This window comes from Ptychodera flava, chromosome 3, assembly GCF_041260155.1.
Source record: "Ptychodera flava strain L36383 chromosome 3, AS_Pfla_20210202, whole genome shotgun sequence".
Taxonomy (NCBI): domain Eukaryota; kingdom Metazoa; phylum Hemichordata; class Enteropneusta; family Ptychoderidae; genus Ptychodera; species Ptychodera flava.
The window spans coordinates 37601753-37743069 of NC_091930.1; the positions used below are offsets into that span (position 1 = coordinate 37601753).

General features: G+C 37.8%; 3 protein-coding genes and 2 long non-coding RNA genes across 5 annotated transcripts; 4 read left to right on the forward strand and 1 right to left on the reverse strand.

The window, feature by feature from the left end:
• Nucleotides 1-32481: 32481 nt before the first annotated feature.
• On the reverse strand, nucleotides 32482-37282 carry LOC139129271 (uncharacterized). The gene is made up of 6 exons (XM_070694914.1): nucleotides 37162-37282; nucleotides 36281-36693; nucleotides 35862-35936; nucleotides 33581-33688; nucleotides 33223-33348; nucleotides 32482-32933 (listed from the first exon to the last, which is right to left on the reverse strand). The coding sequence occupies exons 1-6, from the start codon at nucleotides 37280-37282 to the stop codon at nucleotides 32826-32828; spliced, it is 951 nt and encodes a 316-aa protein (XP_070551015.1). The 3' UTR covers nucleotides 32482-32825.
• Nucleotides 37283-44954: 7672 nt separating this feature from the next.
• LOC139126452 (uncharacterized) lies at nucleotides 44955-46884 on the forward strand. Its single transcript, XR_011550581.1, has 3 exons — nucleotides 44955-45073; nucleotides 45740-45893; nucleotides 46707-46884. It is a non-coding gene; the product is annotated as an uncharacterized lncRNA (long non-coding RNA).
• Nucleotides 46885-48165: 1281 nt separating this feature from the next.
• On the forward strand, nucleotides 48166-55127 carry LOC139129272 (uncharacterized). Its single transcript, XM_070694915.1, has 7 exons — nucleotides 48166-48477; nucleotides 48813-48907; nucleotides 49553-49636; nucleotides 52513-52630; nucleotides 53039-53203; nucleotides 54014-54206; nucleotides 55060-55127. The coding sequence occupies exons 1-7, from the start codon at nucleotides 48166-48168 to the stop codon at nucleotides 55125-55127; spliced, it is 1035 nt and encodes a 344-aa protein (XP_070551016.1).
• Nucleotides 55128-56276: 1149 nt separating this feature from the next.
• LOC139126458 (uncharacterized) lies at nucleotides 56277-61404 on the forward strand. The gene is made up of 4 exons (XR_011550583.1): nucleotides 56277-56411; nucleotides 57527-57632; nucleotides 60553-60614; nucleotides 61159-61404. It is a non-coding gene; the product is annotated as an uncharacterized lncRNA (long non-coding RNA).
• Nucleotides 61405-100295: 38891 nt separating this feature from the next.
• LOC139129274 (paraneoplastic antigen-like protein 5) lies at nucleotides 100296-101244 on the forward strand. The gene is made up of 2 exons (XM_070694916.1): nucleotides 100296-100698; nucleotides 100835-101244. Exons 1-2 carry the CDS (start codon nucleotides 100296-100298, stop codon nucleotides 101242-101244), a joined length of 813 nt encoding a protein of 270 aa, XP_070551017.1.
• Nucleotides 101245-141317: the final 40073 nt, after the last annotated feature.

A 141317-nucleotide genomic window follows, 5' to 3' on the forward strand; every position in this document is an offset into this window, starting at 1 on the left:
ACTGACAATACATGACCAAATGTTAAGTACAAGTGTTTATTTTACCACGAAAAAAAAACATTTCTCTACATGATGATCAAGTTAAGTGAGTACTTACGATTAACATGTCCTCGGAAGTCAAGATCGTCTTCGTGGTTCCAAGTAAATTGTGTCTCTGGGCCATCGTTCGCACGACTGTTTCTTATATTATTTATCTCAGTGTCATCTTTATTAATTGACCAAATGTTGAATTCTGTTAAACTCCCGCAGAATGCTTCCCCTTTCATAAAGTTACCACCAAAGTAGTGTAATCGCTGACCCAACACTAGCCTGCCTCCACCTGTCAGGCTCTGACCTTTCGCTACATCAGTACTTTCCGCGAAACGGACACCGTCATGATAGAACTTCCAGTCACCGTTTTGGGAGGTCCATGTCAAGCAAATATGGTGCCATGTACAATCAGCAACTTTCAGTGTTATTGGCTTGCTGTGTCCCTTGATCGCCGTACGAATTGATGTTGCATTGTAATTTATGACCAATTCTTCACTTTGATTACTTACTGCGTAAGATATTAACGTTCCCCTCTTGGTGACGTTACATGTTTTCATCCATATGCATACCGTCATGGATCTTATATTAGGCATAGTCAGTGAAGGACTAACTTCACCATCCGTACCTTCGAATTCTGCGAAAACGCACTGAGCTGTAAAACGAAAATATTTTTGTTTTATTTTATTCTAATTCAGTTACTTTTGTTTTGTTTTACTCCTTTTGTTATACTTAATTTATCTCATTATATGACATTATAAACTGTGTGTAGTCTAACCCATTAGGGAAATACTGCATTAACTTGCATGGTACCTGAAACCCCGGTCCTTGCCTGGCGAACTCGGGTGACAAACAGAAGACTTTTAATCACCCAAGCTGTTAACGTCCCATTGTTACGTTTATCTTATCCAGCTTGTTCTATGATAGAAACGTCAGGTCTTTGAACAACGGGCACATACAGATGCTTGTAAATGGAACTATGTTGAGAGGAAAAAAATGAACTACCCATTTTTCAACATAAAGTTATCTATTTTTTGAATTTAGACTCTAAGCTATTTTTTAGAAATATCGCAAAACGAAATATTGTTCTTCATTCATTTTCATTCAGCTACCTATTTTCGGACGCTTCACTTCAGTAACGCCTTCCAGATGTACAGCTTATTCTTGCAAAAGCTACCAACAACAAAAGTTTGCTAGATTTTTACTTCAAAGAGCTGTGGTGTCCTATCTTGTGCTACCTCTGATAAATCACATGAATTGCTAACCAGAATCCTTAATTGTATCAGTATGGCCACTCTTACATATAAGCGGGGGGAATGGTCGAGGCAGTTGACAAAGCTTGCTGTTGGACCGTTGCGAGAGTTATTGACACAGTCGACAATGGAAAAATTGCAGTGATTTATTGACGCACATCACACAGTTCAGTGGTGACCCCGTTCGAGTTCCGAGATCTGAAATCACTTTGATTACTTTTGATTGCCCTTCAATTCAAGACAGGGGCTTGTGAGATTTAAGAACCATCATGCATCGGCAATTGATAAGTAAAACGGCCGAATCCACGATATTTAGCTCTGGTATAGAGAAATCGAGAACTTCCCGTGTACTCTGTACACGATCGTACGGAGAGAGTTGCGACCACAGGCATTCGACTCAAATGCAAGCAAATCTTCACTGCCATTCAACAAGTGCATCAGTGACAGTTTGCTTAAATTTAGGCGAATGCATGCTGTGTGGTGGCAACCGCCATGAGTTTTCGATTTCTATCGACGCTGAGGTCAGAATTCTGGTAGGCATGATCGTTTGTCATCTTTTCGCGACCAAAAAAGTACATGGAAAATTACGAGACTGCTTATTTCCAAAATAAAATAAATTGGTTATACTTCAAAAGTTTAGGAATGTACCAGTACTTGGTAGTAATGAGTGAATGAGTTGCGTCGAGCTTACTTGACCCGGACTTGAATGTCGGTTGTTACTAAGTATTAGTGATAGATAGGGCTATTCGGGTGTTAAATTTTGCATTTTGTACAGAACAGTGCAACTCCCTTCATTTTTTCAGGAGGATATCAATTAAGTTCTGACAAGAAATCAAATTCTTATTAATTATTTATTGATGAACATGAGGATTTTTCAGACCAACTTGGTTGTAAATCTTCACATGTATTGTTTAAGGGAGGTATTCTTATTCATATCTTTTTTAAAGATAATTTTAGTGAAACTGCGCAAACTGTGGCTTGCCAAAATTGACTTCTACTTAGTAACTTTTCCAAAGGAGATATACATGTATAAATCACGCTAGCAAGGAAATACGAACAAAACAGATGTTTCAGGGATTAAATCTGCTGTTAAATGATGATCCTGAAAGTAGTTCCGGCAGTGCTAATGTGTTTGTTACACAATAATTTGTTTGCAAATGTTGACATAGAAATTAATCCTTAGAAAACGAATTAGGGAAGTGTGGTATTCCTAAATTAATGGAGCTTTACCACAATGGAAACCAAAGATAGTTTTGTCTCCCCAAACCCTTAAGACAAAGAAAAACAAAGAACATCAAAGACATAAAACATTTGAAAAATAAAAAATAATATTTTACTGTTAATAAGTACACAAAAGCATAAATAATAAATTCTTCGTAATTGTCTTTTATGCAACGGCTCCTGAAAGAGCTATGACGCTGATTGGCAGAGTGAAATACTATATATTAGAGTCCAATTTAGGGACTACGTGCCCGAGGGTAGGTGACGATTTACCCAACGTTACGAGGATAAACGGTCTTCTGCCTCGAGGTACATAGTCCCATATTTGGGCAATAATATTTTTGCTGCATGCCTCTCTTACATAATGTTCACTCTAAACTTTGTTACATGCAAACGATAATCATATGCTTTCTTTTCATTTTAGCCATATCTATTGAAATAAATTGAATGATTATCATTATCGATATCACTGTTGAGAGGTTTATCATTTTCTGTATAATTTTGTAAATCAGTATTTTCTATATAAAACATGTAATTTTATCATTTTTAAATTCCGAAGTGGTCAGGGTGAAAATAGAGGTTCACTTTCAGTCAAATAATAACTATGCGGCCCGTGACATTATCAACAAGTTAACGTTGAATCTTACGGAACGTGCGAAGTTCGATATAGGAGGCTTGTAATGAAGTAATTTTCGTTGAATCGATGGCAGTACGGGACTTGACATATTGTCTAAATTACAGAGCGCCAAAGACTAGGAAAATAATGCACTTAAATTTTGGTGGAAAAAATTGCAGCACTAAAAGGGTTAATTTGATGGTCTGATTCAATGTTATTATGAGGACGTATATGCAGCGTAACCGTATCGGATACATGCCAAAGCAATACAAATTTAAAAGCTCTGGAATGTTGTATTCAATCTACGTTAGCACCGTGTCTTCTTTAGCCATCGGAGGTTTACGGGACCGGTCTAAACCTTTTTTATTTTACAAATACAAATTACACAATTGATATAATTCAATGACATGCCAAGATTCCCCGGCACAAACACTGTAGGTTCGAAATCATTTCCATACGAAAAGATACCTTACTTGATGTGTGAACTGATTGTCAATCGGTGATTGCTCTACAAATATCACGGGTGATGTCATATTCATAAACATAGTGATCTTTAGTTCTACTTGATCGGTAGTTTATTTACTCTCTGGGGAGTCATAAGCCGTTAATTCGGTAATGCGGAATTTTTCCGCTCTCAAGGGATTAGTCTACCTACATGGTTTGTGCCGGCCAATCCCCTCATGACGTGCAAGAAAAATGAAAACACAGAATCGAATCACTTTTACATGTCATTCCTGACAAAATCATGACAACGTTTCTCAACAATTTTCCCTGGGAGAATATATGTTGTTCGACTTTGTTTCTATCATTATGGGGCTGTCAAAGAGAGGAAGATTCTTCCAATCTTAGATTTTTCGAAACTCAAACATTTTATTTTTGCCCATAAGAGTTAACACAGGGATGATGGCAATTTCAAATTTCTTAGATCAGTAAATGTTAATTAATTTGTTTCTCTAGTACCAAAGTTTGCTTTGTCAATTCCGATTTTTATTATTGATTTTAAAAAAGGAAAGTGGAAGATTCCTTAAGAAATATTTGAACAATGGTTAAGTCTGCAGCCTAAGGAAATCAAATGTTTTCCGGTTTTCAGGCAAATGCGAATGTGCTCTCCGTTTACGAAAGCATGCCTCTAGTTCTTTTCATACTACTGAACCCTTTTTTGTTGTTTTACAAAACACTAGGTGCCCCTTCAAAAGTTTCACGGTACCACGGAGGGTTAAACTTCCGTAAACGCAATTTGGCTTCTGAACGTCCGTTCGGTACAAGACAGTACCCTTCTTTAATGTGCCTGTCTCCGAAAATCTGGCAATGTTTCTAAACGTTCTGCTCTGACTAGTTTGTGCTAATCGATACTTCCGTCTCAATTTAATGTCGTTGTGTACCTGGCGGTGGAGAGGTTGCGTAACGTTGACAGTTTTAAATGAACATTTCGTCAAATACTGGCACTGCCGCTACGAGAAATCGAGACGAGTTCTTTGTAAAGCTGTTTGATGAATCATGGGGCATTTTCGATCGCATTTTTCACTTTTGAAGATCAAAACGGGCATGGGGCTGCAGACATAACTTCGTTAACTCGAGATGCCTTCTAGTCCAGGCTGGAAAGGGCAGCGGAACGCTTGGCATATCAACCCATGTTTACACAAACTCGAACATAGCACTGGCATTCCAAATCAGTTCATGGACACGCTCATTGTTAACGAAGTCTTTCAAGCTATGTGACCAGTTTCGATTTAAGTGTGAATTTTGCACTGACGGAACACTTGATTACTGTTGATAATGGTTTCGTAGACCTTAATTCCTAACTCTGGTCTGCGTAGCTTACATTTTTTCTTTAGATATTAATACCTATTATTGAATGAAATATTTTATTTGCATTACAGTCATATTCGCACTTTTTAAAAGTATGAATATTTAGAACGAGTTCGGCGATATCGGTTTGTGGAAAGGCAGAGATTTTTTGGGTTTAAATTAATTACCCTGAACGTAGCAAAGTTTGCTTAATATAAGGTTCCAATCAACGAAAGCATTATCGTGACAGTTGCACATTTGATAAGGTTTGCCTACCAACACAGAGGGAAGGATGCTACAGAACGATAACTTAGAGGTTTGTTGGAATGAAATCCCCTTCTTGGTCACTGCTCACAGCGAATATTTTATTAAATTAAAGCTTATTTCTACGGCAACTGTCAAGCGGATTATACAACTATTGTAGAATCTGAAGGGTAATTATTAAGGCACTTATTTCTACAGACAACCGTATAGCCGATCAATTAGAGTTGCAAACATTACAGCTTGTTGAAATGTATTCCTCTTATTCCTCTTCTACACTGCTTACAATATATTAGTCCTTTGGGCCTTTGGCCCAAAGTACTAATGTGGTGACGCGGCCTCTGTTGTTGCATACAGTGGGCCGTATGCTGTGGACGCAGGTATCTCAGAAACGCTTCAGTAACTTTTTCTGAAATTGGTCTGGTGGTCACTTGGGCATGTATCTCAAATGATTTATTTTCTTTTTTTGATTGAATCATTTTAAAGTCACTTTTTTAGCTTTTTTGTGAAACCACTATTTTCAATTTTTCCTCAAAACCACTGATTTGATTATTGTGATATTTGGCATGGGTGTTCGTATAGTTGAAATGCCGTCAGAAATGTTCAAAATTTGGTGATACATGCCTTGTATTATTTTTAAACAATGTTTCATCCATTTTTTGCTCACGTGTTTACACACGTGAGCATATGTCGCAGCGATGTCTGTCTGTCTGTCTGTCTGTCTGTCTGTGTGCTCAATATCTCAAAAACGGCTCATCAGATCAGAATCAAATCTGGTACATAGATTCAGTTTGCAAATGGCAAGAACTGATTAGTTTTTGGTGGGTGTGGCTTGCTTACTTTTTGCTTATTTGCATAATTAATGATTTTAGAAAAAACGGCTATACATTGAGAACGACTGCACACAATTTGATGAGATTTGCTACAAATGTTGATCACATCAAGATATATCAGCTGTGCAAGTTATTAAGGGTGACGTGAAAGATAATGACTAATTTGCATATTTAATGAAATCTACTAATTAGGCATATATATCTGAATTTACTCGATCAAAATTGACGAAACTTGGTATGCATATTGAGGATACTATGATTTAACATTACTGAAAGTCAATAAGCATTTTTACTTCATCCAAATTCTTATTTGCACATTTAATGACCTTTGAAATAAAGGATATATATCTGAATTTACTCGATCAAAATTGATGAAACTTGCTATGTACATTAATGATACTATGATATAACATTATTGAAAGTCATTAAGCATTTGAACATTAGCCAATTCCTTATTTGCATATTTAATGAACTTTCATAATCAGGGATATTTATCTGTATTGACTAGACCAAAGTTGACGAAACTTGCTATGTACATAAAGATACTATGATACGACGTTACTGAAAGTCATTAAGCATTTTTACTTCATCCAGCTCCTAATTTGCATATTTAATGAATTTTTGAAATTAGGGATATATATTTGAATTTACATGACCAAAATTGATGAAACTTGCTATGTACATTAAAGATACTATTATGTAGGCTAACATTATTGAAAGACATTAAGCATTTTTGCTTCAGCCAATTCCTAATTTGTGTATTTAATGAACTTTCCTAATTAGGGATATATACTTGGATTTATTTGATCAAAGTTGGCATAACATGCTATGTACATTCATTGATGATTATACCAGGTTATACCAATATTGATAGTCATTGCGCACTTAGTTTTCGTGTCAGCTATTTATAGTTTGCATATCTACTGAGCTTTTAAAGTTTGGAATATATAGTTTGAAGGACTTGACCAAAGGCATGCAATTAACTTGCTATATAAAGTGGTGATACAATGACAGCAGTCAAAGAAATTAACTATTTCTATTTCAGCTAATTGCGTATTTGAATACTTAATGACTTATAAAGTTAATCTGTGGTGAGGAGATATTGTTCATTATGTTGATCATAAAACTTCAATTAAGTTGCAACATGTGGCAAAGGTTCAAATTTACACATAACTTCAACACGTGAGCAATTAAAGTTCATATCTGGTTATTTTATATGTACTTGATTTTGACTCACTTTCGTTAAAGCTACCGTCTGCGCATGCGCACAACTCTAGGACAAAATCTGAGTTGAAGAATCGAATCGGATGCCATCTTGTTTCTCGGTCTCGGCACATTTTTGACGTTGTGAACGTTTCACTGTGTATTTCAATATGTTCTATAGTTATGAAGTTGACAGTGATGCACTTTTGCGGCTGTCATGTATTTTTTGGTACGAAAGGCGCCTTTGATCGACTGAAGAATGATGGCCTCCGTAGGCGATAAACACCAGTACCGGTAGGCATATCAGTTCTACTGAGGAAGTAATCCACTGCACGGGCCCGTATAGGTCAGGGACTCACTTAGGGGAGAACCACTTGATTTCTGGGGGGGGGGTATGGAGGATTTTGTGAAAAAAAATTGTCACCAGGTGAAATAAAGAAAAAAATAAGCCTGTAATGGCTTGAGAAAAAAAATTCTCATAACAGACAAAAATAAAAAAGGAAGTTGTCACAATGCAGTTGAAATGAGCAAAATTTTGGAAACTTCATTCTCATGTATTCTTTGCTAGCATGCTGCCATAGGCAGCGCAAATGTTTTTACCACAAGCAATTCCCATGTGTTTTTTTCCCAGCACTTATGATATAAGCATTAACTACTTTACACCTCCGTGCACTCGATGTTTTCCTTCCCTTTTCTGACCCAAGAAATCATTTTCAGGATTTCTGTTGCAATATCTCAATGGTACAGGCAATATCTAGATGGGACTATTTGACTTCTGTACAGTGTGAAAATTTAAAACACAAGACATGAGTCAATAAACTAGTGTTAAAACCAATATATTATTCTCTTAACATAAAACATAAATATGTTAGAAAGATTACAAGTTGTCAATGAAAAATTGAGGAACAACAAATATAATGAAATACAATGTGTGAGCCTTGTTTCTCTGACCACAAAAGATAACATCTCCCCTGAGAACTTAAAAAGGAATTGACAGTTATAAAGAAAAGCAGGTATAGTACTGATCACAGTTGATTTGCCAAAAAAGTGTTCTATAATTTAAAGTTGTATATATACTAGACTTTCCATTTTGTTTTCATTTGTTGGAATGTAAAATGAATATATAAAACCATCCTGTGATATGTGAAACACTGGCTTAAATTTGAAAATGGCACTGCTACTCCATTTGATAAAAAAATTGATGCAGGTCTGACAGTTGAAATTAAAAAATGCTGTCTCTCTGACAAAAAAAAGTTCCCATACCCACTTCCTGCATACCCCCCGAAATCAAATGGGTCTCCCCTTAATATGCGCATGCGCATATAACAAGTTAGCGTTAATTTGTTAGCGTTGTTTTGCAAGGACTTTGAAAAATCAAACCAACGTGCCATGCCATCTTGTTTCTCGGTCTTGTGCGAATTTTGACGTTTTGAAGTTTTTAGCGTTTATTTGATGATGTTTTGTAAATATGAAGTTCACAGTGATTGTACTTTTGTTGCTGTCATGTATTTTTTGGCACGAAAGCGCTCCTTCGATAGACTGAAGAATGATGGCCTCCGTACTCGGTACTCCCCAGTACCGGCGAATCCATTGCTTTAGCGAGGCAATCCCACCGGCGGCCCTTTGGGTGAGAGCGAGGGAAACGCTCTGTCCTTCTACCTCCATGTCATAACAAACTAGCGTCGTTTTATGTTGATGTACTGTCCTTTCGACACAGCGATAACTTTAAGTTTTCTGTTGCTTATTTTGGGTAATTTCGACAGTTGTGCATTGATTTTGACATCATTGTTGACTTCGATCGCTAAAGACAGTGTGTGCTTATGTTGACCGATTTACGCGCACTTCAGAATCACGGCATAATCCGACATGGTAATTTGGCATGATCATCAGATCATACATGATCCGAGATTGCACTTTAGCAAGGTCACGATAACTAATGTTGTTTGTTTCACTGTCGTTTAATACCTATATTTCCACTAAAAGACCATTAGAATTTCCTCCTGGCTACTTTGAAATCGTGCACTGGCATGCATGTAGTTGTCAACATCACTATACTTGAATGTAGTAGACTCTTACTATGAATATATCGACTGTCACTGCATATTGCATATGTGTGCAAGTCACTCCATATCATATCAAAAAATGTAGTATTGCGACGTTTTGAGCTGCCAGAAGCCAGAATTTACAGTTTATGAGAAAGTTATCTTACATGTAAAACTCAGTTCTACTGTGAACAAAATGCAAGCTATGTTGCATAACTATCGTGAATACATAATATTTTGTACCTATCACCGTGTCAGAAAATCAGAAGGAAACAACCAGTCAGACAAACTCTGGTCAGGATGATACTGTCCAATTTTAATATTTTTCTCTCGCACATTTCCATATAATTGTATATTCAGTTTTTATATTTAGTTTGCTTTTCACCATATTCTATGTCCTTCCCTGCACTACATAATTCAAAATTAAATATTGTTTTTGGCCTATACATACTTGAGGGGTAAGCTTATTAAGTCTCATACATTAAAGATGCACTGTTGACTAACTTTTTATCATTGTATTGTAGATAGGTGTACACTCCAAATACTAAGTACAAGTGTGGTGAGTGTAACAAGCAAATGTTTTTTAGTCAATGGCCCAAATTTATTTTCTATTTGATGGACAATAAATACATGTGTAATCAATGCCAACAATCCAGTTTAAGTAATTTGGTTTAGATTAGCCATTGTCCATTATATTACAATAGTTTGTGGCTAAATTTCTCCCCTTCTGTATCATATAAGTTCACCGTTTCCTGTTTTAGATATTGTTGATCATGCCATCTCCTATTCTTAATTCACTTTCATATTAACTTTCATTTATGTCCAAACAATTTGACTTTTTGCCAAATTTCACATTTATGGCAAATAATAAACAGTAAGGAGGTACAAAGGACGTCGGTGCCCCGGGCCCCATGTTATGTTTGACATTTTCTCCTGACAGCATTTCTTCTACTACAGCTAAATTGCTATTCATCTGAACAGCAGATCAGCCAATTATTAAGCAATTCAAAACTAAGATATTTATACAAGATTTTAAAACGTATTTTCGGTAAATATCTATTTAAAAACAAACAAAGGCTTCGGACAAATTGGTATGAATCACTAATTACATACCTAATCTGTAACAATGTCGTTCCACTATGAGACATTCCACACGAGATAAAACATTTAGAATAAATTTTAAAATATTTCAAAGATACGGCATTTTGCGTATTTTTCTTCATACTCGTAAAACGAGGCTAATTAAGTCATTTCTACTTGTTTTTACACTTGTTAAATATCACTGTGTTCACTCACATCTATGCAGCAAATTTAACGACAGTGCGGCATTACATACGGTATTTGGCACGGTTCGATCGTTGAAGTAGGCTGTTTGCTGGAGAATGAAACCCGTCATCTCGTTCTATGTAAAAGACGGGTGCGGCTTTCCGTCTAAATCGCATGATATCAAAGGAATAAATCTAATTCCTTGCTTTCATTGCAGCATGCAATTCAAGTTCATTAATTCCCATAATGAATTTGTTTATACTTCCGTGATAGTTATCATCTTCTGTGTACTGATTGCTGCATTATCTTACTCCAGATATATTATGAACTCGTTAGTGTAAATAAAGCATTTAAGTGTATAAACATACTGGAAAATATACGCTTTGAGTCATTAGCAAATGCAAATGCATTGAGTCTGCCGCAGTCTGCAAGATTGACCAATTAAGCAATCGCCAAGAATCATCGTTTCATCTGCCGGTGCAGTTTAACATATACTAGCAAAATTAATACATTAGCTAAGCTAGTTAATAATAAAAAGATATTGACTATCTTCAACAGTGATTTTTCCTCTCCACTTAGATGAATGAGTGAGGTTGAATTTTCTTGTAATAGTTGCTAATTTATGTACATGCCATCTATAAGCAAGAATAACCTTATTCACTGGATGTGCTTGCTTCAATATTGCCTGGCTTTCTGTGAGGATGAGTGGTAAGTTAAATGCAATTGACCTCCCACGACAAAAAGCCACTGTTATGAAGGCTAGCCGATCAACTTTGCTTGCTTTGTTTTGGAAGATAAATCAGCATCAGACGAATCAGTGAGAAATGGAATTTCAATATCGCTTATTTTCGCTAGGTCTGATGCATTGCATGAGCATCGACAAATTTTTGCATGCGCATGTGTTGACATACTGCAGCTTCTAGTTGAGGATAAATTATTTTTGTACTGCCGCCGTATAATTATATATTATCAAGCATGCGCATGTGTGGACATACTGCAGCTTCTAGTTAAGGATAAATTATTTTTGTACTGCCGCCGTATAATTATATATTATCAAGATCAAACTCACCAGATGTTGTTGGTAATGGACACTGACAGACACCATGTTGCACAACTGTGAGTAGAGAATGAGTATACGCTTATTTTCCATCTTATTTTCGAAAGCGCAGTTTTGTAATTATGGCTACAACATTAAATTCTCGGGACTCTATCAAGGTATGCATCACTTAGATGACAAAGAGGAATATGCAGAACGGTTTCTCACCATTCATTGCGAAAGCTTGAGTAGCTTTTCAACAACGGGATAAACCTTACACGATTAGAACTAATTTGGGATAATTGGATCTTCATATTTTTTCAAATATCTCAAAAGTGTTAGGTGCCCTATAGCTGAATGTTGCAATATTACAAATTGCTTATGAAAAGAAGTATATAAATTAAAGAAAAGCAGATTGAGTTTTTTGCAGATCAAACCGACATTGCTTCACCATCCAATAATCCCAAATTAAGTCTAATCATGTTAACTGTTTAAAGTATTGGCGATAGAGTAAAAAAGCTGCTCACAAACTCTAAATATGGGGCACCCGAAATGGCTCCCCTTTCAGTAACTGTATGAATGAGATGACAGCTAGCATATTAAGAACACACGATGCTTTCTCACAGTCTCATTTTCGAGTGAAACAGAACGTTTCAAACTCATTCAAATCAGTAATTTCCTTGGTATCTGACAATGTGTGACTAAATTTCAAGTACAAGTTTATTATTTTAATTTGTAACAGAAAGTCTTTCTCTATATGGCAATCATGCAAAATGTGTACTTACGGTCAACATGTCCTCGGGAGGCGATGTCTTTTTCATAGCTCCAAGTAAACTCTATCGTTAAGCCTTTTATCGTACGATTATTTCTTATTTTATTTATTCCAGCATCATTTATGTCAATTGACCAAATGTTGAATACTGCTAAACTTCCGCCGAATGCTTCCTCTGGCACAAATTCACCACCAAAGTAGAGAAATCGCTGACCCAACACAAGCCTGCCTCCACCTATCAGGCTCTGACCTTTCGCTATGTCTGTACTTTCCGCGAAACGGACACCGTCATGATAGAACTTCCAGTCACCGTTTTGGGAGGTCCATGTCAAGCAAATGTGGTGCCATGTACAATCAGCAACATTCAGTGCTATTGGCTTGCTGTGTCCTTTGATCACCGTACGGATTGATGTTGCATTGTAATTTATGACCAATTCTTCACTTTGATTACTTACTGCGTACGATACTAACGTTCCCCTCCTGGTGGCGTTACATGTTTTCATCCATATGCATACAGTCATGGAGCTCATATCAGGCATAGTCAGTGAAGGACTCACTTCACCGTCTGTACCTTCGAATTCAGCAAGAATGCAGGAGCCTGTAAAGAGAACAAGGTTTGAAATAAAGTTCAATATTTGTTTTATTGTTTTAATTTTGTTTTGTTTGTGTTACTCATCTTGCTATGTTCAATTTTTTTATTTTATTTTATATCATTTTATTATATTTTATTTTTTATTTTTTATTTTCTTAGCTCACGTGTTCACACACCGAGCTAAGTCATAGCGATGTCTTCTGTCTATGTGTGTGTGTCTGTCTGTCTGTCCGCCACACGATAATTCAAAAACGCCTGTACAGATTCAAATAACATTTGGTAGACGTTTACCAAATGCAACTTGCAAGAAGTGATTAGATTGGGGCAGTGTGGCTTGCATATTATTGAAGTTATGACGTATCATTTTTTCATATAATGGTTTCCCTATGGAGACAGTAATGACAGTGTCGACATATATCAAGAAATACTGCACAAAATTTCATGAAACTTTTCACAGATGACAATCTCAGAACATTATGATGATACTGTGAGTGTCATGTCAATTATCTGCTCATTTGCATATTTAATGAACTTTTGTAATTAGTGACATAACTCTGAAATTCCTGCACCAAATTTGATGATACATCCAACAAATATTGACCTGATATTTATATCGAATTGTACTTAGAAGCATTGGGCAATGTCAAGTTAATAAAAAGCTCATTTGCATATTTTGTGAAGTTTTGTAATAAGTCATATAACTTCAGTGTCAAGTTAATAAATAGCTCATTCGCATATTTTATGAAGTTTTGAATTAGTCATATAACACTGAAATAAATGCACCAAATTTCATGAAATCTCCTGCAGATACTGATCCGACAGATGTCGTGACAGCGTTTCCCAACACAGATTTAGACGTGGTGGCTACTCTGAATTTTCTGTCACTTTCTGCTTCAATTTTTCATTCTCCTTTGCATCTGATAAAGGAGACTTCACGTCTTTGGAAGGTTATGCCCTTATAAAATTTAGTTGATCATAGCATGCTACCAAACCTTAGAGAATTTTTTATTGTAACTCAACACGTCTCTTGCTCCTAGCAACTGGTTTATAGTAGTAGTAGTAGTAGTAGTAGTAGTAGTAGTAGTAGTAGTAGTAGTAGTAGTAGTAGTAGTAGTAGTAGTAGTAGTTTTGTTTATTATAGTGACATGAGGTTTTCCCTCCCCGCCCAACGGGCTTATAAGTCACCTAGAATCAAAAAAAATATACAGTACAAAGAAAGACGGTGCCACAATAACAAATACATTGTTTTCTGTGAAAAAAATGATAATATTTAGCTGTTTCTATATAAGACATCTTTTCTTTTCAGAAAAGCCTTTTCTATGTATTTTGCCGTATTTCGAATATTTACTGGGTTTGTTAATAAATATACCAATTTTGGTTTGACGACAGGTTGTTGAATTCGACATTATCAAAATTAATGAGCATATTCCTTATATCATCATAAAGATTACAATACAGAAGGAAATGGGTTTCGTTTTCTACAGCCCCTTGGTCACAAAATATACAAAGTCTATCATTCGTTGCTTCGCCTCTATATCGGCCTGTTTCTATACGTAGAGGTAATACACCCGATCGAAACTGCGCTAAAAAGACCGCTGGCTTCGAGAAAGATTCATGGAAACGTACAATTCGGTTCGATAAACGTTTTTGAAAAGAATGTATGTACGTAATTTTGTTTTATCTCTAGCAGTTTTAGCCCAAATTAATTCCTGTTGGAAACGCAGACGCTGCTTTAATATAGAGAGGTTTATAGGCAAAAACATATCAAAATATGTGTCAAGATTAACGTCGTCAAATATTTTACAAATCTCTGAGGACCAGTTACTATAATTAAGTGCAAAATCCATTAGAAATATTTTCTTTGTTAATCGACTCTCATCTAATTGAATAAGATGATTCCAATATCTGATCATAGATACATGTCTACGAACCCTGCAAGAATCCCAGCCAGTATCCCCTGTAATTGCGTGAATTGGCGTGAATCGGTGAATACCAAGGAAAAAGCGAAGTGCTCTATTTTGTATCATATCACACTTGTCATGTTTCCCATATCCCCATACCCCAGAACAATAATCAAGTATAGGAGACACACACGAATCATACAATTTTGTATAGGTACTAAAGCCCATATTTTTCAGTGTTTTAAACTTGCGATTTACAGCTCCAAGGGCTCTACCCGCCGATTCAGCAAGATTCGCAGACGTAATAGAAAAATCTAGAAATTCGTTTAAAATAACCCCAAGATATTTATATCTATCAACATAATGTAAAACATTTCTACCTATATGAAACTGATAATCACTTCGTGGAGATGTATCCTTACGAAAATGAACAACTTTAGACTTTAGATTATTAACAATTAGTCTCCATTTCGAACACCATTCGTTTACTCGATCAAGCATTGCTTGCATATCAAGCTCGTTATCAGAGATGAGAACAATATCATCGGCAAAAAGGAGTATGGAAATATTACAATCATCAACTGTTACCCCTCCCCGAATTCTGTAACGATTTTAACTCAGTTGCAAGATCATTTATGAACAATGCAAATAGAGATGGGGACAAATTGTCGCCCTGACGAACACCACAATTTGTATGAAACCAGTCTGTACACAAATTATTAACTTTAACACAAGCCTCGGTGTCGTGGTACATTGCTTTGATACTGTTGTACATATTACCATCAACTCCATTCAGCAATAGTTTATAAAGCATGGCATCCCTATTTACATAATCAAAAGCTTTCTGTAAGTCAATAAAAGTTGTAAAAGTTGATAAACCATAAGCAAGTCTGTTCTTTATAATAGATGACAACACAAATATATGATCTTGGCATGACCTATTACGTCGGAACCCGTTTTGCTCGTCAACCAGAATATTCTCATCCTCAAAATACTGCAAAATCCGAGAATTTAACAGAGCACTATACAATTTAGAGATTGTAGATTGCAAACTAATGCCTCTGTAATTAAGTGGAATTCTACTGTCTTTAGTAATATCTTTTGGAATTGGATAAACGATAGCTCGCTTCCACATCTCAGGAATCTTACCAGCGTCAAAACATAACTGAAACAACTGGTGTAAGACAGAAATACAAGTGTCATTTTTCAAAACTTCGTAAGGTATACTATCCACCCCCACGGCTTTACCGCTTTTACTTTTCCAAACTACTTTTCGAACTTCATCCACGTAAAATTTCTATTCAATACAGGATTATTTACATAAAGTGGGTCATTCATACGACTTTCCAAATTTTCTTTGTGGTAATTCATTCTTTCAAAAAAGTCATCATCAGAATGACCGGTACTAGGATTACAATACAAGGAAGAAAAGTCTTGATGCCATACTCTCAACACATCATCATCAGAACATAGAATATTCCCAACATCATCATATACCTCCATAGGTATTGGGTTCTTTTTTGGAGAACCAAGCCTCTTTAAGTGATCCCAAAATTGTTGTGGGTTACTAATACAGGATGATTCAATATCCAACATAAAATTATTTCTATATTCACGCTCATAAAAACGTAACTTTTTATCAAAAATCAACCTAGATTGTTTGAAATCAGAGCGTAAAGTGTGCCTAATTGTATTCCGGCCTCTAAACTTTGTGAACGCTCTTTCTTTCTTTTTCATATCATTCCACAGGGCAGAGAGTTCTGCGTTCCAGTAAGGCTTCTGATGACGAAATCGTTTACGAACCTTTTTAGAACAATCATAGTTTGGTATCACAGTATTCATTTCACAAATAATGGAGTCACACAGATTTCGGTAAATGTTGTCAATTTCAAGCTGTGTTTCTCTACACTGCTCAATTGCCTCAATCTTCGTGACAATTTCTGAAATAGCATTCTCGCTATCTCTGTTGACAAAAAATTCGACGGGATTTGATCTAATCGATACTTTAACCTCCTGTGGGCATCACTAGAACCATGATCAGTAAAATTTGCATTGGTATGTGTATTGAGTAAGCATGGATGATCACAGAAATCAAATGAGAGCAAGGAATGATCTGGAAGTTTACACCTGTCACCCAACAAGTTATATAAGCCCAAGTCGTCCACTAACACTTGCATTTTGGAAACAGCAAAATTAGCACAGTATTTAAATTGGTCATGTGGTATGCAAATATAATCTACAACTGCTGCTCCCCTACTTGACACAGAAGTGAAATTATCACTTTCGACATTACATCTGCCATTCAGGGTACACAGCTTTGCTTCTAATAAAAACTCGTGGAAATCACGCCCATGTTGGTTAATGATTGGGTCAATACAGTGCCTGTTCGGAATTTCATCAACTTCGTATATATTGTCATTCAAATGTCCAAGACGGGAGTTTAAGTCTCCACAAATAAAAATGCAATCCACCTCATTATCATAGACATACATCTGGCTCAACAGGTGCCCGAAAAAATTACTGGCGTTTCTACCCCATGGTGAATTTTCTGGTGGAAGATAACACGCAAAAACAATAAATAAATACCCAGAAATCGTATTTGTGAAGCTAACACCTAAAATACCATCATAATCTTTATCAATAATTGTCACGAAATAATCATTATATAGTGTTTTTTTTATAAATATACCAACTCCGCCAAACTGTCTACGAGCATTGGAGTGTACGATTTGTCTGTTGAAACCGATCCAATGGTAATCATCAATATTGATAGTTTCGTCACCTGATAGATGAGTTTCATTTACGGTAATTATATCGGCTTTAGCGCTCCGTAATATTTCTGTTCTAAGTTCCTTGTTACAGATAGTGCATCCTCCTACGTTGAGATGTGCTATACGAAGCCCATTGGGCTGTGTATCCTAGTCACGTCTCGAGGCGGTGGCGTTTCCTTCTTGTCCATCGGAAATCTTTTGTACGATTATCCCTCTGGCTGTAACACGATATTCCTTACCATCGGGAAGTTCGCCCAGGAAAAAACGTGCTTTTAGTTCAATCAACCTGTCCGTATGTGATTTCCTTGAACGCAAATACTACACGATGAAATCTCTGATTATTTTTCAAGCGCTGTTTTGCTTGGAGTACTTTCTTTTTCTGGTCACTGTTTTCTAAAGCAAACTTCACCAAACCAGGTACATCTTGACGGCGACTTTGAAGTCGTATAGCTTGTACGAGATTCACTTCTGTGGCTATATTTTCACCCAGCTCTCGTAGGATGGCATTTACTTTATCAGCCAAGTTTTCATGATCACTATACTGTACACCCGAGGCAATAACTGTGATGTCGGGGTTATCCGTTGGGTTGACGGTTTGCATGGAATTTTGACCACCTGGCAAACGTTGTAGGTTTTGTTCGACGAGTTCAATTTTACGTTCCAATCGAGCAATTTCCATTGTAAATTCATCCTTCAATTCGTTCATCTTGACTTGGAATAATGAAACCATATCATTTCTCAGCCTATCAACTTTACTGTCAAGGGAGCGTTGCAAGGAAGATTGACCCGCTCGAAGCTCTTTCAGCAAGCTCATTACGTCATTCCCATTGCCACGTTGCATTATGTCGTCTTCACTACCGGTGTCGGAAGCAGTCGAGTTTGGTCTTGGTCGTTTTTCTTGACTTGAAGACATATTTTTGAAACCAAACTATCATATATGTAGTGGCATATACTTCACCAGAACCAGAGTAGCTTTTCGGTTGATGTAAAATAGAAAGTGTTCAGAAAATTCTGTACCTTTTTGAGACAGCTTCTTTTTCACGTGTGTTCACCTTGGCTGCAGCGCCCTCTCCCCTCTTATAGCTTTGCTGTTAGCTAAATAGGTGGATGTGTAGCATTGTCCTCAAATTTTTACATCCCAAGGTTTTTCTCCAAAACAGCCTGTACGAATCCTTTAATATTTGGATTACAGGTCCCCAGGAATTACCCTAATCACATATGTTCAAATTATGATGAACTATGCAAATTTATATTTTTGAGGCTAGTTTTTGCTATTTTTGGCAAAAATCTTCTTCTCTATTACTGACGTCTTCAATATTTGGTAAACATGTCCCTAAGAATGACCCTGGTCAATTTGTGCTAGTTGTGATGAAATATTCAAATTTTATATTTCATGGCAATTGTCGTCATTTTGGTCAAAAATTCTTTAAAAATCTTCTTCAAAACTGCTAATTGAACAGCTTTGATATTTAGGACATAGATCTTTACTAATAGCCTTTTTCAGATTGTTCAGATTATGCAGAAATTTGGAACTTTGTATTTTTAAGACATTAAAGACATTTCAGACATTTTAAGATATGAGGGATTACCGAAATGTGATATATTCACATTATGATGAAATCTACATTTTTTTATTTTATGGGTGATTTTTACCACTTTTGGTAAAAACATTTGTATAAAATTATTAGCAGGGTACACGAGAATTTGCAAGGTCTTTACGAATATGTTTTTAATTTCTGAGAAGAAGATTTTTGAAATGTCACAGATTTATTTCATTTTTTTTTTAAAGATATTACAAACAAACAAAGTTTTTTGTTCATGAAGGACGTTGTTTGACAAGGAAGAAGTTTTACCCTTCCAAGACCAATTGCAGCTTTCCCCACTTTCTGAGGTTGTGCCTTATTGTGACACTTTGACAACTTGACATGTTGTGTTTACTTTAGTGTGGACAACTATATACCATGTGCACTAGAGAAGCCTTGACTAAATTTATTTCTTCAAAATTTACAATTGTCTATACAAGAGGAAACGTCTTTAAGAAACCATCTTACAACAATGAATTCCATACATATACGTGTTTTCAACACAATAAGTAAGCCAAATTTTGAGCTTTTTCAGATCATTTTTTTGTACATTATAAACAAGTATGAACCTTAAAACGTAATCCACAATATTTAAGTAAAACTGTTTTGTCATTACTTTGTTCATATTTTTTATGTTTTTGATAGAAGGGTGTTAACACCGTTGGTATTTTCCTCTGACAAACTTTACATACAAATTGGCAATGTTTATTTGCCCATTTTACAGTAAATTATTGTATTTTACTCTAGAAATGCTTTGTGTATTTTTAGAATAAAATAATTTTACTGAATATCATGGTCTGTAATGTAAATTCAAGGCTTGAACACGCCCTGAACGCCCCAAATAAACGGTGTTCAACAAGCGCGCATCATGTGTTCTAGCCTTTAACACACTTATCGTTGAACGGCGTCCATGCGTTCAAAAAGTGTTACAGCCCTTTGAACGCGTAAATGCGTTCAATTTTTTGAACACATTTCATGTGCAACGTGTGTTCAGATATGGAACACCATGGCGTTCAATATAATGTCTGATGAACACGTAGCGTTCAAAATCTGCACACGTGTGTTCAAAAATTGAACGTTGGTTGAACACGTAGTGTTAAATTTCTGAACGTCTAGACGCGTTCAAAAAGTGTTACAAAAAGGCGTTTAATTGGTGTTCTATACTTTAACACTTAACTTTACAGTGTATGTAGTGTATCCATCACAATGGTAAGAGTTCTTAACAATTTGATAAATGTACTGACTGATAGTTACAATTACGTCTCGCGGTTGAGAATTAGATATCTGGATTTGATTCTCACAAAGGTCTGTGGTTCTCATTCTGATGTAATAATAATAGACGGTGGTTTTCTGCTAAATCAAATAACAAGTTAGATTACATCTGTTTTTAGCGCCTTTGAAGCTCTTATTAACTTTAAAATGGCAATTGTCTATAGAATGTTGCTCCTGTATGGTCTATACGTGAATGTGTGTATACATGTACTTACTTGCATGGACTTCACAGCTGGACAGAAGCACGAAGAGTATACTCAAGGCGGGATACATCAGGATTCGTACCTTGTAGTTGCACATCATTGCAGAAGAGAACACTCGTTGAGATTCATCCAGGCAGTTATGAGAGACGGTCCTACTGACTCAATATTTAATAAGTTTTTTCTTTTGTAGTCCTGTTACGGTAATATGGCTTCTCATAAAAAACAACTGTGGAACTTAAAAAGAAAAACAGATGTGTTTGCATTTGCGAATTAAACTGACATTACTTTACCATCCAATTGTCCCTAATTAGTTCCAATCGTGTTCTTTTACAAATGTATTCATTTGTTTGTATTTTACGATGCGAAACAAGTGCACAGCTATCACAAAAAAGCAATTACCATAAACACAAGTGAATTGCTAAAAAGACAACCAGGCGAGCGTAAATATGCTTATCAAATCAACATTAATATAATAACCTATTATCCAAAAGTAATTCCAATCGTGATTAATCAAAATTAGTGATAGTGTTTTATACTGTGAAAAAACATTGAAGGCAAATGTCAGAAAACTAATTTTAGTAATTTCTGTAAGTTTAAGACAGAGCAGGCTCTACAGATTTTCTGCGGCCAGATATATTACTTTTTTTCACAGAAAAGATCTTGAGTGTGTTGTGCAAATATTCACATCTCGCTTATTAACAACCAGCTTCTTCTATCTAACTCAATCCATAGAAAATCTTTACGCCACAAATTCCCGCCATTTATGATTGCTTGTTTTTCCCTTGCAAAAGAATGGACAAAATCTTTCAGCGCTTTTTATCTTTCTGTGGAAATATCAAAACACAAATCAGAATATTTTGAAATTGTAGATCATCGTTATAATACCTGTTTAAATAATGGGATGAATTTATTACTACCCAGAACGTCAACATATCCTGGACACTCAGCGAAATATTATTTAGCTGTTGACGTCTATTGCCGAATACAATCACAGCACATACTTTCAGGTATGGTTCGCATACTCATTCAAAGACTCCCTTTACAAGAATATTTTATTCTGATTTTATCATAAAAGCACTGATCTTTCATTCAAAACGGTAAAAATGATTGATTCTTTATTCCTCCAAGTATTTAACTATGCACTTATTCATATTGGTTTCATATTTAACGAGTAAAAAGCCTTTCAGTTCCGAAAAAACCTTAAATTTGAGGCTTTACTTTATTACGCTTGCGCATAACAATCGAAATATTTGTGTGAATAGGCTTCATTAAGTAACTATACGAAGAAGTCAACATCACCCGCGACATCACTGAAATTCCTTATCTCAATGAACCCTAAGAAGAAAACACCGGGATTCAGAAATTGTCGTAAAGGGGAAGTGTTAAGGTACAATATATCCTATTACAATTGTAACCGATCAAAAACTATCCTTTGCTTTTAATCTCTCCTGATTTCGATCGCGTTTGATCTTCGTACGGTATGGAGAGGGCTGCCATTTTGTTTGTTTACACTGAGAGTTACCATGTCAACAGGAGTCGCTCGACATCACTGTCACGCCACGCGCTTGCTACCTGTTTGAAGATAGACCGTGCCGTGCGAACGGCAAAATGTTCGCCAGAGCTTGTCTAGAAAATACAATAACTTTAACAGAAACACCACGGGAAAACATGTTATCTTCGTATTTAGCAACCCAAAATATCCGTGTTCCTCAAAGCCCTTCAAATTGTTACGTCAGCGACATTGCTTCGCGAGCGGAGAGCGGCAACCATTTTGTTTGTTTGCGTTGTTTACCATCAAATTGCAAATGAGTACGGGAACACCCAAAACCGATTATAGTTAGCATGCATATCTCGACGTTTACCGTAAAATATCACGGCTGATATTTTACGGTAAACATCACTAGGATGAAGCGCTATTGGCATGGGTATATGATAATGGACCAATACCCGCGCAATAGCATAATGGTTGATGTATCTCGTTACTCTTAATCTCTTGTTCTATGCTGGCGTCTCTGCTGGCGTAGACCTATGAACTGATGAACTGATATTTCAATGCTCCATTTGAAACAGGAGGACTATATTCTTCTTTTGTGGAATTCAGATGCCTGTACAATTCCTCCTTTGAACCGTCGAAATTGCATATATTTGAAGGCCAATATATACTTTTTGAATGCGACTGTCGTTTTGGAATATTTCGGCCATTCTCTACTCATGAAATATTCCATGGACATAGCTGTCTAAGAAATGAGATATGTCACTGTTACCAGGGTTTTGGTTAGGTTACGACAATCTTGTTTCAAGGGTAGATTTTACTTGCTCCAAGCTCAAAGCTTCAGAGACACGAGAATACGTGTGTGTGAATGCCATAGCGCTGACAATAAAAGCCAGCAAGAGAAAATTACAGCGCCACAGAGACTTGTCTAGCTTTCAAGTTGCACCACGTTTGTGTCGAAGTTTGCACAAGCGTATAAAGCTTCTGATCCAAAGTTAACAACCACATGAAGAGAGAAACGAGTTTTGAAATATTCCTAGTGTGACGACTTTTGTGTTGCACTGGATACAATGTTGTGATTGGTTGACCGTAAGAGCGGCAAGATTTACAGACTGCGCTAACTTGAGCGACAAATATATATGAAACAAGAATCAAAAAGCTTCCGAGCTATGTCACTAAATCTTCCCTGGGGTGTCAACAAGTCCTTTATTACGCATGTGCGCAGCGGATGACATCTTCAACGTACAGAGATCAATGATTGATTAATTGATTGATTCGTGAGTAAGATTGTTGACAGGGTTCTCTGCTCTCTTTTGTGAATACAAAACAGACAGTGCCTTTGATGAGCACGCCCAAAGACCAGTGAATGCATTCAGAGTGAATGTTTGTTACCCGATGAACATTTTAACACAATCGTAGCTGTCTTCATTTCCCATGAACATTTTAACACAATCGTAGCTGTCTTCATTTACGGGCTAGTCCAGAAGTAGAGTAACCATGGCAGTGGTGTTTGATGCAACATTCCGTTGCTTTCTCGGTCGGTGTAGTAAGGATCATGGCTATCGTAGTGAGGGGAACAGAGTCCGCAACTGAGTTATCGTTGTTTTGCCAGGCGCTCACCGCAGGCGACGGATACAGACTTGCGTTAGTCGTAATTGAATCAACCCTAACAAATCCACTGTTCTTCAAATCACTCTATGCATATCAGTGGTCGACGATGTTTTCGAACAGTCTCAATGAATGTGAACTTGAAAAAATGTTTTTAATTGCATAAAATAATATGGGTATTCTACATTCCTTATAAAAACATCATCCTGGTTAATCAAGAAATGGAGTACTCTCTTTACAATAAAAAATCATTCAGAAGTACACCCACTCGTAATGTTTACCATGTTATTTGGAAGGACACATTGCGTAACACAATTTTTTTATAAAATACACTGTAGTATGTTTTGCTCTATAATTACCAGCAAATTGCATTCTCGTTGTAGGCTTTATCATAAATTGTAGCGTCCGTGTAAGTTTTGAGCATTTATTTTGAGTGGATAGATTTGCTATTGATAGTCACATTGTAGTGCTATGGCCGAGCTGTTCGTTGTCATAGCTGTTGCTGGATAAATTCATCGTCATCAAACACGAGTGGAATTCATCTGGGATAATTGGATTGTGAAGTAATGTCGATTTAATCTGCAACGTAAGCTCATTTAAAATTTACTCATAAAACAAATGAGTAACTTTACTTTACTGTACAATTGTCCCAAATTGGTTCCAATCATGTTCTTTTTACATATGTATTCATTTTGTCTGTGTTTTACGATGCGAAAAAATCGCAATTCTCATAAAAAACTAATTACCCATAAACACAAGTGAATTGCGAAAACAGAAAACCAGATGAGCCTAAATATAATAGCCTATTGACAAAAGGTAGTTCCAATCTTGTTTTAATCAGTATAAGTGATAGTGTTTTATGGTGTGAAAAAATTCAGAGGTAATTGTCAGAAGACTAGCTTTAGTAATTACTGTATTTCTGTATACATTTACGACCAAGCAGGGTCTACAGATTCTCTGCGGCCAGATATATTACTTTTTAACAGAACAGTTGTTGAGTGTGTTGTCAAATATGCACACCGCCTATAAACAAACAGCTTCAACCACCTAACTCATTCCCGATCCCGAGAAAACTATTGCGCGAGAAATACCCGCTATTGTAAGTTTGCTTATTTTTTCCCCCTGCAAAAGAACAGACAATTTCTTTCAGCACTTTTATGTTTCTGTGCAAATATAAAAACACATAACGGAATCTTTTCAAATTTTAGACCATCGTTATAATGTGACAAGCTGATGGATCTGTGAGTTTGGCCTGCTGGTGTCATCGTGAGTAAATTTAATCCATCATATAAATAATGCCTTTTTGTATCACAACCTATATCTGTCGCCGTATTGGATGTACCATTGAATCTACCAACGATTAGATCAAATGCACCTCAGTTTCTACATAAAAGTAAAACAAAGTCAACTGGGTCACTAGGTACGCGATCGTTTGCAGAAGTGGAGCGCATTCGTGTGTGTGAATATGGGGCAAAATACGAAATTTTGTCAATTTTGTGCATGATCCTGAGCTGGTCTGGGATCGACGCTGATTGAAAAAAGCTGCAAGTGTCATGTTTTATATTTTTGAAAGAAAGTGGTACCACGTAACAATTGAAACCGTTGTGGAAACACCGCCTAGTAAACTTGGGCTTCCAAAATATTCAAAGCATACCCAGCGACATCCTTAGGTGCACTTTCATCTTTTCTGTCGTTGAGCTGTACAAGCTCCTACGCTGTTGGAATGTTGGAAAATCTGTTTTAGAGAATGTTTCGTCACCTGTCCCGGACGCACTTCACGTTATAGTCACCCGCCACTGTTGCAAAGATGCAGACGACACTACGCTCACGTGACCGTCCACTTTTCCAGATTTGGTCAGAACTATTTCCCTAGGGAAAAGCTTTCGAAAATACCCTCGGATGTCACTTTGGTCGATTCGGTTGGGACTAGACGTATATAGTTTCTAGTCACACGACGTATTCTGGCGAATCGCGACAGGGAATGAGCATGCGGCATGTTATTAATTTTCCAAGCTTTTACGTTTCACCACGTTTGTGTCGAAACTTGCAAAAGCGTGTAAAGCATCTGCTTTAATGTTAGCAACCATAAGAAGAGAGGAACGAGTTTTGAAAAAATATTCCTAGTGTGACGACTTTCATGTTGCATTGGATACAACGTTGTGATCGGTTGACCGTAAGAGCAGCAAGGTTACAAACTGCGCTAATATGAACGACCAGGATATAAAGAAAGAATCCAAAATCTTCCGAGCGATATTCCTAAACAATTCCTTCATCACGCATGTACGCGGGGGAGGGACACAGTCAATGTACAGACATCAATGATTAATTGATTGATTGATTGATTGATTGATTGATTGACTGAATGATTAATTGATTGATTGATTCATGAGTAAGATGATTGTCAGGGTTCTCTGCCTCATCTTGTGAATACAAAACAGACAATGCCTTTGATAGGCACTCTCAGAGACCCTATAAATGCATTCAGAGTAAATATTTGTAACTCGATGAACATTTTAATGGTATCGTACTTGCCTTTATCTACACGTTCGTGCAGGAGAATATTAACAATTGCAGTGGTGTTTGATACAACATCTCCAATACTTTTTTTTGGTTGACTTTGCCCGGATGATAGCTGTGGTAGTGAGGGACACATAGTCCTCAACCGAGTTCTTATCGATTTGCCAGGGGCTCACCGCAGGCGGCGGATATAGACTTGCGTTAGCAGTAAATGAATCATCCCTGCTAAGTCGACTGTACTTCAGATCACTCTAAGCATATCATGCAGTGGTCGACGATGTTTCCGAACAGTCCTAAGGAATGTCAACGTGAAATGTTTTTAATTTCATTGAAATAGTAAGGGTATTCTACACTCCTTATCTTAAAATATCACCCTAGTTAATCAAGATATGAAGTACTCTCTTTACATAAGAAATCAATAAGAAATACAACCACTCGTAATGTTCACAATTTTATTTGGAAGAACACATTGCGTTACCAAAATTTTATATAAAATACACTGTAAAATGTTTTACTTTATAATAACTAGCAACTCACTTCTCGTTGTAACCTTAATCATAATATTGTGGCGTCAGTGTAAGGCACTCTGGCGTGAAAGACTATTGACATAGCTTTCTTTGCTAACATGGCTGCCATGATAACCATTATCTTCAAGAGAGTGGAAATTTTCTGATCATTATCCATTTCCGAGATGAAATTGATATTCCATGTGTGTACAATTCTCAACTGTAATATTGGTGAAGGATGTTCATGACAGCAAGAGTTTTGAAATTTATTTTGAGTGGATGGATTTGCTATTGATAGTCAGATGTTGCATTGTAGTGCTATGTCCGCTTTTTCTTTGTCATATCTGTTGTCGGATAAATTTGAACTTCACCTTTTACGCCTTAAAAAGGAACGTTCAGTAAAAAAACATCATTCACAGCTTTCTCAGGGTTTTGTAAACAGCTTTATCTGTTGACTACAGGTATTGAAAATCACACAAAAAAAGCTGTTCTATTTAATACGGCATGAGCATTTAAAAATATCGTAATTTCGGTTGATAATGGAACAAGTTTGATAAGCACATAGAGAAACATAGATAGAGTGGCAACGGGTATTGTTTAAGGCGTGAAGCGGTTACGTAACCCATCCATGTTCGCCTCGCCTCAGGTTGCTCTCGCCTCTCTTTTCCGAAGAGTGCCGACCATGAATCCTTCGGTAATTTTCGGATTTTCGCCAATTGTTAAGCGAAAGTATGTTCGGCAAAGTTTGTGTTGTTGTTGTCGTGTGGTGCTGAGCAGAATTGACGTGCTGGCAAAAACGGGAGTGTTTTGAGCTTCAGGAAAGTGAGTTCTACCGTTTTAAAAATTCCTCTCATATTTTTATGAATATATAATGAGTGTGTTTGAACCAAATTTGAAAGTCTTTTATCGATACTGTCTGGTTTTACTCAATGGTTTACGGTCAGTCATACCCTATTTTACACGTGCGTCAAGGAAGGACATGTTTATGAAACTGCTGCCGTGTTATGTTTTGATTGGCGTGAAGCAGTGTTTCTGGCCTGAGAGCTCACAAAGTAACTATGGTTGCTACGCGACTGGCAGTACGATGCCATCTCGTCGTATTTTTCGCATAATCTCGTGTAATCATCAACCACAAACAAAGCCTCCAAAAGTTTAACACCTTTGGAGTCATTTTAATATGAAAAGCCAATAGTCTACCGAGACGACCATGGAACAAAAGGCATGCAAGCGTTGCGACTCTGTTTATGTTACTCTGTGATAAGCATGATACTGTGTATGTTCATCATGGAAGCAATAACTTTGAAACACAGAACAGTTCTCTTTTTCCACTGTGAATTAGCAAAACAGACATGTTTCGAACAAATCTCTTGTCCTTCATCAGTGTCCACACTTGATCTGATTGTTTGAAACATGTCTGTTTTGCTAATTCACAGTGGAAGAAGAGAACTGTTCTGTGTTTGATAAGCATGTTTTGTCAACTTTTGTAAATAATTATTTTTACTCTCTCGTTGCTAACATTCTTGCCTTGAGTAAGGGCTGCCATGAACAGATAGAGCCGCCAACTGAATAAGCAAAAAGAGCATTGCATTCATAGCGTTAACCATGTTTGCGAGGCAGTTATTGTATGATAGTAACACCCTAGTTAGGTCGGAATATGAATACGAAACGCAATTCCAAATGACATTAATAAACACAACCGACGTATGGGAAGGGTCATAATCGTAAATTCATCAATATGACAGGTGTATTCTTCTAGTCGTATAGTAAACGATCACTGATCACGATCCGATAATGAGGTCTTAAGAAATTAAAACATTGACGGAGGTGACACCCTTCCGAAAATTATTTCGACAAAGCACATGAGAAAGTAAAAATTTGAAAATAGAGCATACGACTCATTTGATCTATCTCGATCCTATTTTATGTAGCCAAACCATGGCCAAGAAAATATATGTGTCATACAAATTGATTAAAAGCCACCGACACACGTCAAAAATTTATACTGATGTTGCTCATTAATTTTATGAATTGATCCAAGGTTTTCAGCGCTTTGTTGGATCGTTTCGCAACGATTATGGATACGTACAGCATTAACAGAACCCAGTGGAAGACGAGTGAGATTTAGCCTACATTTTCATCAGTGACAATACGGCCTGAGCAAGTTGCGCCAAATAATATGGGATCGCTTATTTTTCATATGTTGTATTCTTAATTAAGGTGGATCAAAATTAAAATATAAAATGATTTGCACGAAAGTTCATGATTCTACTCCGCTACTATATCGAGTGAATTGATATGACAAGGCCACGTCCCTAGTCTACACTAAATCATGTAAATAAGTAGTTCTCATTGGTGGTATAACTGCTATTCGTATCGGCGTCGAGTCCGTGACAGGTATTTGCTTAATTATAAACATTACACATCATTAAACAGGGCCAATATAAGTGTTTGGGTAAACGAGATGCCTTCGTGGCTGCGTGTTTAAAGATGGAGCTTTAATGTCGTCGTCATTCATGAATATTTAATATCAACAAAATTCAAACCAATAAGACCAGTATTTCGCACAAAGACGATTACGAATTTGATCATTGTGGAAACTCTGTACGTCCTTAGCTTAAATTAGTACTCATGCAGAACAGTCACAGCCAATATTTTATTAGGGAAACAAAAGTAACATAAAAAACAAAATGTTAGGGCACTCAATTTCACAAATCAGTGGATAGCCTTTGAATGTTCCTAGAGAGAAACAAACAGAGTATTGGCTCAAAGTTTTTCAAGATATCATGACTTTAATTCTTATTCCTCTAAGCAAAAGACTATTAAGCATTCCGCGATTACATTCTTGAATATCATCAAATTAACATTCCATGGTTATTTACATGAAACCAACAAAGTCATCATATTATACCTTATTAATTAAATTATTATATTTAATCGCATCGTTTTACTCTACCTCGTAAATATCATTATATATTTACGACCTCGTTTTGATGTCTCTTGGCATGTTATAATAAGAGGATGTCAAGGTAACAGTGGAGCAAACATAAAAAATTCATGATTAAATCAACGTTGAGTAGTGATTCGATGTAATGACCTTTTTATCTCGTGACTGATTCCAATTATTTGATTGATTGACTTGACTTAACGTGACGGAAATGAACCAATTAATCAATAAAACTAGTTCGTAATCATGTTAAACTTTTACTGGATTTGGTTTAAGTCGGTGAATTTTTAAAAAATAAAATCATTTATCATAGTTTCTCTTGTGTCTCTCCTATTTCGTACAAACCTATTCGGAATTTGGTAGCCTAGGCCAGGTTTTCCAGCGTTTGGATGAGTTACCTTTGAGTCTGCGCAGTCTAGTGAGCAAGTTTCTGCCGGATTCACCGACTTGGACTTCTTGCAAGGTACCGGCGGCCAGACGGACTGTGTACACAGTGACGTCAAGAAAATACAAATGATTGACAGCTTCAGCCATTATTCTGACCAATAAGGAGAGCGCATGAACTTAGTGTTAGTGGCGTCGAATAGGACCCGTTTGCTAGGCCTTTGATTTTCGCACGGAACAAGCAGCCTGACAACTTCTTTCAATCCTTGAACAACCAGCGACGATTATCTCATTTTACAACATGGGCCCCACACACAACACACACATTTTCACGCATTTTTGGTGATACAACAAAGGTCGGCTGACTTCTGTGGGAGAAATCGCACTTGACATTTTGTCAACAACGCCATGCGAGTTTTATGCACGTCTCGCTTAGAGTCACATTAGGTAACTCCTCCTAATACGTAAAATTTAGTGATATCATCGTATAAATAACATATAAGTAAATAAAAACGCCACCTCATGAATAATTTATAGCGACGCAAACCCTGCAAGAAAGCCAAGTCTGTGATTTCGGGTGAAACTCCCCTGTATAGCGTTCACCCTACTAATCGCGTCCACTCCACTCACATGAGCGTTTCACATAAAAGCAAAATACGAACCATTGTGTTCATTCCACTCAATCATTCACAAATCACAAACTTGAACCAAGTCTAAACTTTTACTTATTTAAGAATGGCAAAAGTAGAAAAGTAAGTGAGTCAAAACAATAAAGAGATCAATACAATGACTTGTCCGATTTAGTTATATCGTTCCCCATTCCTTGACTAAATGGCTATATAATATATATATATATATAATATATAATATATATATATATATATATATATATATATATATATATATATATATATATACACATACGGTAAAAATGATAACAAGTAGAACACAGGACCTAGGCGTCACTCAGAGTTTCACGCTACATGTGCTCTATGTAACGATCATCAGACGATGATCATATATATCATATATATATACACAGCTAAAAGTCTGCAGTGATGTAGCATAACTGGCCAGTAACTGCAGTGCAGCACTTCTGTTACATTGCAGTTATGTCAGTCGTGTTGCAGGCATGATCCTGCAGTACTGCTACAGGCATGCTGGAACATTTGTGCAGCACACATGTAACACTCCTGTACATGCAGTGCACCATACCTGAAACATTGCTGTTACAGCAATGTTTCATGACAGCCCCAGCATGTGTGGTGCAGTCCAGAAAGGACATTGATGTTACACGAGTGTACCTTTTATGAAACATCGATGTTGCAGCATTGTACCATGACATTCCCAGCATGCATGTTGCAGCCCTGCTGGGACATTGATGTTACACGAGTGTACCTTTTATGAAACATTGCTGTTGCAGCATTGTACCATGAGAATCCCAGCACGGATGTTCTAGCCCTACAAGGGCATTCATGTGACGTGATGAGTGTGAAGTCCAACAAATATGTTCTTTTGTTATTGATGTGTTGGAAAAATACATGTAGCACTATTTCCCAGTGGTTCCATTCAAGGCTTTTTGGAACAAGTTCTTTTTTTAAACTTGAATATTACACTGTATTTAAATTACTTCTGAATGTATTTGTGCTGCATTTGAATAAAATGACTGGCCACAAGACCTGAATGTATTGAGAATTACATTTTATTACCTCAATTCTTAAAAAAATGTACAATTGAAATAGGAAAGCATGAATAACGACAGCTTAACAATGAACAAAGAATAACAAATATAACTGTAAAAATTTCGCAAAATCCAATACGGCTATAAAAGGTGATAATGACTATCATGACTATGACAATATGACTAAAGGTGATATGAGTAAAATCTCGGACTAATCGGTGCCTTCTTTCTGGAGATTACTATTCTAAAGATTAGACTATTCTAATGATTAAATTGGTATTATTGGTGTTGGTTCTTGAGAAGATTGTTAATGGAAATTGCGATTTTCACTAAATCCAATATGGCGGCCAAACCATGAGACTGATCTAATAGCCCTTTACAAACTTTAAAAAGCTAACACTAAGGATGACACAAGTAAAATTTCAGTTAAATCAGTGTTTTGGTTGTGGAGAAGAAGATTTTTAAAGATTAAGTTGCAATTTACGCAAAATCCAATATTGTGGCCAAACCATGTGACCGATTGAAATGCCTTTCCCAAATTGAAAGAGCTAATACTAAAAAGGATGACACAAGTGAAATTCACTTCAATTGACGGATTGGTTCCAGAGAAGACAATTTTAAAGATTGACATGGTATTTTTTAAAATCCGATGTGGCGGCCAAGGTCATGTGACAGCATGAGATTTTATTTTACATTCTCAATACCTTCGCTAGTGCATGATGTATTAAAAAATTCGAATTGAATAGACCCGCTGGTCTTCAGGAAATCCAATATGGCCACCAGGTAACCTGACTAATTTAAATTTGAAGGGTTAGGTGTATGAGATCTATTATATAGACCTATTAGACCTTCAAGTTTGAGAAGTTATGGCGAGCAGTTAACTAGAGTTCTAGGACGACAAAATAGTTATGGAAGAGGAAGAAGAAGAATATTGAATCCAGCCGGTAAGTTTGGGACTCTAAGAATTAATCAAACAAACACACTAGGGATCTAGCCCATATGCATGGGCTCTAACTATGAAACTATTCGTAGGTTGAATACACCTCGTCGTCTTCATTTTAACACATTCATATGACAGTTTCCTGCCTGATGCATTGAACCAGTCTTGGTAGGACTGCCAAAACCCTTCCTTTCTGGATCTTTATCTCTGTTGAATTTCCTCTGGAAAAATAAAAAAAAATGTACAGTTGCTCCAAAAGTACATACTGTATGTGGTAAAACACTAATTATATCCATGACCACTTTCATGTAAAGTTTGATATGTTGTAATTAACATCAACAATAATTTTTACAATTATTACATGTGTATTGGTGTATTCCATTTTACACGTCAAAATAAATTCTCGGATAAACGGTTCGTTTAGTACATAGCACAAATTGGTTTGATCACACATATTAACTCTTTTGTTTGTAATAGAACTAAATTGATAATTAAAAACTTTCTACTTACAATGAGAGCCAAACAAAAGACAATCTTTGGTGTAACATTAATTAGTTTTGTATGGCAGATTGTCTCTGCAAGGGAACAGGTGTCCATGGCACAGTAATGACGTCTGTCATCTTCTACAGCCATGACCTGTTGGGTATAAAGGAAAATGTTTTTAAGCTTGATAAGTTGCCAATCCAGTTTACTCTCTATGCTTTATAGTATTTTCAAATTCTTAGTAATCTGCTTTTAAATTAAAACAGACAGCATGCGACCATACATCTTGTAGATCTCATTTGTGGTTGCTATTTGTTGGATGACTCATGCAGGACCCATAATAAACTTTTTATTCCCTATGAGTTTTTCTATTTCAATTTTTTACCTTTCGAACTTCTTCTTGTCTCCATTCTTGAACCTTCAGCCGACAAAACTTCATCATCTTTTGTACACAGTTTGCATTGTATTCTGAAAAAGTATTTTGTATTTCGTCCTGTTGATTAAAAGACAAAGAGAGGTTATGTTACCTTTGAATGATCATATACATAATTTTATTACTTGCATCATATAGCTAATGTAGTGCTATATAGGATTCAGTTGTAATTTGTTTGGGACTGCATAGACATCATTGGAGTAAAAGTAAACAAGCTATTCTTAAAGCCCAATACCTGCAAATGTGTAATAAACCAATATCAAAATATCCTGAGTTTTATAAGAGTTTTCTTTGAATAAGACCCATTATTGACTGAAAAAATATATAACACTGTCATAAATGTCGCAGGTGACATGTAAATCAAAACGTTCTACCACTATTTAGACTTGCAACCATTTTCAAAAACCAATCATACGACTGAGAAAATAAAGATTACAACAACACACTGATGGCCACCATGTGGGTGCATTTAAGTAAATGGCATTATAGTTGTGTCATTGATAACTACAATGTCTATATGCATGAAACACTGAATTTTCTGTACTTTTCTATAGGGGCGCACCAGTGCAGCATCCATTTATTATTTAATTGTTAAAATATGTAGTCGTCGTCCAAATCAGGTATAAGTGATATGTCAGTACATGCCCTTCAGTCTCAACATTTACATGCACTAACGTTGGTTTGAAAATAAAATCGCAGCCACTGGGGCTTTAACCCTTTGAGCACCAAAGTCATTTTTGTTGCCCATATCAAAATTTACACCATTCAATTTTTTTCTAATTTTTGCAAAAATTTTGATAAAAATCTGAAGCCAACAAAATGTGATGTTCATTTGGTCCAAAAATGTCAATAATTACAGTAAATTCACAAAATTGGTGAAATGTTGCACACTATAATTTTAGTGTGAAAAATTGCAGTGCTCAAAAGGTTAACCTACAACTTCTGTGTAGAAAATGATGTTTTCATTCATTATAGATGTATTATGATCTTCAACAGATTTCTGCTATGGCTTGATATTATTGTAGCTATCAGTCTCTAAATTAACCATTCAAACACACCACCTACAATAAAATCAATACTAGACCATGTCTGTTATCTATAGACGGTCTTTTCTTTAAATACTTGCAGTGGTCATTTTTCTTGGTTCCTGTAAATGACGACCATGCATTGGTTGCAATGAGGAGAACAATATAAATATACATTTTACTAATTTTATGAATTTTTTTTTATTCTTTGATAATTTTGAACAAATGGACATCACACTTCATGGGCTACAGTTTTTTTATCACATTTTATTGGCTACGATTTGTTATAAAAATGTTTGCAAAAATCTCGAAAAATTTACTGGGTATTGGCAAAGTTGACCTGGCACTCTAAGGGTTAATGCTATCATCAATTCATACACAGACACACAGATATATATATATATATATATATATATATATATATATATATATATATATATATATATAATATATATATATATATATATATATATATATAATACAGTGTTTCATCTAGACAGATGGGATGGGGGATTCCCTCTCTGTTGTTATGTTGGTACTCCCCAGTAATTTTTCAATAGGGACAAGCCCCCTTTGAAAAGGTGCCTGTCACACCTTAGATATACAAGTAGAACACATGAACTGGTGAAATTACCTATAAATTTTCTAATAAAGGGGAAAATCCCTCCTGTAGATGCCATCCTTGATGACTCTGTGTGTGTGTATATATATATATATATATATATATATATATATATATATATATATATATATATATATATATATATATATATATATATATATATATATATATATATATATATATATATATATATATATATATATATATATATATATATATTCACACAACTACATCTGAGTGTCTCTTCACAGCAAATTTTTGGGTCTTGAAAAAATCACCCATTTTTGACTTTAACCCACGTCCCCAGAATTTAGTCCGGACGCTCTACAACTGAGCAAACGGATCAGTTCAAGTTGGTTTGATGTGCGTCGTCCTGTTGGCCTTTTTCTTCCCCGAAAGAGACCTAAGATTTACAATGGTTATATATATATATATATATATATATATATATATATATATATAATATATATATATATATATATATATATATATATATATATATATATATATATATGTTGTGTGTGTGTGTGATTTCATTGATATTTATTGATAATTTATTTAAAGTATTAACCTTCAGTGTACTCACATATATCTCCTGCCTTGGTACTTCCCGTAGCGGGTTCGTAAAATACATCTTGGCTAAAAGTTGTATTAGAGTATTCTGTATCAAAGGATTTGAGGAAAAATAAGTGCAATTAGTATAATTAACCTGAGAGAGAGAGAGAGAGAGAGAGAGAGAGAGAGAGAGAGAGGAGAGAGAGAGAGAGAGAGAGAGAGAGAGAGAGAGAGAGAGAGACGGATGTACATTGAAAGAATGTGTCCAAGTAAACATACATTTGTAATTTATCATATTTTTGAAAATTTTTGTTAAATTTTTTTTAGGATGCATTTATGAGCCCCAAATGATTGTTATAATATCCATAATTTGCTCATTATATAAATGTGTAATTGAAATAAATTAATAAATAAAATGAAATTTCTTTTGTTTGGTATAGGCCTACTTACATACTCATATGAGCCTTTCCTCACTTCAAATACTTTGCTTTGATGTTTACTTAATTTCATGATAGTTGCTTTCATCCTCTCCTGTTCCTCTAGAATTCTGTCTACTTTGGATTGTATATTCTTCACTGTCTTCAATATTATAAGGAGGAGAGTGCTGTTGTTGTTTATTGTTGTTGTTGTTGTGTTGTTGCTGCTGCTGTTGTTGTTACTGCTGATGCTGTTGCTTCTGCTGCCGATGCTACTGCCACTGGTGTTTCTGTTGCAGCTGCTGTCTCTGTTTTGTTTTCCGGCTCTTTGTTGGTTTCCTGTACTGCTGTTCTGAGCTTTTGGTGGTGCTGGTACGCCTAACATAGTACTACTACAATAACTAGTAGAGCTACTGTTGTTGTTCAGTGACAGTTTACTTTCTTGCTCTGTTTACAATAAGAAATGATTTAATTTTAGGAAATTTGTTTGAGAATAGGTCTCAATCTCTCTTGATAAAGCACAGTCCCTCCATGTATACGTGTGTCGAGGGATGTGGATCGACGGAGGGACTTTCGATAAATGCATTAGGCCTACGGTAGGCCCACAGCTATAGATGAATTCAGAAAAAAAATATGTCAAATTTGTTTGTTTTATTTTAACTTAAATAACGCTTTTTACATAACTTGAATCTGATCATTATCTATACACGCATATGAGTACGTCTACATTGATTAGCGGTTTCGATAATACCCGTGACTTTGCTAATATGTTTGACCTCTAGGTTACTGTGCGTGTGGGCATATTACTTTGAAATATGTGACATTGTATGCAGGGGCCCATCAACAGCTGTATTCGCGGCACGGCACTGAAGATTAGTTATCGCGTTAACAAACACGCTGACTTTTTATACTTACTTTTCGATTTGTCATTCTGGCTATCCAGCCTAGATTTCTTCGCTTCCCTCTTTTCCAAATCTAGCCGGTGCCGTTTCTTCTGACTTGGGCCAAATACGGGAGAGGTGCCAGTGCTAGCCATCATCGCAGCGGGCTTCCAGTTTGATCGTCTGAACGCTTGGCGCCGCGTCGCTAAAAAATTGTCTGTCGCTCAAACCAACTCGCAACGCTGCTACTTAATTGTGGAGTCATATACATTTTTTTTTGTTTAAATCAATCATACTTTTAGGTTTGATGCCTTTCTTAAATTTTTTATTTATTTGCTTTGAAAAGTTATCGTTCTAGAATATGTGATTTTGTTGTATAACCCGCCCGAGGGACAGAGCGATCGAGAGCAACAAATTATTGTTTACATAGAATCTCAACATTGCCAGAAGATATAGAAAGTTCGATTGGTTAGAAACTATAGTAGAGGGCGCACTTGTACTATTTTATCCAATGGCGTAAAAGGATACATCGGGGCTTTTGTAAGGGCCAATCTGATCAGGATATCTGATCAATTCAACCTGGTACCTGTTCGCTGTCGGCTGTACCTGCACTGCATTCAGGATCCTTATTATTATGAACGATGTTGTCGAAGTTATCGATGAGGTGAGTCTGTTGTTTTACAACATCTTCAAACTACTTACTATACTGAATATTGGATATCGCGGGGAAAGACGAAGGAAACCTTTCAAAGTGTCACGGTACAGTGTCGAGTGACAGTGTGGACTTGAGCTTACAACCGGGCGGCCAACAATCAGTCGTTTTTTATATCATAGACCATCGTTATTATTATCAACCTACAATAAATAGTCATAGACTCAAAAAATCTAGATTTTCGAACCAGTAGTATCGCAGATCGTAAGTTGCTAGCCACTGGACCGCCATGACCGTCGCCGTCTGAGTTCCAATAGATCAGACAATATTTCAGTACACCAAAGACCTCCAATATTTATAGACAGCTAAATAATGGGAGTATCAACCCAAAACCTGAATTCTGAGCCACATATTACGCTGAAGGTTAATCACACGATGGGAAGTGGACTGACAATGTTCTTTCTATGCCGACGGGCACTTTGACTGGTGATATGACGATGATTATAGCTTAGCCCTGCGTACAGGTCTGCGTGTTCCCGGTGTTAATTGGCCTCCACCACATAACGCTGGGAACACACAGACCTTGTCGCAGGGCTAATTATAGCTTTTCTTTGGTTCGAAAATCAACACCTACAACCATGTACATTCTGAGCTAAGAGATGCCATATCATACTAGATTTTCGGAAACATTGACTGATTTATTTGTTGGTTAATCCCCCCTCCCCCCTGTCTCTCTCTCTCTCTCTCTCTCTTCTCTCTCTCTCTCTCTCTCTCTCTCTCTCTCTCTCTCTCTCTCATCTCTCTCTCTCTCTCTCTCATGCATTGTATACAATCTCAATAGATTTTAATTTATTCTTTTATTAAACTTTCCTTAGATAAACATGTCAGATAAACCAAAACACATGTGTAGGGTGTGTGTTATGGAGTTTGCTTCGGAAAGGTATCTCGATAAACATGGTAGTAGTAAAAAACATAGATATCAGCACCAGCTTATCTTGTCGAGGAAAAATGATGATGAATCACCAGTCAAGTATGTATAGCAACCTTTTGAGTATCATACTTCAGTTAACGAGATTATATTTTATGTTGTTAATGTTATCTTCAAAAATTTTCTGAATTTTGAAAATTAATATTGTAGATTATTCATATTCTGAAGCCAATAAGTTTTGGTGCCCAGTAAAAGGTAACATAAGTGCTAAGAATCTGATATTCTGATTTTATTTTGTACACAATTTTCATGATTGATCTATGAGTACTAGTATGCTCTGTTAATGGATTCTTTTAGAAGCTTGAAGATCAGGAAAAACTTGTGATGTTACACTCTTGTGAGAGTCCTTTGTTAAAAAGAGTAGTGTATTGCAATTTTAACAGAAGTACACACCTATTTTCTTCATCTGAAAATCACTAATTTTCATGATTTCTTCAGACTTCTTATAACTTACCATTATCTTTTTTTTATAGATCACAAAAAGGCTATGCACAACTACCACCAACTCAGCCACTACTCAAACATCACCAACTTTGTCAACAGTTGTCACATCTTCTCATGATCCATCATTGTTTTCTTTGGTATGTACACCTTGATATCACTTTACAAATTCCTTTGTTTAATTTTGAGAAAATTTAGTATTGATTGTGACAGTTTTAGTTTATTATAATAGATTATAAATTTTTTTTCTATAAACGTATCTATAAATATCTATAAGTTACTAGAATATTCTATAATAGACTTGTTTGGGAATTAGCTATGCAACATTTAACTCTATTCATGTATTTTGCAAGTTCATTGTCCCGATATTTTGTTAATTTTCCAGTAACCCTAAAGTGATGCTAGAGAAAGCATCATTTGGAAATTTGTAACACACATTAGACAAGTGTGCCGTTGATTAATACTGGTTTGGATTATTTTAATCCACTCCTAGGAAATGGAAGACTGTATATCAGGAGTAGAACATTTTTATTCCAAAATTTGCGAGCTTTAAATCAACAACTTTTTTATATCACAAGTGTTCTATTTTGTTTCATAATGTGGTCGATGACAAGCCCTTTCTTATGACTTAAAAGGCTAATTACCGGTAGTCTTCATGCTTCAATCAAACCCTTTATTCGCAGAATTATAAACAGTCATCAAATATAGATGCTTTTCTTTCTGCGATTCTCTCTGTTTTTTAAATGTCAAATCACTAAGGACCATGTATTTGAATACATATTGCTATGTCCAAATGGTTATTTTAGATGTCCATTTACCCTATTTACGTCTATGAGAAGCAGATTAAAACTTTGTTTGCGGAAAAAATAACAAATTTGGAGTTCCATTATAAATTTCCCAATACGTTTAATGTCAGGATTTTTGTGTATCAGTTTTTTAGCATCAAAAATTACATTGTCATTTACATTACATATTCTTGTTTTTCATCACATCATTTTCAACATGTGCTTATTGGAATTAATTGGAGTATAATAAATAGTCTGTTTTTAAATGACTCTTTAGGGAACTGTACCAGTAGGTGACATTGACAGGGAGAACACGTTCATGGACCATGACTTTCTTGAGGAACATTCTGATGTAGAGAAAATAAACCAGTGGAATGACTGTAAGTGTTGGAAATTATCAATTAACAACTAGTTTCATATTTTATCAGATAAACCTTATTTTTTAGCTCACGTTTGGTTATACCAAAGTGAGTTTATTGTATAAGCTGAAGTCGATGGTGTCTGTATTGTGTGAGAGTGTGTATGTACATACAGTATGTCCGTCAACATCAAAAACACACAAACCGCTGCACATTTCAGCTTAGTATTTGGTGTGTGGATGCATCCTGGGCTATAGATGGGATTTTATTCAAATGAAGTCTCGATCCAAAATTATGCAAATGAGCTTACAAAATGTGAAATTGGTCAAGAATTAATATCTCGAGAACCGCTGTTTGATTGCTTTGAAAATTTGAGTGCAAGAACCTTAGGTGAACCTTATACAGTTTTATGAATATTGTAAAATATCCTTAATTTTGTATTTTTACTATATATTTTGGTGATTTTTCTCATTTTCAGTAAAAATTATTCTTCTCTGAAACCGCCAGCCCAATCGCTCTCAAATTTGGGTGTTACTCTTCTAATTTGTTGAAATTATGACAAAATTGGGAAAATTACTATTTTGGAAAATTTTGTCATTTTTGGTCAAAAAAATTAAACAGTATTTTCTTTTTAAAACAACTGGATAGACAGGATAATTCCGGATGTTGTAATCACCACCCACAGTGGAAGGCATTTCACTATCTGTAACTAACTTAAGTGCTGTTTCATCGGCATTAACTAAAAACTCCTAAAGGTTGTAAATACATTTCCTGTCATCTTGCCTATGTAATACCAAGGGTTGGAACATTTGATTTCAGGAAGGGGTAGGGTCTAGAAGATTGATGAGGTAGCATTACTTTTACCAGATCCCTTGTACATTGTTTGACCGACTCCCACCTTTCCTTTTTAGCTACTATAGACTATAGTCTATAGAAGCTATTGGGATTGGTATCCGTCCGGCGTCCGCGTCAGTCTGTATGTGTGTATGTATGTATGTCCGTTTGTGAGGCGTCCCTCCACTCGAATATCTTGAGAATTGCAGTACTTACTGATTTGATATTTGTTGTGTAGATGAAAAATAGGAATTTGAGAAACTTTTTTTAATTTTTGATATTTTGAAAATAGGCAGATTAATGCCAAAAAAGGCGTTTTTGGTAAAAAATCTTCTTCATAACCGCTGGTCAGACAGCTTTGTTATTTGGTATACAGGTCACTAGGGATAACCCAACTTAGATTTGTTAAAATTGTGATGAAATATGCAAATCTGTATTTTTGCGGAATTTTTTTTTCCATTTTTGGTGAGGCCACCCTGAAATGAGCTATCAAAGATATCCACCTTCTTCATCAGTACATGTGTCACAAAAGGTTATTCTCTGCATAACGAAGCAGAGCTCTGTCAACTGTTGAGTAGCTTGTTTTTTCAAAACCGCTGGTCAGACGCTATAATATTTGGTTTACAAGTCCCTAGGATGACCCTAGTGAGATAATTTCATACAGTCATGTATCCATGTCTATACCGGTAGTAGCTTCAGGGACATTGGCCCTATGTTTATCAAACCTCTGTCTATTTTTTGTGTTGACAGTTGTGCATGCTTATGTATTTATGATCTGCTTGTTCCATTGCTATAGAAGTTGATATGCATGCTCCTAAAGATGACCTCCAGTACCTAAGTTGGAGACCATATTGCTTTTGTCATTCTTGTTTTTTCTGGTTTAATATTTCTCGAATGGACCAATTCAAACCGAATGTGAGCACACTTGTCCTTGACGGTATTTTTTTTTTTGTAATCTGTTGTTGGTTTTGATTATGATTCTAAGAATATTAATGTTTTATAAAAACAGAGAAATTCAGTATCATTTCTTCATGCTGATGCTACTCTACCATCTGTTATCCTTTTCCAACCTAAATAATTACTGGTTTTGTATATGATATCAAAACATGTCAAAACTTGAGACAATTCTGGTTCCACAGAGTTGTGTTCCTTTTATATAATAGAAGTTTGTGAATGATCTGTGTCCAGCACTGTACCAATGATATTCTTAAACTTTGCCAAAACACATTATATATTTGTGTTGTTCCTGGAAACTAATACTATCAGTTAAAAGGAAAACTAAATATTGAACCCTAGATTTAAAATTTCTGGAAAATAGGAACATATTTCCAATCAAGTTTAGTTGTCATTTTCAGATTATCAAGAAACAGATGATGACTTGATTCTGAGTGAAGAAACTGAAGATGAGAATCCAGATGAATGTAAGGAATGGTATCCATTCAAAAATGAGCACTATGCAGAACTGGCATGTCTTCTTTGTGCGCCTCATCCTCTGGTAATGTTACAAATGTTACAATATGTTCCTTATATTTTTATGTGAGAAACATTTCTGTACATGTGACATATTCTATAGATGTTGGTGTCAAGGTTTTTGAAATGAGTGTGTATAGACACCATTTAGTATATTCAACTGTGTTATAATTGATGTCAAATATTTGAAAAAATGTCTGGGCCCAAGCTCAGGATGTAAAGATTTAAGAGAACCAGGAAAGTTATTCTAGAATTGCCGGTACTTTAAATTTTGTTATGTGTTAGATTGTATGACTTGTACTGTTACAAGATGTAATTATAGGCCAAATTAAATAAAAATGAATAGAGTTGATAATCTACTCTCAGGATACATGTATCTTTGTAATTTTATAGTCACTGCTTTCAATCTAAACAGGGCGAAACAAATTTAAAATTCATATGGTACCTCTTGAGGAAGAGAGATATGACCACACCATCAATGTATCAAGTGAAAAAAGAATCTATCTGAATTACCAGGAAGGATTGAACCAATTTGGTATGTATGTAATGCAGAGTTCTTATCTATTAGTATCTTTTTTTGATTGCAATGGTTCTACTCCGGAATAAAAAGGACGCGATGCGTTCTACAGGCTCAGTACGCCCAAATAATCACGTGATGCTGGTACAAACATGCCCACATGTATAATAACACATATAGAAATACACGTACGTCTATGCGCGTTTGCGCACATATTGTTTTGTTTGTACCATGGTCGAATTGAATGCCGGGTTTCGACTATTAAATACACACAAAACTGTAATGATATGCCACAACGATAACAAACTGTGTTTTACATTCTTCAATATTTTATACTCCTTTCAAACTTTGAACTAGGTGCTAGTTGAATTTGTTTGTTCTACAGTGCGTTTCACCTAGGTACCACAACTCAGCATATGAGACCTATACAACACGCACAAAACATATGATTAGCTTGGGTATCACGGACACATGTCAAAGCCACCAACTAGTCGATTATACCAGCATGGGGCAGCCGATGTCTAGACTGAGAGATAAACAGTTGACTAGACTTGATCTACTATTTCATTTTCAATTTCAACTAAGAGTTCAAGAGGTGAAGGTATTCTCATCAGAAACTAACTAAAGAGTCCCACATTGTAGATAAAGTGTATTTCTCAGTCATGTCTAGACAGAGAGGCCGCCCTATGCTGGTTTACGTTAATCAATGAGTCGGTGATTTTCAAATGTGTTGTGATACATAAGCTAATCGCTTGTTTTTTAAGTTGATGCTAGAGTAACAATTTTATCACCATTCAGTAGAGAGAATTTCAGTTTGCATAAACAACCGTAGAAAACAGCAGAGTGACCATGGTTGAACGACTCTGCAGACAACACAGATGATGCAAAAACTGCTGATTGTTTAGTATTTTCTTCTCTCATGGACTATACAACTTGATAGTCACTTTCATAAATAATGCAACTTTATGGACACCTACAGAATTAATGCTAATAATTAAGAATCCTAAGCTTGACAAATGCAACCATTAAGCAACCTCCTATCTGTTTTTAGCCTAATGGACAACAGTGATACTCAAAGTTTGGTGACTGACTGTGTACTGTGTACTGTTGACAACTTATTTCATTCTCAAAGTTGTATGTAAATTTGACATTCGTCATGACAATAATCACGACCATCTCAACATGTTGTGAATAGACATTGCTGTAGCAGGACTAAAAATGGACCATACTGAGGCTTTCTGTTGTTAGGAGGCATATTGTCCCTGATTGATATATTATATGATCAAAATGCAATGAAAATGCATTCTCAATGGCCATCAATTCCTGTGCCTGTCACATAAGTAAATTGCAAAATTTCACAACATGATTGTCTTTGTAATTTGCATCACATGATTAGCAAAGTCATAGACTGGCCTCACTGTGTCCAATTGAATTTGACTGCAATTATATGGCTTGTTCCAACCCGACATCCCACACCAAGTTCTAACTGAATTTTATGTACCGGTCTATGGTAGTCTGTGTGGGCTACCATTTCATGGATTTTGGTAGTCCAAGGGAAAGTTGGAAATCTGGATGTGGGACTACCGCCAATTCCGAGCCCTGACTAGTCAAACTTAGATGAATTAAACTATTTTTTTTCTCAGAAAAATTCAAGACATTTTACATCTAAGTGAAAATGTGACAGGGGAATATTAAACTTTCATAGAGACACATACACTTACAACTATTGTTACAACTTATACTGACAATACATTTTCCTCTCTCTTTAGTTTTTAGATAGTAGGGGACAGACTTATTACTCTTTGTCTGTCATTGACATCATACGTACAAGATTGGCAACACCAAGTACAGCTTCTAAACTTGTGTACTATCCCAGGAAATCTACAAATAATGTCATCAGGTATGTGTACCATTGATATTTCTTTGATGTTAGTTGCAACTGGCAGTTTCGCAGTATCACAAATGATGACTTATGTCAAGGCTTTTGTTTCATAGATATTGAATATACTTATTTATCATTAGTTTGTCATCATGTCTCGAATTCCATATAAACAGGTAATACAGCTAAGGGTTATGCTCAAAAACTTCAAACAGCTTTCCTGCCTTCAAATGCCTACATTAGCCCTGATGCCCTGCATCAGAATAGCTTTCAAGTTATTTTACTGAATTTTGATTGGTCGATTTCCTTTTGGCGTTGATCAACACATGTTTATGCATCATCACTCAAAACAGGCCGATCTGCAAAAATTTTTCAGTGGTCGCAGCAAGTAACATGATGCAGGTTTGGTCGATGATGGACAGAAGCAACGCCATGCGATATTGATCAGGTCCCCGACTAAGTCAGCAAAATTACGAACATTCAACAGAAGTGAGCTCAATAGTTTTAAATGGCTGCAGTATTCTGTAGATTGTAACGTTGTGGAATACAATATTTGAAACGAAATTTACATGCCTGTTTGCAATTAGAAGTTTAGAAAGAAATAACTTTGACAAGAATCAACTTTGTGATTTCGTGAAAAAAAAAGAAAGTAATCTCTAGCAACTGCTTGTTTTACTTTTGACACAGAGAAATGTATGAAGCACAGAAGTGGCAACTTCATCAAAGATATCACACACCAATGGTTGAGGCAAATGGTGAAGTTTTCTTTCTTAAAGACTTCGTGGTGATAAATCATGAAGGAACGCAAAAGCTTGGGTACATCTCTTCAATATATGTGGAGGTAACTTCCATAGTTTAATATTAAACCTCTGCCTACTGCCTGCCAGGTTGCCTTGATATTCAAAGTGTCGGTGACATGCCCCAAAACAACATTCTTCAATACCGGTACTTTCTGCTGAGGTTGTTTTGTGACATTATGCATTGTATATTGATGTGGAGGCACCTGGCTGGCTGAGCTATTTGGATACTGTTGACCAGGGACGAATGACGTCAATCATCCTAATTGATATGCATGATATGTAAATTAAATATAACATTAATTCTGACTAAAACAACCATCTTAGTACCTGTTCTGAATCTTTTTGGTTGCTATGTTGACCCTCTACCATACTTCCATGTTCTGACCATACCTACTGAAAGCTTGATTTGAGCATTTAATTTAATGTTTTGATGACGTTGTGTATTTTGTGCAGGAAAAGCTTTATGGTCACTGTTTAAACAGAATCCGTAGCAATACACGGTAATTTTCAAGGGGAGCTTTAGAAGTGTGAAAGACTCAGGTAAAACTTCACGCGAACTTCGGAAAAAAGTTGACTGTCCAGACTAGGCCTTTGGGACACACCTATCTGCACACCTATCTGCATCTTTTACTTGGGAAAATCATACAATCAAATTCAGGAATCATTGTCTTAACTGATATTATCTTACATCAACTCTATTACTTCAGTGTTCAAGAGTATAGGTATGTTGTGGAATGATCTCGGTCTGAAGATTCTTTTTAATCAATGGAAAACTGAGCCAGCATTTTGGAATGTTTTTTATATACATCAAAATAGCACACTGCAATTTAATGACAGCATTTTGAACTTTACAGACAAGGCAAGCAAAACAGCCTGATGTGTTTGTGAAGCTGATTTTGTGTGTAATCAAAGACAAAAAAGTGTGTCACACAGACAAAATTTTGACTGTTCCAAGTAGCCAACTGAAGAATCATTTGGAGAAACCACTTCACTGGGAAAACGTCGGCTGGAAAATTACAGAAAATGGACTAAGCAGACTATCTAATGAGGTAATAAAGACAAGCTTTCTGCTGAACTGAAATTCATTGATATCAGCTTTTTAGCAGGATAATGAATCAAGCATAATTTCAAAAGAAAGCAAATTGTGCAGCAAGGGCATGAACAGAATTACTCTCAAAGTTGTTCAAGATGTAACACTTAATCTGTCAAGTTATTGTTTTAATTAATCGACATGTTTCTTCGTTTTCACAACATTAATATAGCAGTGTTCGATGTGATCGTGTTTACACTTAAGGTAGAATGCGCCTCGGGGACAGATATTCGGACTCTCAAACTTTCTCAATTTTTTTCTGATCTACCGCTTGTTGGGGCTCATTTTAAAGCTCTTGGTGAAAGAAAACTTTTCTCCATCTTTGTTTTTCGAAGTTGGAAAATTTTATTTTTCTCCATAGAGTTAACACAGGGATGGCGGCCATTTTGAATTTCAAATATCATTGGTCATTTGGTTCTCTAGTACCACAGTTTGCATGGTGACCCCCAATTTTTATTCTTGATTTTGAAAGAGAGTGGTTGGAAGATTCTCCAAGGAAAGTTTGAGCAAAAGTTTAAGTCTTTCACTTTCGAGGCGCAAACTACCTTAATCAGCTACGTGCTCTCATTTACACAACACATCACAGCCATGCACTCCACACACATCAGACAGAAACATCCACACTTTAAAATATCAATATGCCATGTGATTTTCTTCTTTACCCATGATAATTACAATGCAGCTGGTTTTATGAATAGTACAGCAGCTTCATTGATATTTCAAATTGTGGTGATTTGTTTATGTTTCCCTGCCTGACCTGTGTGTAGTGGCACTGGTGTGTTGTATGTGTCTCTCTCTTTCCTGTAATATTTGGGAATTTTCAGTAATAGATAACCACAAAAACAAAGGATTTTCGTGTTTAGAATTGCCAAGGCTGTAGAACTAGAAGCTCACTTAATCCACGTAATCATCACATAGCCCCCAGGGTTAGACTATCCCAGTCACAATGTAAATCAACAGTGGTTGTTATTACTATTAGGTTCTGCATAACTGACCACCATCGTGTTGTAGATTAAATCAGGAAAAAGGTAATTGGTCTGTTTCATACAAATGAAGTACACACATCTTTGATTTATATTAAATTACTAATTGAATATTCCTCTTTTCAGTTTGTTAAATCAGCAGTATATAGACATCCCGCTAAGAGGATGATGTGAGACCTTGGTAAGCAAGTGCTCACAGTTCCAATTGTTCTTTTCTCCGATGATGTTGGAAGCAGTACAATGAAGAAATGGAATCCTTTGAGTGTATGGTGTTTCATGTTAAGTGGTCTTCCAAAGGATGAAAATAACAAGCTTCAGAACATATCATTTGTTAATGCCTCCACTGGTGTAGGTGCCATGGAACTAAGCAAGCCGCTGGTTGCAGGGCTGAAGTTATTGGAGACTACTGGAGTAGTTATGTACCATGCATCACTTAACACTGAAGTGATTTTCATCTCACCAGTACTGCTTGTGAAAGCTGACAATGTCAGGCAATCGGAGATTGTAAATCACACTGGTGCTACATCAATGAAATTTTGCCAACGCTGTACAGTAAGTAAATTTTCTTTTAGTTACATAAGAACAGAGATCAGATTTTATTGTTTTTTTTTCATGTATTAAACCATTCAATAACATAGTTGTGTGTTAATTATCTAAGATATGCATCCACATGACTTTGGATATTTTCTTTCAAAGGGACACATAGACTGTAGAGAAGTATTTATACTGTCTGTGCTTATATGCACTTTAGAATCAGTACTTTAATCCCAAAGCTTACACTTTTCTGGTCTTATTTGTTTTAATGCGCCAGAAGATGCATATAATCGCAATCTGTGATAAAGAAATTATCATATCATTGCCCCTTTATGTTATTCTCTTTTCATTAGGTCTCTAGGGATGATCCTTGTACGATAGGTACTGCTCGAACAAAGAACAATACGGTAGACTTTATGAAAGAAATAGAATCAGCCAGTACAGGAAGGTTAGTTTGCTTAATAAAAGTTTATTCCCAAAATACCATGATTTATGTCCGAGTACATTGTGCTGCAGCATAGGTATTGTCCAAGACGTAGCACTGCGGACAAAACTGAAGCGCATGCTCAGGTCATAAATCATGGTATTAAGGAATAAGTTATTAATGTACACCTTTTAGTTCAGTTTACCTGGAAAAGTCAAAATTAAAGCATTTTGAGATGCTTGTCACGCATTGCACTCACTGAGCAGACTAGGAGGACTTTAGCAAGCACACTAAGCGTACAGAATGAAATTTCAAAATGCACATCGCAGTGCACGCTGTAGAATTGTAGGTCAGCAGCATAATTAACTCAAATTCATAGTTTTTGTTAGAAACTTAATGTTTAGAAGGGCAGTCTTGGTAACTGAGACTAACTCAAAGAAAAGAGCTTATGACATGATTGATTAAATAGTTTAACAATACTACTAGTTGGTAATAATTTCTAATTGCAAAACAATAGAATTAAAAAATAATCATTTCTTCAAAAATTGCATATATTTGTAGTATTCACATTGTTTTTACTCAGCTATCATATTTTAATTAATAAGTGTAAAGTGGCAATAACTACATTGTTGTAAGTAATACAAATTATTCATCCTTTCTGTTTTAAAGTTTGAAGAAACAGCTGAGAACTAAGTATGGTGTTTGTGAATCTGCAAATCCCTTGATGGAATTACAATCCTTTGACAACGGGAGGTAGGTTTAACTGATGTATAAAAACACAGTGATAATAATCTTTATGGTCCTGATACGGCTTCTGCGGACCGAGCTCATACAGCGGAATGGACCTGAGTGTACAGGGGCCCATACGCCTTACGACCAAGGTCCAAAAAAGCTGTACTAGGGCCATGTAGGTTTTATCTTGTACCTTATTGATTGATTAATATGTAATTAAGAATAGTGTGCAAAGATTTGGAGATAGAAATATATCCAATGTCAACCATTAACCACCATTTTGTAAATTTTTCGGAAAAGTGATGGCCTTATCCTGTCGCGCGTTGATATACATAAAGACGTCATTGTTAGTCCCCATGGACACCGTCCAGGGGGACTTATAGGTTTGGTAATGTCTGTGCATCCGTACATCCCTGCATCCATCCGTTCACGTAGACATCTCAGAGATGCCTGGAGCGATTTCATTCAAACATGGTACAAGGATATGTCACACATATGCACATCGATTTTTTTTGTGATAAGATCAAATATGACTGCCATGCAGCCATTTTGTTTAGATTTTTCAGGTATAGAGCCATAACCCAGACATGTATTAACAGATTTTAGTGAAAGTTGGTACAAGGACATTGACCTTTGTCATAAATATGCACGTCTAATTTGTTTCATGACATGATCTAATATGGCTGCCATATGCGGCCATTTTGTTACAATTATTTACATTTACACTGACAGGGAGACACAATCATCAGCAGAAAGCTCGATTGAAAGGAATATTGTGCCTTTATGAAGATTTCACGCTACAATGACTGTGTACTTGAAGTGGAGCTGCAGCTAGGCAAAGAATGACAGCTTAAAAATTGGCTTAGCCATTAGTTGTCTGTTGCACGATCATGCTTGATCGAAATATATATTCAGTTTACTTTCAAATCTTCAAAAATGCATACATCATCGATAATGTACTCTGTCAACATTGGATTTAAACCCTAAAAAATATCACCCGGTTTCGCTTTCGTTTTCACTGTCGCCCGCACAATCAGAACGGAGGAGATGTTTGAATCTCGCGCTGTCTTTGTAAGTCCCCACGGACACTGTCCGTGGGACTTATAGGGTTGTTCATGTCCGTGCGTGCGTCTGTGTGTGTGCGTGCGTGCGTGTGTGCATCCGTCCGTCCGTTCACGCAGATATCTCAGACATGCCTGGTCAATTTCTATCAAACTTTGCACAAGGATAGTACCCGACCCCTTATAGATGCACATCAATTTGTTTCACAATGGCCATGCTAGAGGACTTTTTAGTTTACACCACCATAGACTACCATGTATAAGTCAGCTGTACAGCGAGAATTGAAATTCACTGGCGAGAATCATCAAGACTCGCCGTTCGGAGTCTTTATGATTCTCGCCAATGAACGGCGAGTCTTGATGATTCTCGCCAGTGAATTTCAATTCTCGCTGTACTTAGTGAGAATTCCATTCTCACCGGTGAGAATTTGTTCTCACACTTGATTCTCGCCAAGGAGTGCATATCTCACCAATCTCCGGTGGAGATTAAAATTTTCTCACCAACAGCGGTGAGAATAAGAACAGATTCTCACCGATTGCGAGAAAGCGTCAGTTCTCGCTCTAGTCACGCACTTTTTCCCTATAGTGATGTATAAGGTCAAGTAAAATAAAATTTAGTTTCTCATCGTATTCATATTGCAAAATGGATTCAGTGACACAGTTTATAGTCCCCACAGATGAAGTCCAGGGACCTTATAGATTGGGTCATGTCAATCCGTTCACGCAGATATATATCAGATATTTTGACAAAATGTCACGTGACCTCAGTGACCTTTGACCTCAATTACACATATTTGTCTATAACTCAGTAACCACAAGTGCTACACCCTTCATATATGGTATGATTGGACACCTTATGACGCCACATATTGTTCCTCATTAATTATGTGCATATCTAATTTTGAGCAAGCCAATAGAGCTAGAGGTCTGATTTTCGGTATATAGGGATGACTCAACAATTGAATATTTTGACAAAATGTCACGTAACCCCAGTGACCTTTGACCTCAAATATACATATTTGTCCATAATTCAATAACCACAAGTGCTACACCTTCATATATGGTATGATGGGACACCTTATGATGCCATATATTGTACCTCATAATTATGTGCATATCTAATTCTGAGCAAGCCAATAGAGCTGGATTTCTTGTTTTTTGGTATATAGGGATAACTATAGGATAACAAAATTTGACCAAATATCATGTGACCTCGATGACCTTTCACCTAAAATATACGTTTATTTCAATAAATAAGTAACCACAAGTGTTATGTCCTTTATATTTAGTAGGATGAAAGACCTTATGACAACACACGCTTTACTTCATTAATTATGCACATATCTAATTCTGATTTTTGGCATATAGGGATTAATTAGCAATTCAATTTTTTTTTCAGAATGTCATATGACCTCGATAACCTTTGACCTTGATTATACATATATATGCATAACTCAGTAACCACAAGTTCTATACCCTCCAATTTTGATAGGATATTAGACCTTAAGATGTCACACCTTGTACCTCATTTATTATGCGCATATGTATTTCTTGGCTGGCCAATGCAGCTGGAGGTCTGATCTTTTTTCCTGATTTAGAACCATAACTTAGACACATGCCTCATGTGTTCAAATTGGGAACAACGACAGAGACCTATGTGCCCATAGATCTCAACATATACACTCCAGTGATACTTGTTAATGACCACATTTCCCACATTGTCAATGACTTGTTCATGAACGGAACGTTTGCTGATAGCAATGTGAGTAGTTACTATTTTTTGACTAGTATGGCAATCAAATCCCATTAATACATTCTAAATGTTTTGAAATTCAGGACATTGGCATATGAAAGACTTCATAATATAGAGCTGGGAATCATAAAAATCTTCACACATCTGACATTTCAAGTAATACCAGCAAGTGATAAGGCAGAAATGGAACGCAAGTTGAAGGTACAGTATACACTCTTTGTTTTTTATGCCATGCTGGCATGGAGAGCAGTTGTGCTGGTACCCTTCAACAGGAGAATGATAAATATTATAAATACTGGAATCATTATGCTGTTAGCATCCACGTATGAAAAAACTGTGTGAAACGTTAGGCGTAGAATTGTATGTGTCTAGATTGAGAATAGAGTGTTGCAGTTTCTGTATTCTCTACTACAGCCTATATTGTTTTTCAAATGATTTCACCACGATGGAACTCATTCGTGGCCATTAAGCCCTATCTGTATCACAGCATTTTAAACACAGACACATAGAGAGGACTCTAATCTTCTCCACGCACCTATAATCAAAGTACCAATTAACAAGTATGAACTGAGTCATCAACAATGACTTGTATTCTTTACCTTATATCAGGTGTTTGACTGGTCTGCTTTTAAAAGAACGCTTTCACCAAATTTCATTGAGAAACATCAATCGTTTGTTGGACGGGACTACAAGTTATGGGCACAGGTGGCAACCTTTGTTCTTGCCGGGAATGTATCTGCCAAGTACCTAGAATTATGGCACCTTATAAGTGAGGTATGTAAACATTTCAGTTAGTTACCTTTATTATTATTACTGGTCAGTCTAAGTACCCTCAAATTTAAAGATAAAAAATCTTAAATAAAATTAAATATGCAAATTAGGGCTTTGCTGTCATAAAAATGTTCGACGACTTTCAATAATGTTATGTCATATTATTTTCAATGCTCATAACAAGTTACATCAACTTTGGACCAAAATATTACTTATTTTCACCCACATGGTTTGGTATATTATAGCATCTTTAGTCCAAAAAAATTCAAGTTTACAATGTTTATGTTTCAAAGGGCTTTCAAATGTACAGTATTATGTTAAAATACACCATATGGAATATGTTTGTGTTTCATTGATGTTAACCATCTTGACCTGTCAGTGAAATGTGGACTTGGCAGGAAAAGGGTGTCTTTTTGTCTATATATGCCAAATCTTGTTTGATTAATGTTTAAAAAGGAGTAACTAATGTGTTCGATTATCATTTTAAACATACATGTAGAAATATGCCAAATTTGATGAAACACACTACAAAGTATTTCAATCATAATCACACCTACTTTCATCTGTTATTTAGCTGAAATGAAGTTTATCAACAAAGACAATTAAAGTCTGTATGTTATGAATGTGATTGCTTTTAAAATCATTTGATAGATGTCAAGCTGATGCCCATATAATTGCTGTTATTTTTTCAGACAAACAGATCATAACAGGATAGTATACTATATAAAGAGAGTGTTGAATTTCTTTTACTATAATATAAACCGGTATTATATTTCAGAAAGGAACCATTTACATTTCTATGATTTGTTTTAGGTCTTCATACTTGTTCACAGGCCATATGTACAAGTAGATGAAATTGAAGCCTTGAAAGGACTGATAAATAGCCTCATAACTAAGATCAAGGACATATTCCCAACTGCTCTTAGGAAACCAAAGGTTCATATGCTGTTGCATTTGGCAGATGACATAATAACTATGGACCGTGTGACTGCAGTGATACAGAAAGGTATATTATGTCATCAACATAAAGGGGAATAATAAACACCTATTGCCTGCTCATGAAGGCTATTAGCACCTGTCTATATCCCGAGGGGCCGTGTGTTAACAGTAACACATTACTATTCCCCAATGCCGTATGCTGAGGGGTATAGCGATGTGTTTCTGGTAACATACCACCACAAAGGGTAATAGACGAGCGCTATAGCCCGAATAAAGACCAGGCTATGGATGTTTTATAACACACCACATGCTCATGCTTACTGCTATATATATTTTTAATGTGTTTTGATATTTTGCACCGCAACAATCCACTGTGACAAGTTCACTGGGTGATGTTTCCACAGCGGTTTCAGTTGTACGTGGTACAGTTTTCGTTCAAAAAAATTCTAAGCATACCTAGCAACATCCTCAGTTGCACTTTAATCTTTTCCGTCGATGAGCTGTTCAAGGTCTCACGCTGTTGGAATGTTGGAAAATGTTAGAAAATCTGTTTTAGAGAATGTGTCGTCACCTATCCCGGACACACATCACGTTTTAGTCACGCACCATTATTACAAAGCTGCAGACGACACTACGGTCATGTGACCGGACACTTTTCCAAATTTGATCAGAACTATTTCCCTATATGGAGAAATAGCTTTTCAAAAAATACCCTCTGACGTCACTTTTGTTGATCTGATGGGGACTAGACATATCTATTTTCACGTCACGAGACGTATTCTTGCGAATGGCGACACGGAATGGGCATGTGGCATGTTATAATGTCTATTACTGTATATCTACCTCGTGAACAATAGAATTTTGTGGTGCATAAAAAAACCCGTACAGAACGTCCATTCCGTAACACATCTGATTTCCAGGTGCCCCATCCCCTGCAGCTATGTCTGCGTATTCACTGTTGGATGGTTCAAAGGGACTCATTGGATAAGTGCCAGAACATGTCTCTCCACGCTCTCTGGTGACATGTTAAGTGCAGACATACTTTGCATCAGCCACTAATATAAGATGTATAATAAAAAGATTATCACAAAAATACGGCAAAGGATGCACTGGGACATTGGCGCAACGCATTGCCCTCCGCTTTGCATAAGGCAATACACTGTGCCAATATCCTGGTGCATTCTTTGCTGTATTTTTGTAGTAAATATAGGTTTGCGTAATAACACAAGTCTAATTTGTACATGTTAGTCCACATAGCAAGACTGCCTTGCAGAACACAGCTATCCTGAAGCCACTTATGCAATGCTGAAGTAGACATCATAGTACGCGTTATCTAGGTGCCCATCTTTCTTGCACACGGCACTTCACCTCACCAGCCTTGTTTCAGGGCCCTTGTCCATTTTCATTCATCAAGGCCATTGATAGTGTCGGCCACTCAATCACTCCACCAACCCCCATCTCCTCCTTGGCTCCATCAGTCTGCTTCCCCTCTATGAGCCATCCATTACATGCACCTCAGATCCACTCAAGAAGGCGGCCAACACCGGCCCAGTGGAACCACTTTCACTTTCGGCTTTCAAAAGGTCTGCAAACCCAAGTTCACAACCCGAACATTTGCCCCCGAAGCCGACTGGCGGAGAACCCTCGCCCAATTTTTGAGTTGTTTTTTGTTTACTCGGTTTTGATGTAATACTTTATTTAGTTTAACTTTCGACATTGCGCTTATCTGTAGTCAGGTTATTACTGCTAGCTTAATTCCTTATATTTGTGCAGCTGCTTTGCTCCTTTCTGTAGCATATTAAACTTTCTTTTGACTCCATATCATGTGTAGTAGTGTGTGCTTACAAACTTCAAATATAAATATGTAAACCAGTTCTATTTGTATCCCCATATTGATATGACTAATTAAAAACAGATGTCTGAAAATTTTATCAAAGTATGATCATTCATAGGCTGTTGAATTTTCCAAAAGTGAAAAAAAATTCATTATAGAACTACTGATTTGCAAAAGTCAACGTGATTTTAAAAATAATTAAATTGGCCACACAGATCTTTATTACATGCCTCATAAAGCTAAAGTCACAAAACCTTACAAAGTATTGTATCAACTTATTATATTTCAGGTGTGAATCTTTGATGGGTCTCGTGAGAGTGAAATATCTGTTCACGAACCACCACAACCCATCGAAAGATCTTGCCCGTAATTTTGGAGGCTGCAGCAAATCCGCTTCATACTACAAGTTGGATATTGGAAATATTTCAATAATTACAGGTAAGAAGTGACATTTTCATCATATTACATTCTATCATAGCGTCCAGTCACCGTTTGTAAATATTGCACAATGGCACAATAGCTCAACGTTACCTTGAAAAGCATATTTTGTCAATATTATTTTTATTGCTAAACAGACATGTTTTTATGGCTGATGTTTGAAAACTTAGATTAATTTATTTGTATGAACCACAAAAAGCTGTCCAAATACTAAATTTATTTACTCTGTCAAAAGGAAACAAAGTTCAAATAACTTTGGATCATTGATAACATTTACTGGCTTGTTGCCCAGTCAAATATACATTCGTCAACTGACATAAAATTCATCATTTTTGGCATTATTTATCATTAATTTGAGTACATGTATCGTACTGTCACTGATAGTTAACATTTTCAGGCCATAGTGTAATTATTTTCTGTCTCACATTTTTTTAATCTGTTTCCTTTTTATGTTTGTAACTACATTGAGTCCCAAATGATTCATCACATTAATAAAAATAACAAATCATATGTAACAAAAAAAAATGACCATGAATATCACAAGGAAATAGATTTTAGAAATATATGTCATGCATGTCATCGATTAAGTCGTATATCATTATATTGCCATGCCCTATCCATTGCATTTGAATCGGTTGAGCCGAACCATGTGACCTACCTCAAATAAACAATAAGAGATTGTTTATTTGCCCGTGAATATGAATAATATCATAGACATCATAACTTTTCAGCTAAAATGTACTTGTGGGCTAAGTTTAGACACTTGTTATAAAAAAATCATGATTTGCAAAACTTATACACCACACACACTACTCACCGACAAGTTCTTGGGGTCTTGTGGGGAATTTTCATAAATTTTGATGTTTTTTGAGGTTTGTTGATGATATATTGGAAATAACAGACTTCGTGCTGACCATTAATGTTTATTTATGGGCACGGGCAAGAGGAAAACCAACGTTAACGGGCTTGGCAAGCCACTCCTGATAATTTTTGGCTTTTCTCTCGCCCTTGCCCATAAATAAATATTAATTGTCAGCGTGTCGCCCATTATTTCTATAATATATGTTTGACTCTACAAAACTCATGTCACCTTTTTATTAAATGCAAAATCATAGATGTTGTGGCGATGCTGTACAAAGACTGAACAACAGACCAGAGGTTCAAAGATTTTTGTATGGTAATAAAGACGACAGAAAACAAAGAAGAGGAGCGTTGAGAAAGGTCTCTTGAGTATACATAATTATACATCTATTTAAACAAATCTCATTCATCACAAGGCTAGAAAAAATCCTGTCCAACTGGTGTGACCAATTTTTAGGCAACCTAAATTTATGTGTGTATACGTATGTGCTTTTGGCAAAATTGACATTGTAATTAACCCTTTGAACACAAAAGTTAGTTTTTGTCACCTTTATATAATGTGCCCCAGTCAGATTTTATCACATTGTTGCAAAAAATTTGGTGAAAAACTGTAGCCAATGACATGTGATGTCCATTTGATTCAAAAAAAACAAAAACAGAAAAATTCATAAAAATCGCTAAATGTTGTGCTGAAATTTTGGTTTGAAAAATTACAGCACTCAAAGGGTTAATAGACAGTAATAGAAAACAACAATGCTATCAAAAAATTATAAATCATTATTAGACATGTCTTTTTGAACATAATTGTTTTGTCTTCAAGAAAAGTATGTGCAAATATTAAATTAAAAAGTTCATAGTTTAGATAGTCCTAATGTTAAACTTTAAGACAGGAAATATAAGCATATAAGCAGTTGATTTTCATATATGTTAAGTGGAATCTGTGTTTTATCACAGATGTGTTTTGTGATTACACCTAGCTATCTGCCTTCCTTACATCTTCACTGTCGTCCCCTTAGCCAATCGGCTCTTCTACCCATGACTGTTATCAATCATCCTTCCCAGCCAATCAGCCACGTTTGCACACGACACTACATAATCAAGCCTTTGTCTCATCGCTCCCATTCATTCATTCATTCATTCATTCAGCCGCTGAGTTCATGCCATGCCAGCTCAGCCTATCCCTCCTTTTGGGGGTCACTTCAGTCATGCTTCCTTCGTTTGGACTTTGGATTCCATCCTGACCCCCATTTCTCGGGAATTCCACTCCTTTCCCACATTGCGGCCTTTCAGGATGGATTCATCATCTAGGTCATTCAGACCTTGACCCAAGGTCACCAATGACCGTTGCTCGGTTGCTTGACTGAAGGGACCCTCTCCCATATATTTTGCTCATATTTTATTGTAGGTTAGTTTGCTACTCATATTTGACTGTTTTGTATTGTAAGTTTTGATAGTACTTTGAGATCTGCGAGGGCACTAGTTCTATGCCCTTTACTGCTTTATTTCTGCCGTTTCATCTTTTGCTCATTATATACTCTGTTGGCGTTTACGTTCTCCTTTTTTGCAATAAACCCTCCTGTCTTAATTCATCAACTTAGTGGTGGTGTGTTCACAAAATGGAATCTGTGTTTTATCACAGATGTGTTTTGTGAGTACACCTAGCTATCTGCCTTCCTTACATCTTCACTGTCGTCCCCTTAGCCAATCGGCTCTTCTACCCATGACTGTTATCAATCATCCTTCCCAGCCAATCAGCCACGTTTGCACACGACACTACATAATCAAGCCTTTGTCTCATCGCTCCCATTCATTCATTCATTCATTCATTCAGCCGCTGGTTCATGCCATGCCAGCTCAGCCTATCCCTCCTTTGGGGGTCACTTCAGTCATGCTTCCTTCGTTTGGACTTTGGATTCCATCCTGACCCCCATTTCTCGGGAATTCCACTCCTTTCCCACATTGCGGCCTTTCAGGATGGATTCATCATCTAGGTCATTCAGACCTTGACCCCAAGGTCACCAATGACCGTTGCTCGGTTGCTTGACTGAAGGGACCCTCTCCCATATATTTTGCTCATATTTTATTGTAGGTTAGTTTGCTACTCATATTTTGACTGTTTTGTATTGTAAGTTTTGATAGTACTTTGAGATCTGCGAGGGCACTAGTTTCTATGCCCTTTACTGCTTTATTTCTGCCGTTTCATCTTTGGCTCATTATATACTCTGTTGGCGTTTACGTTCTCCTTTTTTGCAATAAACCCTCCTGTCTTAATTCATCAACTTAGTGGTGGTGTGTTCACAAAATGGAATCTGTGTTTTATCACAGATGTGTTTTGTGAGTACACCTAGCTATCTGCCTTCCTTACATCTTCACTGTCGTCCCCTTAGCCAATCGGCTCTTCTACCCATGACTGTTATCAATCCTCCTTCCCAGCCAATCAGCCACGTTTGCACACGACACTACATAATCAAGCCTTTGTCTCATCGCTCCCATCATTCTCATTCATTCATTCATTCAGCTGCTGAGTTCATGCCATACCAGCTCAGCCTATCCCACCACCATCCCCTGTCTCCTCCTCTCCTTTTCCCTTTCTTTCAAGTTTCCGGGCTTTGGATTCCATCCTGACCCCCATTTCTCGGGAATTCCACTCCTTTCCCACATTGCGGCCTCTCAGGATGGATTCATCATCAAGGTCATTCAGACCTTGACCCCAAGGTCACCAATGACCGTTGCTCGGTTGCTTGACCCTCTCCCATATATTTTGCTCATATTTTATCGTAGGTTAGTTTGCTACTCATATTTTGACTGTTTTGTATTGTAAGTTTTGATAGTACTTTGAGATCTGCGAGGGCACTACCGTAGTTCTATGCCCTTTACTGCTTTATTCTGCCCTTTCATCTTTTGCTCTATTATATACTCTGTTGCGTTTACGTTCTCCTTTTTTGCAATAAACCCTCCTGTCTTTCATCAACTTAGCGGTGGTGTGTTCACAAAGTGTATATTGTTGACGATATTTGTGTTATAGTGACATTGTCATAGGCAATTGTTAAAATGTTAAAATATGACTAATGTTGATCTTGAAACATGATAAATTTGATATCACTCTAAAGTATTGTCCTTTTTAATTGAAATGTTTCACAAAAGTCATTATTATATAAAATGTATCAATACCTGTATTCATATTAACTCACCTAAAATCATGACAATTGTCAGCTCATAAAAACAATTCGATAAGATATGATGTATCAAATTTAAAAATTGAGTGCTATTTATTTCGCAGCTCAAGGGTTACATCAAAATGGTGAATGAAGGAGATAATACAATCAAGGATAATTTGAGCAGGTAACTCCTCAATTTTGCTGTCATCATAAATTCTTAAGTACTGACAATGACAGAGACTTGGAAATAGTACAATCTAATAATACTTACAATACAATTAAGCTTGTAATATGTAATGATATTGAGAATACCACTTTAGAGTATAAATGATTTTGTTACATACATTAATATTGAATATGAAAAATTGTGGATACATGCAGCTCCAGACATTATACATAAGACATGAATGACTGTCCGTGCCAGATAAATTGTAGTCTCTGTTTAGGCTGCATTCAAAAAAATGGCTAGGGAGAGAGGGGCTTGGTGAATTAGGATGAATTTTTTTTTCAGAATCCACCTTGTATGCCCTCAAAATGTTTTCAAGTCACGCCCGTCTATATCGTCAATATTTTCAAGTCTCCCATTATCACATAGCTATATATTTATTTTGGCAGTTCTGTTCGCATATGTTTCACTCTACTTATATTAGCAGTCTAAAGAGTCATATAATTTTCACTCTTCTGTGTGCATATTTAGTACTGACAGATGTTTTTGTCCTTGATTGTAGATTTCTCTCAGATAGTAATATTAAGAGATCAGCAAATGAAGACATCACTGAGTATAAAGCAGTTCAAGCAGAGAATGGCATAGTGAACTGTGGGTCCTTCATGAGTTACACAAGTTCATCTGGGAAAGTATGTTGTTATGCAATAAGTGGTAGAGAAAACTATCATGAACTCCAAGTTCAATTTTTGCCTCCCATTTGCCATACATAAATATGGCAACTGGAAGGTTATATGGTTGCAAAAAGTAAAAAATCCCCAACCTCTGCATGTGTGAGACTGATTTTCGGTATGTGATGACATAATGGTTTAGATATGCTGTCATTAAAAATGAACCTGTCAGTCTTATAATTAGGCAAATTAGGTTGTAAAAACCAAAATGGAGCATTTCATATTGCTGGGGTATAAGATTGATTTGCACTTGCAGTGGAATTTTCTTCGTAATCATTCTGTAGGAATGTGATGTCATGTGTGTACAAATATTGTCAATTTCTTTTGTTAAATTTTAATCAATCCATCATCCAATGGGTGTCAGCCTAATTACAGAATGAGGTATCCCAATCAATGAGTTTGAGACCTGGTTGAAGACCTTCCAGTTCCAGAGTAACAGATTCACTGTCAGAGGATGATGAGTTCGAGATTCCAGCCCGGTGTCGTGCCCGTTGTGCCCTTGAGCAAAGCAGTTTACTCCTAAGTACTCATTTGAGGTACCTTACCCTGCATTTTGGCTAAACCGTAGATGATGGACTGATTAAATTTAAGGAAAAAATTAATACTATTTCTGTAAAAGGGGAGCACAGCATCACTTGCACTATTTTTTGATATATTTTTTTTTATAACAAGAGAGATACTCAAGTAAGATTGCTATTGACACAACCAATAATATTAATCATTCATGTCATCCACCATACACTTTAAAATTTATTGAAACTGTTCAAAGCAAACGCATGGGCAAGATTTTTAGAAATGCTACTCGGTCGAAAGACAAGGGAAATCTTCTCACCCTAAATATACCACTAATATAGGACAGCGTTCAGTGAAATACTGTTTATCTGACAGGTTTCTTCTCTCTCATGTATATTTTCTACCACAATGTTTTGTAAATTTATTTCAAATATCGAGGATAGGTCACAATGTTCAACATGGCGCCCTACATGTATGGCAAAATGATAGATTCAGCGATTGTGAATGGTAGGGGCTGGACTCGATTAGTATGATACTATTTTCTAGTCACTACCCAATTTACTAATCCTTGACGTGTCTGTATTTATCTTTTCCTTCTCTGTTCTATTGGGAATAAAATATCCTTAAATGCATCATTTTATAATCTTGTGCAATTTTCCTCTGAGTTTCTATGGAAATTGTGTGAATAATTACTTTTGATATTTATAAAAAGTCATATGTTTAATCAAATTATTCTTAATGGTTTCTTACAGTCATATGGACGGCTAGTGACATGTGCCAGTATCATCACTGCTTCTGGGGATAAACTGGATGTCTGCTGTGTCAATGTAGTCCAACCATGCCAGCCAGCTAGATACGACCGCTTTAATTGTAAAATTTTCAGCCTCACAGAAACCATTGATATATTTCCTGCACACAACATTGACAGATTAGTTTCATTTATTCATTGTTGTGAATACACAACATGTCGTACAATTCAAAACGATAAATTTGTCCATGAAAAGCAATATAGGTATTTCAGATTGAATAGGTTTTACCTTGGCTAGTCCATGTGTTACAACAAAATATTCAAGGAAATTGTCGACTTGATATTGAATCAAATCATTTCGGAAATTAGAATATAATCTAATCTAATCTGCAAACGTTCGTTCTTTACGTGCAAAGGTCGATGAACTGCAAGCTAATGTAAACCTGTTGCTCTTACTTCCCTGGTAATGAAACATTTGAGAAAATAATTAAGTCCATTATTCTGATAAAGGTTGGCAACAAACTAGACCCCCTTCAATTTGCATATCGACCGGGAAAAGGTGTTGAAGATGCTAAGCTTTTCATTCTCAATACACTGTACAAACACTTAGAAAAAACAGGTGCTCATGCAAGAATCCTTTTCGCAGATTTCTCCAGTGCTTTCAACACAATCCAACCCCACATCCTTGCAGAAAAACTCTTAAAATTTAATTTTAGCAATCAACTTGTACTTTGGATATTGACTTTCTTACAAATAGATCACAAAGGGTGTTTGTCAATGGTATTTTGTCAAGTATCATTCAAACAAATACAGGTTCTCCTCAGGGTTGCGTTCTGTCTCCTCTGTTGTACATCCTTTATACTGACGATTGTAGAAGTACACATGAAGGTAGCCATCTTGTTAAGTTTGCTGACGATAGTGCTCTGCTTACACTTCTACAGGGATCAGAATGTCATCATTGTCCCGTCTTAGTGAGTTTGTTGAGTGGTGTGATAATTCGTATCTAAACTTAAATGTTAAGAAAACTAAGGAAATGATAATTGATTTTATGAGGCAAGAACGCAACCCTCCTTCGTCCATTGTTCACGATCAAGAAGTCGAGATTGTTTCGAAGATACATACCTTGGTTCAATATTTGACAACAAATTGAAATGGGATCATAACACCGATGCTATACTGAAGAAGGGGCAGCAAAGATTGTACTTTTTAAGGAAACTGCGTTCATTCATGGTTGATAGACAAATTTATCTCTTTTTTATAATCTTACATTGAAAGCGTTATCTCATTTTCATTCATTTGTTGGTATCAAAATCTGTCTGTTAAAAACAAAACTTCACTTGATAGAATTGTTTCACTTAGCTCAAAACTAATTGGTATACCCCAGAGAAGTCTTTCTACGTTTTATAATCAGCAAGTACTCAGGAAAGCCCGCTCAATTCTTTTGTCTAGTGATCATATTTATCAGCAGAGTTCGACACACTTCCCTCTGGTCGGCGTTTTAGATACCCGGCTTGCAGGTCAAACCGGAACAAGTTGTCATTCATTCCAACCGCTGGGCGGCTTTTAAATGATTCCTCAACTGTTTTTTGTATAGTCCATGCGTCTCCTACGATTTTGTAAATTTGTATTATATATTTTTGATGTTGTATTTGAGCCACGCTTTTTAATTGCCCGTGTTTGGGATAAATAAAGTTCTATTGAATTGAATAGAATACATGTATGCAACACTTACCTGTAGCTAGGTGTAATGAGAATGATTCGTGCAATAAATGATGATAATTGTTGCAATGATAATGCTTTTGTAGATTTTGTTGTATTTCTTGTTCAGCATCACAATATTTACCAGGATTTATAAAAATAAGACTACTCTATTTTGAAAATTGCATCAAATTATTTCGTTCAGAAATATTGCTATCACAATCACTTTTCAAAGGGCTTTTAGTATCGCATGGTATTTGCCTAGTAAAGGTGTGTGTTACACAAATGCTGGCACAGGGATGTAGCATGAATGCACCAACAGTGCTGTTGCATCCATGTAACACCTTGGCTGTGACATGACTGCTGCTACTGGGCTGTTACATCTATGTGCCAGCATTGCTGTTACACAGCTGCTACATCACAGTTACATACCAGACACAGCTGTTGTGGTACATTAGCGCGGTTACTTTACAGTTACAGTGATGTGCAGCATGTATGTACCTGTAATGCTGCAATAGTGTTACATGGCTGTCAAACTTTGGTTGTGTATATATATATATATATATATATATATATATATATATATATATATATATATATATATATATATATATATATATATATATATATATATATATATATATATATATATATATATATATATATAATATATATATATATATTTTGATATTCAGCGACAAGACCCCGTGATAAGTGCAACTTTCTAACTTTAACGTTTTTACGGTTAATGTGTCATATTTTATTTTGATTATGTTTATGGTGGTTTATCAAGTTACATATATATAATGTCAATGCGTGTAATTGAATGATGAATACACTGAAAATAATGACAATATTTTACAGTTATCTTAGTTTTTCTCCAATTTACAAAAAACATACTTCTTATTGTGAATCACGGGGATCAAATCCAAATGTTCAAAAAATAAACTCTTCTATACAACTTTCGTGCGGTTATTCTAATGGACGATTTGAAACGATACCGAACGCTATCAATATAGAAAACTGTTCAAAAGTAAGAACTGCCATGCAACTGCAACATCTTGTGCAGATGATATGTGTTTGTAAAATTATTAATATCCCTTCTTATAAAATATTTGAAATGCAGTCAAATGAAGTGAGTTCAATTCTTATATCAACATAATCCCTAAAGTCCATTGAACTATACGCCAACAAATAAGATCATGAATGAAAATATTCTTTAACTCCCGGGAGACTGTAATATACGTCGAGTTTTGTGCCGTCCAAGCTAAGTTGATTATTTATTGTTGATTGTTGATTGATTGTTGTTTGAGTTTGATTGTGTTTTATTCTTTTTATTTTCGAAGAATTAGTTTTAAGTATTATTTTGAAATAAATTCTGGACAAGCCGCAGTTTCTGTTACGACAAAAAGGCGATAAAGTCAGCAATATTACTTCAAATTGCATTTATTGAAATTTATTACTCAGTCTTAGGTAATTCAAGAGAAAATACAACACAATAAAGTCTCCGGAGAGTTAACAGACAGACAAGTGAAGAACAGAGTCCTTCTCGGGCGGCAGGTTTGATGTCGATCCAAACCATGCAGAGTTCACAGAGCAAAATAGTAGTGTGAAAGTCAATCCCAAACAGTGTAATCTGAACCGTCCCGTATTTATACTGAATTGAAACTAAAGAGAACACAAAAACAATTTTGAATTTTTACTGACATGCTAATTAATATTCTAAAATTTCTTCGCTTGTAGTGAACATGACCATCTGAATGTTCTGGACTGATTAAACTCAGGTCATCAATGGGGAGAATGACCTACATAATACGACCCCTCTTCAAAGCAAAAAATATTTCAAAGAATCGTTCTTTATACATATGTTATTGTATCAATATTTTGTCTTGACAGTCATATCCATTACATCACAAGTTCCATTCCGTCCATCACAGTGAATGTGGTCAGATGATTACAAAGACAAACAGTAGAGGTCAGGTTGGATGCCGGTGACACCTAGAGAAATAGAGAGAACAGTGAAAGTAGATTCATTTGCAACTGTATAATGGTCAACTCAAATCGACTGCTGTCTACCCTGTCTTGCACCAAAACTAGTGATGTTGCAAAAACTTGCACTTTCCACACATGAGACATTCATGCCTTATGTTAATCAGTACAAATATTTTTCATCGTCAACACCTTGAAAAGATCCTACTCAACCAGCTTTTTTATTCCAATGCAATCCATACTGAAGAGATCCAAGCATTGTACGGCAATGTTTTATCCTTGCACAGATCGAGCTGACAGGCGTTTCTCTTATGCATGATGTTATTACTTTTCACATCAGCTAAACGTGTCGGTAGTCCCTTACATCGAACGCTGGAAACGCGACATATTTATCACCCTTTTGAGCTCACTGTCTCTTCTCATATTATTGCCATTTCCATGTCAAGAGATAATAAGACAGGTTTTGCATGGAATACACGTTTATATTAGCTGACGTCTGTCACACACTTGGGCCTATGGTTAAGCGATGTCTGTGTGTGTCTGTCTGTCTTGCTGTCTGTCCATCGTATGCACGATATCTCAGGAATGGCTGAATAGATTTCAACCAATTTTGTACATGGCTTCAGATATAAATTGCAAGAACTGATTAGATTTTGGTGGGCGTTGTATGCATATGAATGAACTTATCGAAGATTTAATTTTTATGTTCAATGTTGTCTTATGAACGCATGATTACCATAGTGTGTATACAAAGATTTATTGCACCAAGAAATTTGCCATATAAATTGTAATATGCAAGAAATGATCATCTTTGGAGCATCATGCCACAAAATGCTTATTTGAATATTGTAAGTAGTGATACAATTCTGAAATTGGTTTACCAATTTTCATTAAACGTGCAGATATTGAAGTGACAGACATTGACGGTGCTGTGAGACATTATAATCTGAACCAGTGAAGGAAAGGACGGATGAGTACTGAGAACTGGATTTGTCATGCCTTTGTCACCTCAGTCCTGAGGTGAATAGTGATAGCGCCACCGCTGTGTGGAGTGTGAATATGTTAGTAAAACGATAGGTTGACCATATCAGCCGTTTTAGGGCGCTGTATTTACCATGTATATGTACGGAGTGTTACTTTACATAGACTGTAAATATTAACTGAGATAACTATAAAAAGTTCTTGTTCAAGTTTTTAAATCCAGAAAAAAATTGTCAGCAATGTTGTAAATGACCTAAACTGGAAAATTAATTTAGAGGTTTAGTCACAGAAAGTTAGGCAAAAAATTCCAAATTTAGTGATTGGAAATCTCTTGGGACGAAGAGACCATTGAACATGCAATTTTTTATTGCAGATATGCAAACAAGCTATGAGATCAATGCAATTGTGCAATTGTTCTTAACAAAAGTCATGGACTACATGAAGACACTGACTTGAACAAATGGCAATAACTGGAGCAGACATTGATGATTCAATCTCAGAAATAACATGTTGTTTTACTGCCAATGATACACTATCTTGAATAAACGAAACTGTGTGTGTGTTTTGATAGGATTAAAGTTAAAAACAATGCATGAACACATAGGCCAATAATTCTGTGATTAATCACAAAATTAATGACACTTGCTACGTATGCCTATGTCACATATACCACTCTATGATAAAGACTAGTTGAACTAAATGGCAGCCCTGACTCTCTACTATGCACATGAGCATGTTCAGTTATATCGGGTAAAAATACTGCATTGACACGTTTACCTTGCAGCCGTCTCTGTTCCAGATACCAGACTCATTGAGATAAGTACATGTTATATACTTCATGGTCATGGACATTTTGAGATCACACTCTGCACCAAGAAGTAAAAAACGCAAAAAATATTTAAATGTCTAATATTCTAATGAATTGTATCTTGTCTCGCAAAGTAATGAGGACCAAAGTTTTTTACTTCTCTCATCATGCCATGAATTTCACAGGAGCACATACATTCAACATTGCTAGCGTGCGCATTCGATCAAAATGGTAAAATGGACATTTTGTCACTCACCGTGTGGGACTTTAAGACCAGGTAGTACAACCCCTTCTTCAAAAAGTAATTCTCTGGGATAAAAGTAGTCGAGCTGTCACCAAGAAACTGGACCACCACTGAAAATTGGTAGCCCTTGAATTCAGACATGTACTAACGATGTGATTGAAGATGTACAGCGTGGAGTTTCCATGGACAGATGTAGAACTTTCCAACTGGATTATGACTGCGTGGTACAACACTGATATCTATAATGGATAGCCAAAATCAATTGTTTGTGTACAAAATACAGTCTCTGATATTGTAAAATCTGTGTCCATCTGCATCCTGTCTGTCTATTATCTGTCTGTCTATTGTCTGTCTGTCCATCCATGTATCTATCGATCAATCGATTTTCTATTTATTATCTACCTACCTATTTGTGTATATTTTTGTCTATTTATCTAGATGGATTTAATATATACATTTGTCATCTCTCTCGATCCATTGCTATTCACGTAGATCCTTAGTTAACCATCAAACTGGTAGCTAGGAAGGTAGGAAATTAAGTAGGTAGGTAGTAAGTTGGTCAGTTAGTTACTAAGTTAGTTGGTTGGTTTGTCCGTCAGTAATGTAGACAAGTAGGGAGGGAGGGGGAGGGAGGGGCATAGGAAGGGAGATACAGGTAGGTAGGTAGGTAGGTTGGTAGTAAAGAAATTTCCCTTCATTATGTTTCAGGCGAAGCGTTGTTTGTGATACGAACATAAACCTCTTCGATTTAATTGTTTTATTACGTGTAAAAGGTTAACAACTTTTCAATTTGCTTACGTTTATTTCCCATCGGAAGAGTACGACATCATCGATGTAATGATATACACCTTTTCGCCATCTACGGGTGTCATTTTCAGGAGGATCACTGGCAAAGACAATCATGATATCTTCCTTTGTGTCAGTCACTAGATGTTGATAAAAATGATGTTTACTATTTAAAACCGTATTCCGTTGTTTCATGTAAGAATTGTTCGTTAAAACCCCCGCTTAATTATCAGATTTATCTAATATAAATATTATTTTCTTGATTGGTATTCGATGGAAAACAAAAGAATGGCAAACTGTTAATTGGTTGTTGACACATTCGCTAATGCGAGAAGCTGGGATTGAGAAGGGTGCCTTTAAGGTAATATGTGCCTCCAAAGTGAAAGACTAAAACTTTCGACCAAACTTTCGTCAATGAATATTTCAATCATTGTCTTTCAAAATGAAGAATAACAATTGAGTCAAACTGCAAATTTTGGTAATAGAGAAACAATTACCAAAGATTTACCGAGATTTGAAATTCAAAATGGCCGCCATTCCTGAGTTTACTCTATTCGGAAAAAATGAATTTCGATTTTCGAAAAACTAAGAATGTGAAAGGTTGGTTTACTCGAAGAGCTTCAAATGAGCTCCACAAGTAGTAGATCAGAAAAGAAATTTAAAAGTTTGAGTTTTCGAATATCTGTCTCCGGGGCGTATTCTACCTTAACAAAGTGATACACCCTAATCATTCTGTACGCCTTCGTTACTAGTAGCGAGAAAAAAAGTTATAAGAAATCCTAAAATTTATGACACTCAAGTCTGGGTTCAACGTGACAAAGCCAAAAGAAGTTGTGGTATTCATTACCTTCAAGTTCATGTCCTGTCCTTCAAGTTCATGTCCTATAGTAGTAAAGGACAAACCAAGTACATGATTTGCTTGATCTTTGTTGCCATGTTTGAACGATGATGTATTCAACTGTTTAACCTGTTATTAATTTAAGACAAGTGTGTAATGTCAAAACAAACCCTATCTTTAAAAACGCATTAGAAATTTTATTATGACGTTGAAAATAACTGTCTCAGCAAATTGCGTTGTTGATGTGTGTCTTATACAAAACGTGTGCGCAAAGTCAGGCTGTCATTACATGAAGTTATTTAAGGAAGTGTATTCCTCAAATGTGAAGGCCAAAGTAAAAGATTCAAACCTTTGGTCAAACTTTCCAAGTAAAAATTTCAACCATCGTCTTATCAAATCAAGAATAAAATCATGGGTCATCGAGCAAAGTTTAGAACTACGGAAACACATTACATAACATCTACTGATATTTAAAAAAAAACTGGCTGCAATCCCTGAGTTAACCATATGAGGGCAAATAAAATGTTCGGTTTCCAAACCTATGAGATCGTGAAAACTTTTTCTCACTTCAAGATCTTTGAAGTATGCTGCATAAAGTGGACTGTAGATTATAAAGGTCTTTCGAGTCCGAATATCGACATACGTAAATCATGAACAGAACGTGACATTCAAACATATTCCATATGTGTGCGTTTGATTTTATACATGACCCGTACTTACAATTCTGTTAAGAGTTGAGGGTAACGTCATATTGGGGAAAAGCGCCCCCATGGATGGTAGGGTAATCCGTTTTCACCTTTCATGATTACTGAATCATTTGAGAGATTTTCTACGTAATCGCTCTGCAAATTCAAATGAAGGAAATCAGCATCCAACACAACGGGACCAGCGCCAGGCTCAGTGTTGCGCAGAACAAACTTGGCTAGGTTTTCTGTAGTATTGAGAACACAGTTCATCAACAGATGTTTGTCTCTTTCGCTCTCGTCACGTCCGAGTGCGTTGTTCAGAAAAAATGTCATCGTTTCCTCCAGTGAATCCAATATACCTGTTGAACAATATAAATGGTAAGTTTTTTGGCAATTTCTCTGAGGTAAAGTGGCAGACAATCATGAATGTTCTTGACGTGGTTGACGAAATAAATTGGAAAGCGGTCGTCTAACACCTCAGCTTAAAGATTAACGATTCATCCACTGACAAAATTGTAACTGTTCTTCTTACACTTTTGCACGTGAGGTTTAATTTGAATGGCGAACGTTTCCTTCTCTGTGTGACGTCACCAAGGATGCTTCCTGTGACATTTGTCTCCAGTAATGCTCATATGAATGACAAATTATGACTGTAAAAGTGTAAAACCAGTACTTATGGGATTATCATTTCTTTACTTTATTTGTACTTGCAGTATCGGTCACGCTGAGTAAAATTAACCGTGAATTCACTTTTTTAAAAAATATCGTACATAATTATTCTAGGCTCATCCTGTAAAGTTTATTCAAGGGAGAATCTTCACGAAGGTGACTGCAACAGCACCTTTTTCATTTTCAGGACAAGTCTGTGCCTAATCTGAGATACAGATGCCCGTGGGCAATTTTACACAACATTTTCATCAGCTATATACGGCATCATAGCACTATCAAGTTGACGAATTTATTCAAACACGGGCATTATATCTGTGCATCTGCTCTTCGCATACTTTTGAGTATGCGCCTAAAGGCTACGTGTCTAAAGTATTACTAGCCTGTTGAATATGACAATCTCCAAAATACTGAGTGAACTTGGAACCAAAGCATTATTTGTTATGTATTTTGTTAAAGATTGACATTGGTGGACAAGAAATGAGGATTCACAGATTGAAACACCGTCAGGATGCGTCATATCAGTAGGAATGCAGTGTATCTTAATAAACGATCAAGTATTTAAAGTACCAAGGCTAATAGCTATTTGCATCATGTTGTTTGTGTTGAAACTCTGATAAAATGTTGTAGATATCCGGAAAATATATAACCTTGAGCGTCAAATTAATGACCTTAGCATCATCAGGGCTTCTTGCCATCCTAATTTCAGAGAGTGATACATTTTGTTGTTTGAAATATTGGTAGTCCGCAGGCCCTTGTACAGTGGTGTTGATATCAATTGTAAAGTGTCAGGCCTGGCTCGTACTGCGTAGAAAAATTGGTCTGGACTCCCCATAGTTATTTCTGAAGGTCATCCAATTGTTAAGGACAGAGTTGTCAAATACACTACCATCTATTCCACTTTAACTAAAATAGGCAAAATCATCATTCTTGTGATTTTATCTTTCCATGGAATTCTATTAATTAAAGCTTTTGATCAATTTCCTAAATTTTGTGAAAATAAGATCATTTCCCTAGACTTCAAATTTCAAGACACTCGATTTTCTTTATCTAGATAATGAATCATTGAACGTATTATTTATCCATCCCAGATATCTGAAAACTATTCACGATGCTACATATACTTCGTTTTGTGGTAAAATAGAAAATGTTTTGTTACAGAAGCCTAGAAGGTTGATTCATTAAGGGCGATTTCGCTTGGGATCCGCTATTTGAAACATTTTAGTTGAACCTGTATTGTAAATGAAAGACAAACTAAATGTAAAATTCTCATATATATAAATACATTTTCTTTCTCACGGTCCTTTTTTGTACTCATTCTAAGGGGAACTTCTTTAGAACATAACTATTAAACACAGGAAACTATCGTATCTAAAAGCTTTCATTTACATTCATGTACATACATGTCTTTTTATACTAGTTTAGGTCGAGGTAGAGCCATGAAAGAATGTATCATGCTAGTCTCTGAGATTAAAGTAACGATATATTAGACTTTTTCTGCTTCACGTTTAGTGCGTGCATATATATGCTGAATCTGTTCGATACATCATCCTAGATGTCATTTTTGAATAGCTAAGTACAGTGGACCATTTTTGTGATCGTCATAGTCTCTACCGTCTGTTGTTCTACATTTCCTCTTTCAAATGGGTAATTTGTCATTTCGTCGAGCCCTATTTTGCAGATATTACTTGGTGTACAAGTTTATTGTTCTAATTCTCATTAGATTGATGTTCGACTGACACATGTAAGGTAGAATAACACCTCACCACCATCAAGTTTACTTTGAAGAAGACCAGTACATTTATGTCACTTATTAAACCATATTTTCTGTTTTGTATGTTTGACGTTTTATCAACCGTCTGTTTGCGTGTTTCTTAGGTTGTAGACCTTCAGTCAGGCAATTGTCATTGAAGGGTAGGACAGTTGCTTTGTCGCCTGATAATCGACTAAATCCCCTTCCGTTCATTGATAATACCTCAAAACAAACATGTAAATGTATAAATGTATAACATGTGTCATAAATGTTTTCATGAATTATATCTTTTAAATGAGAGCGCTCACCTTGAGCCAGAATCCGGGCGTTTTCTGCAGAAATATTCACATTGGAGAGCTTAGAAATCGTATCAGATAATCTTTCAAGGGATTCAATCATCTAGTCATTGAAAAAAATGAAAAGCTCAAGCGCCACTTTAAATGTTTAATGTAGTAATAGGCTCGACTGGCTATGAAAACAGTGAAACAACATGCTATAATAAAGACTTTTTAAATTAACCTTCTATGAGGCGCCAAATGTAAAATAAAATTACATACATACTATACATAAATACATACACACATAAACACACACACACACATACATACATACATACATACATACAACATAACATACATACATACATACATACATACATACATACATACATACATACATACATACATACATACATACATACATACATACATACATACAACACACCAACACGCATATATATATATATATATATAATATATATATATATATATATATATATATATATATATATATATATAATATATATATATATATAATATATATATCTATATATATATAACCTTGTTCTGGCTGACTGGTACAGCTGCCAAAACAATGCTGGTGCTTTCCGGCGTTGTAGGTGCTGGACGGGAGGCAGTAGGCCTCTCGCGCCGCGCTGGGAAACACAGTATCGTATGCGCCTAGACTCTTGCAAGACTAAAGCTAATACACGCATAGTGCTGGCGCTTGTGCTAATCAAGTGCATTTGAACATTCCGGTTTATTTTGATCTATTTAGCTAGCCACAACAATGATTGTGGTATTGCTATCAGGTGAGATCACCACTGATCTGGGCTGCACTTAGCCCGGCAGGCGTCAACCATACAACGATCGTTCACAGAGACCGCTGCACTCCGTCAGCTGTGCAACGAACTTTCGCGGTCTACATAGTTACGAGAATGAAGAAAAAAATTTAATACTGAAATCTCGGTGCAATAAACCCATGCACAATGATGGATGAAGATAAAATTGATTTCGGTCTTGGACTTTCCTCGGGGCATTCGACACAAGGAGCATGGAGATACACGCAAGCATGAAGCTAAGGGACTGGTCAGTTTCTTCAGCCAAGGGGGCTGGTGGATTCATGGGGAGTCACCCTGTTTTTGACTTTGGTGATGGGGGGTCACCATGTTTTTGAAATGCCCAATAGGGGGGTCAGTGTGTTTTTCAAGTTCAACAAGGGCTCATACTTGCATAAAATGCATTGTGCCAGCCACAAATTTCAGCATTGAGTTGCATTTTTCGGCGCGCCCTTCGGGCGCGTTACTTTAATAATAATAAGACATATTTTAGAGCCCTGTCCTAGTGCAAAACTTTATATATTTGACATATATATATTTGAGATATCTGTATGTTTAAATTTTTCGGCGCGCCCTTGGGCGCATTTCTTTAAAATATCAAACATATTTTTCAGCATGCCCTTCATATGAAAAGCATGGCAAGTTCCTGATACTTTTCTGTTTTCTCTATGAGAATTTAGTATTAGAAAGCAACATGCACTAATATTTCAATCACATTTTCCTTACAATAGTTCTGGACATCTGCTTATGCATAAAGAGAGTTGGAATACATACAGCTCATTCAAAATACTGTACTCAAACTTTAGAATTGACACTTTTAAGTTCCTATCTTACAACTGACATGACACCAATTTCATTAAAACACAGAATGACTGATTGTTGAAAATATACCCCAAAATTTATATATATATATATATTATATATATATATAATATATATATATATATATATATATATATATATATATATATATATATATATATATATATATATATATATATATATATATATATATATATATATATATATATATATATATATATATATATTTATATTTATATTATATACTAAATTATCAATTTATATTCCACCTTTGTTTACCTTTGTTTCACACGGGGGTCACCCTGTTTTCGAAAGTTGGAATGTGGGGTCACCCTGTTTTCAAAGTTGGAATGGGGGTTCAGCCACTTTTTGACGTCGGCAAAAAATAATCCACCCCCCAGGCCGAAGAAACTGACCAGTCCCTAATACAACGGTTGTGTTTACGAGAATTAGAAATGATCAGACACTCAAAACACCAGTAAATCAGCGACGCTCAACCGACAGAGTATATGAGATTCATTGAAGACGGCATGGAGGTCGCAAGAGATCTCTTTCTACCTCCATGCCATGTTCAATGAATCTCATATACTCTATCGGCTGAGTGTCGCTGATTGACTGGTGAATTGGAATGTCTGATCATTTCTAATTCTCGTAAACACAACCAAGCACCATGCTCTGTGTACCGCCATTCTCCTTGCGTCGAATGCCCCGAGGAAAGCCCAAGACCAAGAATTGCTGTCTTGTTACCCAAATTTGCCTTCATCCATCATAGTGCATGGGTTTATTGCACCAAAATTTCCAAATTAAAGTTTTGTCTTTATTCTCTTAACTCTGTAGACCGCGAAAGTAGGTTGCACAGCCGACTGCAGTGACCTGCAGTGAACGAGCACTGTGTGGTCGACGCCTAGCGCATGTCCTTTCTTCTACGAACAGCCCAGATCAGTGGTGATCTCTCGTGATAGCAATACCACGGTCATTGTTGTCGCTAGCACAAAATAAACCGGAAAGTTCAAATGCACTTGAATAGCATAAGCGCTAGCACTATGCGTGTATTAGCTTTAGTCTTGCCAGGGTCTAGCCGCAAAAAAGGCAGCTCACGGCGGCCGGGCTGTGCGCGGTCTTTTCTAACGTGTTGCTGTGAAGCAGCAGCCGCTACAGGCCAGCGCTGCAAAGAAAACAGGTCAGAAAAGCCAGCGCACGGCATATGGGCTACAATAATTGCACCTAGCCTGGGTCATTCTTAGCCCTGCCATGGTACCTTCTTAGCTCCATGGCCCTGCATACGATACTGTGTTTTCCCAGCGCGGCGCGAGAGGCCTACCGCCTCCCGTCCAGCACCTTCAACGCCGGGAACGCACAGCATCGTTTTGCAGCTGTATCAGTCAGCCAGAACAAGTTCCTATATATATATAATTTTGCGGCTGTATCAGTAAGTCAGAACGAGGTCCTGTATATGTACAATTTTGCAGCTGTATCAGTAAATCAGAAACGAGGTCCTATGTATATAAAAATTTTTCGCGGCGAGGCTCGATGTAAATTTCGCACCCTTGTTTCAGGCTCGATAGTCTATGTATGTATGATGTTGTATGAGTATTATTATGTATGTATGTATGTATGTATGTATGTATGTATGTATGTATGTATGTATGTATGTATGTATGTATGTATGTATTGTATGTATGTGTAGTGTGTGGTGTTAATATGCATGTTTGTGCGAAATTATATGTGTGTACGTGTATACGTATGATGTTGTGTGAACGTATGTATATATTGTACATGTCTGAATGAATACACTCTATCGTACGCGTACGATTATGTGTGTATATATATATATATATATATATATATATATATATATATATATATATATATATATATATATATATATATATATATATATATATATATATATATATATATAATATTTATACACAAAATGTATTCAATGTGCCCTCCCGGTTATCACCATAATGGCTTTATGGCAACCTCTGAACTTGGCACAGAGAGTACGGTTATATATATATATATATATATATATATATATATATTATATATATATATATATATATAATATATATATATATATATATATATATATATATATATATATATATATATATATATATATATATATATATAAATGGTTTGCTTGTCAATACAGGCAAAGTATAGTGCTCAATGCATTTCTGCAGGGCGGTAATACTGAGAATCTAGGAACTTGTAGTTGTCACTCTACAGGCTGTTTCATGCGGTAAGCAATCATCAGGAGTGAGTATTTGGCGGGAATGGGACTGTTTATATTGTGTTGCAGGTGAGTATGCATATTCAAATAAGCGGTTGCAACCTGCAGACTCATCAATCTCAACTTCGGAATTCAATTGAAAAAACATCCAATACCATCTTTGAAGGAATACAGAAGTGGTTGATCGAGAAAACAGAGAGCGTCCTGAAGCGCATGAGATGGAAACTACTACACTTTCTCAAAAAAACGAAGACACCGAAGAGAGGAGGGAAACATTCGGTTCAAAACCAGTAAGTACCCACCCCAAATCGACGAGATGAAGGCCTTTGAAGACGATGTCCAGAAAATGGTAGAAACTGTAGAATTCGGTGATGTCAAGTGTGATTTCCAAAAGCGACTCAAACAAGACTTGAAAATGATAAGAAAGTTTGATAACTTATCATCCTGGCCGACAAAACCACTAACTTTCTACAAAACATCCAAGGAACATTACGATAAACTCCTACATGAGAACATCACTAAATCATACAAAAAAGTGAACGATGATAGCATCTACGAAATCAACAAGGCGGCCAAATCCATCACCGAAAAGCTACACATTGAAGACAGGGTTGAAACAATAGCAAAGAAAGAAGCTTTCATCACCCTAAAAGACCACAAGGACAATTTCATAAACAAGCCAACCTGCAGACTCATCAATCCATCCAAAACAGAAATCGGCACCATAAGCAAGACAATTCTTGACCGCATAAACCAAGATGTACTCTCCAAAACCAATCTAAATCAATGGAAAAACACGTCAAATGTCATAAACTGGTTCAAAAGAATTCAACGGAAAGCAAGCAAAAGTTTCATCGCCTTTGACATTATAGAATTCTACCCGTCAATCACAAAGAAATTGCTAACAGAAGCTATCCATCACGCACGGAAATACACCGACATCTCCGACGAAGAAGAAGAAATCATAATGCACTCAAGAAAATCCGCACTGTTCAACAATGATTCCGTATGGACCAAGAGAAACTCAGAAGACATGTTTGACATAACCATGGGAAGTTTTGACGGAGCTGAGATATGTTGGATCGTACATCCTCTCCCATCTCAGCAAAAAACTCGGCAAAGAAAACACCGGCCTTTACCGAGACGACGGGCTCGCTATCACAAGCAGTAAATCAGCAAGGCAATGCGAAAAACTGAAAAAGGAACTCACCTCCATTTTCCACGCATTTGATCTCCGCATAACTATCCAAGCGAACATCAAGACCACTAACTTCCTTGACGTAACATTCAACCTGGAAAATGCTTCTTATCAGCCATACAGCAAACCAAACAATCAGCTTCTCTACGTCGACAGGCGATCCAACCACCCCCCCCCCGGCAATCCTGGAACAAATACCTACCTCAGTCAACAGGAGAATATCAAACATCTCAGATTGTGAAACAACATTCAAGAAAGCAGCCCCCGACTTCGAAAAGGCGCTGAAACAAAGTGGACACACATACAAAATGAAGTACGAGCCCCGTCACCAAGCAACGAAAACAAAAGAAAACGAAGCAGACGAATCATTTGGTACAATCCCCCGTTCAACAAGGCAGTGAAAACTAACATCGGCAGAACATTCCTGAACTTGATTAAGACCCACTTTCCAGAAGGCCACCGTCTACACAAGCTCTTCAACAAAAACAACGTAAAAGTAAGCTACAGTTGCTCCAGAAACATGGGAAGTATAATCAAAGCCCACTACAACCAAATATTACATAAAGACAGGGAGCAAGAGAAGTTGTGCAACTGCCGCAAAAAAAGACGATTGTCCACTTTCAGGAAACTGCCTCACCTCTTCAGTAATATACAAAGCCACTGTCACCACAAGCAACGATCAGAAACACTACATTGGACTCACGGACTCAACCTTCAAACAAAGATACACATATCACAAGTACACATTCAAAACACCCGAGCGCAGAAATAGCACAGAACTATCAATATTCATATGGACACTCAAAGACAACAACAGAAACTACGATATCAAATGGTCAATTATCGACAGAGCTCCCCCCCCTATTCAAATAAAACCAAACGCTGCAACCTTTGCATAACAGAAAAGCTCCATATAATTTATTCAGACAGCAAATCAACCCTTAACAACGAACAGAATCCTCTCAAAATGCAGACACCGCAGCAAATTCCTCCTCATTAATAACTGACTTGCCATGGCCGCAACCGCTTATTTGAATATGTATGTATGTATGTATGTTTATAAATTATTTTTACAGTTTGCGCCTCATAACCTTCCCTTAGAAATAAATATTTTAACGTGTACTATGCGTTGTCTTTGACAATTGCTCACCTGAGTTGTTGGTATTTCTCCTTCCGCTATGTCCAAATTAGCAATCAGAGGTCTCATTAGTGCTTCATCGGTTTCGGAGAATTTCAAAACAAGGTAGTAGAACGATAGATAAGTAAATATTAGAGGAGCTGGCAGGAAATCGATGATTTCTGCGCTCAGCAACGATATGGAAAATCTAAAACTTCAAGACACGGAGGCAATGAAGGTCAGCATATATAGTTGCTCTGAGAAGAAAAGGACCAGAAGCGAGCAGAGTCTTGGGAAAGAGTAAATTTTACTTCAGTCTCTGTTTTGATCAAGCGTTTTATTGTACATTGCAATGATCAATGGCGACCGAAAGAGTACGACCAATAATATCGCTGTAATTTATTTCAGATATTTGTAAGGCTATTGATAAAATTGGTATGGTCCCTTTTAATACAATTGTTAACATATTTGACCACTTTGATTTTACATAACTCAATATACGACTCAGATATTTAGGGATGTGATTCATATGAATGTTTAAGGAGATTCATAAGCACATCCAAGCGAATAAATAATTGTCCTTTCTTACACATAATCTTGATTCAAAATTTTTTGGTTCCTTTTCACGTTCATTTTTACATATGAGGTGGAATCTAAAGAGAAAATGACTAGAGTAAACATTATTTGTTTTGCTACAGTAGAGAAATCTTATATGAAAAGCGTCTCTTTATGATATGTTCGTCTTTAAGGAAAATCAGTGTAAAACGTTTATAGTCTGCAAGTTATATAAATCCGCTTCGAAAAAATATTTATTCAATAGACGATCACTAGCGATGCAATTAATGTGCAACATCAACATTAAGCTTGAGATGAGTTTATGTTTTATGATTGAGAATGATACTTAGTGATATTTACGCTGCAATTGCCTTTTAATTTTTTTCGTAATGAAGCACGTGAAAAACAAAAGTGAACAGCAAGCGAATGCAATATGATATATATATATATATATATATATATATATATATATATATATATATATATATATATATATATATATTATTTATTTATTTATATAAGCGACGCAATCTTTGTATATCAGAAAAGCTGCACATTATCAATTCTGACAATGACAAATCTACCCTGTTAAACAAACACACTCAGTTGGTTTCAAAATGTTGGCAGAATAACGAATATTATGAATAAAACATTAACACCACCTACAGATAGACTGGTACATCCAAACATATTAATGAAAGTATGGGGCTAAGAATCCTTTAAATTCTGTCTGAATATCTTTCTTTAACTCACCTTTTACCTTCACTACAAATGAACAATTAACTGTGTTGCCCGAAGGGTCCTCAGCTTTGTAAGACACTGTTGTGTCGCCAATGGTAAAGTAACTACCAGGTTCATGGCTTCCAGTTACTCGGACAATACTAGAATTGTCAGTGGCACTTGGTAGTGGCCATGTTAACTGTACAGAAGGTGTGTCTAGGTATGTGTTTGTTTCGATGTCGGACGGGCAGATAAGTACAGGCGTCTCATACTCTGGGAAACAAAGACGGGTGGTTTATCAATATAAAGAGAAGGTGGTACAGAGGTACATTCACAACAAGCGAACGGCTAGCCATATTACAATACTTCTTTCGCAATCGCTGAAGTAAATATTGAGGTGCATTCTGGTATTTTGTTTAAATTGGCATATTTTTCATGCAAATTCACGTACCTGTTACCTTTAAGGTTTCAGGGATTATCGGATTGTTTTGCAATTAATATATTTACTCGCAACGCGGTTCGTAACATCGAAACAAGAGCTGTTTCCAGACTGGTGGTGGAGGGACGGTGCAACCAGTTATAAAGCTTTTGTCACTCGCACAATACCGGGAAGGTGACAACAACATTATCTAGTAAGTCTTGCTCTCATAATGTCTCATTCAGTTTACTTATTACTGCTTGAATTATTTGGGATTAATTGATTTGCTTTGCAAAGAAATTAACAAATAACACCAAACATTGCTGACCTTCTGAAAACTTCATTCAGAATTTTTCATCTACTCTAATGTTAAAAGTAAACAATCAACGCAAGACAGTTTCAGATTTAATATCATTCAAGGCATATGATCAATGTTAATACTTTCATAACTATACAAAAAGGACATTATATCACAATAATAATATACTAATTTCAATTCGTTGTTTTGCCTTAACCTACATGACCCTTTTTCATCGACTTACAGTGTAAAGAGTAATTACAAATATTCCCTCCCGACATTAGTATTCATTATGCATCAAACTGATGACAAAGTAAGAGACACTTCAAAAATAGCCTCTTAACGCCTGATAATGGCGCATACACCTTCCGAATGTTTCAATGTTTGCTCTTTTCTTTCATTTTGTCAGCAAATGTAAACATTTCGATTTCTTAACATTTTCGTTATTATAACCCCTATCTAATTTTTAGAATTAGTTCAAATCGTGTTACTTTCGAATAACCTCTTTATACGACGCTTATGTAGTGTCTTCTGATTTGAATGCCTTATACTATTGCAAGCTATTCATTGACAATCAGTCAATTACAGCAAAGGAGAAAGGTTTCCATTTTTGTTCACCATTCTTTTGAAGAGAACCAGCTCACCTCCTTTACAGGAGACGGATACATCTTCATCATGGTAACAGTCGTGATTTCCCCAGCCGATGTGACTACACTCTGCCAGTTGATTTTCATATCCATTGCATGCCATATCATCAAGCCATATTTTGCCTTCTCCTTCTCCAAAGTGGGCTGCCTGGTGCTGCTTCCCCTCACTGGAATGAAAAGAAGTTCTCATATAAATCTGTCCCATTTTTCTTATCATAATAGATGCTAAGTTTGAGGCGCTTTACCGCAATATTGAAAATGTTACTTACAAATATAAACTAGATATACTAGAGTGTAGGCCTTTAATAAGATGATGTATTTCTCAATCAGCTATAAAATGGCAAGGATTTGGGATGTTGCTGGATATTTATCAAGGTAGTCAAAGAAGTTACCTGAATCCCAGTTGTCGGCATGCTACTTGTGCATCCACGTTGTCAAAGTAATCATCACAGATTGTACCCCACTCATTGTTGTGATTAATTTCTAAGCGACCTTCATATCTGTTAGAACCACCCACTAAACGAATTTGACCCTCCACTTCCTCCACTTCTACAACAAAGGGGGAATCAAATGGCAATGATAATGTGTGTCATTATCAGGGAACATTTTGATTGTTACTCCTCTCTCTTATTTGCCTTTAAATTATTAATTAATGTTCCCTTGAAAATGATTTGTCCTAAATATGACTTCAAATATGTATTTTTACATTCTGAGTGTCTTAGCGAAAATGTATCAACTTCTGTTAGCGCTCTGTAGTACCTATCACATGGCATTCCAGTTGTTACAAAGCATTGGTCAAGGTATTGCAATCAGTAGAAAACTATGCTACTTCACTTTTGATGTACGCATTGATAGGCACTTCCGCAAATGTTACGACAAGTTGTTTTCAGATGATGCCGCGTGATGTTCAAAGTGACAATGTGCAAAGGTGGCAATAAAAGTGCTAGCGATGAATATAAGTTTGCAGAATCAACAAGTTATTAGAGTATGTGTATTATGTGTATCACCTTTAGAGAAAGTGTATATTACGTAAGAGTAAACTTTTATTGCAATGAATGGGAAATGAACTTCATTTAGAGAGGCGACTATTGAATATCACACACGTTGTAAATGGTGCGTGAGTTTCTGTGCATCTATGAATAAACCATCAATTTTAATTCTACTGGAGTGTTCGTGTTCAATTACACAAGTATTACGGTCTATGGTTACAAAAATATCCTTCGCTGGATGGTTGAAATACTTCGAACAAATGAATGTGTTAATGAACATAATTATGACTGAAGGCCAGTATGACCTCTTCAATGGCACTGACGTTATAAACTATTGATGTATATTCCTTCAGATCTTGCTACACTTATCAGTACTCGGTGACAAAAAAGTTTTTTTTCTGAACCGTCTAGAGAAATATTCAATTGAAAGACCGTAAAGTCCATCGATTTAATAAGCTTACATATTCAACTCTCCTCGCCATTAGTTATCATCCGTATATATGTAGACACTGTGATGCTTTGTGGTTACCAGCATGAAACCCATTCTATGTTATTTTATTTCGGAGATTTCTGAGATACAATTGAAAGAGTCAGCTGCACAACGTATTCTATTCGTAGAGTTAACAATTTACGAAACGAATATTTCTTTCCTTTATGTCACCTTAGCATCAGGTCCTTGAATTAAAATGAGTAGTATAAGGGATAGGAGACTGGCGTTATAATGAAGGGTCGCCAACACTGTTTCAGGATTTTCCTTGAGGGGCACAACTTGTACCCTTCACCACCAAAGTAAGGGGCTGGCTGTTGATTTAATTTCTACCCTTCGCCAACTACCTAGGAGTACCAACAGCATATAGGGCACTTTCCCCGTTCCTGACCTTAAGACAAAAAATTGAGAGAAATGAGAACACATCGGTAGGAGCGCCATGCCAAGAAGAAGTAATATTCCACCCTCGGCCTACGGGGAGATACGAACGGGCAAGCGCAGATTCAAAGACTAGAAGGAGCTGTGGGATCGGGTACTCTTAATATAAAAAGACCTAGCGAAGAGGAGGCTACGTCTTCTATTGCGTCCCCATTTCATTTCGGAGGCTCAAGCAGACCACAAGTGGCGAGATTTTCGATGCCTTCGGAGTTTCGATACAGGCTGACCGGACATATATCTTTCCACGAAGATTACAAACACTTGGTGGCTGCGAAATGCGAAGCAGTTCTACACTTATGTAGTCCATAAATTCGTACATGTCAATCTATGGGATTTCCCTTGGCAGCTTCGCAAAATCTGTAGGCTAAAATACCTCATTTTCTACCTACTGGATATGTACAGTACATCGTTGATATGCAATCCCACGAAAGCAATAGGTCCGGCGTTTCATACTGCGAACGCATCCTACTAACAGAATTAAAAGCTACAAACGGTTTCTACGACCAGGATTCAATGCGAGGCATCCAGAAGATAACAGTGAAGATGATAGTGCATATATGTCAGCAGTCGAGTCCCTCACTACTGCTTGCCGCTGTGGACAAAAATATCAGTGTTCAATGTCATTTTCAAACAGCCTTACTCAATGCAGAATAAATGGAAACACCGTTCAGATCGTACCAGATTGAACCATTGCACGTACCAATTTCTCAAAATTTTCGATTCAACTGGGGTACACTCTCGTCTCGCACTCTTAACCCTTGGGTGTCCTATGTCACTTTCAAATATTTGTATCTCTAGTACGAATAAATTGATACCGCATCTAAGATTGTACCCGATTGCATCATTGCCCTTATCAAGGTTTCAAATTTTTCGATGCCAGAGGGGGACATCTTGCCTTCTCTCACTGAACTTTCAAATTCTTACCAAGAGAGATCTCCTACCCTACTGCCTGATGGCTGATGGCTGTTGCAGATCTTCCTAGCTCGGCTATATTTGATAACTTGCAGATGTCTGCAGATGGTCTTATTTTGTGCATATATAATTAGCTTTAAGCTGCAAATGGCAGCTCATAAGGCATGGTATGCAGATCACTGGCATACACATGACAGCTGAAATGCAGCCCATGACTTTTGACCTGCAGACATACAACAGCTCATAGCAGACAAATTGCAGCCCATGACTTTTGACCTGCCGACATACAACAGCTCATAGCAGACAACTTGCAGCCCATGACTTTTGACCTGCCGACATACAACAGCTCATAGTAGACCACTTGCAGACATAACTGCTCAAAGTGGACATTGCTCAATTCACCATTATCATACTACATGTAATAGGTCACATTTTATTTGTACACACAAAATATATTTTTTTCTACCTCATGTCATGCTCACTTCAATGGCTCACAACAACACACCACCAGCTGGATATCCTCATCACCCTGTTAGATAAATTTGACACAGCTCATCAAAGTTACCATGCCAGTGAACTAGCTCAAACGTGAGTAAAAAATATTACACCTGATGTAGGATGAAGAAACACTCATTCAGTATTATTGGTCATGGGAAAAATTGCATTGAATGCAACAAAGAAAAAGTCTAAAACCTTTATGAAGCTAACATAATGTTATATCAAAACTAGTACAAACTAGCTACTGTCTTGAGCAACTGACGTTGGAGATATTGTGAGATGTTTATCTCAGCATTGCATAATGAATTAAAGTTCTTCGGAGATATTGTGAAAAGTTAATCTCAGCATTCTAAAATAGATCAAAGATCTCGTAGTTTATTCAAATATTTCCAGCACTTGTCAATTCCAATAAAGGTTATTCTGTTGTATAGAATAAATATAGGTAACATCTGCATGCTTTGAACAAATAGAAGTAATGAAATTAAGATCATCCTCTGTATGGAAAGAACATTAAACTATACAACAAGCGATACACATTTGTTTTGGCATTTTTGGGGATCAAGGTCAACTACTTTAATACAAGTTGACAGGCTGCAAGCCAAAGTCCGCCACTCGGGTCGGACGAATTACAGAGCAAGGTAGAAGTATAAGCAGGTAGTGTAGTGGAAGAAGGTAAAAATTCGTACGCTAGTTTAAGATTTGGCTGGGAGGGTGGGGGAACGCTCGAGGGTCAAAGCTAACAATGAATACTCCAGGGTAGCCTCGTTCCCATGATATCCAGCAAAGACTCGAATCCGCCCCATTTAAATTACAATAAAACAAGTATTATTGCACACTTAATGAGAAAGAAAAAACGCGAGGGTGTAATTAAATAGATACACTTGGCAACCAGATGGACAGTCGGAAATAAAAGTGTAACTTTCAGTAAAATCACTTCGCCGCAAACGTGTTCACAAGTTCTGTTTACTCACTGAAACCAGGGGACTTCCATGCTAGAAACGACACAATGCTAGGGCTACGCTCTAAATTTAATCGTCCGGTTTATTGATACTTTTATAGCGTAAATCTGTGGAGTTTTCATTCAATGTGAAGTCTTAATACCAGTCACAGACAAACTCTGAAATGATAGAAGATTGACGAACACAAGTTACTGAAATGTGGAAATATATGATTTACAGTGCTAAGGCTGCGTTCAAAAATGGTGAGGGGGGGGGGCTGGAGGAATCGCAATTGAAATCTTATTTTTTTCAGATCCCCCCTTCAATACCCTCAAAAATTTTCAATTCCCCCCCCCCGTCTATATGATCAAAAATTTTCAAGTCCCCCCCCCCATTACCCTATAGCCGTATATTTATTAGGAATGCACGCAGAATAAAAATAAACATGTATTGCGAAGTTCTGCATGCAGATGTTCAATACTACCTCTTATCAGCAGGTTGTAGAGCCATATACCTAGAGCAAGTTCTTAAATTGATTCATTTTTAAATCCATTTGGATTTATCAGTCTAAGCTGATTTGAGTCCATCCAACTTTGGTCAGGTCAATGGCACCAGCTGAAAAGCACACAAAATGACAGTCATGAAGGAGTATGAAAATTGTGTATTCCTGGCTACATTTTACCAAATTGTGAAAAACTAAGCAAGTGACCTACTGAATTTTTTTTGGTCAAAAGTACAAGACATATACAAATAATAGCAATCATACCAATCCATAATCCAATGACAGTAGGTCGGAATTCGGAAGACAATATTTGTAAACATAGACACAAAACAGCACAGAACAGACAGTAAATAGACGGTACACAAATAAAATCACATTCATGAAAGAAAGATATATGGACATCTGGCCAGAAGACCAAGAGTGATGTCAGGTGGTTCGAAAATGGTAAGCGCATCCTGCCCCACATGTGGCACCCGCCATATATCAATCTATTAGTCAGATAGGTAGTGGTCACTAACTAAGGCCCAATGTCACCGATGCCATCAGTGATCATTTGTCGAAGAGAGATATTGTATTTATCTACCAGCTTGCGATACCTTCCACTTATGCCTGCTACTTATAATTGTTTTACAAAATTGACAATACTGGAAGGTTAAAATATTCCATCAAATTAATGTTTTAATTTAGAAAATGTTGGTGTAATAAAGGCAAATTTGGTAAAAACTAAATGATTCTATTTAGTCACACATGTTTCATTTAAATTAAAGTCTATAGTACGATGAGATGTGAAAATTTCATTCACTGCATGAACTTTAAATGAATGGTTTTATAGATTGATTTAAGTGATTTTAGAAAATCTGTGACTTTTCATCGTACCTTTGTATAAGATCAAGTATGGTGACCCAATCTTTTTCTCTAATATTTAATTGTTCTCATATGCCATAATTCAAAAATCCATGTTAACTGTTAGTCCCCTGGTCTTCTGTATGTTGCTCTCTAGGCGGATCTTGTGTATATGTATGTTTCACTGTCAATTGAGTGTCCTATTACCGAAACTCTTCTTAAACTACCTCAGAGTCAGAGCTATTACTCTCACTGCCAGTATGCAGTAGCAGGGCAGTAGCTGTATTAACTTTGTATTTTGACAATATTTTTGTTCAGTTTATTCAATTGTGCTCTTGTTCTACTCCCTATGTAGCATGTTGAGCTTTCCAGTATTTAGCTTGCCAACACAGCCTACGTGTGCCGTGCATTTGTATCATTGACAAATACTTTCAGTCTGAATTCTAATTCAATTATCACCAAAATTAGACAAACGGGCTCGGTTGACAAACTGAATATTGTGTTTTTCAGCAAGCTGTAGAGAGACACCAAGAAAGTGTGTTTGATATTGTATAGAAATATTGAAAAAATTATCAACAGTTGCATCTGCCCATACAAGGAACTTGTTCTACAAATTACTGGCATTCATACATTTTAGTTTTTTTCGAGATTTAAGTCATGAAATGAGAGAAAACGGTTCTAGATTCTGTTTAATTGTTATTACCATAGAACCATTTGACGACATCAAAATGTTGGGAGCCCAAATATTTTCAGGTCCCCCCTATAGGCAGAGCAAAACTTTCAAGTCCCCCCTCGACTACCCCTATAATTTTCGAATCCCACTGAATTCCTCCAGCCCCTCACCATTTTTGAAGCGGCCTAAAGTGCGGACAAAAGGTTAGTGTAGCTTTAAAAATCCAGCGAGAATTTACATTTGCAAACTTATCAATAAGCCAGTAGTCATACAAAGGCCTGTCGATGAAAAAGAAGGTGAAGCAAGGCAGTCTTGCAAAGACTAAACCATATTACATGGTGATCGAAAATCTACAATTTTATTAATGGCCATTGTGTTGATTGACTGTGTACTAATGAAGCACCCTATAATCTTGAACCACAAAATCGAAAATCGGCAGTTTTACTTATGCCTGCCCTGAATTTGAAGCAACTAGATATCCTCGATATAACGAATGTAATCTTCAGAAAAATGTTTGTACAAACAAAAAACGCAAATGAAGGCGAATGCAGGATATGTCAAAGTAACTTACCTATGGCAATCGGTACGTGGTTGTAGGCCTAATGCTGTTTGCGATTGCAGGCAACATCCATGGTTTGACGTCATTTCTCCCGACAGCAAGACCTATTGGTACGTTTAATATGTCGTTAAGTATACTCGTTCAATTTGCTACCATTTTATCAATGTCTGGATTCCGTTTTCGGCGAACTTCATCCACAGTTTAGCAAAGAAACATGTCAGAGTAACCCTGAAGCTAGTTCAATACGTGTAGAGTAACTGTCGATGGTGTCTTGCCGCTAACACTTTTAAAGGTATATACAGTGTGCGAAATTAAGAGAAAATAGCTTCAGGTCATAAGGGCCTGCACCAAGCCAAAGCTTCAGGTCCTTACAGAAAACTGCCGGTCCTCAATGAATGCAGTTGTTAACAACCATTAAAGTCAACTTCTCCACCAATACTAGTATGCTTTTGAATGTTGTAATATTTAATTTTTCATGTTCTTGTATCAATAGAGTCAGTAAGTATTCACTCAAAAGGACTATTATTCACATAGATTGCAGAATAGTGTAGGTGAATGATCATGAATCATTCATCTACATGATCTGGAATCTGAAAAAGATCACAGCCCTCATCTTCCTCATTGTCATGCGCACACATTTATCTCTGTTTTCACCACGGGGGGAGGGGGACTATGGGACTAACAGGAGAATTTGACATTTTTTTCTAGCCATGTCAAATCCCCCACTCTCGGACTATAAAATGATGTCAAACACCCAGGGGCCTGGGAATACAGGCTCATGCACTGACTACATGTGGATGATGAAAGCGAGACAGTTTGTCTCTCATGACTTTCTATGGGGAATGTGGTTCTCTACATTGCTGTGTACAAATGTACACTACACCAGGGCATGTGATATTGTGATTTGAAAATGGTTGAAATTAGCCAACACGAGTGGTAGAAGAGTGAGTGAATAACTTAGTACCTTGAAAACAGTCATAAGTGTATGAATAATTTTTTTTATGCAAACATTGATTACTACGTCTTTTTTAAACAGAAGGGAGAAAATACTTGGTATGTATTTTGATATGACGTATGGATTACTTTCAACATTTTTCAAAAAATAAATATGCTTAAATGTGGCCTCTGTTGCATTCATGAAGAAACAGGTGAAGTTATACTTTTAATTAAAAGGACAAGTATCGTAATTTTTATTCTCGATTATAGAAATTGCAGACAACATGAATAACAAATGCCAACCGCGGAAATGAATGCATATTTTCTGATCGAAAAGTTTTGCCTGAGCGATTGCTGGGTCTCGCCCTTTGAAAGCTTAAAGTTATTAAAATGACTCTGAAAAGTTTGACAGACACTCGATACTGCTGAAAATCATCGACACCGTAAAATCTTAAAAGACATATTTTTTGTGACATTTAGGCCTAAGCCAAGGATGAGGGTGAGTTTTGCATGCCTGTCGTAAAACGGTACCGGTATACATCGAAACAATTTGAAGCCCTACTCTCGGCCTCAGAGAGTATACACGACGGACGGATCGTGCAAAACTGTTATGATAAGGCAACTCTGTTTTATAAAATGTACACTTATTATCGCGTCGATATATCGTGGTAACAGTCGGCCTTGTGAACTTTGGTTAAAGACCAACGAGCAAGCAAGATGTTCTAGCGGTCCACAAACAAACGCAGCGAAACGTGAACTTGATTGTCGACTGCAAGTAGCACAATTGGGCTGTCGTGTAACATCTAGTCCTTGTGTCGGGCGTAGTTCAAAACCATAGAGGTAAAAAAATACCTCCATGTTCAAAACCAAATATGATTAGTCAACAGCACTGTTCTCTTAGTAGGTTTTTGTCTTAAACTCTTCTATGAACCGTTTATGTTTTGAACGCTTCAATGGAAAATCAAAGCAAAGAAAACGGAGTCAGTTTGATAAAACGAAGGGCTGTATTATGTACATTTGTGTACATGTAAATTCCGAACACTTAAAGTGTGGAACTAGTGAAGTGATACTGGGTGTTGTTGTCATATGACACAGATATGCTAACATTACCAGGGTTACACTCACTAGACGAGTATTATTATAATATTGTATCGCATTGTTGCACCAAAATCAATTCATTCCATTGCTAGAATCTGCATGCACGGACGTAATTCATACTGATCTGAATGTAATCAGCTGCACCATGCTATGCGCGTCGATCAGAGGGATTAGACTCTTCGTAAATGCAAAACGTCGCAAGACAAAATTACTATGTTGCGACATTGTCAACCCCCCACCCCCCTCCCCGTCTGGCGTACCATAGAGATCGAATTCCCCACTACCAGGACTCGAAGTGCGATCAATATCCCCTGTTGCCCCGCACTCCCACGGTGGAAAACATTGATAGGTGCATGGCATTCAAGTCTGAATCACATTCAGAGTCAGTCATCATCTGCATCTGTTACAGGTTTTGACGGAGAAATTTTCATTATTTACTCCAAATTTCAGTCGGTCATAAGGACCGACATGTTGCTAAAAACTTTCGGCCCGACGAGAAATCTGTCGGTCTCGGACCGTCGGACCGACGTTAATTTCGCACATTGGTATATAGTCACCTGTAATCTAAATATGTCCATATGTGGTCAAAGGGGCGTTCCTTGGTATTCAAAATGCCCATGTGAGGGCGCTGTTTTTAAAAAGCGGCCACCCGCTTAAAATCTATGATTGGTTAGATTTTCTCTTTCCACGGTTACTGTGGCAAAATAAGAACAGGTGACAGTATACCTTTAACTGCATGACCTGGGTCGTTTAGCGTATCTGACCAATCGCGGACAACTTTTCACATGATAAATGACGTCATCATGCGTGATGCAGCCTAACCAACAACGCGACACGCGACATACGTTTTTCTCGAGGGTCTATGATTTAATGTTTGGACCTTTTGGGAGCAGCAAATGTAGCGGTGCTCGGACCTACAAATAACAAAGGTAAAGCGGAGCACAGCTTTCGAAACATTAACATCGAATGAACAATGATTCTAAGGAAGACAATGTTGGTATACTAATAGGGCAGCTGTAATACAATCTTCTCATTGACGCACAGGGCTTTCCAAGCGTTTTTATGTGTGTGCATACATGCTCATAGGATACGCTGTTACACCGTATACACGTACTCGATCACATTTCTGAGTCGAGATCGCAAAACGAACGCACACAAATTTAATTTAAAAATGGACTGAACTCATTGAATACCTGACCGTCCTTCACTTTTAGACTCTGCGATAACGAAAACTTAATTAATGAGCCCATCTGCTCATGTTTTGCTGCTAGTGAGCTGTGAAAAGCTGTGAAGAGCTGCCACCGAGCTGTGACAAGCTTAGTGTCAACAAAGTTTACCTCGAACGATTTTGAGCTGCATAACTGCTGTTGACCGATCAGCATAGAGCTGCACAAGTCTGCATTTCGTCGAATCTGCAGCAGACAGATGTCAGCCAAAACGCTCTCTGCAGATCTACATTAAAGCTGGTTTGAGCTGTCACAGCTCTGAAACCGATCTGCGGCAGCTAAATGAAGATATGCACGTTTGTTACGGGTAGTGAAAACCAAGTTGACTAACCTACAGCACAGAGGCGGCGTAAGAAGCGGAGTAAGTGCTGCTGCAAAGAAGTATTTTCTTTCTGGTAATAAAGTTTGTATGATCTGAGCAGTAAATGGTCAATATGAAGTCTATCAACTGATGAATACGCTTTCGGTCCCCGTACCAATTATTTGTGCGAGATATCTCTCTCCTCGAGGAGCGTACGAATTCTAAACAATTTGATGCTCGACCGATATGCGACAATTAGTCTCGCTGGTGAGAATCGGTTAATTATATTTGATTCTCACAAAGGCCTACAATTCTCACTCTAATATGATAATATTAATATTTGATTTTTTCTGCAGAATCCTATTGTAAGTCGAATTATATGTAGTCTTCTAGTTCCAGTATATCCTGAATTAGATCTTATATATGGCAGTCGCTAAAAGATCAAAAAGAATGTTGCTCGTGTATGTATGCACTTACTTGGATGAACTCCGTAGCTGGACAGAAGCAGGGAGAGCAGAATAGGGGCGGGATATATCATGATTCGAAACCTTTAGTTGCCCAACTTTCATTAGTTTTTATGTTTATCTAATCCAGCTGGTGCTACTGTAGTGCCATTGTAGGAAAGGCAGGTCTGTGAAATTGATCCTCTAGGGAAGTAGGGTATTCCTTAGTTAATGGAGCCTTCCCGTAATGTGCAGAAAGAACACTTGATCGTCTAGGCAGTTATGATAGATAATGCTTCTGACCCAGCAAATTGCCTTTTTTCTTGTCGTCCAGTTCCAAAAATAATGGTTTTGCTTGTAAATGCCTACAAAATCTCATTTTGAGTCTTAATGAAGATTACTTGGAATGTACTTATACTTTGGACGATGGTGTTTTATGATGCGAATAATTACACCTACACGTCAGGAAACAAGTATTAGTAATTATAAGAACTTCCAATGGGTATGAATCATTTATTGATTGAAAATATGATTGGTTGCAGCTCCTGGAATGTTGTTAAAAAGACATCGTCCGTTTATTGTCTGAAAACGTCTCAAACTGTCTAAAAATTGATAAAGGTATGCCTTGAGAGAAATGGTAACTTTTGTGTGTGTATTCCCGTCATTTTAACATGCCCTTTAAATAACAATCAAATTCTCAGTTAAAAAGGTAAGTGAGGATCTCGATGACCCCAACGCAGTCACATGAGAGTCTAACACAGGACATGGTCCCTGTCACCTACTAATCTTTACGGCCCTGGTACGTTTTTTGCGGACTAAGGTTGTACGGCGGAAGGGCCCGAGCGTGCGAAGGTCCGTACGCCGTACGACCGACGTTCGCAAAAACCGTATCAGGACCGCAAAGGTTTAATAATATACGTTATGGAATGATAAATGTGTAATTAAAAATATTGTGCAAAGATTTCGAGATAGAAAAATTCATGCAATGTCAAACGTTTATCGCAATTTTTGTACATTTTTTTTCGGAAAAGCGAACGCCGTATCCCGTCGCGTATTGTTATACATAATGACGTCATTTGTTTACATATACAACTTGTATACCAACAAAGAATGAGGCGTAAATCGAGATTTAAGAAGAATGGTGTGGGGTAACTTATCGTAAATTTCATGACATTGCACCGGCATGGAGATGCGATCATTAGTAAAAAGCGTGATTTAAAGAAATATTGTGCCTTTGGTTTTATGAAGATTTCGCAATGAAATGACCGTGTACATGAAGCTTGGCGACGGGTGACGGCTTAGGCTTTGCTTATCTGTCGCATAATCGCACTCGACCTATTTATAATCAGTTCTTTCAAAAACGCAAAGATCATCGATAATGTGCTTGGTCAACACTGGATTTTAATATTAAACCCTGAGAAATATATCACCCGATTTCGCTAACTTCACCGTCGCCCGTACGATCAGAACGGAGCTCGCGCTGGTTTTGTTAATGAATGAAACATTCGCTGACAACAACGGGCGTAGTAACCAGAATGAAGCTAGTTCTGAAATGCACGCGTTTGCCCATATGTGGGCAAAGTTTGCCTGGCCGGGATACGGCAACTTATTACACAAGTGTGTGGGCGTCTTCTGTGTTAGCGCTGGGTTAGGAAAGCTGTTAGCCACTGTGGCGAATAGTTTCAAATTTTATTAGCCACAGACAAATTTTATTAGCCACACATTTTTACGAAAACAAAGCTATAATGCTATAATCTCCAATGTCGGTTGCATGCACAAGAATAAACCATCAACACATCAACCTTGTATCCCGGCCTTGTATCCATTGTCTTCATTTTAACACTTGAAATTGCTTGATTCTGGACCGCGATGCAAATCGACAGCAACACGCAACGTTGAGACCACGATTAAAATGAACTGCAACACGGAAGGCTGGGACCGCGATGCAAATCAACAGCATGACAGCAACACTGAACGTTCAAACTGCGATTAAAATAGAAGTTTGGTTACACGTAATTACGTTCCATCATCAGTACACGTAGCGTCTTTGTCACGTCATACAAGACGTCGCGTACATGTGGCACAGACGTTCGGAACCTCATCAAACGACACGTATCTTAATTACGTGTAGTAATTTTTTGATTTTCTTGGTGATTTGCAGGAATTTAGACAGGAAATCTCGTAAAGTATGAGTATCATTGTAAATTAGCAAACATCTTTGATATCAGAAAATTCCATAGTGATCACCTGTTCAAGACGTACGTGCTATGATTTCCTGACATAAATGAAATGTTGTCGTCTAATTCAACTTTTTACCTGAAGCTGTCACAAAGATTTCCCTAAATCACATATATAACTGCATTACAGAAAATCGGTAAATTTAATGCGAGGATACAACGAGCTTGAATAGTCCTCGCGTAGAGAAATTGTTTCTTAAAACTTTGACGAATTTCGTATGTTTCTGAAAAAACAATACTGCAAAATCAACCAAAAAAAATCACAACTGAGCATGGATACGCGTACGCCACTGTGTGCCTTCAGACGTACACGTAATTGGAGTATAACATTTCTAATGAACAACAACACGGAACGTCGAGACCGCGATGCAAATCGACAACAACACGGAATGCGTCGTTGGGATGGCGATTTTAATGAACATCAATACGGGACCATGAGGATCGCGATGCAAATCGACCACCATTAAAATAAGACCTCGATTAAAATGCGCAACACGGAACGTCTGGACCACGATGCAAATAAATTTCAACACCGAACGTTGTGACCACGATAAAATGCGTATGTCTGCTGTAGCAAAAGTTTCAATTCTCGCGAGTGTTGCTTTGCTTGCTGTACACTAGACAAAATGACGTCAAATTTATCGCGAGACTAGGGCTCGATTGCGTCTGCCTGCATTTTCAATTCTCGCGATAGTCATTTATGTGCATGCTGTACACTATACAAATTGACGTCAAATCTCTCGCGAGACTTGGCTTGATTGCAATTGCGTACGTCGGAGAGAACAATACGGAAGTAGATGTAGTTTTTTCGCGAATCGCCGAAAGAGAAGCGCAGATCAACAAAAGACTAAAAAACCCCACGTTTTTGCTTATTTTGCGGAATTTTTTCAACAAAAATCACTTTCGCCACTGTGGCGAATTAGGATCGATTTTTCTTCGCCACTGCTGATTTCAATTCGCATTTGCGAACGTGGCGAATGGGCAGCGCGAACACAGGCTTTTTCCATAGCGTTACACAGTAGCGTGGCTTGAGGTATATGACAATGTTGGTTTCAATGCGGTGTCACAATTATGTGCCGGAGACATTTTTAGCTGATCTTGATATAACGTCTTCTAGATTCAAACTGTCATTTTTACTACAACAGCTACATTGCAGGTCAAGTTAAGTGCGATCAACTGTTCAGCAGTCGGTCCAGATAGAGTTGCCTCATACCTATTTACTGTAACTTATCAGTGGATCGGTGACTTTTAAATGTGTAGTGATACCCAAAGCTAATCGTATATATTGCATATACTATGTGTCTGACCCACACAATGAGTCATGGTACTGTACATGTGTTCCAACTAATGCATATCATTTAGGGACTCCCTACTATTTTTTTAATATTCGATTATTTGAGAGATGTTTTAGCATACTTTATATTAAATCAGTGCAACTTTGCCAGAGATACATTTTTATGATTGTATGAGAACCTGTTTTTAAAATCAATTTATGAAAGCTATGGTTAAATAGATCATTAATCTTAAGGCACTTTTATTATTGACCACTAAATATGAATATGATATAAGTTCAAAGCGTAAACAAATAAAGAAGAGGGCAGGATTTAGATAACAGAGAAATACTGGGCTAGAAATATAATAAATACGTAGCAAGATGTCAAAATTTATTTCATTTTTCACTAATTAATAAAAACTTTTGCAAGAACTACGAATTTTATTCTATTGTTTGTAGGCCCCTTTGCTGTTGTCTGTAATATTAACATGGCCGAGTATGCTACAGATTGATGGGCCTAGAAACATTTCATCACGAAAATGCACATTATCATCCAGATTTACAAGTAGTTACACACAAGAGTTTACCAAATATAAATGAATGAACGGAAGGAGTCTGTCTCCTAGATGAAAAGATACTCAACAAAAATGTGTACGCTTCTACGAGCTGACCAATCTCCTGTGTATTTTTCAACAATCAGATAGATGCAAAAAAATATTGATTGTACAAACTAGCCAATCATCAGAGTTGTTGACTGTTATAAAACAGAGGTTGATTCAAGTGATTTTCCACTTCACTAAATTGCATTGGTTTATCTTCTTTCTTCCTAAAAATGTCCTAATATCTTACACACTCACTGTATGTATCAAAACGATTTTTAAATAGTTCATTAATCCCATTATGCTTTCCGGCATTCCATGTTCATCCAGGTGTCCCGATTTTTCATTACTCTGTTTCTTAACATGGCGATTATATAAAAAAAACGTGAGGTTGTGCAGGATGCGTCAACAAAACCTAATCACATTGTGCAGACAACGCACATCTCTCCATCAAAGTCCACCTGATCGAGATCTTAGTATATCAATTATATGTACACTCGTAGAGTATCGTATGATGTGTTATATGACCATTGTTAGCTGTAGTCGAATGAGCCTGATGGATGATCACCTTGGTAGCTGTGTGAAACGGTGCTTGTCACTGAGCTAGTCAGAAGGGTTTCATATCAATATTTACTTTTGTGATTGTGTGACGACGCGATGCATCCTTTGTCCGACTACAAAGAGGCGACGGTGTTTAATAATGCGAGAAATAGCAGGTAAGTGTCATAAAACTGCATTATAGTAATTAAATTCTCCAAAGGAGAACGAATTATTGTGGATGGAAATTTGATGGTTGGATATAAATTATCACGAAGAAGATACCATAGCAGTAGAAGAAGTATTGTTTTACGTTGACTCGCTTCAGATACAGTGAATACGAAGTGCAAACACTATCGTTGATTATGCTCAATGTGCAAGAAAATAAATACATGAAATTGATTCTCAGTGAAATTCCGAACCTGACAAACATAACAAAATGTTTTCTCAGCAAAATTTTCCGGAGAGTACATATATTGTTCCACTTTAGTTTCCGCTCCTTCTTTTGACATGTTAGAAAAGCTAGCTTTCTTTAGGGACTAAACAGTGACATTGACGAATTGACTGAAGTGACGATGCAGGACTCGAACCCACACCCCGCGAATACATTTCGATCGGTGCTCTACCAACTGAGCTAACTGACCAGTTGGCTGAATGTGGGCAGTCCTGTCTCTTAGATGGGAACACTGTTCATTCTGTTGTGCGTGGATGGTGCATGGTGATTAAGACGGCTAAACCCATCACCTAACTTTTCAGCTTATGGATCCACTACTGGATTCAACAGGGTCTCGCGCACAAGTGAGCAACTTATAATATATATATATATATATATATATATATATATATATATATATATATATATATATATATATATGTGTGTGTGTGTGTGTGTGTGTGTGTGTAACCCGGTTACGATTGTGAGTCATGTGATTAGATCTGCTGCGTGTTGTTTGAGTGTGATGACACATGTGTGGAATTTCATTGATAGCGTCTTCACCACAATGCATTGCAATGCTCTACTGATTTTCACGGCTTGAAGACAGTATTTTGGTGTGGATGTATTTTTAAGAATTATTATCAGTTTTACTGCCTAGAAAAATTCCCAAGACAACGTGGTTAGTCTTTTTACATGACTGTGATTATATACAGGTATGTGTATTTGAATACTTTGGTATTAAGAGTAATGAACTTTTAAAAGTCTCAAAGTGTGAGACACACCCTCAAGCTGAAACGTGGAAGGACCATGTGTTTCCCAACTAACGTGGAAAGTTTCTGAGTGTTATTCTGTAGTTAGTTTGATTCTAGTAGTGCTTTATGAAAGTAGTGAAGTTTTATTTAACATGTTGAAATTTGGGTTTTCTGATTTTGAAGGAAATTTTCTGTGATTCTTAGTTCTTTGTTTCATGGGATTTTTGTACAGTGTATTTGCTATCATGTTGACTTAGTCTCATCCTGAATGAGATTGTGTAAACAGAAGGAAACCGCTTACATAACTGCCATTGGTCTTTTACATGACTGTGTTTACAGAGGAGATCCAGTTAATGAATTACTGGTAGGACTGCGTGTGTTCCTGTGTGTTCCTATTGTGTGACCTGAGTGAAGAGCCAAGGAGTGCCTGGAATTGTTCGAGTCAATCATCAACTCGAGTATTGCTACCAGGGTTGGAATAACAAATCCCCAGGGAGGATCATCTGGAAGGACTCTGTGTGTGTAACGTAGTTTCCTATTGGATAGACTGTCATCGTCATAGCAACAGGACGGACATTGACCTACAACTCAAGGAGAAGCCATTGTACAGCCATATGAACAATAGCTAAGTGAATAAACCCTAGACAACAGCCATTTTAGAATTATCTGGAACTTTATTATGGTGGATGAACTTTAGATTTTGCGCCTGGAAATTATTTTCCAGTCATACTGCTATTAGTTTTAAATCATTGTAGACCAGTTTTTTATTCTTTTATTATTATTATCATTAGTAGTAGAGATTTTAGCTGTAGTGAAATAAACCTTAATATAAACTGCAACGCAAATTGTACGATAATCATTCTTTCCTGGTTTGTTTATTGTGTGATATGAACCTTGGTCGGGTTTAATTGGCTGGCTACATTCAAGGTCAGTTTAATTACCCGGTTACAAAATTGGGAGCTCGTCCGGGATGTGGATATTGGATTGAATGAGTAATTTATCGTACAGTTAATGTTGCAGTAGTGTTTTAACAGTTAAGAGTATAGATTACAAAAGACCAACCCCGTTGATATCAGTATGCATTGCATTGTTGTTTTGTTTTGTTGTTGACCAAAATTGGATGAGCTTGAGAAAAAGCAGTTGAAGTATATGATAAGAATGGTATTGATCTTAGACATGGATTAGTTTTCTGGGTTTCCCATGCAACTATTAATGATGTGAGTGATTTATTGCAGTTTATTACCAGAGAATATAAAGATGCCGACTTAACAGAAATATTAAGATGTGAAGGGGGAATAGGTGTGCTTTGCCACTCAGCCACAAAGAGGGAATGGGCTGATTCTTGGCATATGTAAAGAGTGGAGCCGACACTAGTTACTCCTGTTGCCCGTTTTTTTAAACGCTAAGGTTCCCCCATTCGGTCAACCTCAGAGAGCAGGCTTCACTGCATATGGCCAGCAGAGATGGAGCATCTTACCGCTGGATGAGGGAGGGACCGGAACCTATAAAGGAGGATTTGGGTGATTGGCGGACGGCAATCAAGACTCCACCACCGTTGACCCCAGCACAATTGGCTGGATTGGACGGCTATGATGACGTAAAGGACAGAGAACCAGCAGAATATGTTTCATTGCCTACCCCTCCCAGGAATAGTACGCCTTACCAGCCGAGAGAAAGACCCCCAAGCAGATCACCACCGCCACGCCAAGCTGGTCCTGATGCTGCTTGGATGGATATGATGGAGAAACTTGTGACTAATCTGCAACCAAGGACTAATGAGTCTGGGTGGTATCGTAAACTGAGAGTTTTCTCCAGTAGGCGGCCAGTACCAGTAAATGAAGACGACTATGAAAGTGGGCAGAGCAAGCAGAACAAATGATCAAAGAGTGGAATGTATCAGACGCAGAAAAGAAGAAACGTATCGCTGAAAGCTTAGCCGGACCTGCTATGAACACTATTAGGTCATTGACCCAGCACCCAATTTGACAGTACGTGATTACCTTGATGCCCTTGAGGGTTCGTATGGCACAAGACTTACCCCTGCCGAGTCTTTGAAGGCATTTCAGTCGTGTTATCAGAAAGCAGAATGGTCACATTCTCAGTATTTGCAGGAATTACAGACTCTGTTGCGACGAGCAATACGACAAGGCAGTGTCAAAGAGTATGAGGCCGATTACCTTCGCCTGAAACAGTTCACCGATGGAGTGCTGTACAATGAAAGCCACTTGTCATCGTTGCAACTCGACACGAAGCTCAACCACCCGCCAGGTTACGTCGAGTTAATGCAGATGGTAAGGAAGGAGGAAGCACGTCAAGAAGAGAAAGCTAAGAAAAGAGCCCATGAGGGGCCAACGCCGAGTGCCAGTACAAATTACACCGCTATCTGTGATAGTTTTTAAGCAACATCGGCACCAGTGGTAAAGCAAGCATTGGATAAATCGGACATACAGCAAGTAGTTCAGCAGGTAATGGATCAGATGATGAAAGGAAATGACAACCAGCCACCCACACAGCCAGCCTCGAGTAACACCTGGTCGACGCCAACTAGTCAGCAACGACCACATCGCAGGAGGAAGAGAGCAGAACCAGTCCCAAGTATCGACACCAGCCTCCACCCTAACCCCAGAAACGTCGACATCAGCAACGGAGTCGTTGAGTTCTAGCCCAATGGGATCTGATATGTTCAAGAAATTGAACTTTTGCTTTAATTGTGGTTTGGACGGACATACAGAGAAGAATCTTTCAGAAAGGATAATCTAGACCTACAGCTGGTCAAGCAGAAGTTTGCACGAGCATTTTTGAGTCAAAGGGAAACTACCGGGGACACCCACAGTAGAGGGGCCGGTGGATGTCCAAGGGGAGTGTAGCCCCAGTAATATACACGAAGAAAGGAAAGACAAAATTGACAACCTTGCACAAGTTTAACGAACATTCCGTAGCCAGTAAACCACTACCCAAAGGGCTGGTAGGCGATAGTATGACTACAGAAGTGTTCATCGATGGAATCAGTTGTCAGTGTTTACTTGATAGTGGTTCCCAAGTCACCCTCATTTCGCACTCGTTTTATGACCGACACCTGTCTCACTGCCGCCTCAAGCCAATTGAAGACTTGGTAGTACGTGGTGCAGGTGATCAAGTGGTTCCGTACTATGGGTATATCACAGTATCTATTCGGTTCCCAAAGAAGTAGCTGGAGTGGAGGAGACTTGTGAAACACTTGCTTTAGTTACCCCAGACCGTGACCAAAGTGGAGACGTACCAGTGATTTGTGGTACCAACACTAGTATATTTCGTAATATGGCCCATAGATGTAAAGAAATAGCGGGAAAACATTACCTGAAGAAATTACCGATGGCAGCCCTCTTCACTGAAGCATACAAGAGGATAGATGCCTTTGACAAGTGTGGCCATGATGGACGGATCAGCCCTGTTAGGCTAGCAGGGAGGAGACCCATTACTATACCAAGTGGAAAGACAATGCCATTGACATGTATAGGAAGAGGAATAATTGGATTGCCAGAAACTACCGTGTTGGTGGAAACCCCATCCCAGCACCACACCCCAGGAGGATTGATAATAAAGAGCAGTGTAACCACCCTCCTGCCAGGGAGTACCCAACGAGTGAAAGTCATTGTACATAATGAGACCAGACATAACATAACCATCATGCCAAGACGTGTTGTTGTGGACTTAGTCTTACCAGAATGGGTGCGGCCCATACAACCCAGTGAACTTATGCCTGAACCAGAACAAAAGGGCTCTGAGGGGAATACTGAGTGCGGCAGTTACCAAATCGAAAGTGACAGCACAGGACAGTGCTGACAAGAAGGAAAATGAAGCGGACTTCATTGTTGACTTTGGTGACTCCCCGCTTAGTTATGAGGACAAGGTCAGAATCAATGAGAAGCTAAAGCAGCGATGGCATGTGTTTTCGCAACACGATTGGGATGTAGGACATACGTCGGCCATTGAACATGGCATTCCCTGAGTGATCCGACCCCTTTTCGAGAGAGGTCACAGAGAATTGCACCGGCGGACTTCTACGATACGAAGCGCCACATCCAGGAATTATTAGATGCCGGTATATAATAAAGGAGTCAAAGAGCCCATATGCTTCGCCTATTGTGCTTGTGAGAAAGAAATCGGGGGCGATACGTATGTGCGTTGACTATCGAACTCTAAACACGAGGACAATACCCGATCAGTACACGGTACCTAAGATACAGGAAGCACTCGATTGCCTAAACGGGTGTACATGGTTTCATGTGCTGGATTTGAAGTCGGGTTATTATCAGATTCCCATGGCGGAAGAAGACAAGCAGAAGACAGCTTTTATATGTCCCCTTGGGTTCTACCAGTTGAACCGATGCCCCAGGGAATCACAGGAGCACCAGCCACTTTTCAGAGACTGATGGAGAAATGTATGAGTGATATGCACCTGATAGAACTATTGATATACTTGGATGACTTGATCATATTTGGCAGATCAGTTGACGAAGCAGAAGACAGGCTAATGAAAGCGCTGGACCGATTAGCTGAGTATGGTTTGAAATTATCACCTGAGAAATGTCAGCTATTCCGGAGGACAGTCACTACGTTGGACATAAAGTCATGAAAATGGCATGAGCCCTGACCCCAGCAAGATAGAAGCTTTGAAGAATTGGCCCACCCCAAAGAATATTAAAGAGCTAAAGACATTTCTCGGATTTACCGGATACTATCGACGCTTTGTTGAGAATTATGCCCAAATTGTCAAGCCAATGAACGACCTGACTGCTGGGTATATCCCTCCGAAGTTGAGAAAGAGGCTAGGGAAGTACAAGGACAATGATGGCGTACCATTCAGAAGTGCTACAGAACCATTCGGCGATAGATGGACGTTAGAGTGTCAAAAAGCCATGGATAAGATCATCGAACTACTGACAAACGCTCCAGTATTAGCATTTGCAGACCTATCCCGACCATTTATACTGCATACAGATGCCAGTCTGGATGGCCTGGGTGGAGTACTGTACCAAGAACATGATGGCCTGCTTAAACCAATCGCCTTTGCCAGTCGAGGACTGACAAAAAGTGAAAAGAGATATCCAGTGCACAAGTTAGAATTCCTCGCCTTGAAGTGGTGTGTCACAAGCAAGTTTCACGACTATCTGTATGGGACGAAGTTCAAAGTTGTTACTGACAACAACCCGCTGACTTACGTCCTTACCACAGCAAAGTTAGATGCTACGGGACACAGGTGGTTAGCTGCCCTGGCGGCGTATGATTTCACACTACAGTATAGAAGTGGCCGAGCAAACATCGACGCTGATGCACTGTCTCGCCGACCAAATGCCGACATGCCAGATGACCAAGAATCACTAGATATGGAAGAAAAGATAAGACGACTGAGAGAACGCGTCCTAGGAGTTGATAAACAATCAGATGAAATTATGACCAGAGAAGTGATAGGTGCCATTACCATGAGCCATGGTATCACAAGACCCGCTACAGCCAAGGTATGTCAGCATCGTGTTCTGTCCTGCATTTGTACCACCGAAGTTGACAATAACCAGCACCACAGTAAGATTGAATCCCCTGCACTTGCTGAAACAGTGGCCATCTCAGCAGCTGCATTGCCGAAACCGTATTACCAGCTACAATACTATGGTGAAAATCCCCCTGGAACCCCTGTCTCCATGGTAGCAAAAGAGAAGGATTGGTTTGCCTTGCAAAGAAATGATGAAGTGTTGAATGAAGTGATAGGCTACATTGAAGACGAAAAGAAGAAAGTAGACTTGAAATCACTTCCTGATGAAGTCAAGATATTGCTCAGACAAAGAAACAGGCTGTTTTATGGCATAGAGTATTATTCCGAAAGACTAGAGATAACCATGGAAGGGAGACTAATCAGCTGGTATTACTGACAAGTATAGGGCACAAGCCATGGAAGCCTTGCATGATGACATGGGTCACATGGGAGTCGACCAAACTTTCGACCTCCTCAGAGCAAGATTCTACTGGCCAAGAATGAGAGCAGATGTGGAAAGAAAGTGCCAGACTTGTAATAGGTGTGTACAGAGAAAACAGTTGCCACGCCGCGCTGCTCCGATGATAAACATCTTCTCTAGCTGCCCAATGGAATTAGTCTGCATCGATTTCCTGACCATAGAACAGGACAAAAATAACACCCAGAATGTACTAGTGGTAACTGATCATTATACTAGATATGCCCAGGCGTACCCGACTAAAGATCAAGAAGCAAAGACGGTGGCGAAAGTTCTGTGGGAGTTCTTTGTGCATTATGGACTACTGGCCCGTATCCACAGCGACCAGGGACACAGCTTTGAGAACAGACTAATAAGAGAATTCCTGAAAGTGGCCGGTATATGCAAGTCCCGAACAACCCCAAATCATCCTGAGGGGGATCCACAGCCAGAGAGGTTTAACCGTATGTTGCTGAACATGCTAGGAACATTAAGCACCAAGGAAAAGCAGCACTGAAGTCAGCATATCAGTTTTTTGGTTATGCTTACAATTGTACCAAAAATGATGCCACTCAGTTCTCACCGTATTACCTCATGTTTGGAAGAGAAGCCAGACTGCCCATTGATCTCTGTTTTGGTGTTAGCCCAGATGAATACACCAAACTCGATTACTTGCAGTACGTCGAGGACCTGAAAAGCAGACTGAAAGGAGCCTATGAATTAGCTGAAGATGAAGCAAAGAAGAAAGCACTCGCCAACAAGAGACGCTATGACAGCAAGGTGCGTGGTAGTGATCTGCTTGTGGGAGACAGAGTACTAATACGCAATGTCGGGTTGATAGGCAAACACAAACTGGCCGATCGCTGGAAACCTGATGTGCATGTTGTTGAGAAGAGATTGGACGACAACTTGCCCGTGTATGTGGTAAAACCAGAAACTGGAGATGGGGTAGAACGGACACTACATAGGAACATGCTACTTCCTATTGGTTATTTGTCCACCTCAGAGCCAGAAGAGGTTGAAACTGAAGAAAGAAGACTGGTTACCAGACAGTCCGCCAGACAACAGACTGATAAGAAAGAGGACACAGACACTGATTCAGATATGGAGAAATTGTTTGCCAATCCGCCAATACCCAAAGCATCACCAATAGTAACCGATGACAATGATATCAGCACCATAGAAACAGCAGCCGACCCGACTGATAGAACAGATGTGCCTGAGGAAAAAGAAACACACCAGACTGAAATGGAAATTATGCGACAACCACCCAAAGAAGGACGACCAAAACGACAGAATGCTGGAAGACCTGCTGATAAATTGACCTATGACCGAATGGGGGTACAAGCAAATTGCAAATTGCTAAGCCTGTTAAGTCCTACCACTCATGTAATACCTATACCAGGTACAGAGATGTTTCTTGTTGCAAAGACGTGAAGTGTGATTAGAGTGACTGACTGTTAAAACAATAACAGTGGGTTACAATGACAATGACCTTTGCCATTTTTAAGTTTTTAATGTTTTAACTTCGAGTTGCATTATATCAATTACCAAAGTAACTTCACCCAGAGTATGTAAGCATCTGAGGGGAATGTGTAACCCCGGTTACGATTGTAAGTCATGTGATTCGATCTGCTGCGTGTTGTTTGAGTGTGATGACACGTGTGGAATTTCATTGATAGCGTCTTCACCCACAATGCATTGCAATGCTCTACTGATTTTAACGGCTTGAAGACAGTACTTTGGTGTGGACGCACGTTTAGGAATTATTATCCGTTTTACTGCCAAGAAAAAATTCCAAGACAACGTGGTTAGTCTTTTACATGACTGTGTTTACAGGTATGTGTATTTGAACGCTTTGGTATTGAAAACAATGAATTTTAAAAGTATCAAAGTGTGAGACACACCCCTCAAGCTGAAACGTGGAAGGACCATGTGTTTTCCCAACTAACGTGGAAAAGTTTCTGAGTGTTATTCTGTAGTTAGTTTGATTCTAGTAGTGCTTTATGAAAGTAGTGAAGTTTTATTTAACATGTTGAAATTTGGGTTTCCGATTTTGAAGGAAATTTTCTGTGATTCTTAATTCTTTGTTTCATGGGATTTTTGTACAGTGTATTTGCTATCATGTTGACTTAGTCTCATCCTGAATGAGATTGTGTAAACAGAAGGAAACGCTTACATAACTGCCATTGGTCTTTTACATGACTGTGATTACAGAGGAGATCCAGTTAATGAATTACTGGTAGACTGCGTGTGTTCCTGTGTGTTCCTATTGTGTGGCCCGAGCGAAGAGCCAAGGAGTGCCTGGAATTGTTCGAGTCAATCATCAACTCGAGTATTGCTACCAGGGTTGGAATAACAAATCCCCAGGGAGGATCATCTGGAAGGACTCTGTGTGTATAACGTAGTTTCCTATTGGATAGACTGTCATCGTCATAGCAACAGGACGGACATTGACCTACAACTTACGGGAGGCCATTGTACAGCCATATGAACAATAGCTAAGTGAATGAACCCTAGACAACAGCCATTTTAGAATTATCTGGAACTTTATTATGGTGGATGAACTTTAGATTTTGCGCCTGGAAATTATTTTCCAGTCATACTGCTCTAAGTTTTAATCATTGTAGACCAGTGTTTTTTATTATTTTATTGTTATTATCATTAGTAGTATAGATTTTAGCTGTCAATGAAATAAACCTTAATATAAACTGCAACGCAAATTGTACGATAATCATTCTTTCCTGGTTTGTTTATTGTGTGATATGAACCTTGGTCAGGTTTAATTGGCTGGCTACATTCAAGGTCAGTTTCATTACCCGGTTACATATATATATATATATATATATATATATATTTAAACTTTGGAAAATGTACAACAGTCGTTAGATACAGTTTATTGCTATCCGGTGTACGACTCCTGTTTATATCCTGCGTAGGAGGTTATACAATTTCCAAGTGGCAGCTGGATTTACATATGGCTGTTTCATTTGTGTGCAGCTCCTGAGACTGCTGCTTGCCGCAGCTTAGTGAAGCTGACAGAATTATGCGTATCGGCGTTCAGTAATCCGTTAAAGAATGGCACACCACGATTTTATTTTATAAAATGTGGAAGAGACCCCCCCCCCCCACCTTACTATCCATTTTTTTTTCCGTTCGTGTTTGTTTCGTTTCGAATATGAGTGAAATAGGATCCCTACATTAGCTGAGGCTATCCGATTGTTTTTGTTACAGCAGTGTTTGTTTCGTTTCGGATTTGAGCAGGGTAGTTTAGATTAATGTGTACGATAATGTTTTGTTTGTGTGAGATAATCTTATGGCGAGACGCAGAGTAAAAACTGCCTGATGACAATTTATAACGTAAATTTACTAAATACTAAAGTAATGATGGGCTCGCAAATTATAAAATACCTGAGTCGCTTGTTTTCCGAAACACGCTGGCCGGCCGTGCTGAAGTAAACACCGTGCTTACTGCATTACGGCCAACGGCCGGCCGGCGTGTATCACGGTGTTTATTGCAGCATGGCCGGCCAACGTGTATCGGAAAACAAGCGTCTGAGTAACGTACCAAGTTATTCGCCACGCATAACAAAACACACAAGAAGCAGATGATATGCGATAGACGAAATGTGGAGAGAGTTGGTATGGAGTTGTTGATGTTTTTTTTCGCGGCATTTGCTTGCCACAGAATTTTATCCATTCACGAGTATCATTCATCGTTGTGTCCTTTTTCCCTTTGTCGGCACTTGCAAATATACTATCATTCTGTGACGCGTGTGTCAATCATGACAAGGTGTTAAAAACATAGCCATTGTCAAGTGTTTCTTTCTTTTGTTACGAGTTCAGATTTTCGGAGTGGACATTTTTAACTCTGAATTTTCTGTCACTTTCAGCTTTAATTTTTTCAATTCGAGGTATGCATACTGCTCTTACTTGAAAAATTGATGAAGAACGGGCATCCAGCTTTTTCCCATACAAATTTCTGCGAGAGCTTCTGCCAGCTTAATGAGTTAGTGGGTGTGTGTGTCAATATGTACGCACTGATAACAATGAATTTTAAATTTGGCGCCTACACCAAGCATGGCCAGTGAATGGTCAGAAACGCCGTTCCACTTATCACGAACACCCCCACCAAGTGTAACATTTTGTTTATCGGGTCCTAAACGCTATGTTTAGTACAAGTTCAGACGTGAGCTGAGCACAATCACCTAAGTTTTCTAGACAAAGCATAAAGAAAATTTTCGCTGGCGGTTTACACAGTGTCGCATGACTATATGCTTTCTCAAAGAAGCAGGTCTTTAGTCAAGATTTTAAAACTTCAGTACTTGGTGACTGGAATCGAATATGACTAGAAATTCTATTCCACAAGGAAGCAGCAGCATTCATCTGTGCAGTCGAAGCTCTCGTTTTTCCCGGTCGAATTTGGATTGCAACGGCAAAACTCCGAGTCGTGCGACGGAAAAAGAGTTTTTCCGTCGCAACGTACGAGAGCTATGGCTGCTGCTACAGCGACATATGAGAAAGAACGATCATCATAATTTGAGTCTTGTTGGTTGAGTTTTAAGAGAAACTTCGTCACATGAACGGAGAGATCTGAATTCTGGTTTATGAAATCGAAAACTTTAGTGTATACATAGTCCCTCATAACATGACTAGTTGGCAATAGTGTAATACTGTCAGTAAAATTGTACTCGGGTTCATTGGAGGAGAATGGAGAAAATTGAGACATGATTCTTGAAGTTGGCCGGCAATGTTAGCCGTAAGTTGCGTACAGCCTCCGTGTGTTCCCGGCGTTACACGGACTGGCCGACATGTTAGCATTTTTTCTGTTTATCTGTGAATGAGTCAGCATATCAAAATTAGACTTCAATATATCAAAATTGGACGACTGACCATACACTAGGTTTAAATAAAGGATGTAAACCGCCGGCTAAGTACAAAGCTGGGATCGAGGTACAGGCCGGGTTTGGGCGGAACGAATCCTTGTCCCGGGAACGCCAGAACTTACAAACAGGCAAAGTTGGTCAGTTTTCGTTTTAGTGTTATGTCCCATAGGCCGAAATATTCTGCACCTGTGAATGCCGGACCCTTGCCCATAACAACGGAGAAAACATCAGCTTTGTAGTCATTCAAGTCACTTGAACTGGACCATTGATACACGTCGTACCGTCGTACCGATCGACACGATCGCAAGCATAACACTCGTTTTGCGTAATGCATACCCACAATGTCAGCTTAGAGCGTACGGACATATAAGCTTATGGCCATGGTTTGAGGGACTATGGGGCTTAAATAGTCGAATTATCGTGTGTCGCAACATATTTCTTTTCATTTTCGACCAAAAATGGTAACTTTGGTACTTTTACAGCATTACATGCACTTTTAATAGTTTGCAAGTATCCATTTTAACTCAATGGACGATGGAAACATCGTTTGGTTTCGCTGTTCTCAACTACCGAAAATCCAGTCGTTGTGGATTGTCCAGGTGGGAGCGCAGAGAAATACTTAGAAGAGCCAAGTGTAGAATTTGGGAAAGAGTGGGGATAATTGTTTGCGTTCCTGTCAGCCTCATCCGAAGCATTCTTTGTAGTTTTATCGCCCTTGTTCACGCTGAATATTCATAGACGTGGCAGCTATCCGGTTCTCGGGGCCTAGACCGGATAGTGCCCACGTCAAAATTTGTATGGCCAAAAGCTGGAGTGATGAAGAACGGGCATCTAGCGAAAAACATTCAATTTTGAAGATCAAAACGGGCACGGGACTCAGTGTTGACATCAACTACGTCAATTCGAGATGCTGCGTAAGCCAGCATCAAACGGGACAGCATCAAACCTGGTACATTTAGCCCATAAGTACGTAGATCGACTCGAACACTGGACCGATGTGCAAAATCATTTCATCTGCCACGAATCTGTAAGGTATTAATCTCACTCCAGGTATATACATATCCAACGATATGTATTCATTTCTCTTGTTTTCATTGTTCACAAAGACGTCCTGCCGAGTATTTGTACTCATTTCCGATGGTACATCTACAACTAACATCTAGGTGTATAAAGTTGGAAAACTGCCGCTACACAGCGTCATTTCCTTGTGTTGTGAATGTTTGTATGGTCTCAGCAATGAATGTAGAATATCCACCACCATCACGAAGGTAAGAATTCTTGACAATACGATGAATGACTGGTAGTTGCGAAATAAGTCTCACAGGAGAGAATCAGATAAATGGATTTGATTTTCACAAAGGCATACAGTTCTCACTGTGATATGATGATATTGGTTTTTTTTTGCTAGATCAAATAGCAATTTAAATTACACCTGTTCGTCTTTTGCCCTTGCGCCCCTTATTTGATTTTTAAAAAGTCAATCTTTATATGACAAACATAATGTTGCTCGTGTATGTAATCTACGTAACTGTGCGTATACATGTATTTACTTGCATGAACTCCACAGCTGGACAGAAGCTGGGAGAGTATAATCAAGGCGGAATATATCATGTTTTTACCTTGCCGAAGAGAACACTCGTGAGTTTCATCAAGGCAGTTATGAGAGACGGTGCCGCTGACTGAGAATTTAATTAGGGGTTTTCTCTTGTATTCCTGTCACAACATAAAACACTTTCGTTTTCGAGTCGTGTACATGCATACGACTATTTATATAGGTAATCATTTTGAATGTTTTTTACAATGCGACACAAAATATAGGTATATGTCGTAAAAATTAATTACCATAAAAACAAGTGAATTAATCCAACAGTCATTAACCAATTACAGGATGAGCATCAGGTACCTCACTACCCATTGGAGCAATGAGGAGTAAAGTGCCTTGCTCAAGGGCACATCACAGCGAAACACCGTGCTAGAGTCTCGAACTCACCATCGAACTAACCATCACCATCATGGTAAATGTCCGAAAACTAGTTTTAGTAATTATGCGAGCTTCCAAGGGACTGATTTTTATATGGCTAGAACGATAACCGAAGGATCAAATCATTATACACAAAAACAAAATAGCACAGTTAAGTGCCATATCAGTATAGTAATATGAGGTTATTACGAAAATACCGCAAAGAATGCACGGGGACATTGGCGCAGCGTATCGCCCGACGCGAAGGGGAGGGCGATGTGCGACGCCAATGTCCGAGTGCATCCTTTGCGGTATTTTCGTAATAACCTTATTATTATACATCTTACATTCGTGACAGGGGTGTCAAATTTTCAGAGTAATGACCGTTTTCGTGCAATGTCTACAATTTTTCTTCCGATTTATAGCGCAAGTGTGGAACGCTATGTCGGACGCGCTTCTGCAAGTTCTAGATAGTGTGTGCACTACACGCGTATGTACAGAGCGCGCGAGAGACATGTTCTTGCACTCGTCCAATGAGTCCCTTGAAACCGTTCAACAGTGAACGCGCAGATACAGCCGCAGGGGATGGGGCGCCTTGAAACCGTACGTGTTACGGAACGGGCGTTCCGTACGGCTTTTTAGCGCGCGCAAAATTCTATTGTTCTCGATTGTAGATGCATAATAATGATGAATATTATCACAGACAAACAAGTATGGCACCGTTCTTCGCGTTCACTGATTTAAGGAAATTCAACATTTTCCCCGGTTTTCAGGCAACTGTGAATGTGCTTTCCGTTTCCAGATCACACACCTTGCTTGTCATAACATAGCCGTAGATTCGTGTACGTATACAAATCCCAGGACGCATCTTCCTTAGCATGTATCATACGGGGGAGAGTTCAACTTCCGTCAACACTGTTTGGTTTTCTGAAAAGTATATTCGGTACCAGTACTCTTTTGCGAAAAATGCCCTTTCCTTATAAACTCTGCCAATATATCTGAATAGTCTGCTTGTAATTTTGTATGTGCTGATCAATACTCCCGACACCTGTTTTGATGTCGCCTTGTTCTCAGCGGCGGATAAATTTGACAGCTTTCGACAAATACTTCGTCAAATACTGGTACTGTCTCTACGAGAAACTGAGACGAGACCTAAATGCAAGTTAAGTTTGTAGCCGTATAAATTTGATGAAGAACGGGCATTATTGCAGCATTCTAGCTTAGACGGGGTAGGGTCGCACTAGATACGTTAAGCAGATATGTACGCATACTCGAATATAGCGCTGGTATGGAAAATTACAGTCATCGACAAAGTATCTTTTGTAAAGATGTCGATCTACTCCACGTATATACATATGCTGCCATATATAATTTTGACGCTTATCTCATTGTTAACAAGGTCTTTTTGGGTGGCCCTAAAACGAAGGGGGAAGGGGAAGGGGGATACGAAGGGCTTATGACCCTAAAACGAAGGGGGAAGGGGGAGGGTTAGGATGGGATTATGATATTCACATTCTAAGTAGATAACCCTTGGATAACACTATGCAAAAATAAAACATTGTCCTGACTATGATAAAAATATGAAAAAGAGAAATAATATAGTCACACTTAAGGGATTTATGTTAGTGGACAAGACGGGGCACGTGGCTTTATGTACAATTACAAGAACCATATACGTGATCAATAACTATCACTGAAGCAGTGAATTGGGATATGATATTCACAGTAACAGAAGAAAATACTTTGATAGCGATATGCAAAAATGAAATATTGTCCATACAATTAAGGGAGTTATGTTATTGGGTGACCCCAGGGGGAGCGGGCTTATGTACAATACACTATATACAGGCCATATACTATATACGCCATGCTGAAGGCAGAGCCTATAACTATCACTGCAGCCATGAGCAGGGACATGATATTCACAATGTAAGTAGGAAAAGTTTGATAAATAAAAGCAAAATGAAATATTATTCTCACGCTTAAGGGACATATCTTTTTGCACGGGGGGGGGGGGGGCTAAGTACAATTCAATCTTAAAGTACTACCATCATACACATCGGGGCCCTATAACTATAACTGATGCCACGAAGCCTGGGAGCATGATATTTTCAGAAGTAATATTGAACACATTTACAACAAGATTAAAAAATGAAATATTGTCCTAAGGCATAAGGCATTTATGCTATAGGACGAGGGGGGACTTAGTATATAATGTACAATATACGAACACTGATGCCATACTGAAGACGGGGCCTATAACTTTAACTTTTGCCACGGAGGGGAGATGATATTCTCAGTTTCAGTAGAGAACACATTGATAACAAGATGCAAAGGATTTATTTATATTGTCCTTGCGCTCAAGGGACTCATGTTATTAGGCAAGGGGGGCTTAGTGTACAATGTATACTATTCAGTCACTAGGTCATACTGAAGACGGGGCCCATAACTTTAAATTATGCCACGGAGGGGACATGATATTCACAGTGCCAGTAGTGAACACTTTGATAGAAACATGCAAAGTTAAATTATTGTCCTCCTCCATAACACACTCATGTTATTGGACGAAGGGGGAGGGCATAGTATATAATATACAATACACAGGCATGGGCACCATACTGAAGACATGGCGTATAACTTTAAATTATGCCACAAAGGGGGACATTATATTTTCAGCGTGAGTAGCGAAAAGTTTGATAGAAACATGCCAAGTTAAATTATTGTCATCGGGCGGAATGGACTTATGATATAGGACGGGGGGGGGGGAGCTTTGTGTAAATGTCTAATGTATAATATATATTAGCACTAGCACCATACTATAGATAGGGCTGATAACTTTAAATTATGCCACTGAGGGGGACATTATATTCTCAGTGTCAGTAAAGAATACATTGATTGCAAGATGCAAAAATGAAATATTGTCCTCACGCTCAAGGGACTTATGTTATTGGACGAAGGGGGGGAGAGCTTTTTGTATAATGTAATATAAATAGGCACTAGCACCATACTGAAGTCATGGCCTATAACTATCACTGATGCCATGAAGGCGGACATAATATTCACATTGTTAGTAGTGAAGAGTGTGATAGAAACATTGAAAGTTACGTTAATGTCATCGGGCATAAACGACCTATGCTATTGGACGAGGGGGAGGCTTTGTGTATAATGTATAATACATAGGCACTAGCGCAATACTAAAGATAAGGCCTATAGCTTACAAGTTTGCCGCGAAGGTAGACATGGCATTCTCAGTGTCAGTAGAGAACACATTGTTAACAATATACAGAAATGAAAAATAGTCCTCAGGCATAAGGGACTTACGTTATTGAACGAAGGGGGAGGGCATAGTGTATAACGTTTAATATAAAGGGATTAGCACCATACTGAAGACAGGGCCTATAACTTTTACTTTTGCCACGAAGGGGGACATGATATTCTCAGTTTCAGTAGAGAACACATTGATAACAAGATGCAAAAATTAAATATTGTCTTAGGGCTTAAGGGATTTATATAATGGGACAAAGGGGGTGGGGCTTTGTGAATAACGTATAATATACAGTCACAAGTGCCATACTGAAGACGGGGCCAATAAGTTTAAATTATGCTACGAAGGGGGACATGATATTCATAGTGTCAGTGGCGAACAGGTTGACAGAAACATACAAAGTTAAATTATTGTCCGCCGGCATAAGGGACTTATGTTATTGGACGAAGGGGGGACAGGCATTAGCGCCATACTGAAGACGGGGCCTATAACTTTAAATTATGCCACGAAGGGGGCATGATATTCTCAGTGTCAGTAGAGAACACATTGATTGCAAGATGCAAAAATAAAATATTGTCCTCGCACTCAAGGTACTCTTGTTATTGAACAAGGGGGGGGGGGCTTAGTGTATAATGTATAATATACAGTCACTCTAGGTCATACAGAAGACGGGACCAATTACTTTAAATTATGCCACGAAGGGAGACATGGTATTCTCTATGGTATAACACATTGATAACAATATACAAAAATGAAAAATAGTCCACAGGCATAAGGGACTTACGTTATTGGACGAAGGGGGGGGGGCATAGTATATAATATATAAAACACAGGCATTGGCACCCTACTGAAGACATTGCCTATAACTTTAAATTATGCCACGAAGGGGGACATTATATTTTCAGCGTGAGTAGCGAACAGTTTGATAGAAACACTCAAAGTTAAATTAATGTCATCGGGCATAAGGGACCTATGTTATTGGACGAAGGGGGGGTATAGTATATAATGCATAATAAGTAGGCACTGGCGCCATACTGAAATCATGGCCTATAACTATCACTGATGCCACAAAACGGGAAATAATATTTACAGTGTCAGTAGCGAGGTGTGTGATAGAAACAATGAAAGTTAAATTAATGTCATCGGGCATAAGGGACCTATGTTATTGGACGAAGGGGGAGGGCATAGATATAATGTATAATAAGTAGGCAATGGCGCCATACTGAAATCATGGCCTATAACTATCACTGATGCCACGTAGGGGAAATATATTGACAGTGTCAGTAGCGAGGTGTATGATAGAAACACTCAAAGTTAAATTAATGTCATCGGGCATAAGGGACCTATGTTATTGGACGAAGGGGGAGGGCATAGTATATAATGTATAATAAGTAGGCACTGGTGCCATACAGGCATAAGGGACTTACGTTATTGGACGAAGGGGGAGGGCATAGTATGGACAGAATTGTCCCCGAGGTTATCGTTCGCCCAGTTAAAGCGATGAAATTCGTTTCTTTGCTTCGATAAAGTGTGTATGTGCGATGTATGATAGTGAGCATGCGTGCGTGAGTGCTTCACGAACTCTACAACGTGTTGAGCGGTCTCAGTCAGAAAAATGTAACAACTTAGCCGGCTATTGAACCACTCTTTTTTGGGAGTGGAGATTTAGCCGAGTGGTTCTGTCTGTGGCCTCTCAGCTAGGCGACTGATGCCGTATGTTGTGGGTTCGAATCCGATTGAAAACTATCCGTATATAATGCATAATAAGTAGGCACTGGCGTCATACTGAAATCATGGCCTATAACTATCACTGATGCCACAAAACGGGAAATAATATTTACAGTGTCAGTAGCGAGGTGTGTGATACAAACAATGAAGGTTAAATTAATGTCATCGGGCATAAGGGACCTATGTTATTGGACGAAGGGGGAGGGCATAGATATAATGTATAATAAGTAGGCAATGGCGCCATACTGAAATCATGGCCTATAAACTATCACTGATGCCACGTAGGGGAAATAATATTGACAGTGTCAGTAGCGAGGTGTATGATAGAAACACTCAAAGTTAAATTAATGTCATCGGGCATAAGGGACCTATGTTATTGGACGAAGGGGGAGGGCATAGTATATAATGTATAATAAGTAGGCACTGGTGCCATACAGGCATAAGGGACTTACGTTATTGGACGAAGCGAGGGGGCATAGTATATAATATATAAAACACAGGCATTGGCACCCTACTGAAGACATTGCCTATAACTTTAAATTATAACACGAAGGGGGACATTATATTTTCAGCGTGAGTAGCGAACAGTTTTGATAGAAACACTCAAAGTTAAATTAATGTCATCGGGCATAAGGGACCTATGTTATTGGACGAAGGGGGAGGGCATAGTATATAATGCTAATAAGTAGGCACTGGCGCCATACTGAAATCATGGCCTATAACTATCACTGATGCCACAAAACGGGAAATAATATTTACAGTGTCAGTAGCGAGGTGTGTGATACAAACAATGAAAGTTAAATTAATGTCATCGGGCATAAGGGACCTATGTTATTGGACGAAGGGGGAGGGCATAGTATCTAATGTATAATAAGAAGGCACTGGCGCCATACTGAAATCATGGCCTATAACTATTACTGATGCCACATAGGGGAAATAATATTACAGTGTCAGTAGCGAGGTGTATGATAGAAACACTCAAAGTTAAATTAATGTCATCGGGCATAAGGGACATATGTTATTGGACGAAGGGGAGGGCATAGTATATAATGTATAATAAGTAGGCACTGGTGCCATACTGAAGTCATGGCCTATAATTATCACTGATGCCACGTTGGGGAAACAATATTTACAGTGTCAGTAGCGATGTATATGATAGAAACACTCAAAGTTAAATTAATGTCATCGGGCATAAGGGACCTATGTTATTGGACGAAGGGGGAGGGCATAGTATATAATGTATAATAAGTAGGCACTGGTGCCATACTGAAGTCATGGCCTATAATTATCATTGATGCCACGAAGGGGGAAATAATATTTACAGTGTCAGTAGCGAGGTGTATGATAGAAACACTCAAAGTTAAATTAATGTCATCGGGCATAAGGGACCTATGTTATTGGACGAAGGGGGAGGGCATAGTATTAATGTATAATAAGTAGGCACTGGGGCCACACTGATATCATGGCCTATAACTATCACTGATGCCACGTAGGGAAATAATATTTTCAGTGTCAGTAGCGAGGTGTATGATAGAAAAACTCAAAGTTAAATTAATGTCTTCGGGCATAAGGGACCTATGTTATTGGACGAAGGGGGAGGGCATAGTATATAATTTATAATAAGTAGGCACTGGTGCCATACTGAAATCATGGCCTATAATTATCACTGTTGCCACGAAAGGGGAAATAATATTTACAGTGTCAGTAGCGATGTGTATGATAGAAACACTCAAAGTTAAATTAATGTCATCGGGCATAAGGGACCTATGTTATTGGACGAAGAGGGAGGGCATAGTATATAATGTATAATAAGTAGGCACTGGCGCCATACTGAAGTCATGGCCTATAATTATCACTGATGCCACATAGGGGAAATAATATTTACAGTGTCAGTAGCGAGGTGTGTGATAGAAACACTCAAAGTCAAATTAATGTCATCGGGCATAAGGGACCTATGTTATTGGACGAAGGGGGAGGGCATAGTATATAATGTATAATAAGTAGGCACTGGCGCCATACTGAAATCATGGCCTATAATTAGCACTGATGCTATGTAGGGGGAAATAATATTTACAGTGTCAGAAGCGAGGTGTATGATAGAACACTCGAAGTTAACTTTGTGCGCAAATTTAAAATTATAGGCCCCATCTTCAGTATGGCGCTAATCCTTTTATAGTAAATGTAATACACTATGCCCCCCTTCATCCAATAACATAAGTCCCTTATGCCTGAGGACAATAATTTTACTTTGCATGTTTCTATCACACTCTTTGCTACTGACACTGTAAAAATCATGTCCCCTCCGTGCCAAAATTTACAGTTATAGGCCCCGTCTTCAGTATGGTGCTAATCCTTTTATAGTAAATGTTATACACTATGCCCCCCCTTCGTCCAATACATTAGTCCCTTATGCCTGAGGACAATAATTTTACTTTGCATGTTTCTATCACACTCTTTGCTACTGACACTGTAAAAATCATGTCCCCTCCGTGCCAAAATTTACAGTTATAGGCCCCGTCTTTAGTATGGTGCTAATCCTTTAATAGTAAATGTTATACACTATGCCCCCCTTCGTCCAATAACATTAGTCCCTTATGCCTGAGGACAATAATTTTGCTTTGCATGTTTCTATCACACTCTTTGCTACTGACACTGTAAAAATCATGTCCCCTCCGTGCCAAAATTTTAGTTATAGGCCCCGTCTTCAGTATGGCGCTAATCATTTATAGTAAACGTTATACACTATGCCCCCCTTCGTCCAATAACATTAGTCCCTCATGCCTGAGGACAATAATTTAACTTTGCATGTTTCTATCAAACTCTTTGCTACTGACACTGTGAATATCATGTCCCCTTCGTGCCAAAATTTAAAGTTATAGGCCCCGTCTTCAGTATGGCGCTAATCATTTATAGTAAACGTTATACACTATGCCCTTCTTCGTCCAATAACATTAGTCCCTTATGCCTGAGGACAATAATTTAACTTTGCATGTTTCTATCAAACTCTTTGCTACTGACACTGTAAAAATCATGTCCCTTCGTGCCAAAATTTACAGTTATAGGCCCCGTCTTCAGTATGGTGCTAATCCTTTTGTAGTAAATGTTATACACTATGCCCCCCCTTCGTCCAATAACATAAGTCCCTTATGCCTGAGGACAATAATTTTGCTTTGCATGTTTCTTTCACACTCTTTGCTACTGACACTGTAAAAATCATGTCCCCTCCGTGCCAAAATTTAAAGTTATAGGCCCCGTCTTCAGTATGGCGCTAATCCTTTTATAATAAATGTTATACACTATGCCCCCCCTTCGTCCAATAACATATGTCCCTTATGCCTGAGGACAATAATTTTACTTTGCATGTTTCTATCACACTCTTTGCTACTGACACTGTGAATATCATGTCCCCTTTGTGCAAAAATATAAAGTTATAGGCCCCGTCTTCAGTATGGCGCTAATCCTTTTATACTAAATGTTATACACTATGCCCCCCCTTCGTCCAATAACATAAGTCCCTTATGCCTGAGGACAATAAATTTACCTTGCATGTTTCTGTCACACTCTTTGCAACTGACACTGTGAATATCATGTCCCCTTCGTGCCAAAATTTAAAGTTATAGGCCCCGTCTTCAGTATGGTGCAATCCTTTTATAGTAAATGTTATACACTATGCCCCCCTTTCTTCCAATAACATTAGTCCCTTATGCCTGAGGACAATAATTTTACTTTGCATGTTTCTATCACACTCTTTGCTACTGACACTGTGAATATCATGTCCCCTTCGTGCCAAAATTTAAAGTTATAGGCCCCGTCTTCAGTATGGCGCTAATCATTTATAGTAAACGTTATACACTATGCCCCCCTTCGTCCAATAACATTAGTCCCTTATGCCTGAGGACAATAATTTAACTTTGCATGTTTCTATCAAACTCTTTGCTACTGACACTGTAAAAATCATGTCAACTTTGTGCGCAAATTTAAAGTTATAGGCCCCGTCTTCAGTATGGCGCTAATCCTTTTATAATAAATGTTATACACTATGCCCCCCCTTCGTCCAATAACATAAGTCCCTTATGCCTGAGGACAATAATTTTACTTTGCATGTTTCTGTCACACTCTTTGCTACTGACACTGTGAATATCATGTCCCCTTCGTGCCAAAATTTAAAGTTATAGGCCCCATCTTCAGTATGGCGCTACAGCCTGTACATTATAAATTCGACACAAAGCCTCCGCCCCAACCTTGGTCCCATAAAATCAGTCCTATATACCTGTGGACAATAATTTAACTTGGCATGTTTCTGTCATACTGTTCGCTAATGACAATGTGACTATCATGTCCCCCTTTGTGGCATCAGTGAACGTTATAAGCCCCACTTTCAGTATGCTACTAGAGCTTGTGTTGTATGGATTGTACGTAAAGCCCTCCCCTTCGTTCAATAACATAAGTCCCTTATGCCTGAGGACAAAAATTTAACTTTGCATGTTTCTATCAAACTCTTTGCTACTGCCACTGTGAATATCATATCCCCTTTGTGCAAAATTTAAAATTATAGGCCCCATCTTCAGTATGGCGCTAATCCTTTTATAGTAAATGTTATAGACCATGCCCCCCCCCTTCGTCCAATAACATAAGTTCCTTATGCCTGAGGACAATAATTTTACTTTGCATGTTTCTATCACATCTTTGCTACTGACACTGTAAAATCATGTCCCCTCCGTGCCAAAATTTAAAGTTATAGGCCCCGTCTTCAGTATGGCGCTAATCCTTTTATAATAAATGTTATACACTATGCCCCCCCTTCGTCCAATAACATATGTCCCTTATGCCTGAGGACAATAATTTTACTTTGCATGTTTCTATCACTCTTTGCTACTGACACTGTGAATATCATGTCCCCTTTGTACCAAAATATAAAGTTATAGGCCATGTCTTCAGTATGGCGCTAATCCTTTTATACTAAATGTTATACACTATGCCCCCCCCCTTCGTCAATAACATAAGTCCCTTATGCCTGAGGACAATAAATTTACCTTGCATGTTTCTGTCACATTCTTTGCAACTGACACTGTGAATATCATGTCCCTTCGTGCCAAAATTTAAAGTTATAGGCCCCGTCTTCAGTATGGGCTAATCCTTTTATAGTAAATGTTATACACTATGCCCCCCTTTCTTCCAATAACATTAGTCCCTTATGCCTGAGGACAATAATTTTACTTTGCATGTTTCTATCACACTCTTTGCTACTGACACTGTGAATATCATGTCCCCTTCTTGCCAAAATTTAAAGTAATAGGCCCCGTCTTCAGTATGGCGCTAATCATTTATAGTAAACGTTATACACTATGCCCCCCTTCGTCCAATAACATTAGTCCCTTATGCCTGAGGACAATAATTTAACTTTGCATGTTTCTATCAAACTCTTTGCTACTGACACTGTAAAAATCATGTCAACTTTGTGCGCAAATTTAAAGTTATAGGCCCCGTCTTCAGTATGGCGCTAATCCTTTTATAATAAATGTTATACACTATGCCCCCCCTTCGTCCAATAACATAAGTCCCTTATGCCTGAGGACAATAATTTTACTTTGCATGTTTCTATCACACTCTTTGCTACTGACACTGTGAATATCATGTCCCCTTCGTGCCAAAATTTAAAGTTATAGGCCCCGTCTTCAGTATGGCGCTACAGCCTGTACATTATAAATTCGACACAAAGCCTCCGCCCCAACCTTGGTCCCATAAAATCAGTCCTATATACCTGTGGACAATAATTTAACTTGGCATTATTCTGTCACACTGTTCGCTAATGACAATGTGAATATCATGTCCCCCTTCGTGACATCAGTGAACGTTATAAGCCCACTTTCAGTATGCTACTAGAGCTTGTGTTGTATGGATTGTACGTAAAGCCCTCCCCTTCGTTCAATAACATAAGTCCCTTATGCCCGAGGACAATAATTTAACTTTGCATGTTTCTATCAAACTCTTTGCTACTGACACTGTGAATATCATGTCCCCTTGGAGCCAAAATTTCAAGTTATAGGCCCGTCTTCAGTATGGCGCTAATCTTTTTATAGTAACCGTTATACACTATGCCCCCATTCGTCCAATAACATAAGTCCCTTATGCCTGAGGACAATAATTTTACTGTGCATGTTTCTAGCAATCTCTTTGCTACTGACACTGTGAATATCATATCCCCTTTGTGCAAAATTTAAAATTATAGGCCCCATCTTCAGTATGGCGCTAATCCTTTTATAGTAAATGTTATAGACCATGCCCCCCCCTTCGTCCAATAACATAAGTCCCTTATGCCTGAGGACAATAATTTTACTTTGCATGTTTCTATCACACTCTTTGCTACTGACACTGTAAATATCATGTCCCCTTCGTGCCAAAATTTAAAGCTATAGGCACCGTCTTCAGTATGGTGCTAATCCTTTTATAGTAAATGTTATACACTATGCCCCCCCTTTCTTCCAATAACATTAGTCCCTTATGCCTGAGGACAATAATTTTACTTTGCATGTTTCTATCACACTCTTTGCTACTGACACTGTAAAAATCATGTCCCCTCCGTGCCAAAATTTAAAGTTATAGGCCCCGTCTTCAGTATGGCGCTAATCATTTATAGTAAACGTTATACACTATGCCCCCCTTCATCCAATAACATTAGTCCCTTATGCCTGAGGACAATAATTTAACTTTGCCTGTTTCTATGAAACTCTTTGCTACTGACACTGTAAAAATCATGTCAACTTTGTGCGCAAATTTAAAGTTATAGGCCTCGTCTTCAGTATGGCGCTAATCCTTTTATAATAAATGTTATACACTATGCCCCCCCTTCGTCCAATAACATATGTCCCTTATGCCTGAGGACAATAATTTTACTTTGCATGTTTCTATCATACTCTTTGCTACTGACACTGTGAATATCATGTCCCCTTCGTGCCAAAATTTAAAGTTATAGGCCCCGTCTTCAGTATGGCGCTAATCCTTTTATAATAAATGTTATACACTATGCCCCCCTTCGTCCAATAACATAAGTCCCTTATGCCTGAGGACAATAATTTTACTTTGCATGTTTCTGTCACACTCTTTGCTACTGACACTGTGAATATCATGTCCCCTTCGTGCCAAAATTTAAAGTTATAGGCCCCGTCTTCAGTATGGCGCTAATCCTTTTATAGTAAATGTTATACACTATGCCCCCCCCTTCATCCAATAACATAAGTCCCTTATGCCTGAGGACAATAATTTTACTTTGCATGTTTCTATCACACTCTTTGCTACTGACACTGTAAAAATCATGTCCCTTCGTGCCAAAATTTACAGTTATAGGCCCCGTCTTCAGTATGGTGCTAATCGTTTTATAGTAAATGTTATACACTATGCCCCCCCCTTCGTCCAATAACATTAGTCCCTTATGCCTGACGACAATAATTTTACTTTGCATGTTTCTATCACACTCTTTGCTACTGACACTGTAAAAATCATGTCCCCTCCGTGCCAAAATTTAAAGTTATAGGCCCCGTCTTCAGTATGGCGCTAATCATTTATAGTAAACGTTATACACTATGCCCCCCTTCGTCCAATAACATTAGTCCCTCATGCCTAAGGACAATAATTTAACTTTGCATGTTTCTATCAACTCTTTGCTACTGACACTGTGAATATCATGTCCCCTTCGTGCCAAATTTAAAGTTATAGGCCCCGTCTTCAGTATGGCGCTAATCATTTATAGTAAACGTTATACACTATGCCCCTCTTCGTCCAATAACATAAGTCCCTTATGCCTGAGGACAATAATTTAACTTTGCATGTTTCTATCAAACTCTTTGCTACTGACACTGTAAAATCATGTCAACTTTGTGCGCAAATTTAAAATTATAGGCCCCGTCTTCAGTATGGCGCTAATCCTTTTATAGTAAATGTCATACACTATGCCCCCCTTCATCCAATAACATAAGTCCCTTATGCCTGAGGACAATAATTTTACTTTGCATGTTTCTACCACACTCTTTGCTACTGACACTGTGAATATCATGTCCCCTTCATGCCAAAATTTACAGTTATAGGCCCCGTCTTCAGTATGGTGCTAATCCTTTTGTAGTAAATGTTATACACTATGCCCCCCCCTTCGTCCAATAACATAAGTCCCTTATGCCTGAGGACAATAATTTTGCTTGCATGTTTCTATCACACTCTTTGCTACTGACACTGTAAAAATCATGTCCCCTCCGTGCCAAAATTTAAAGTTATAGGCCCCGTCTTCAGTATGGCGCTAATCCTTTTATAATAAATGTTATACACTATGCCCCCCCTTTGTCCAATAACATAAGTCCCTTATGCCTGAGGACAATAATTTTACTTTGCATGTTTCTATCACACTCTTTGCTACTGACACTGTGAATATCATGTCCCCTTCGTGCCAAAATTTAAAGTTATAGGCCCCGTCTTCAGTATGGCGCTAATCCTTTTATAATAAATGTTATACACTATGCCCCCCCTTCGTCCAATAACATAAGTCCCTTATGCCTGAGGACAATAATTTAACTTTGCATGTTTCTATCACACTCTTTGCTACTGACACTGTGAATATCATGTCCCCTTCGTGCCAACATTTAAAGTTATAGGCCCCGTCTTCAGTATGGTGCTAATCTTATATTATAGTAAACGTTATACACTATGCCCCCCTTTCTTCCAATAACATTAGTCCCTTATGCCTGAGGACAATAATTTTACTTTTCATGTTTCTATCACACTCTTTGCTACTGACACTGTAAAATCATGTCCCCTCCGTGCCAAAATTTAAAGTTATAGGCCCCGTCTTCAGTATGGCGCTATCATTTATAGTAAACGTTATACACTATGCCCCCCCTTCGTCCAATAACATTAGTCCCTTATGCCTGAGGACAATAATTTAACTTTGCATGTTTCTATCAAACTCTTTGCTACTGACACTGTAAAAATCATGTCAACTTTGTGCGCAAATTTAAAATTATAGGCCTTGTCTTCAGTATGGCGCTAATCCTTTTATAATAAATGTTATACACTATGCCCCCCCCCTTCGTCCAATAACATAAGTCCCTTATGCCTGAGGACAATAATTTTACTTTGCATGTTTCTGTCACACTCTTTGCTACTGACACTGTGAATATCATGTCCCCTTCGTGCCAAAATTTAAAGTTATAGGCCCCATCTTCAGTATGGCGCTACAGCCTGTACATTATAAATTCGACACAAAGCCTCCGCCCCAACCTTGGTCCCATAAAATCAGTCCTATATACCTGTGGACAATAATTTAACTTGGCATGTTTCTGTCATACTGTTCGCTAATGACAATGTGACTATCATGTCCCCCTTTGTGGCATCAGTGAACGTTATAAGCCCCACTTCAGTATGCTACTAGAGCTTGTGTTGTATGGATTGTACGTAAAGCCCTCCCCTTCGTTCAATACATAAGTCCCTTATGCCTGAGGACAAAAATTTAACTTTGCATGTTTCTATCAAACTCTTTGCTACTGCCACTGTGAATATCATATCCCCTTTGTGCAAAATTTAAAGTTATAGGCCCCATCTTCAGTATGGCGCTAATCCTTTTATAGTAAATGTTTTAGACCATGCCCCCCCCCTTCGTCCAATAACATAAGTTCCTTATGCCTGAGGACAATAATTTTACTTTGCATGTTTCTATCACACTCTTTGCTACTGACACTGTAAAAATCATGTCCCCTCCGTGCCAAAATTTAAAGTTATAGGCCCCGTCTTCAGTATGGCGCTAATCCTTTTATATAAATGTTATACACTATGCCCCCCCTTCGTCCAATAACATATGTCCCTTATGCCTGAGGACAATAATTTTACTTTGCATGTTTCTATCACACTCTTTGCTACTGACACTGTGAATATCATGTCCCCTTTGTGCCAAAATATAAAGTTATAGGCCCGTCTTCAGTATGGCGCTAATCCTTTTTATAATAAATGTTATACACTATGCCCCCCCCCCCCTTCGTCCAATAACATAAGTCCCTTATGCCTGAGGACAATAAATTTACCTTGCATGTTTCTGTCACATTCTTTGCAACTGACACTGTGAATATCATGTCCCCTTCGTGCCAAAATTTAAAGTTATAGGCCCCGTCTTCAGTATGGTGCTAATCCTTTTATAGTAAATGTTATACACTATGCCCCCCTTTCTTCCAATAACATTAGTCCCTTATGCCTGAGGACAATAATTTTACTTTGCATGTTTCTATCACACTCTTTGCTACTGACACTGTAAAAATCATGTCCCCTCCGTGCCAAAATTTAAAGTTATAGGCCCCGTCTTCAGTATGGCGCTAATCATTTATAGTAAACGTTATACACTATGCCCCCCTTCGTCCAATAACATTAGTCCCTTATGCCTGAGGACAATAATTTTAACTTTGCATGTTTCTATGAAACTCTTTGCTACTGACACTGTAAAAATCATGTCAACTTTGTGCGCAAATTTAAAGTTATAGGCCCCGACTTCAGTATGGCGCTAATCCTTTTATAATAAATGTTATACACTATGCCCCCCCCTTCGTCCAATAACATAAGTCCCTTATGCCTGAGGACAATAATTTTACTTTGCATGTTTCTGTCACACTCTTTGCTACTGACACTGTGAATATCATGTCCCCTTCGTGCCAAAATTTAAAGTTATAGGCCCCATCTTCAGTATGGCGCTACAGCCTGTACATTATAAATTCGACACAAAGCCTCCGCCCCAACTTGGTCCCATAAAATCAGTCCTATATACCTGTGGACAATAATTTAACTTGGCATGTTTCTGTCACACTGTTCGCTAATGACAATGTGACTATCATGTCCCCCTTTGTGGCATCAGTGAACGTTATAAGCCCCACTTTCAGTATGCTACTAGAGCTTGTGTTGTATGGATTGTACGTAAAGCCCTCCCCTTCGTCAATAACATAAGTCCCTTATGCCTGAGGACAAAAATTTAACTTTGCATGTTTCTATCAAACTCTTTGCTACTGCCACTGTAAATATCATGTCCCCTTTGTGCCAAAATTAAAGTTATAGGCCCCGTCTTCAGTATGGCGCTAATCCTTTTATAGTAAACGTTATACACTATTTCCCCCTTCGTCCAATAACATTAGTCCCTTATGCCGAGGACAATAATTTTACTGTGCATGTTTCTAGCAATCTCTTTGCTACTGACACTGTGAATATCATATCCCCTTGTGCAAAAATTTAAAATTATAGGCCCCATCTTCAGTATGGCGCTAATCCTTTTATAGTAAATGTTATAGACCATGCCCCCCCCTTCGTCCAATAACATAAGTCCCTTATGCCTGAGGACAATAATTTTACTTTGCATGTTTCTATCACACTCTTTGCTACTGACACTGTGAATATCATGTTCCCTTCGTGCCAACATTTAAAGTTATAGGCACCGTCTTCAGTATGGTGCTAATCCTTTTATGTAAATGTTATACACTATGCCCCCCTTTCTTCCAATAACATTAGTCCCTTATGCCTGAGGACAATAATTTTACTTTGCATGTTTCTATCACACTCTTTGCTACTGACACTGTAAAATCATGTCCCCTCCGTGCCAAAATTTAAAGTTATAGGCACCGTCTTCAGTATGGCGCTAATCATTTATAGTAAACGTTATACACTATGCCCCCCTTCATCCAATAACATTAGTCCCTTATGCCTGAGGACAATAATTTAACTTTGCCTGTTTCTATGAAACTCTTTGCTACTGACACTGTAAAAATCATGTCAACTTTGTGCGAAAATTTAAAGTTATAGGCCCCGTCTTCAGTATGGCGCTAATCCTTTTATAATAAATGTTATACACTATGCCCCCCCTTCGTCCAATAACATAAGTCCCTTATGCCTGAGGACAATAATTTTACTTTGCATGTTTCTATCACACTCTTTGCTACTGACACTGTGAATATCATGTCCCCTTCGTGCCAAAATTTAAAGTTATAGGCCCCGTCTTCAGTATGGCGCTAATCCTTTTATAATAAATGTTATACACTATGCCCCCCTTCGTCCAATAACATAAGTCCCTTATGCCTGAGGACCATAATTTTACTTTGCATGTTTCTGTCACACTCTTTGCTACTGACACTGTGAATATCATGTCCCCTTCATGCCAAAATTTAAAGTTATAGGCCCCATCTTCAGTATAGTTCTAATCCTTTTATAGTAAATGTAATACACTATGCCCCCCTTCATCCAATAACATACGTCCCTTATGCCTGAGGACAATAATTTTACTTTGCATGTTTCTATCACACTCTTTGCTACTGACACTGTAAAATCATGTCCCCTTCGTGCCAAAATTTACAGTTATAGGCCCCGTCTTCAGTATGGTGCTAATCGTTTTATAGTAAATGTTATACACTATGCCCCCCCCTTCGTCCAATAACATTAGTCCCTTATGCCTGACGACAATAATTTACTTTGCATGTTTCTATCACACTCTTTGCTACTGACACTGTAAAAATCATGTCCCCTCCGTGCCAAAATTTAAAGTTATAGGCCCCGTCTTCAGTATGGCGCTAATCATTTATAGTAAACGTTATACACTATGCCCCCCTTCGTCCAATAACATTAGTCCCTCATGCCTAAGGACAATAATTTACTTTGCATGTTTCTATCAAACTCTTTGCTACTGACACTGTGAATATCATGTCCCCTTCGTACCAAAATTTAAAGTTATAGGCCCCGTCTTCAGTATGGCGCTAATCATTTATAGTAACGTTATACACTATGCCCTCCTTCGTCCAATAACATAAGTCCCTTATGCCTGAGGACAATAATTTAACTTTGCATGTTTCTATCAAACTCTTTGCTACTGACACTGTAAAATCATGTCAACTTTGTGCGCAAATTTAAATTATAGGCCCCGTCTTCAGTATGGCGCTAATCCTTTTATAGTAAATGCATACACTATGCCCCCCTTCATCCAATAACATAAGTCCCTTATGCCTGAGGACAATATTTTACTTTGCATATTTCTACCACACTCTTTGCTACTGACACTGTGAATATCATGTCCCCTTCATGCCAAAATTTACAGTTATAGGCCCCGTCTTCAGTATGGTGCTAATCCTTTTGTAGCAAATGTTATACACTATGCCCCCCCCTTCGTCCAATAACATAAGTCCCTTATGCCTGAGGACAATATTTTGCTTTGCATGTTTCTATCACACTCTTTGCTACTGACACTGTAAAAATCACGTCCCCTCCGTGCAAAAATTTAAAGTTATAGGCCCCGTCTTCAGTATGGCGCTAATCCTTTTATAATAAATGTTATACACTATGCCCCCCCTTCGTCCAATAACATAAGTCCCTTATGCCTGAGGACAATAATTTAACTTTGCATGTTTCTATCACACTCTTTGCTACTGACACTGTGAATATCATGTCCCCTTCGTGCCATAATTTAAAGTTATAGGCCCCGTCTTCAGTATGGTGCTAATCCTTTTATAGTAAATGTTATACACTATGCCTCCCCCCTTCGTCCAATAACATAAGTCCCTTATGCCTGAGGACAATAATTTTACTTTGCATGTTTCTGTCACACTCTTTGCTACTGACACTGTGAATATCATGTCCCCTTCGTGCCAACATTTAAAGTTATAGGCCCCGTCTTCAGTATGGTGCTAATCATTTATAGTAAACGTTATACACTATGCCCCCCCCTTTCTTCCAATAACATTAGTCCCTTATGCCTGAGGACAATAATTTTACTTTTCATGTTTCTATCACACTCTTTGCTACTGACACTGTAAAAATCATGTCCCCTCCGTGCCAAAATTTAAAGTTATAGGCCCCGTCTTCAGTATGGCGCTAATCATTTATAGTAAACGTTATACACTATGCCCCCCCTTCGTCCAATAACATTAGTCCCTTATGCCTGAGGACAATAATTTAACTTTGCATGTTTCTATGAAACTCTTTGCTACTGACACTGTAAAAATCATGTCAACTTTGTGCGCAAATTTAAAGTTATAGGCCTCGTCTTCAGTATGGCGCTAATCCTTTTATAATAAATGTTATACACTATGCCCCCCCCCTTCGTCCAATAACATATGTCCCTTATGCCTGAGGACAATAATTTTACTTTGCATGTTTCTATCACACTCTTTGCTACTGACACTCTGAATATCATGTCCCCTTCGTGCCAAAATTTAAAGTTATAGGTCCCCGTCTTCAGTATGGCGCTAATCCTTTTATAATAAATGTTATACACTATGCCCCCCCCCTTCGTCCAATAACACAAGTCCCTTATGCCTGAGGACAATAATTTTACTTTGCATGTTTCTGTCACACTCTTTGCTACTGACACTGTGAATATCATGTCCCCTTCGTGCCAAAATTTAAAGTTATAGGCCCCATCTTCAGTATGGCGCTACAGCCTGTACATTATAAATTCTACACAAAGCCTCCGCCCCAACCTTGGTCCCATAAAATCAGTCCCATATACCTGTGGACAATAATTTAACTTGGCATGTTTCTGTCACACTGTTCGCTAATGACAATGTGACTATCATGTCCCCCTTTTTGGCATCAGTGAACGTTATAAGCCCCACTTTCAGTATGCTACTAGAGCTTGTGTTGTATGGATTGTACGTAAAGCCCTCCCCTTCGTTCAATAACATAAGTCCTTATGCCTGAGGACAAAAATTTAACTTTGCATGTTTCTATCAAACTCTTTGCTACTGCCACTGTAAATATCATGTCCCCTTTGTGCCAAAATTTAAAGTTATAGGCCCCGTCTTCAGTATGGCGCTAATCCTTTTATAGTAAACGTTATACACTATTTCCCCCTTCGTCCAATAACATTAGTCCCTTATGCCCGAGGACAATAATTTTACTGTGCATGTTTCTATCAAACTCTTTGCTACTGCCACTGTAAATATCATGTCCCCTTTGTGCCAAAATTTAAAGTTATAGGCCCCGTCTTCAGTATGGCGCTAATCCTTTTATAGTAAACGTTATACACTATTCCCCCTTCGTCCAATAACATTAGTCCCTTATGCCCGAGGACAATAATTTTACTGTGCATGTTTCTAGCAATCTCTTTGCTACTGACACTGTGAATATCATATCCCCTTTATGCAAAAATTTAAAATTATAGGCCCCATCTTCAGTATGGCGCTAATCCTTTTATAGTAATGTTATACACTATGCCCCCCCCTTCGTCCAATAACATAAGTCCCTTATGCCTGAGGACAATAATTTAACTTTGCATGTCTCTATCACACTCTTTGCTACTGACACTGTGAATATCATGTCCCCTTCGTGCCATAATTTAAAGTTATAGGCCCCGTCTTCAGTATGGTGCTAATCCTTTTATAGTAAATGTTATACACTATGCCTCCCCCCTTCGTCCAATAACATTAGTCCCTTATGCCTGAGGACAATAATTTAACTTTGCATGTTTCTATCACACTCTTTGCTACTGACACTGTAAAAATCATGTCCCCTCCGTGCCAAAATTTAAAGTTATAGGCCCCGTCTTCAGTATGGCGCTAATCTTATATAATAGTAAACGTTATACACTATGCCCCCCTTCGTCCAATAACATTAGTCCCTTATGCCTGAGGACAATAATTTAACTTTGCATGTTTCTATGAAACGCTTTGCTACTGACACTGTAAAAATCATGTCAACTTTGTGCGCAAATTTAAAATTATAGGCCTTGTCTTCAGTATGGCGCTAATCCTTTTATAATAAATGTTATACACTATGCCCCCCTCGTCCAATAACATATGTCCCTTATGCCTGAGGACAATAATTTTACTTTGCATGTTTCTATCATACTCTTTGCTACTGACACTGTGAATATCATGTCCCCTTCGTGCCAAAATTTAAAGTTATAGGCCCATCTTCAGTATGGCGCTAATCCTTTTATAATAAATGTTATACACTATGCCCCCCCTTCGTCCAATAACATAAGTCCCTTATGCCTGAGGACAATAATTTTACTTTCTATGTTTCTGTCACACTCTTTGCTACTGACACTGTGAATATCATGTCCCCTTCGTGCCAAAATTTAAAGTTATAGGTCCCATCTTCAGTATGGCGCTACAGCCTGTACATTATAAATTCGACACAAAGCCTCCGCCCATGCCTTGGTCCCATAAAATCAGTCCCATATACCTGAGGACAATAATTTAACTTGGCATGTTTCTGTCACCCTGTTCGCTAATGACAATGTGACTTTCATGTCCCCCTTTGTGGCATCAGTGAACGTTATAAGCCCCACTTTCAGTATGCTACTAGAGCTTGTGTTGTATGGATTGTACGTAAAGCCCTCCCCTTCGTTCAATAACATAAGTCCCTTATGCCTGAGGACAAAAATTTAACTTTGCATGTTTCTATCAAACTCTTTGCTACTGACACTGTAAATATCATGTCCCCTTCGTGCCAAAATTTAAAGTTATAGGCCCCGTCTTCAGTATGGCGCTAATCCTTTTATAGTAAACGTTATACACTATTCCCCCTTCGTCCAATAACATTAGTCCCTTATGCCCGAGGACAATAATTTTACTGTGCATGTTTCTAGCAATCTCTTTGCTACTGACACTGTGAATATCATATCCCCTTTGTGCAAAAATTTAAAATTATAGGCCCCGTCTTCAGTATGGCGCTAATCCTTTTATAGTAAATGTTATACACTATGCCCCCCCCCTTCGTCCAATAACATAAGTCCCTTATGCCTGAGGACAATAATTTAACTTTGCATGTTTCTATCAAACTCTTTGCTACTGACACTGTGAATATCATGTTCCCTTCGTGCCAACATTTAAAGTAATAGGCCCCGTCTTCAGTATGGCGTTAATCTTATATAATAGTAAACGTTATACACTATGTCCCCTTCGTCCAATAACATTAGTCCCTTATGCCCGAGGACAATAATTTTACTGTGCATGTTTCTAGCAATCTCTTTGCTACTGACACTGTGAATATCATATCCCCTTTGTGCAAAAATTTAAAATTATAGACCCCGTCTTCAGTATGGCGCTAATCCTTTTATAGTAAATGTTATACACTATGCCCCCCCCCCTTCGTCCAATAACATAAGTCCCTTATGCCTGAGGACAATAATTTTACTTTGCATGTTTCTGTCACACTCTTTGCTACTGACACTGTGAATATCATGTTCCTTCGTGCCAACATTTAAAGTAATAGGCCCCGTCTTCAGTATGGTGCTAATCTTATATAATAGTAAACGTTATACACTATGCCCCCCTTCGTCCAATAACATAAGTCCCTTATGCCTGAGGACAATAATTTAACTTTGCATGTTTATATCAAACTCTTCGCTACTGACACTGTGAATATCATGTCCCCTTGGTGGCAAAATTTAAAGTTATAGGCCCTGTCTTCAGTTTTGCGCTAATGCCTTCATATTATACGTTATAAATTATGCCCCCTCTTCGTCCAATAACATGGGTCCCTTATGCCTGAGGACACTTTTTCATTTTTGTATATTGTTATGAATGTGTTTTCTACTGACACTGACAATATCATGTCTTCCTTTCGCTGCAAAATTTAAAGTTATAGGCCCCGTCTTCAGTATGGCACTAATGCCTCTATATTAAACATAACGCACAAAGCCCTCCCCTTTTGTTCATGCATTTAAGTCCCTGAAGCGTGAGAACAATATTTCATTTTTACATGCTTTTCTCAAAGTGTTTCTTCTATTACTATGAATATCTTGTCACCTTCAGGCCATCAGTGATAGTTATGGGCCCCGATCAGTATGATGCTGGTACTTGTATATTGCACTGTACCAAAGCCCTTCCCTTCGGCCAATAGAAACGTACTGTAAGTGTAAGGATAATTTTTCTTTTTTGCATATTGTTGTGAAATTAGTCTCTTCTAAGACGGTGAATATCATGTCCCCTTTAAGGTATCAGTGGTAGTTATAGACCCCATCAGATTAGTGCCAGTGCATAAAGCCCCCTCCTCCTTGGTCTACTAACATAAGTCCCTTAAGCGTGTGGGTAATATTTCACTTTTGCATATTTTAATCAAAGCCAGGACAATATTTCATTTTTGCATGGTGTTGTCAAAGTTGTATGTACTTACAATGTGAATATCATAGCCCTTCGTATTCCCCCTTCCCCCTTCGTTTTAGTTTTTCCCGTCTTTTTGCCGAGTTGTTGTATTCAGTTTTGACCCAGTGTGAATTTTGCACTAATGGAACATCCTGATCATCCCTGATAACGATTTTCTTCATTATTTATAATTCCTAGCTCTCATCTACACTGCTTTTTAGTTAAAACATCTAATCATCATATATAGTCACGCCAACATATTGGCTTTTAGTGACAAAGATTGACTTGTTTCTGAGCACAAAATAATCTGTGAACAATTGCAAATTCAGGGAGCTTCAGTTTGAGTAAGTTGTGCTCAGTTTTTCTTGGAGCGACTGTGCACCATGTTAAGTAGGTCGTCGTCACGTTTGTTTTATTTGTTCACTTAAGCTAAAACATTTTTGCAGTGAGGTTCGAGGCCTAAATCGATAAAAACAAGTACATCTCAGAGCGACGTTTTCGTATGTCCCTATTCAAGCCCTGGCGGTACATCTACAACTGAGAACCTACATCGAAAGTGGGGAAAGTGCTGCTGCAAAGCTTTATTTCTTTTCTGGCGAGAATGTTTGTAAGGTCTGCGCAGTGAATGGAGAATATCCAGTAAAATTACTTATGGGAATTTCTTTGTCCTCGAGGACGATGAGAATTCTTAACGATTTCGTGTCGACTGACCAGTCTTGCTGGTGAGAATCCGATATGGTTGTATTTGGTTCTCACAAATGCCTACCATTCTCACTCTAGACGTCGGTTATCTGCTAAATTCCATTACACGTCAAATTGTATCTTGTCCTATGGTGCCCGTGCATCCTTAATTATTTTTTTTCAAATTAATCGTCTAAAGCACAAACAGAGTGTTGCTCGTGTATGCACTGTACGTAAATGTGTGTATACATGTACTTACCTGCATGGACTCCACAGCTGGCCAGAAGCAGGGAGAGTATAATCAAGGCTGGATATATCATGATTCTTACATTGTAGTTGCACAACTTTGCAGGAGAGAAAGCTCATTCGACGTTCATCCAGGCAGTAATGAGAGACGGTACAGCTGAATCAGAATTTAATAAGCTTTTCCTTTTTGTAGTCTTCACTCTTAAACGCCTACATACACACTTTTATTTTCGAGTCGTGATGAATATATTCTTTATTATACTATCCCTTCAAGTGACTGTGTTTACTATGCTAAAAATTACCGACAATATTATTAATCTAATTAAAGTAAATATTAGAGCTTCCAAGGAATAAATTATTCACGTATTAAAGTATGATGGTCGTATCTATCGATGAGTTCTTAATGTGGTGCCAGGAGCTCATTGCAGGCAACAGAGACCTAGTTGCGTTTCTCGTTATAAGATTAACCCTCACGAGTCATTTATTATTACATCATTCAGCGGTCGACCATGCGAAGGTTTCCAAACAGTCTGAAGGAGTGTTAACTTAAAAAATGTATAAGATTAATCATAAAATTGGGTGCTCACTGTATAATGAAAAACTAAAGAAAGCAAACCCTCATATAATAATGCTTTCAATGTTATTTGTAATATACATGGTAGATAAACTATGATTGGTGTATTCTTCCCTAGGGATATTAAAACAGTCATAGTGATTAATCAGATAATGAGATGTTTTTAACGGTTTGAGAAATTGCAACACCGTGTCGACATGCCTTGCGTTCCCATGGGCAAGCGGCCAGGAAGGTCTGTGCCTGCGCCCCGGGTCTCTGCTGACTTATTCAACCTAGTAAAATGGAAGAAATCAGCCAAAAATGTCGGCAAAATAAACATTGTTTTGGTCAGATTGAAAAATGGAACCAGAAAAAGAGGGGCAAGTGACTACTGCACCACGTCGGCAGCTGCCGGCAGTCTTCGTCGATAGCCCAGTGAGGTTTTTTATCGATTGGTAATGGCAAGAAGTTGAATCATAGACCCTCGAGAAAACGAAGGTCTGTTGAATCTACCAGTGCAGTGTCACTAACAACATGTCTTGTTTGCTACCCCAGCCATTTTACCTCGTCTCACTAGTCTCATTGATATCCTGAGCAAGCAATTCGGGCGTTAAGCGATTTTGATGACTACTCAATCCAAAGTTTTAAGTCCATTTCTGATCGGCAAGTCCATTTCTGATCGGAGTAGAAGACGAACTCAAACTTGATATGTGGCGAGTGCAGACGTAATTCAAAGTGGCGTATATAACGGCAGTTTCGTGTGATGATCAGCTTCACTAGCCAGCGGTGTTTGCTCGGGCAAGGACCTTAGTCGCATAATATGCAACGCCGACCAACCAACACCGTGCGGACCCCACGATTTGTAATGTGAACCAGGCCATAGTCCTTCCGAAAGGAAATAATTGATTATTCAATAGAGCTAACAAATCACTTAGATCCGTTAGCAAATGTAGAATCCTTCAGGTCACATAGGCATTTTTCGGAAACAAAGAAAAACTGCAGTCTCGATCATCAATGGTCATGGTCTTATTTACGACGCGTCGACGCGCTGACACATGGCTATGCAAGACCAGACTGAGGGGCAAGACAGTTGCCGATCTTCTGCAGTGGCAGATGATACTAAAGTGGGCAAAGCTTCAAATAAATATAACGTGCAGATATCTCGCCTTTTAAGATGAAAAATGTAACAACATGCAACGGGGAGAGGATTGCGGAAACGCTGCCAGGCACTCGGTGAACACAACCCGAACGGCGTATGTGGTCTTGACGCTCGATCGAACGTACACAGTAGGTGCATACGGCGCGACGCTGATGTATATATGGGTGAGAAAAATCAATCACACGATCTTTTGTAGAGCTGTACTTTATCATACTGGTATAGGTATATTTCCGAAACATTGTGACGCTACCAAGGTTAGGCAAACGCAAACCTTACAATGAATTATCATTATATATGTCAAGTTCTGTCATTTTGTCGACACCTCCCTTCCAACGTGCACTCTATCGAGACGACATCAATCTTGGCGGTACTTGTCATGTGCACAGCAGGAAATGCCAATGTTTTTGTTTTGAAGGTTTGTTTACAAAACAGCTTTTCTAGGCGGCCGCAACCTATCAAAATGAACGTGTTTGTGTACCGGGATTGGTGAGAGGCTTAGCTAAGGAGAGTACTTCAACATAGTATTGTCTATTTGCTTTAGTTAAATGGACAAAAGCAAACATTTCTTTTCTCTTGTAAATAGTGTACCATTGAACAACTGTTGTCCTTGACCTTACTACAGTACCAACTTCCAGAACGAAAAGTTTTGTTGAAAAAATATCGGTATTGGTCATCCCTGCAATTTCGTGTCAAAATCTGATCTACTGCCATTCATAGTCAAGTCTTAGCACGCCAAACTTACAGAACACACGTTCCAACAAAATAAATAAATATAATTTCCCATGAACGTAAACGAGTTGTATTTAAAATTTACTTTTGAATTGGATGTTAGCCTAGGCAAAGGAAACAAAATATTGTTCCTCGATTTTTTTTATTTGGCTTGGCGGGGCAAAGCAATGGATCTAGACGCGGCGAGCATTTTTAGCCCACAAACAAAATCTACGACTAGTAATTATAATCAGTTACTGATGGCCTAAAGTCTACTTGTTAGACACTGCCCTCCGGCAGCGTTGATGGAACAATTACTGAGCATTTCGACATGCTCCGAGAAGATAACCACGTAAACACACTGACGCTATTCAACTCACATGGGCGCAAAAAGTCGAGAGACTTAAAGTAAGTGGCCATCACCTACATCACCTGAATAATGTGATCGCGAAAGTAAACATTTGCCAAAATTTTCTGAAAGATATGTCCAAAATGGGTGAGTCAGACTCTATGATTACAAAGAACACTTTGTTTATTCTCCTTAGTCTTACTTATCAAAGCGTTTATGAAAAAGTATTTTGTTCGATAGGGGCTATCGGATGTACTAATCTCATGTTATAAGAGGGGTGTTGTCAGGGTAATGGTAGAGGAAACACAAAACTCAATGTGAAATCAAATCGGAAGGCGTGGAGTCAAGGAAGCTTGAGACAGCGATTTGCACCTTAAGATGACAGATTATCTTAAGGTAATTGGTTGACAACGACACACGACGCATAAATTCTCAACTTAATACAATTTATAAAAGAAAAATACCCTGCGCTCGTTTGCATGTACTCTGCCCATTCATTACTCTACTCTCAAAATATCAAGGAATAGAACACAGAGGACTGTCCATGTGATAAAGATACCAGCCTCATTAAAATGTATGTCGTTTAACGCTATGCAATACTCATTTTTGCTTTCTTTTGTTTGGGGCCATATAGTTTTTGTCTTAGACTACGGTTATATAGCCATGGAAAAACTTTGTATATATGAAATTACAATTATTATCACTTCTCACCGTCTCCCTTGTGTGATAGCTGGCAAGAGGTCGTCGGGATAGAGAGGCAGAGTAGCGGCTCACAGTCTTCAAAGATAACAACGTTTATTTCTTACAGTGATATGTTACATCCTGCCAGGTGTTGTCCCTTCTCTTAAATGCTTTTGTTCGTAAAGACACCTACTATATACACTCTATGCAGTGGTTATTTACAAACAGTTGAAATTCAAACTCGTCATAATTGTCTGTCCCAGATAATAACCTATTTATGGCTAAGGTACCCATAAATGGTCAAGTCCATAAACACCAGAACAATTATTTACATGTTTGATTGCTCATAGTTCGTATCGTTATTGTTTAATTTCTCATAGTCAGTATAAATATCGTATGTTGTTCACAATTCTGAACCTGATCATTGACCTTTATGCAGAATTGATGTCTAAGTGAATGACCTCTGCAACAGCATTCTCGACAACTGAAAAAGGAAATACTAGTTTGTTTTTAGTTTCACTTTCTTTGAAGTTACGTCTTTTATGTTTCTAAATAAGGTCATATTACTCATGTCATATTAGTGTTGCACCGGACATTTCAAACATCTTTTTTGGTTTTCTAATGTATACACGACTGATAACCCTTTGAAAACTAATTGTATTACATGTTCTTAGCGTTGTGTGTTTACATTTCAATAGACTATAGATGTAATCGTAAACATCCCGACAGACCTGCGTTTTAAAGCGTTCCAGTTCGCTCTACGTTGATGGTTTCAATAGGTATACATAAAAGGTAGACCCATGAAACAAAACATAAAAGTAAAAAAGTACGATCTCAGATACAACTGTCTGGAGGTACTGTTAAGACTGATCACAATAGTGGAAATGAATAAACATTGCTTGACAATAACAGACAAGAACAAGAAATCGACACAATGGCTGGCATTGTGCTACTATCTATTCTCGTAACGATTTCTCAAAAGTCTATAATCGATATCAAAATACAAATTTTACTATAACCCAAACGGGATTCGAACCCCCACACACTCACGGCAACATCGCCTAGCTGCTAGGCCTCACACAAAACCAGTCGAAATAGTTACAGCAAGAACAATGTATTAACATACATTCAAACGCTTTTTTGGCAGGTATCGCAAGCTGGTAGATAAATACAATATCTCTCTTCCACAAATGATTGCTGATGGCATCGGTGACATTGGGCCTTAGTTAGTGACCACTATCTATCTGACTTATAGATTGATATATGGCGGGTGCCACATGTGGGGCAGGATGCGCTTACTATTTTCGAAACACCTGATATCACTTCTTGGTCTTTTGGCCAGAGGTCCATATATCTTTCTTTCGGGAATATGACTTTGTTTGTGTACCGTCTATTTACTGTCTGTTCTGTACTGTTTTGTGTCTATGTTTACAACTATTGTCTTGTAAATTCTGACCTAGTGTTATTGGATTATGGATTGGTATGATTACTATACAACACTGGACTGAAGATGAATATGAATATGAAAAGGTAACTTGAACGTCTCAGAAGAAAGGAAAACCGTACACCTGCAGAGAAAACATGTCGTACATGAGCTCTGTAGGGATTTCTTGTGAGGCGCGGAACATACTACATTAAAGTATTGATCAACCTTCTCCGCCAGCATTATATATGAACTTGGGTTGCTGTTCAAAAAATACGTTCGTCTTTTAATTTCTGGTTTGTTAGCATTCTTTTTTCTTCTTTATTCCCCCTTGTGTGTTTGTATGTGTAATTGTGATATTTTGTACCCTTGTACAGCTATCTTTGTCATCTTTTCTGAGTAAAACACCTTTCTTATTTATCTATGGATTTTGGTATTTTGTTGTTTTTTTTGAGCAAGTTTTTTATGAACAAAATTTCATGTATGCATGCATAGTAAAACAATGAATTACAATTTCAAATTTGATCTTTAATGAAGGCATGAATAATGACCGTAATGGCGTTAGAAGTACTCGTCGTAGACTCCTCGTTCATGTTTTTTATGCAATCACCTTGGCTATTTGGTAAGAATTTGCGTTCACCAAGGTCGGAAGGTTTTGATGGAGAGATACAAGAGAAGCGGCTTCAAATAATATTCATTGTTTTTACTGATTCCCCAATTTGTACAAAATTACAAATTGGTTGAGAGAGTTGTTTTAAAAAAGGGTAAAGAGTAAACA

Excerpts from the sequence above, each read along its gene's own strand:
- LOC139129274 (XM_070694916.1), top strand. The coding sequence starts at position 100,296 with ATGGCCAGCAGAGATGGAGCATCTTACCGCTGGATGAGGGAGGGACCG. Across the intron at positions 100,699-100,834 it reads AAATGAAGACGACTATGAAA|TACGTGATTACCTTGATGCC; the intron begins GTGGGCAGAGCA and ends CCAATTTGACAG.
- LOC139129272 (XM_070694915.1), top strand. The coding sequence starts at position 48,166 with ATGAAGAAATGGAATCCTTTGAGTGTATGGTGTTTCATGTTAAGTGGT. Across the intron at positions 48,478-48,812 it reads AATTTTGCCAACGCTGTACA|GTCTCTAGGGATGATCCTTG; the intron begins GTAAGTAAATTT and ends TCTTTTCATTAG. Across the intron at positions 48,908-49,552 it reads GAATCAGCCAGTACAGGAAG|TTTGAAGAAACAGCTGAGAA; the intron begins GTTAGTTTGCTT and ends TCTGTTTTAAAG.
- LOC139129271 (XM_070694914.1), bottom strand. The coding sequence starts at position 37,282 with ATGGCTAGCACTGGCACCTCTCCCGTATTTGGCCCAAGTCAGAAGAAA. Across the intron at positions 36,694-37,161 it reads CCAGAATGACAAATCGAAAA|AGCAAGAAAGTAAACTGTCA; the intron begins GTAAGTATAAAA and ends TATTGTAAACAG. Across the intron at positions 32,934-33,222 it reads TCTTTTGTTTGGCTCTCATT|AGGAAATTCAACAGAGATAA; the intron begins GTAAGTAGAAAG and ends TTATTTTTCCAG.